Source organism: Hippopotamus amphibius, chromosome 8 (genome assembly GCF_030028045.1).
Source record: "Hippopotamus amphibius kiboko isolate mHipAmp2 chromosome 8, mHipAmp2.hap2, whole genome shotgun sequence".
NCBI classification, from domain to species: Eukaryota; Metazoa; Chordata; class Mammalia; order Artiodactyla; family Hippopotamidae; genus Hippopotamus; species Hippopotamus amphibius.
This window is the reverse complement of record NC_080193.1, coordinates 90,484,524-90,628,702: the sequence shown is the minus strand read 5'-3', so window position 1 is coordinate 90,628,702 and position 144,179 is coordinate 90,484,524. Positions and strand designations below refer to the sequence as shown.

The following is a 144,179-nucleotide window of genomic DNA, read 5'->3' as shown; positions in this document are numbered from 1 at the left end:
GGAGGGACTACTCATTTCTTGACTGCTCACCCGGTACCTCAAATCCGTGCCTGTACAGAGACTGGCCCCCATCCACACCAACCAACTGTCCGGTGATAAAGGAAGCTGCAGGAGATAGCAGGAAGCATACCAAGGAAGAGATCTGGAAACAGAAGCACACACGTGCATATGAAAAATCAGATACTCATTTTTGACTGCTTCCCATTCCCAAGTAAACACATCTGAAAATACAGGACTGTAACGTGAATCCTACAGCCTAGAATGCCAGTCTTTGTGCACAATCATCGAAGGTACATAGATAGATGCCTTTTTCTATTTGAGCATCATTAAAATCAGGTACATGACTAGGGTGAAGGCAAGATAAAAAGAGCCTTGGACAGTGTCGAACGAAAGACACAACGTGAGGTGAACACAGTGCTCAGTGTCTGCTCTCTCCCATTTCAAATAATTCAGTTCCTTCCATGATCCTCACTGTTTTCATCACCACTGCATGACTTTTATAGTTTTCTCCCTGCAACAGTCATCATGTCTGTATAACAATAAACTGGCATTCTAGTTTGTTTAGTCCATGGTCTTTTCAGGCCAAGAGCCCAGAAACTCAGAGCACAGGAGCTTTCTACCAGAGGGACTTCAGAATCCCAGCAGCCCTGAAAAATACAAATAGGTAACTGATGAGTTCAGGAACACCTATTCCTCAAACCAAAGAGTTTCTCAAAGGGTGATCTTAAACTCCTGCATTAGAAACCATGGGGTGCTTACTGAAACTCCAGACTCCCAGACCCCACTTGAGATTGTCTGAACTGTAAGCTCTGGGGCTGAGGCCCCAGAATCTGCCATTTTATCAGGCTGCCAAGCAGGGCTGGGACTAGGGTGAGGCTAACAAGGTGCTTGGGGTTAAGGGTGCAGAGGTCAAGGGGACGCTCACTATGGGGACAGATCCTTCCCCTGTGCAACCCTGAGAGCAAGTGAGTCCTTAAATACTGTGTTCGTGCCTTGCTTGCTTCACCCCAGTCCTGGTCCTGCACAGAGCATGATAGCGTGTCTGTTTACATGGCTCTGCCTCTTTGAGGCTCTGAGACCCTGGAGGGAGGCAGAGGCTTCTCTCCATCCTTGTGTCCCCAGCAGCTAGTATAGGACTGCAAGGTCTGAAATGGAGGCCACTAGCCATATGACACAACCAAAACATTTCCATACAGCTAGCCTGAACTGAGATGTGCTGTAAGTGTAAAACCACATACCAGATTTTAAAGACTTGGTATGGAAAGAAGAAGGTAAAATAATCTCATTAATAATTTTTATAATGATTATATGTTAAAATGCTAATGTTTTAGATATATTGGGTTAAACAAAATATATTTCCAACTAATTTCACCTCTTTTTAAAAAATTTTTTAATGTGGCTATTATGAAGTTTAACATTACATATGTGACTATTATTACCTTTCTATTGGACAAAGTGGTATAGAATCAATAATTAAAAGTTCCCACATTCCTGGGAAACGGTTGATGGGGCTGGTAACAGGTAACCATCAGAACTAGTTTTACCCTGTGTAATCAATCAATGATAACTTGCCCTGTGAACACATTTTGTTAGTCAATTCCAATCAACGAGAGCTCCTTGACCCTGGAAGTTAGCCAATTAGGAAGACTCAAACCAATGAGCTCCTTTCTGAGTGTCAGCCAAACAACAACCCTCTCACCCAAGTAACCACGACTTCTGACTTCTGGAAGTCTGCAAATCTCTAAAACCATACTTCCCCCCAGAAAAAAAAAAAAAAAAAAGGTCAACAGTCTACTCCAAGAGACTATGCCTGACACACTCTCTTGTGTGGTTTTGTGCTGAGTTTTGTTTCAAATATTGAGCGGTGGCCCCATCCTTTGACAGTGTTTAGCATAAAATAACTACTTAATAAATTTTGGCATAGCGAAGGAGTCTTTTCGCATCTCTTCCCCTTAAATAAAGGGATTTTTTCATTGCCTAATTCCCAATACAGTGTTTTGCCAACAGACTAAGTACCATTAAATAATACTGAATTGAACTGAAACTACCTGCGAGGATTGATAAAAGACATAAATATCCGCACACACACAAAAAAAGACATAAATATTCACGATGCCCGATTTACTTTTGGAGCTCAACATGGAGGTAAAATGAACTAATAAAATTTTTATAATTACCAAATTAGGCACTATTATAATACCTTCAGATAGATTCTTCATAACTTTCATTTTAATGGAATCCAGTTGACAGACGAACTTGAAGTACTAAGTCAGGCATTTTATCAATAAACACTACTGGAGTCTAGCAACTTGTATCCACGTCATCTATGTGGGTAACATCTCTTTTAACTCAGTTTATCTGTTTACTTTCAGCTTTGTTTATTAAAGACCATAGGGATTTTAAATAAGAAGACTTGGGTTTGAATCCTAGTACCATGACCTAGGTATGGCCTTAGGCAAATTATTGAACCTCGCTGGCTCTTGGTTTCTTAATTTGTAAAATGAGTATATAGTATAAGTACAAGCCATTTGAAGGGTCTGCCAAGGGTTGCATTCCCTTTCTAAGAGATGCTGAACCACAGAAGCTCTGGCGGTTCCTTTTAAAACTGCAGTTTCATTGACAGCTACATTGACCCTTCTGACTCAATCCCAGGAACTGTCATTTAAAAGAACCTCAAGAGGGAGGGGATATGGAGATACACGCATACATACAGCGGATTCACTTTGTTGTACAGCAGTAACTGGCACAACAGTGTAAAGCAATTATATTCCAATAAAGAGCTTAAAAAAAAAAGAAGAAGGCAAGTCATTGATAAGTAGTTCCAAGCAGTTCACCAATAGCTATCTGTTGTGAAAGTTCTGCCCCAAAAGGGACGTTAGTGATTAGCTGGGGCAATCAGAGCATCTTGGAAACATGACCTAGGGATGCTAGGACCCTGTTAGGCAGAGGCTGAAACTTTCTCCTTATCCTTCAACTCATCACAATTCATCATCTCTCCTTCCCTTTACAAGCAAACTTTTTGAAGGCCTTACCCACATTAGTCACAGCACGGGGAGGCAGGGGATTTGCGAGGTCAAAACTATTTTCATAACAATAGTGAGTTCTTATCTGTGTTTTTCACTGTGTTGACATTTGTACTAATGGTATCAAAGCAATGATAGGAGAACAGCTGGAGCCTCAGCACAAATCACTGCCAGGAACACAGATGTGAAGAGGTGATCATTATAGTGCACGAGCAATCATCACATTTTTCAGCAGCAAGTACTCCTGGTCGGGGGGGGAGGGTGTCTATTTCACTTTTGAATGTCCTTGATAAGCACTAAAATTTATTAATCATATTAATCTCGACTATTGGGTACACATCTTTTTAATATCCTGTGTGATGAGGTGAGAATTACACCTTCAGTTCTTGTGCTGCACATGGAAGTATAAAGGTTGTCTCAAGGAAAAGAACGTGTGCTTGAGCTGCAAACCGAACTAGTCACTTTTTTTATGAAACATCATTTTTTACTTGAAAGAATGACTAACAAACTACAATTAATCACACGGGTATTTGGCAGACATTTTTTTCAAAAATGAAAGCAGTGAGACTGCCACTTCAAGCAGCTGAAAACAACTGACAGTATTTGTTGTCAATGACAGGAATTAAGCTTTCAAGTGAAAACTAGAATTTTGGAACAGTTTGTACATGTCACCATGAGCTTAAGTTTTCTAATACTTAAAGATTTGTTGGAAGAGATCAGTGATGATATTAACACTTGTGATCTCTTGATATTTTATCATGAATTGTGTTAACCTTTAGAAGGTGTCTGTAATTCAGTGAATCAATATTTTCCAAAAGACCAACGTCTGATGTTACAAAATCATCTATGGGTGAAAGACCCAGTAAAAGTGCAAGGAATACCAAGGAATTTTAATGTAACTGGAGTACAGAAAGTTCACTTGACATGGTTTCAGATTCCACACTGCAATTAATCTTTAAGAAACTGCCACTTGTTGAGTATCAAAGAAGAATATCCACAATTACCTGAAAAGGCTATTAAAATACTCCTCCCTTTTCCAACTGGCGTGAAGCCAGATTTTTTCACATGCTTTAACCAAAACAACACATCACAACAGATTGAATGCAGAAGCAGATGTGAGAGTCCAACTGTTTTCTATTAAGCCATACATTAGATTTGTGTAAAATGTAAAACATGCAAAAAATTGCTTGCTTTTGTGTTTTCAAATGTAGCTATTTTTCATTAAAAGTATTATTCATAGCATGTAATGCCTTTATTAAGATGATTTTAAATGAATTCATAAATATTTCTTAAATTTCTCAATTTCAACTTTTAATACAGTAAACATAGACTATAATTCATAAAACAGAAGGCGTGTTCTCTCCAAAATAAAAATTTAATCAGATCATTCCCTTCATTAACATTCTTTAAAAATCACTCTCAGTTTTCAGGATAAAAATGCAAGCACCTTGCTCAAAATAGCTCCTCAAATGTTGGATTTAACAGTATTGTCTAAAATTTAATATGCTAGTAGATTTTAGTTCAGCTCCCTCACCCAAGAGTGCATGACTACATTAAAGGATGTTCACTGCAGAATTACTGCAATACAAAAAATACAAATGGAATCTCAACGTGCAACACCAGGGTCTAATTAAATATACCATGCTACGTCCACAGCAAGTTGCAGAAAAGAATATAGAGTAGAATCCCATTTTTGTAAAAATGTCAGTAAATGGAAATATTTTTGAGCATGCACAGTAAATTTCTGGGAAGATATATATCAAACTGATAATGAAAGCTAGCTCTAGGAATTAGAACACATTTTTCCTCTAAGAGTTTTATGGCTTTACTTTTATACTTAGCACTTTAATATATCTGAAAATTATTTTGTATGTGATATGAGATGGGGGGTCTAATTCATTTCTAAATGAACAGCCAACTGCTGCAAGACTTTTGCTGAACAGTCTATCCTTTCCTCACGGATTTGAAATGCTACTTTTATCCTATAAACTCTCCGTATATATATGGTACTGATACGAGAGTCTATTCCGTTCCACTAATTTTAATCTCTTCTAGGACCAACCCCAGATGTGGTAAATGAGTATAGCTTTATAGTATGTTTTGATAGCTGGAGGGTCAAATCCCCTTATTCTTTTTCAAAACATTTTTGGCTTTTTTGGCATAAATATTTTTCTAGACAAACTTCAGAATCAGTATATTAATTCCAAAAACATAGTAAATGTATATGTTGATTTAGGGAAACTTGATTTTAGTAAAATTGAGTTTCTTCATTGAAGAATACAACATGTCTCTATTCTGGTCTTTTTTTTCTGTTCTTCAGTAATTAACTTTTTTTCATTTAGTGTTAAGTTTACTCCGAGTATTTTAGTTTTTATTATTATTGTGGAAAAGATCTCCTCTTTTTAAAAGAAAAATTACATTTTAAGACTGAGCTAGCAGGCATTTAAGAAAGCTATTGATTTTTACATACTTAAAACTGGCCACCTTATAGATATCGTGTATGGAACTTCATTTTGTCACAATCATCTGACTTGCTGAGGTTTCTGTGTACCGTAAATGCCGTGTGATAAAACAAAGCAGCTGAAAAGTACAATGAAACAATAAAAACATGCTGCTCTTAATCCACACTGTGTTCACTCCTCAATAAATACTGCTGTGAGTATTCAAAGCACCGTCAGGATGGTATTCCTGGGAGCCAGAAAGTACAGGGGAGATGGTTTGAAGGCATGGTAGCAACTTTCTCTATTAGCCAACCAGATGAAAAAGGACACCAAAATATTACCAGTCTCCAAAGTATAAGACAAAGTAACTCAAATCAATGGTAGAAATATACATTACCTCCTCTGGAACTCCAAGTCTTTTAGCTGGGATTTCCTGAATGATCCCTTCAACTACGTCTTTTGTCAAATGACTATAGTTGTCAAAAGCTGTCTTGGAATAAATGAATCCCTATGTTTAATATAAAACAGGAAAAAATAAAACACATAAAATTAAATTTTAATTGTAAAGACAACAGGGCAGTCTGTCATCCAATACCAACAATTAAGTGGTTTAAGTTTAATAGAAAAGTTAACATTTCTAATATTAATTTTTCTCAATATGGTCAAAGAAGTACAGTCAACCACTACTAAAAACTGATTACCTGAATGCTCATTTTGTGACCTCCCTTCCCACAATAACCAGCCAAGTTCGGGATTTTTTCATAAAAGACTTGGTTTCTGAAAGCATAATCTTATGAGTAGATCAGAGAAGCACTTCACTGGGAACAAAGGGAAAGGGGAGTCTATTTTATCTTCCACTAAGGCTTCTATGTTTTACAACGGAAAACTGGCCTATGGTTACGTAGGACTTAGAAAATGAAATATTTTCATGGCTTCTTACCTAAAGAGAAATTGCAAATAAAAAATTTAAATCCAATATAAATAAATTTTAATTTTAACCATTTAAGAATCCTTTTATTCAGTTTTTAGTAGCTTTCAATCATTTATAAAGCCAAAAAAATTACTAAAAACTGTTTAACACAGGATAAAGCTATTTGTTATTGGCTCATAACTATATACAGCAGAGGTTATTCGAAGGAGGGGAGGAAACAGGAGGGATGAGAGTAAGATGAGGAAATTTGGCAGTATTAATTACTCCAAACAATACTGGGGTGATATACTGGTTTCCAATTAAACAATTTATAAACTTTTATTTAAAGAGAACAGAATCTTCCAGACATTATATCTTCTAGACATTAAACCTAAAAAAGTCTCTGGAGGACAAACATGACTTCAGTATTGTGCTTATAACACCAACACATCACTAAAGGTTGTCAAGAAATACATATTCGGAGGCTAGTATTCCAAAGTATCAACTTTCAGAATGGAACTATAACTAATTTATCCTATAAATATTTGAGAGTAAGGAAGATAAGGTAATGTCAGCCCCAAAGGAATGAAGTGATGTGAAGATTCTGGCTAGGAACCTGCATTTCTTAGAGATGAGATTTCTCTAACATCCACAAGTCAGTTCACACTTAGTTCCCACTGAGTAGCATAAATAATATCTATAGATACTCTATAGATAGATCTATAGGTAATACCCCCAGATATTATAGAGTTTCAGATTGAGGGATGATCACTATCTTAGCAATGACCAGGAATCAACACAGAAAAGTAAATTTGAGCTGAGTTTTGCAGGATGCATGAGATGTTTCATTTATTATCTCTCTCAGAGTACACAGCCAATAATGCCCAAGGAAGCTTAAGCTATGTCTTACTTCACATAATATGACAGTTTTTGAAGTTGAACACATTGTGATTTTTTTCTCTATCATTTACATTATGTTTCAGAGAAATTTCCCCTTGACTTATAGTTGATCTTCAACTGGAAATTCCTTCCTAGAACTTTAAGTTTCTCTCTCTCCTAATAAAGGATTAATGATATACCAAGAAATAACAAGATAATCTAGAAAAATTCATTCTTTAAAGCAGTGATTCTCAACCTTCACTGTGAACTTGAATTTCCTTCACTGTGCAACTGAATCAGCTTTAAAAAATACCACTACCTGGATTCCATAGTTTGGAGTCAAGCTTATACATCACTACTTTGTAAATTTTTCACTGATAATTCTAATATACAGCCAGGATTAAGAATCACTGGTTTAATTTAAAGTTCTTGACAATCTGGTTATAATTCAATGAATACTTCTTTCTGATTTTATCTATTTTTTAACACCAATGTTTTCTAGTATACATGCATATTAACAAATACCTCTATTAACAACACAAATGGAATCAGAAGAGCATAATTTGTCAATGACTTTCATATTGAATGTTTACCTACAGGGGCAACACAATTGATCCTTATTCCACTGTTGGCCCATTCCACAGCTAAGGATTTGGTGAGGTTGTAAACACCTGCTCTGGCAGCTCCACTATGCCTTTAAAAGACAAAATACGAATGTTATAATCAGCCTCTGTTGAGTATGTCTCACGTTAACTCAACTAATAGGTGTACCAATGACCTATCAGAGTCCCACAAGAATATTCTTGTTATGAGTCCCTGTCTGAACTATAAGAAAGAACTAGGTCCTTCAATATTAAAGCAAAACCATGGCTATGTGATAGTCAAACAAACCTCATATAAGTCAAGGCCCACATAAGATCCCCCAAGTCACCATGTGCATAAGAGGAATATTTTGAAGAACTTTTGATTATGCAAGAAAACAAACAAATTGGTAACTTTGAGGGTTACAAGTGTGGTTATTTTTTAAATCAATTTTAGATAATAAGGGATATGAAATTTATACATCAGGCTAGAAATAGTATCAACAGATTTCTACACATACCAAAATTTAAATAAATTTTAATATATTTCCAGAGAAAAAGTTCAAAATATTTAGGTCTGCATCCATATACGGCAAAAGGTATAGACATACTATGGCTTAGAATTTCTAATTACAAGGTCCTCAGAACCAAGGATGCGAGATCTGGAGGGGTATCCACTCCTCACTAGAGAGCACCTACAGAGCCCCATTCTCCTGAAGAAAGCCCCCCACAGCTGCCGTGTCAGCTGCAAAAGCCCTGGCAGGACTCCAGGCAGAAGCCAACCACTCCATCTGCCAGAATTACCTGAGCAACCTCATCACCATCAAACGTGGCCACCACTCATGTCACACTGCATCCAACAGTCCCGGGTGGGGCTTCGCTGGTGGCGGAGGGCTTAAGAATCTGCCTGCCAATGCAGAGGACACAGGTTTGATCCCTGGTCTGGGAAGATCCCACATGCCACGGAACAGCTAAGCCCCTGCACCACAATTACTGAGCCTGTGCTCTACAGTCCATGAGCCACAACTACTGAGCCCGAGCACCTAGAGCTGGTGCTCTGCAACAAGAGAAGTCACCGCACTGAGAAGCCCACGCACTGCAGAGAAGAGTAGCCCCTGCTTGCCGCAACTAGAGAAAGCCCCTGTGCAGCAACAAAGACCCAATGCAGCCCCAAAACAAAACAAAACAAAACAAAAACAGTCCTGGGTGGATTTATAGGACAGGTTTCCTCACTTGCCACCAATGCAGGAGAGGCCCTTCTGGAGTAACGCCCAGCTGGACAGGATGACAGGGTAAATGTGCAGCTTCACACCACCAGGAGCAAGAAGCGGTGGGGCGGGAGTGGGGCGAGCGGAACAGATGAGCTTATGTGGGAAGCACAGTAGAGTCTGGACCCTTTTCTACGAGGAGGACCTAGAGGTGTCTGTCCCCTTGCACTCATTCCCTGACCAGCAGGGCCACCACATGAGGTCTTGCCTCTTATCACAGGAAGAGGCTCAGTAGTGAAGTGACATGGAGCCCCTGAAGAAGAAAGTGGCAGGTGTTCAGAAATGAATAGCCACCCAAAAAAGAAAACCACTAGAACTGAGGGGGTGGGGGAGAGAAAGAGAGAGAGGTATAAAATCAGAGACAAAAATTACTCTCTGAATTTCACCACGTGGACCAGTTTGTAGAATGTGAGCAAGAGGCAGTTGAAGGGTAGCGGAATATGCCACCCAAAATACGCTGCTGCACTGGTATATTACTTATTCTTAGCTGTGGGCACTTGAAAAACAGCAAATGCACAGAGAGGCTTTCTCTGAAACCCCCTCATCAGCCAAAAGGGATTCAATGTCATAAATCCCCTCCCTGGGAGTCTCATCAACCAGGGAAGGAGAGATAGATCAAGATGGCGGAGTAGGAGGAGGTGCGCTCACTCCCTCTTGCAAGAGCACTGGAATTACAACTAACTGCTGAACAACCATCGACAGAAAGACACTGGGACTCACCAAAAAAACCCACCCCACATCCAGAGACAAAGGAGAAGCCGCAACGAGATGGTAGGAGGGGCGCAATCACATTAAAATCAAATCCCATAAATGCTGGGTGGGTGACTCACAAGCTGGAGAACAGTTATACTGCAGAAGTCCTGAGGGTTCTGAGCCCCACATCAGGCTTCCTAACCTGGCAGTCCAGCAATGGGAGGAGGAATCCCCAGAGAATCATACTTTGAAAGCCAGCGGGATTTGATTGCAGGACCTCCACAGGACTGCGGGAAACGGAGACTCCACTCTTGGAGGGCACACAAAAAAGGGTGCTCACCAGGACCCAGGGGGAAGGAGTAGTGACCCCATAGGAGACTGAACCAGACCTACCTGCTGGTGTTGGAGGGTTGCCTGCAGAGGTGGGGGGCAGCTGTGGCTCACTGAGGAGACAGGGGCACTGGCAGCAGGGGTTCTGAGAAGTGCTCACTGGCATGAGCCCTTCCAGAGTCCACCATTAGCTCCACCAAAAAGCCTGTAAGCTCCAGTGCTGGGTCACCTCAGGCCAAAGGGCCACCAGGCTGGGAACATAGCCCCACCCATAGGCAGACAGGCAGATTAAAGTGTCACTGAGCTCCACCCACCAAATCAGATTAAAGTTTTACTGAGCTCCACCCATCCAGCCCTACCCACCATCAGTCCCTCCCATCAGGAAGCACCCGCGAGCCTCCTAGACAGCTTCCTCCACAAGAGGGCAGACAGCAGAATCAAGCAGTATCAGCACTATTTCATCTTGTGGAACTGAAAATCACAGCCACAGAAAAACAGAGAAAATGAAAACGCAAAAGACTTTGTACCAGATGAAGGGACAAGATAAAACACCAGAAAAACAACTAAATGAAGAGGAGATAGGCACTCTTCTGGAAAAAGAATTCAGAATAATGATGGTGAAGATGATTCAGGACTTTGAAAAAAGACTGCATGCAAAGATTGAAAAGTTGCAAGAAAAGTTTACCAAAGACCTAGAAGAATTAAAGAACAAACAAACAGAGACATGCAACACAATAACTGAAATGAAAAATACACTGGAAGGAACCAATAGCAGATTAACTGAGGCAGAAGGGTGAATAAGTGACCTGGAAGACAGAATGGTGATAATCACTGATGCGGAAAAGAATAAAGAAAAAAGAATGAAAAGAACTGAAGACAGCCTAAGAGACCTCTGGGACAATGTTAAACGCACCAACATTCGCATTTAAGGGGTCCCAGAAGGAGAAGAGAGAGAGAAAGGACCTGAGAAAATACTGGAAGGGATTATAGTTGAAAACTTCCCTCACATGGGAGAGGAAATAGCTCCCCAAGTCCAGGAAGCACAGAGAGTCCCAGGCAGGATAAACCCAAGGAGAAACATGCCAAGACATATAGTAGTCAAATTGACAAAAATTAAAGACAGAGAAATGTTATTAAAAGCAACAAGGGAAAAATGACAAATAACATACAAGGGAACTCCCATAAGGGTAACAGCTGATTTCTCAGAAGAAACTCTACAAGCCAGAAGGGAGTGGCATGATATATTTCAAGTGATGACCGAGAAGAACCTCCAACCAAGAATACTCTACCCAGCAAGGATCTCATTCAGATTCGACGGAGAAATCAAAAGCTTTACAGACAAGCAACAGCTAAGAGAATTCAGCACCACCAAACCAGCCCTACAACAAATGCTAAAGGAACTTCTCTAAGCGGGAAACATAAGAGAAGAAAAGGACTTACAAAAACAAACCCAAAACACTTAAGAAAATGGTAATAGGAACATACATATCGATAATGACCTTCAATGTAAATGGACTAAATGCACCAACCAAAGACACAGACTGGCTGAATGGACACAAAAACAAGACCTATATATATGCTGTCTCCAAGAGACCCACTTCAGACCTAGGGACCCATACAGACTGAAAGTGAGGGGATGGAAAAAGATATTCCATGCAAATGGAAATCAAAAGAAAGCTGGAGTAGCGATACTCATATCAGAAAAAAACCAGAGAAGGTTGACTGTTGTCACAGGAGGGGACACTAGATGTCAACATCACATCTAGACAAACTTTGTCACCAAATATCATACCTCTCATCCATTGTTCAAAGGCCCACTCATCTTTCCTAAAAATCATATACTCCCCACTCCAACAGGCCTAGATCCCCTCTCCCTTTTCCCTATTAAGGTAGTATTTAATCCTGAATTCAAACCCATGACAGGCAGTTACTCATTTTTCCCTGGATACCGCCCATGTATACATGAGGTATACATGTGAACAAACTTCTATTTATTTTTTTCTTGTTCATCTGTCTTTAATTACAGGGGTCTCAGCTAAGAGCTCAGAAGATTTTTTCCTCCCCTACACAGTTCTCCCAAGGTTAGCTGATGAAGAGCAGGACACTTAATACAAACTCAATGCAAACACAATAGCATTTTCAGGCTAATCTCCACACTCAAATATCTACTAAAGAAGTTGGCAGAGAAGAGTGTGATGTCAGAAGGGAAACTGCTGCTGGATGCCGAGATCACCCATGACAGATGTGAAAGCCTGAAGTCCCCAGCTCTCTGTTCGTTCCATAAGAAAGGAAGGATACATCTCTCATCTGCAGTATTTGGCAATGCAGAAAATTACACAGAAATTGAAGGCTACTGTGGATCCTGAAACAGCACATTCTAATCTGTTTGTCTTTGGGGATAAAAAATAATAATAATAATAATAAAAATCAGTGACGTGTGAAGAAAACGCAGAGAGTTTATCCAGAGAGATTTAGGCTTAACCAGTAGTCCTGGGTTCTGAAGGATTTGATTCCAGCTGGCATTACTGGGAGGTCCAGGTGGATAAGAAGCCTGAACGGACCAAGAAATTCATAAAAACTCCCTTTCCAGGAAAGTGACTACCATCAAAACAGAACAGATGGTAGACAACTGGGCTGCAGGATGGTCACAAGAGGCACTGTTCTAGCCACTCTTCTAAAGCCAAAGCTCAGAGAGAAGGAAGGGCATTTATCTGGACTAAGAGTTCTGTGAAGTTTCATTTTACCATCTGAATAACAAGTCTCAGAGCCATTCTTTCACTGAGAAAATTTTCTGAAATATTAAGCTCTTATTAGTGTATCAGATGCAATTTGAAATGTCTTACAATCTGTGCAAGAAGAGATTATGAGTGATAAACCACCTTAAAGGCTGTCACACTGCTTCATTTTCTTCCTGTAATTTATGAATAGGAGGCAGAATAATATCCAACTCTCAGTGAATCTAGCACTAAGTTTTTTCAATGCTTCTAGGACTTAAACATATAAATGAAATCATACATACATGCTCTTTTCCATCTGGCTTCCTTCACTCAGCAATTATTTTCAGATTTATCCACATTGCTGTATGAATCAATAGTTCATTCCTTTTCTTTTCTAAGTAGCACATTACACAGATATACCACGATTTGTTTATTCATTCACTAACTGATAGGCATTTAGGCCATGAATTCTCTCTGCATGGGAGATATGAGCTCCTTTTTGGCCCATCTCTTGCCCTTGTATTTATTGACAATGACCCAAAAGATCCGCAGGTCAGTCTAAGCTCCTTTGCACAGATTGTAATGGAAATTGGACTATTCTTAGACGACACTGAAAATGTCAGAAAATAATCAGAACCCCAGAGAAACACGTGTGAAGACAGCAATACAGTTCAAACACACACACACACACACAAGAAATACTAGGTAGCCTTTCAACAAATGAAAAGATGCTCCACTGAGATACCATTTCTTGCCCGTCAAGAGTTGTCCAGAAGTTGACAGGACACATTTTTGGTGAGGTTGTGGGGAACAGGAAGTCTCATTCATTACTGATACGAGTCAAAATGCAAAGAAACTTGCAAATGCCTAACAGGACACATTTACCCTTCACCCAGCAATCCAACTTCCAGGATAATACCCTGAAGATATACTTCCACAGATATGAAACAAATATTTACAGTGTTATTCATCACAGAATTATTTGTAATAGCGAAAAATAGAAACAAGAAAAATTTCTATTAAATTTGAGACAATGTGTGCATTTGGAACAATGAATTTGAAAAGAAATCTGTGATTCCATAGTGGTATACTAAAAAAGTTTAATAATAATAATAATAAAAAACATACATAGGAAGAAGTGATGATTATGGTACAAATAAAAGTCTTTTTATGGAAGAGTGTCAGCTAAAAAACACAGAAGTGGAACTTCCCTGGTGGTCCAGTGGTTAAGACTCAGCACTGGGGTCCAGTGGTCAAGACTCGGTGCTCCAAATGCAGGGGGCCCAGGTTCAATCCCTGGTCAGGGAACTAAGATTCCACATACCACAACTAAGCAACTACTGATTCGTGAGCTCTAGAGCCCGTGTGCCTCAATAAAGACCCAGCACAGCCAAAAAAACAAACAAACAAACAAAAAAACTAAAAAAAAAGCAACATAAAAGCAATTGTGAAATCAGAAAAATCAACATTTTCATACCCTCAATGTAATGAATGATTCAGGTAAAGGTCAACAATGGTTGCTAAAATCATGATGGGCAAACAGAATATTAATACAGTACCAAAATACCACCCTATAAGTTACTTACTAATTATAAAAGAATTAAGATCACCATCTTAATTAACAGGTGATCTCTGGGGTGAAAGAGTATAGAGGACTTGATTTTCTACCTTATACAGTTGTTTGTTTGTTTGTTTGTTTAAACTAGCATGCATTATTTTTATAACACTAAGATAGGTCCACTTCATAAAAATAAAAATTCTGTTGGATATTTTCTTTAATTTTAATTTAAAAAAAAAGAAATAATCAAACTTATAAAAGATACAAAAGAAATCAGCATAACTCATTTAAAAAAAATCAGACTCTAACTACTAAACTTGCGGTTCTCAAGTAGCTTCCTGGTATATTATTATTAAACTTTTCTTTTTGAATAGCCCTTTAAACTATTTTGAGACACTCTACTGAGCCAGTAGGTTAAATGAGCTGACTTTCTTTAAAAGGAAAAAAAAAAATTAGTTTCCAACATAAAAATTTATCAAAATCAGACTAAGAGTCAAATATGTCAAATTCCATTTAGGAGTAACAATTTATTAGCAATTCTGTTTAAAACTGAATAGGTATATCCACAGTATTGAAATATAAATTAGCATAGATTAGTTTCATTTCCACCCTTCAACAAAAAAGATGTCTCCAGACACGTTTAGTTACATCTGGATTAGGGTTGCCAGATAAAATACAAGATACTCAGTTAAATGTGAATTTCTGGACAAATTTCAACAAATAACTTTTAGCATAAGCAGGCCCCATGTGGGAATTCCTTGGCAGTCCAATGGTTAGGACTCCACCCTTTCACTGTGGGGGGTATGGGAACTAGGATCCCCAAGCCACACTGTGTGGCAAAAAAAGAAGAAAAAATCTACAAAAAACAAACAAACAACAAGCATGCCCCATTAAATCTTTGGGACATACTTATAATAAAAAATTATTTAACTGGGCATACTGTTTGTTTTTATTTTCTTGAAAAACCTGGTAACCCTAATATAAATGGTAATGTTTTAGAAGTACATTTTAAAGTTCAATACAGAGAATTCTAAGTATTGAAGTCACAACTCATTAAAGGGATTAATGATCTTGATTTAAGAAATTTTCCCTACCCTACTCCCCCCTATTCAGAGGACAAACTCAAAGATATAGGAAGAAAAATATAAGTGCTTACGTAGCTCTTGGAAATCCAGTTTTAGTAAGGACAATGATATTGACAATAGATCCTCCGTGGTCTTTCATCCAGGAGTTGTAAACTGCAGGATACAGACAAAAGACAATCCTATTAAATAATGTCCTGACCCTTCCCTGATCCCCTATTCCAGCATGCTGCTTATTTGATATTTTTTAACTTCTAATTTGTATTTTCTTTTATAAAAATACTGATTGAGGACTAGAAAGATGGTGGAGGAGAATAAGGACGTGGAGTTCATCTCTCTCCATGGATGCATCAGGAATATGTCAATAGATGCAACAATCCTCAAAGAAAACCAGCTGAACACTAGCAGAAGACCTTGGATATCAGAAAGGACTATAAAGATCCCTGCATAACTGGGTAGGATGAGAAAAGAAAAGAGAAAGAGGAGGAGAAAAAAAGGGACAGGACCTGCACCCCAGGGCAAGGGAGCTAAAGCAGAAGAGATTCCTAAATTCAGGGAAACACCCCCTTATGTGATGGGGAAACCTCCTCTTCAATGAGGAATTCAATTGGGACAGAAGAGAGGCATTTGGGGCTGTCCAAAGAGGGTGAAGCGGCCAATCTGTGGCAGACGGGAAAGGGAGAAACACACAGAGGGTCCGTACTGTGGCCCTGCATACCCCAGACTGAGATGTGGGTCACAGTAGTGCAGGGGGCCTCGGAGCTGGAGCGTGGTGACTGGAGAACAGGGTGAGAACTGCTGTTGGCTGCAGGGAGATGGACTGAGGGAACGGGAGGGAAGAAATCTGCAGCAGGGAATGCCTACCAGGGAAGAATGGGCTGCCATGGAAGCAGGGCACTATTGCTAAGTCACACACAGGGGGAGGAGCCACACTGTGGCCTTTCTCCCCACCTGCAGATGAACGATAAAGGAAGCCTTCCCTGAGGCAGACGCAAGAGTTCCAAGGCAGCCTCAGGACCAGACTCCCGAGGTTGGACCACATGTGGAGGTAGGGACAAAACCAAAGCTGAACGCTAGGGACAGGGGGTACTAAGGAAGAGTAGTGAAAATCTCTCCATCAGCTGTACAAGCTGCAGATTAAATCCCCACAATCAGCTAGGTAGACCCTGTGTCTTTGGAATGTTTGAGTAGACAATGAATGTTCCCACAAATGAAAACGGTCTAGCTCTGGCAGCTGTGGAATTTGGGAGCAAACACACACAGGAACTGGGCCAAATCAGAGCCTAAGTGGACCCCACAGGGCTCACAGCAGGTCCAGAGTCCAACCCAGAGGCAGAGGAGGGCCTCTTGGGAAGGCAAGGGTGGCCTGTAACTCAAGGAGTGTACAAGGACACTTATAGCTGAGACCTCAAGGAAACAGAATTATTATTATTAATTCCATTGTTTTGATTCAATCTGCTGTTGGTTCTGGCTTTTTTTTTTAAATTACTATTTTAGTCTTATGAGATCTTTGTGTTTTATAACATATTTTTTATTCTATTTTTTACTTTTATCTTTATTTTTATTCTTTTTATATATTTCTGTGCCTAGTTGGTGTTTCTGTTGTGCTGAGTTCTTTTCCCCTATCTTTTTTCTTCTTTCTCTTTACTACATTTTTTTTTCTTTTTCTTTTTATATTTCCATTTATACATTGCTTTTCTGTTGTTCAGTGTTTTATCCCTTTTTATTCTATCTTATTTTATTTTATCTTATTTTTAATCATTATTATTGGTCTGTTCTGTTTCCTTGCTTTATTCTTTAGTTGACACACTGCTTTGGTTTTTGTTTTTAGGTTTCGTCTTTATCTTAGTTCTAATTCTAATTGTTTGATTTCATTTGGGGGATCTTCAGTCTATCTTGCTCTTTGTTATATTTGGTCCTTGTTTCTATTTGGTCCTTGCTATATTTGGTCCTTGTTTTCACCATTTCTCTGGGGTTTTGTTGTCTTTTTTCTTTCTTTCTTTCTTTTTTCTTTTCTCCTCCTTTTTAAATTTTTTTTAATATATTTCCATTTATATGTTGATCTTCTGTTATTGTCTTCTTTCCCTTTTCTCTCCCTCTTTTTTTTTAAGTCATTCTTGTCAGTTTGTTTTGTTTCTTTGCATCAGTCTTTAGTTGGCACTCTGCTTTGGTTTCATTTTTTTGGTTTTGAGTTTTTGTTGGTTTTCTTTTTAATTGTCTGATTTCATTCCAGGGTTCTTTTGTCTGATTGTTCTAGTGCTTTATGTTTTATTGGGTTCTGTTTTTGTTTCTCTTGTGTGTGTACATGTTTCCTTGTTTCAGTATTTGTTTGATTTAACTTTTTACCATTAGTCTGGGGCTTAGTTAGTCTTTTTAAATCTTCTTTACTGCTAGGATGAGCAACCTGTGGGGCCTTGATTCCTCAACCAGAAGTTGGGCCTGAGGCTCTGGGGTGGGAGCATTGAGTCCAGGATGCTGGACAACTAGAGAATCCCCAGCCACAGAGAATATTAACTAAAGAGCGCTCTCATGGAGGCCTCTATCAGAGTCTAAGATTCGGCTCCGCCTGATGCCTGCAACTACCAGTGCTGGATGCCTCACACCAAATTACATCAAACTACAAACAAGACAGGAACACAAACCCACCCATCAGCACAGACTACCTAAAGTCATATTAAGCTCACAGATACCCCAAAACACATCACCTGACATGGCCCTGCTCATCAGAGGGAAAAGACTCAGATCCACCCACCAGAACGCAGGCACCAGTGCCTCCCATCAGGGAGCCTACTCAAGACACTGGACCAACCCCAACACAGGGGCAGAGAACAGAAGCAAGAGGAATTACGACTAGGCAGCCTAGGGAAAGGAGACCTCAAACACTGTAAATTAGACAAAATGAGAAAACAGAGAAACATCTTGCAGGCAAAGCAGCAAGAAAAAAACCCACAAGACCAAATAAATGAAGAGGAAATAGGCAAATTGCCTGAAAAAGAATTCAGAGTAATGATAGTAAAGATGATCAAAAATCTCAAAAACAAAATAGAGAAAATAAAAGAAACATTTAGCAAGGACCTAGAAGAACTAAAGAGCAAACAAACAGTAATGAACACCACAATAACTACAATTAAAAATACTCTAGATGGAATCAACAGCAGAATAACTGAGGCAGAAGAATGAGTAAGTGAGCTGAAAGATAGAATGGTGGAAATAACTGCAGAATAAAGAAAAGAAGAATAGAAAGAATGGAAGACAGTCTCAGAGACCTTGGGGACAACATTAAACACACCAACATTTGAATCATAGGCGTCCCAGAAGAAGAAGAAAAAAAGAAAGTGTCTGAGAAAATATTTGAAGAGATTATAGTTGAAAACTTCCCCAACATGGGAAAAGAAATAGTTAATCAAGTCCGAGAAGTGCAGAGAGTCCCATACAGAATAAACCCAGAAAGAAACGTACTGAGACACATATTAGTCAAACTAACAAAAATTAAACACAAAGAAAAAAATATTAAAAGCAGCAAGAGAAAAGCAACAAACAACATATAAGGGAAAACCCATAAGGATAACAGTTGATCTTTCACAGAAACTCTGAAGACCAGAAGGAAGTGGCAGGATATATTTAAAGTGTTGAAAGGGAAAAACCTACAGCCAAGAATATTCTACCCACAAGAATCTCATTCAGATTCGACAGAGAAATCAAAAGCTTTACAGACAAGGCAAAGTTAAGGGAATGCAGCACCACCAAACCAGCTTTACAACAATTGCTAAAGGAACTTCTCTAGGCAGGAAACACAAGAGAAGGAAAAGACCTACAAAAACAAACCCCAAACAATTAAAAAAATGGTAATAGAAACATAATTACCTTAAATGTAAATGGATTAAATGCTCCAACCAAAAGACACAGACTGGCTGAATGGGTACAAAAACAAGACCCTTAGACATGCTGTCTACAAGAGACCCACTTCAGACCTAGGGATGCATACAGACTGAAAGTGAGAGGATGAAAAAAGATATTCCTTGCAAATGTAAGTCAAAAGAGAGCTGGAGTAGCAATACTCATATCAGACAAATTAGACTTTAAAATAAAGATTATTACAAGAGACAAGGAAGGACACTACATAATGATCAAGGGATCCATCCAAGAAGATATAACAACTGTAAATATCTAGGCACCCAACTTAGGAGCACCTCAATACAGAAAGCAAATGCTCACAACCATAAAAGGGGACATCAACAGTAACACAATAATAGTAGGAGACTTTAACACCCCACTTACACCAATGGACAGATCATCCAAACAGAAAATAAATAAGGAAACACAAGTTTTAAATGACACATTAGACCAGATAGACTTAATTGATATTTATAGGACATTCCATCCAAAAACTACAGAATATACTTTCTTCTCAAGTGCACAGGGAACATTCTCCAGGATAGATCACACTTGGGTCAAAAATTAAGCCTTGGTAAATTTAAGAAAATTGAAATCATATCAAGCATCTTCTCTGACCACAATGCCATGAGACTAGATATCAATTACAGGAAAAAAACTGTAAAAAATACAAACACATGGAAGCTAAACAATACGCTATTAAACATCCTTTCTACTCACACAAATAAAAACAATGCTAGAGATGAATGTCAGGACTCACTTCAGCAGAAGTCCAATTTTTAGAATGTAAAGTCCAGAGAACAACTCAATGCCCATCCCTATTAAAAGCTTAAGCAAAAATAAGAATGCCTACCCATTATTATTTAATGCTTTCCAGTGAATTCTTACCAAATCATAATATATGTCAGAAAAAAAAGGAGGTAAAACCACAGGAAAACATACAATATTTTTTTAACCTAAGACATTTTTTCACACTATTTTCACACTGCTGAAATTAGCATATGTCTTACAGTTGGTGACATCTTACAATTACAATTACATGGTTTTTACTTTCTTCCTATATAAAGTGATGGTGCATTTCACAGTTGACTATATCTTTGACTCCAAGAAATAGCACAGTAGTTATTTTTAGACAGCCTGATTATATACCTAGAAAGCCCAACAGACTAATTTGACAAACCATCATATCAATATAAAGCTGCATATCATTAGAAAAAGCCACAAAATAAATTTAAAAAAACAACTCTATAAACCAACAACAATCCAGTTGAAAATAAGTGGAAAAAGAGCCCGTTCAAAATAGCAATAGCCATCAAAAACATGTAGATATAACCTTAATAAAAATATGCATATGCGATCTATACAATTAGAACCACAAACCTTTGCCAAAAGATATAAGAGCTCATTAATGAAAAGACATGTTATGACAGGGAGACAATACTTAAACATGTTAATTATCTCCAAATTACTAATAAGTTTAATATAATTCTAATCAAATTCCCAACAGGATTTTTGAAGAAGTGTGAATACAAAATTCATCTGAAAAAAGTAAATGGTCATGAATAGCCAAGAACAGTTTGGAAATGAAAATAAAGCAGGGACTTCCCTGGTGGCACAGTGGAATCTGCTGACAATGCAGGGGACATGGGTTCGAGCCCTGGCCCAGGAAGATCCCACATGCCGCGGAGCAACTAAGTCCCGTCCACCACATCTACGGAGCCTGCACTCTAGAGCCCGTGAGTCACAACTACTGAGCTCACATGCTGCAACTACTGAAGCCCATGCACCTAGAGCCCGTATTCTGCAACAAGAGAAGCCACCACACTGAGAAGCCTGCACAGCACAACAAAAAGTAGCTCCCGCTCACTGCAACTAAAGAAAGCCCGCATGCAGCAAGGAAGACCCAACACAGCCAAAAATAAATAAATAAATAATAAGAAATTTTAAAAAAAGAAAGCCATATGCCATATCAAATACATATTTTTAATTGCAAAACCATCTGATACTAGTACAAGAAAAGAAAATAAATGTATTTAAATTACCCTATATAGACTTTCTGCTTCTGGTTAAATACTACCATATACTTCACAACTCTGAATCATCATTGTGTTTTTCTCCTGACACTTTCCTGGAACTATTATGGGGATATTTCTTCAAGATATTTAAGATGGTCATCAGAGAAACTATACAACCACCAAGAGCAAATGCAGAAGAAAGACAAACGTGCAAAAACAAAGTTTCCTAAAACAACATGGAAGGTTTATGGGCAACCACCAACCTGAGAAGAACCATAGCGATTGCAAAACCAAACGATTTGGAGAAAGGAGGTTAAGTTTTCTAGTGTCCAAATTAAAGAACAAACCCTATGGTCAAAAGAGATCAAGGGTCCTTTATTTCTTGCAATATTTTTTATTGTGGTAAAATACACATAACCTAACATTTACTATCCTTAACATTTTAAAGTGTTCAGTTCAGCGCTATCAGGTACATTCATATTGTTGTGCAACCATCACCACCGTCCATCTCTAATATTCTTTTCAACTTTAAGAACTGAGACTATACTCATTAAGCAATAATTCCTCATTCCCCACTCCCTGCAACCCCTGGCAACCAGCATTCTATTTTCTGGATCAATGGTTCTTTTACAAAGTTTGAAATTACTGGTGTTTAATGGGCTTTGAGGCAGCATGATATGATGGAGAGTAGATGTGATTTAGAAGACTTGAGTCTGAGGCCTGCCTCTAGGTGATCTTGGGCTGGTTGGCCTAAATCTGAGCTCAGATATGATACCTTTTGTCCTACCTACTACATCAAGGAAGCATTCTGAGTATTAAACGAGATAATGGATGCAAATACCCGATGCATAAACAAAGTTTTTAAGAAAAAGAAAATGCTTTAAGAGTAAACAATTTGACAGCATGCCATAGGAAACTGATCGTGTAAAAAACAGACTCAGCATTTTTAAAAAAGGCCACAAAATAATTTTTACATGCTTACTCTCAAGATTTTTTAAAAATCCTGTTTTCACTGTGGAAAAGGGATATACAAATATGGAAGGGGAAAAGGTGAGGAAGAACCCAGCGGTGCTGGATTTGAACTGAAATTATCAGTATCAACTCATTACTTTTTTCAATGCACTGTTCAAATACATACAAAAATAAAGTCGTATAACGAATCCCAGATTTTTATCATCCTGATTCAACATTATCAGGTTATAGCCTCTTTAGTTTGAACTATATCCTCACTCATTTCCCTTCCTCTTGGATAATTTTGGAAGCAAATTTTAGACATCTTACCATTTCATATAAAAATAGTCTTATATTTATCTCTTTAAAAAGAGGAACTTTTTTAAAGAATACAATTCCAATACCATTAACACACTTAAAAATGAACAATAACTCCTAATATCATCAAATATCCCGTCAACGTTCATATTTCCCTGATTATATAACAAACATTTACAGTACGTTTGTTCGAATCAAGCTCCAAATAAGGCCGACACAGGGCAGGACGCTCATGTGTCTCTTAGTCTCTTTTAATCTATAGTTTCTCTCTCTATTCTTTGTTTTCTTCCTCACAGTTTGTTAAAGAAGCCGGGGCACTTGTCTTGTAGTTTCCCAGACAGGTTGAACCCAGAAGACTGGTGATGCTCAAAACTTCACCTTGATGCCAACCAATCCAAGAGTTGTGCACAAGCTGATCACGACCCTGCAGTCCCCTCCCTCACACTGCCTTTAAAAACCCTTCCCTGGGCTTCCTAGGTGGCGCAGTGGTTGGGAATCTGCCTGCCAATGCAGGGGACATAAGTTCAATCCCTGCTCCAGGAAGATCTCACATGCCGCGGAGCAACTAAGCCCGTGCGCCAGAAAAAAAAAAAAAACCCTTCCCTGAACACTACGGGGGAGCTTGGGTCTTTTGAGCATGAGCTGCTCGTTCTCCTTGCTTGATGTCCTGCGGTAAGCATTGTACTTTCCTTCACTGCAACCCAGTGTTCAGTTGATTGGCTTTACTGCATGCAGGCGAGCAGATCCAAGTTTTGTGCAATCACATAACCATATAGCTTTCTAGATTTCTGTTAGGACAAAATATTCTATGCTTATCTTGCACATTTCCTTCCCCAGACCTGGAATAAGCTATTTCTCTAAGGAGTCCCAATTCCTTTTAATTGGAAATAAAACTCAGAGACCATAATATGGGTGCTAGGAGCATGCACTATTACTGAATGAATGACTGCTTCTTTTCAGTGCACAAAGTCAGAATATACATATTTTATTTTAACAAAAAAATATATCTTGAGTCCATACTAATGCCTCTAATTAAATTCAGGACTATAGGAGCTTTTACTTAACCTCAACTGTCTACATTCATTTCTCCTTTTGCCCATGCCAAAAGTCCTGGTTCTCAGTTGTACTAAAATAACTTATTTACCCACTTTAGCCCACATTACACACCACAACAGACTCAGGATAATACTGCCAATGCTACTAGACTTTTAGGGAAATTCCAATGTGATTATGTAATCATTGACTTTACTGAGTTACTGTATATTTCCTTTGGTGTGATAACGGTATTGTAGCTATAGAGAAAACATGTCTTTATCCTTAAAAAATGTATAGACAAAGTGTGATGATGTCTGTAATTTACTTCCAAACTGTTCATGAAAAGGGTGTTGGGGAGGGGTTGAGGGGGATATAGGGAGGGAGGGAGGAAGAGAGGGGGAAAGACACACAGAGAGAGAATGTAAATGCAGCAAAATGTCAGCACTTGGTGAATCTAAATGAAAAGTACGCAGACAGGGCTCAGAGATACAGTAGGTTCGGTTCCAGACCACCACAATAAAGCAATATTGCAATAAAGTGAATCACACAAATTTGTTTCCCAGTACATATAAAAGTTACATTTATATTATACTATAGTCTATTAAATGTGCAATAGCATAATGTCTAATAAAACAGTGTACAACCTTAATTTTAAAATATTTTGTTGCTAAAAAGTACTAACCATCATATGAGCCTTCAGCAAGTTGTAATCTTTTTGCAATAGGAACATCAAAGATTACTGGTCACAAATCATCATAACAAATATAATAATAATGAAAAAGTTTGAAATATTGTGATAATTACCAAAATATGACACTGAGACACAATGTAAGCAAATGCTGTTAGGAAAACAGTGCTGAAAGTCTTGCTTGATGTGCAATAAAGCAGAACATAATAAAATGAGGTATGCCTAATAGGAGTTCATTGTATTATCTCTTTAACTTTTTCATATATTCAAGATTATTCCAAAAATAAATTGGGAGAAAAAAATTCCTATATTAGTAAAATGAATAATTAAAGGCTACAAGAAAGTCTAAATCACCAGTAATTTATATGTGGATATTCTCACAATTCTTTAACAACAGCATATCATGTCAAAGAGTACAAGTTGAAAAAGTTGGAACTTCATGGCAGTCATAACTTAAATCATTTTAATTACATAAAAAAACCCCATCATTTTAGAAAAACTAGAAAAAGCAGATACACAAAGAGAAAAAGATAAAAATAATATGTAATTTTACCTCCCAAAGATGATATGTCAATATTTTGGTATAAACTCTTTCAGAATTATGTCTATTCATATACAGCCATATATAAACATATACTGTTTTTTGCAGAAATGTGATCACACTGGATAGAATGTTTTATAACCTGCTTTTCACTCAACGATGTCTGGGAATATCTTTTCATATTGAGAAGCATATTTTTATACCTATATTTTTAGTGGCTGCATAGTACTCTATCCTATAGATATAAAAACTTCACTCAACTAATATTTTACTCTAGAATATTTAAATGGTTTTCAGTTTTTCACTATTATTATTATAGAAAAAATGTATGTTTCATATCCCTTGTTGTCAAAAACAAAGGCTAAGTCCCATTGTTTAAAGTAAAAACAAAACAAAACAAAACAAAAACTATGGGCCCTGTATTCTTCAATTCTGACTAATAAAAATCATAACTGAATTCAGACTCTGCAGACTTCCAGTTAATGGCTGTTGGCAAGGAACCTCAGGTTGGTAAGAGACTGTTGACTTGAGTGCTGGAAGGTGTCAAAGTGCTGAGCTATGAAGGGTAGGTTAGAGACTACAAGCTATCTCCTAATTGTCGCTCTCCTTTTCTTACAGAGAAACTGAATTTGTACTTAGGCACATAGCTACCCACCTAAAGAGTCTATTTCCCAGTATCCCTTATAGGTAGTTATGATCATTTAACTTAGTTCTAGCTGATGATGAATATCAGTAAATGTAATGGAGCTACTTCCAGATGGTGCTGTTAAAAAGAATGAGTATTACATTTTTCCTCATTCCTGCTGTCTGGAATGCAGTTACATTGGCAGGAACTAGAGCAGCCATTTTGGACCATGGGATGGAAACCACATGTCAAAAATAGTAAAGCAAGAAAAAGAACCCTTATTCCCTAATGATTATGGAACTACCATACTATCCCTGGACTATATACCTTGAGTTTTTTGGGTTTTTTAATTTATTTTTTGGCTGTGTTGGGTCTTCATTGCTGCATGCAGGCTTTTTCTAGTTGTGGACAGCGGGGGCTACTCTTCATTGCAACACGCAGGCTTCTCATTGCAGTGGCTTCTCTTGTTGCGGAGCATGGGCTCTAGGTTCATGGGCTTCAGTAGTTGCGGTGCATGGGCTTAGTAGTTGTGGCTTGCGGGTTCTAGAGTGCAGGCTCAGTAGTTGTGGCACACGGGCTTAGCTGCTCCACAGCATGCGGGATCTTTCCAGACCAGGGATCAAACCCGTGTCCCCTGCATTGGCAGGCAGATTCTTAACCACCGCGCCACCAAGGAAGTCCCATACCTTGAGTTTTTATGTGAGGGGGAAATCAACTATCTTATTAAAGCTCCTATTTTTTCTGGATCTCTACTCTTCAGCAGCTAATCCTATATATCACAATTAATAGAGAAATTTATATTACCAGTTAGATAAAGATGAGGCCTGGAAATGTTTGCAAGACCTTTGATTTAGAGATACTAAGAATATAAAGCCTAACCCATGTTGGGGTGAAGACTTTGTGGTTCAGAATTACACTCGTTCCACATTTTTCAGCATAAAAATGTCTTGGACATTTTGTAAGGAAACTCTTCAGTTACCCAACTTCAGGGTTGAATGTTACCATCTATGAAACATAACCTTTAATCCAAAGACTATGCATGTGTGCTAATTACTTATTAGTCAGAAAAAATGTGAACTCTGGTATTCTCTCTGAAGATTTCACTGAGTTAATTAATAGGTCCTTGTAACAGATTTAACAGATCCATTTCTTGTTTTTAATCTTTTATTTGTTTATTATTTATTTATTTAATTTTTGGCTGCATCAGGTCTTAGCTGTGGCATGCGGGATCTTCGTGGAGGCCTGTGGGATCTTTCGTTGCAGTGTGCAGGCTCTTTGGCACACAGGCTCTTTGTTGCAGTGTGTGGGCTTCTCTCTAGTTGTGGTGTGCACGTTTTTTCTTCTCTAGTTGTGGCATGTGGGTTTTCTCTTCTCTAGTTATGGCGCACAGGCTCCAGGGCGTGTGGGCTCTGTAGTTTGCCGCATGCGGGCTCTCTAGTTGGGACGCGTGAGCTCAGTACTTGTTGTGAGTGGGCTTAGTTGCCCCATGGCACATAGGATCTTAGTTCCCTGACCAGGGATCAAACCCGCATCCCTTGCATTGGAAGGTGAATTCTTTACCACTGGACCACCAGGGAAGTCCCCAGATTCATTTCTCAAAAACAAAATAAGTGTGGAGTTTTCCTTAATTTTATGAAGCACTTTGTAGCTATATCTTTGTACAAATTCTTAATAATTTTTACATGATAACTTCCTAGAAAAAAAATTAACAGATCAAACAACATTCATATTTTATAAATGATACCAAATTACTATACAGAAATGTAGCAATTTACATTGCCATATTGTATATAAGTTAAATCAGGGCAGTACATGTTGATGACATGGAGCTTCTGAGCCCATGACAATTTCCCTTTCAGGATTCTCTATGATCTTTACATAAAAGACACTTGGACTTTTTGGATATTGATAACACTTGCCTGCTTTGCACATGTAGAAGGTGCCCGTCAGGTTGGTTTCAATGACAGCATTCCAGCCCTTCGAACTGATGCTTGCAGTAGGAGCGAAGAACTGGCCTCCTCCATTGTTTACCAAGAAATTAATCTTACCATAAGTATCTAAGGTGGCTTTGACCAAATTATTCACCTAAAGAAAAACATTAAAAGTGAACTGGTTACAGACAAATACTGTATGATAGCACTTATGTGTGGAATCCAAAAAAACACAATGAACTAGTGAATATAACAGAGAAGAAGCAGATTCACAGACATAGAGCACAAATTAGTGGTTACCAGTGTGGAGAGTGAAGCAGGGAGGGGCAATGTAGGGGAAGAGGATTAAGAGGTACAAACTATTAGGTATCAAATAAGCTACAAGAATGTATTACACAATGAGGGGAATATGGCAAATATTTTATAACTATAAGTAGAGTATAACCTTTAAAAATTGTAAATCACTATATTATATACCTGTATCATATAATATTATACATCAACTACACTTCAATAAATAAATAAACAAAATTTCAAAAGTGAACTGGTTAATAACTTAACTTGCCACTTGGACTTTATCACCTGCTTTAGGAGAGTAGCAGAGCTTGCAGTGTCTCACAGTGAATAGTAACTCTGAGAACCGCAATAAACGGAGATGTAGTTACTACGAATAAACCTGAAAATCCTATATCAGCAAATAATTTACCAGTATCCAATACCCATTGATCATAAAGCTAAATTTGGAATTTTGATGACAAGATTTATCCAAGGATCTGTCTCATCCCTCCATTGTTTTCATTTGTAAGCTACCAACTCTGAATAACGGATAATGATGAAATAGACATTACGAAATGAGTTAAAGGGCAAAAGGCACAAAAGGTAGTCTCTAGGTGAAACTGCCCTTGCTTAGCTTCCCTACATTTCTTCCTTTCCTCTCTTTCTCCTGAGGCCATCCACTCAACACATCTTTAGCTCATCAATCTCCTCCACAGGCTCTGCTTCTAGTGAACCTCATCTAAGACAGCATCTATTGGAAAACCTAAAGGACAGTCAGGTTTAGGGACAACTACTATAAATTAAAACAAATGAATAAATTATAAGATAGATTAGCATTCCTAAAAAACTAAAAATACAGTTGCTATATGATCCAGCAATCCCACTCTTGGGCATATACCTAGACAAAACTATAATTTGAAAAGATACATGCACCCCAATGTTCTTAGCAGCACTATTTACAATAGCCAAGCCATGGAAAGAATCTAAATGTCCATAAACTGAAGAATGGATAAAGATGTGAGATATATATATATATATATATATACACACACATATGTTTATAAAATAGAATATATATATATATATAATGGAATATTATTCAGCCATTACAAAGAATGAAATAATGCCATTTGCAGCAACATTGATGGACCTAGAGATTATCATTCTAAGTGAACTAAGTCAGAAAAAGAAAGACAAATATCATATGATATCATTTATATGTGGAATCTAAAATATGACACAAATCAACATATCTATGAAACAAAAACAGACTCACAGATATAGAGAACAGAACAGTTGCCAAGGGGGAAGGGAGGATTGGGAGTTTGGGATTAGCAGATGCAAACTATTATATATAGGATGGATAAACAACAAGGTCCTACTCTATAGCAAAGGGAACTATATTCAATATCCTGTGATAAACCATAATGGAAAAGAATATGAAAAAGAATACATCTATGTATAACTGTCACTTTACTGTACAGCAGAAATTAAACACTACATTGTAAATCAACTATACTTCAATTAAAAACAAACAAAAAAACAAAAACAAAAATAGATTTGCTTTACCTCCTCTTCATTACGGATGTTGCATTTTATGGGAGTGACTTGAGCCTGACTGGTAGGAGGCAGACTGGCCTTCAGTTCACCTGCAGCAGATTTTAATCTATCAAATTTACGGGACGCAATGACCACATTACACCCTGAGGAGACAGCAACCAAAGAATAAGTAAATATGTTTTCATATTTGGTTGTCCAAATTCCTCAAGTAACAATGTTTAGAAAATATTTCATGTGTTCCTATAAAAAAAAAAGATGAATTAGGACTTCTGCTTATGGTCAAGATGGAATAATAGGAACTGAATTTACCTACCCTCCAGCCCAAAACAACTAAAAAACTAAACAAAATACATGCAACAATGATTTCCAGGCACTGGATATCAGGTAGCACAGGATAGTGACCCCAGAGAGTGTAAATAAACAGCGTGAGCCCTACCAGCCCCAAAACAACTAAAAAACTAAACAAAATACATGCAACGATGATTTCCAGGCACTGGATATCAGGTAGCACAGGATAGTGACCCCAGAGAGTGTAAATAAACAGCGTGAGCCCTATCAGCCCAAAACAACTAAAAAACTAAACAAAATACATGCAACAATGATTTCCAGGCACTGGATATCAGGTAGCACAGGATAGTGACCCCAGAGAGTGTAAATAAACAGCCTGAGCCCTAATATTATCCCAGACTACTGCCTAGAGGGAGTGTCTTCAGGCTGCAGCACAGGGAGGAGGAACCCACTCAGAGCCCAGCAGTCTCTTGGGTAGAAGAGATGAAGTTGGGAGTCCAAGACAGCTAGATTATACAGGGGACAGAGAGAAGGGAGGTACACAGGGAAAGAACTCCAGAGATCTGTAGAGCTCCCTCAAATCTTCAGCTGAGCACTGATCAGCACATATGAGTAAGGAAACAATCTGAGGCTGGGGAAAGAATCACCCAAAATAACCAGAGGGAACAAACCTGGACACTCACACAGCACTGGCAATAGTTAGTGTTCTCAGCAGGAAAAAAATTGTATAAGGTTTTGGGTAAAGTACTCAGAAGGGTATGGCCTCAGTAGTGAAGCAAAATTAACCCTAGACTGAGGGGCTGTTTAGGTCAATACTTAACAGAAAGAAAGCTTCTTTAAAGTATCAAACTGTTTCCAAGTAACTTAATTGCACCACAGAACAAAGCTCAGCAATATTTATAATACAAAAATAACCAGCCTCCAACCAGGTAAAATTCAAATGTCTGGCATCCAAGGAAAAGCAGCAAAGCATACAAAGGAGCAGGGAAATACAACCCAGAATGAGGAGAGAAGTTAATTAACAAAAAGCAGGCCCAGGAATGGCACTGATGACATAACTAAATAAACCAGTGATAAAGAGAAAAATACTAAAAGCAGCCAGAGAAAACACAAAAAAGACAAGGAAGACTTCTTTTCAGAAACAATGCAAGCAGAAGACAGTGGAATATCTTAAAAGTACTGGGGATGGGGGTGGGGGCGGGAGTTTTGGAACCTAGAACTCTTACCCCTTGAAAATATCTTCCAAAAATAATGGCAAAATAAAGACTTGTTCACACATATAATATCCAGAAGAATTCATTAAAGCAGACCTTTAAAAAGATTAAAGGAAAGCCTTCAAGCAGAAGGACAATGATACCAGATGAAAATGTAAATCTATAGAAAAGAAGAAAGAGAACTGGCAATGGTAATTATATGAGTAAATAAAGTAAATGTAAGGACTTTTCTTATTTCTATTCAAATCTCTCTAAAAGATGGTGATTGTTTAAAGTAAAAATGATATCAATGTATTGTAGACTTTATAACATGTAAAAAATAAACGTATGAGAACAGGGGCTTCCCTGGTGCTGCAGTGGTTAGAATCCACACGCCAATGCAGGGGACATGGGTTCAATCCCTGGGCCGGTTAGATCCCACCTGCCACAGAGAAACTAAGCTCGTGTGCCACAACTACTGAGCCTGTGCTGTAGAGCCCTCGAGCCACAACTACTGAAGCCCGCACTTAGAGCCCTTGCTCTGCAACAAGAGAAGCCACCGCAATGAGCAGCCCATACACCGCAATGAAGAGTAGCCCCCACTCACTGCAACTAGAGAAAGTTCATGCACAGCAACAAAGACCCAACGCAGCCATAAATAAATAAATAAATAAATAAATAATGTTTTTAAAATGTATGAGAATAGCATTTAATTGTTACACAATGTCCAGGAAGGGTGAAATAGAAGTATCAGCAGTCCTTGTTCTGCTCAGCTCTAATACACACTAATTTCAGTTACCTTAGCTTAAATAACACCAGACCCCCAACAACACAGCTCAAATTTCAGTTACCATGGCAGATTAACTGTGAGAAATTCCATACAATGCAAACTTTACCACTAGCACAAATCCACAAATCAGCATGCGAATAACAGATGCACGTCATGGTCAGTGACCAATCATGTCACTTCTTTCAATGTCTGTAAGTGATGGGCCACCATGCATCTGTTCTTCAATTTGTGCACAGACACAAAGAAGGCAGTTGTAAAAAAAAAAAAAAAAGAATGCAGTTGTATTGCCTCATCTCCCAATGATAAACCCACGTGACGTTTTACAAAAACTGATGACTGAAGGAGGGACTGGCCAACAAAGATGAAAGTGCAACAAAGAAATAAAAATTGATAACACTGGAAGTGAAATTAGAATTGAATGTAAATGGAGCCACAAAAGGAAGAGCCACCCATGGGAATGCTGACACTCCACCAGTGCTTTCCTTAAGTAAAAATACGAAACTATGAGAGGCTGGACTATTCGTTTATCTTACTAAGTAATCCTAAACCCTATTGCTCATTGTTGCCTTACATTTTAGCTTATCCTAAAGAGAATGCTTGCTTCTTTTCATGTACAAATATAAAAAGCAGATATACGTGCCAAGGCAGCCTTGAAGCAGAAAGAAGGAAAAGCCTCACCACTTCTGGGAAGCCCAGATGTATATGGTAGATTTAAAGGGAACTATACTGATAAATCACAGCTATATTGATTATACATCCTTCCTCTCCCTCACTGAGCCCAGGTTGGCAGCTCCTCCCACAAGCTCCCATGTCCCTGACCTCACCCTAATACAGCATTTAAGCTCATATTGTATGACAATTAAGTCTCCCTTCACTTACTGTCATCTCCTGGAGAATTGGGACCCTGTTATTGCTGTAACTGTTACACTGACAAACAGTCCACATTCAATATTTATGTATGGAATCAATGACACTCAGAAAGGTAAAGAATAAAATGGCTCTCCGTTTGACCAGAACTATTCTAGTTATACATGATGAGGTAGCTTCCGCATATTAAAATAAGGTACTTTAAAAAACTATTTTTCAAGCTTAGGTTATAATTTAGTGAGCTCCAAATGCAGACAACTTTAGGAAATTCTGATAGGCAATCTGAGAGCTTTATAAAGCAAATATTAAAAAGATTCACCATGAGTTCCTTGTAAGACAAGACTAACTTTAAAATAGAATTCAATTTATCAAAATTGGTGTATAATTTCAACAAAGCATATATTATACTATTAGAAGAACCATTATTCCTTTCTCCTTTTGTTTCCAGGAGGAATCTTCTACTCTCAGGAGGGGAAAGAAGTGAAATATACATTTCTCACCCAGGTCCAAGCCTCAGCCAGGTTTCCCTGAGTTAGGAGGAATAGCTAATCTGATCAGCAAGTGGAAAGGAGAAACAAGCTCCCCTGGATCAGCCACTGCCTCTGCCACAACCCCTTCCCTCTTTGATCTTTCTGCCTTCAAGATGGGTATTAACTTTTTTACTTCCCAGAGTAGAGCACAGGCTGAACAAAGCAGGGAAATCTGACATCTACAGCTCTTCCTAAATTCACATTTAAGGAAGTTAAGCCTCATTAAATATATATATATATATATATCCTCAAGAATACTAAGGTGATTAATGCCTAACTTTGTCCAAGGCCTCAAGAGATATAGTGAAAACATAAATAGGATTATTGACAGGAATTATCGCATTAGAAGCTTACTAAATTACCACTAATTATTATCTGAACCCTGAAGGCTTCAGGAAAGTTATCTAATATTAGCAGAGATGTACTGGGACACAATTTTAAAAGGTTATTTATTTTAATTAATTAATTTATTTACTTATTTATTTTATTGGCTGTGTTGGGTCTTTTTTTGCTGTGCGCGGGCTTTCTTTTAGTTGCGGTGAGTGGGGGCTACTCTTCGTTGTGGTGTGCGGGCTCCTCATTGCCGTGGCTTCTCTTGTTGTGGAGTACGGGCTCTAGGAGCGTGGGCTTCAGTAGTTGTAGCACATGGGCTCAATAGTTGTGGCTCACAGGCTCTAAAGCACAGGCTCACTGGTTGTGGCACATGGGCTTAGTTGCTTGGCGGCATGTGGGATCTTCCCGGAGCAGGGATCGAACCCACGTCCCCTGCATTGGCAGGCAGATTCTTAACCACTAGGAAGCCCAAAAGGTTATTTATTTTAACTACCTTGTAAACTTGAACCAGGAGGCAAAGGTATTACAAGGCAGAATGCTGCAATGCTGGGTAAAACTAGAAACCTAAATTTCCATTAAAGGAATGGTTAAATAAATTATTCCACATCCATGTAATAGAATACTATATAACCTTGAAGAGAGTGAAATAATACTATATGTACTAGCATGGAAAGAAAAAATTACAGAGCAGTAAGTATACTACAGTCCCAATTTTGTAAATAACAAAATACACACACCTGTATATGTGTGCATGTGGGTGACTCGAAGAAAATTGCCAGGAAGGGGGTTTAGGAGATGGGCAGAATAGGAAAGCTCATTTTTTTGTTTTATATACTTCTACACTACCTAAATTTATTGCAGTGCTCTCATTTTATAATAAACTAGAAAATTATTAGATAATATCCTTCTCCTCGCCTTTATGCCTAATGATTTAGATGCACTTTTTTTTTAATACCTGTCAAATAATGTTTATTCTATCCTCACCCACCATCTTCTACATATTGTGCTATCTAGTCTCCATTTATCTTTTTAATTAATTTATTAATTTATTAATTTATTTATTTATTTATTGGCTGTGTTGGATCTTTGCTGCTGCACACAGGCTTTCTCTAGTTACAATGAGCGGGGGCTACTCTTCATTGTGGTGCGCAGGCTCCTCATTGCCATGGCTTCTCTTGTTGCAGAGCACGGGCTCCAGGTGTGTCAGCTTCAGTAGTTGCGGCACATGGGCTCAATAGTTGTAGTGCAGGGGCTTAGTTGCTCCGCGGCATGTGGAATCTTCTGGGAGCAGGGCTCGAACCCAGGTCCCTGCATTGGCAGGTGAATTCTTAACCACTGTGCCACCTAGGAAGTCGTGGATGGACTTTTTTTGTTGTTTATATGAGTTGCTAGAGAAATTCAGAAAGCTTGATAAACTTACTTAGAACAAGGTACAGAAGTGACTAGCAAATAATGAGTTATTTCCATATCAGAGGCATTTGCAGCCAAATATATTGCTTTTCTGCTTGAGCTGATACTGATTCCTATCAATCTTCAACTCAGAGTGCTACATTTAAGCACCTTCTAGGTCCCTGGTGTTGATAAGAGCCTGGTCACCACAGCAAAAAAAAGTGCTGTCTTGCCTCACAATTTCCACTTGCAATTCCTACTTTCATTTCATCCACTGTCACAGGAAGAGAATGACTAACCTGAGGACAGAGACAATGATCTGCTTGAATTCAACGTGAATGGTCTTAGGTTCAATATTCCTTGATGGAATCAGGACTCCCTTTGTCAAAGAGCATCTGTCAAATAGGTGCAGTGGGTTCCAGTTCTGTTTGATATATCCTACTCTTGTGAGCTAGGGCTTTTAGCATCTTCTCAGAAAAGGAACAGTCACAATCATTTGGATGTGAAAGACAACACAATAATCACCACTTTAAAAAGCATGCCCCCAAATCCACCTTGTAATATTTGCCAAAAAATACTAGCCTTCTCACTGAAAACTGAATTGGCTAATATTTTATTTTATTTGCCTAATATGGGTTTCTATAACAATTTTCAGGAAATAGCCATTAATTCTGGCATTAAAAAAAAAAAGCTGAACAAATGAGAGTAAAAATTATTTGTATAGTCTTTCACTGAAGGAAATGCATTTCCAATACATTACTTTTTAAAAAAAAAAAGTACATTGGAAGATTGAACCAGGATCTGACCAATCTCCTGTGAAGCCTGGTATCTGAACTTCAGAGAAAATGATAACCCATTTCCACTTTTCTTACAAATTTTCATGAACAGGGATAGAGTTTGGTGTTGGGAGTAAAGTGGGTAGTAATGGTGATGAAGTACACCAGGAACGGATTAAGAAATTCTAATTCCCCTTTTCTTTCTAATTAAGATGTATTTTTTCATTTTTTTCAACACACTTTTTTTTAACTTTACACTCTGTGCCGGGCATTACAAACACAATGGTAAGCAAAGAAAATTTACATGTTCATTAAACAAATTTGAGAAATGAGTACAAGTCAGGGCTTCCCTGGTGGCGCAGTGGTTAAGAATCCGCCTGCCGGGCTTCCTAGGTGGTGCAGTGGTTAAGAATCCGCCTGCCGATAGGATCAAGATGGTGGAGTAGGAGGTGGTGAGCTCACTCCCTCTTGCAAGAGCACTGGAATTACAACTAACTGCTGAACAATCATCAACAGAAAGACACTGGAACTCACCAAAAATGACACCCCACACCCACAGACAAAGGAGAAGCCACAATGAGACGGCAGGAGGGGTGCAATCGCGTTAGAATCAAATCCCATAAATGCTGGGTGGGTGACACACTGCTGGAGAACAGTTATATTGCAGAAGTCCACCCACTAAAGTGAGGGTTCTGAACCCCACGTCAGGCTTCCCAACCTGGGAGTCCAGCAATGGGAGGAGGAATCCCCAGAGAATCAGACTTTGAAAGCCAGCGGGATTTGATTGCAGGACCTCCACAGGACTGGGGGAAACAGAGACTCCACTCTTGGAGGGCACACAAAAAAGGGTGCTCACCAGGACCCAGGGGGAAGGAGCAGTGACCCCATAGGAGACTGAACCAGATCTACCTGCTGGTGTTGGAGGGTTGCCTGCAGAGGTGGGGGACAGCTGTGGCTCACCGAGGAGACGGGGACACTGGCAGCAGGGGTTTGGGAAGTGCTCACGGGCGTGAGCCCTCCCAGAGTCTGCCATTAGCCCCACCAAAGAGCCTGTAGGCTCCAGTGCTAGGTAGCCTCAGGCCAAACAACCAACAGGGTGGTAACACAGCCCCACCCATTGGCAGACAAGCAGATTAAAGTTTTACTAAGCTCCGCCCACCAAATCCATTAAAGTCTTACTGAGCTCCGCCCACCCAGCCCAACCCAGCATCAGTCCCTCCCATCAGGAAGCATGCACAAGAGTCCTAGATAGCTTCTTCCCCAAGAGAGGAGACAGCAGTATCAAGCAGTATTAGCAGTATTTCATCTTGTGGAACTGAAAACCACAGCCACAGAAAGATAGAGAAAATGAAAAAGCAGAGGACTTTGTACCAGATGAAGGGACAGGATAAAGCCCCAGAAAAACAACTAAATGAAGAGGAGATAGGCACCCTTCCAGAAAAAGAATTCAGAATAATGATGGTAAAGATGATCCAGGACTTTGAAAAAAGGCTGGATGCAAAGACTGAAAAGTTTACCAAAGACCTAGAAGAATTAAAGAGCAAACAAACAGAGATATGCAACACAATAACTGAAATGAAAAATACACTAGAAGGAACCAATAGCAGATTAACTGAGGCAGAAAGACGAATAAGTGACCTGGAAGACAGAATGGTGATAATCACTGATGTGGAAAAGAAAAAAGAAAAAAGAAAAAAGAATGAAAAGAACTGAAGACAGCCTAAGAGGCTTCTGGGACAATGTTAAATGCAGCAACATTCACATTATAGGGGTCCCAGAAGGAGAAGAGAGAGAGAAAGGACCTGAGAAAATATTGGAAGAGATTATAGTTGAAAACTTCCATAACATGGGAAAGGAAACAGCTACCCAAGTCCAGGAAGTGCAGAGAGTCCCAGGCAGGATAAACCCAAGGAGAAACACACCAAGACATATAGTAGTCAAAATGACAAAAATTAAAGACAGAGAAAAGTTATTAAAAGCAACAAGGGAAAAATGACAACATACAAGGGAACTCCCATAAGGGTAACAGCTGATTTCTCAGCAGAAACTCTACAAGCCAGAAGGGAGTGGCATGATATATTTCAAGTGATGAAAGGGAAGAACCTACAACCAAGAATACTCTACCCAGCAAGGATCTCATTCAGATTTGACGGAGAAATCAAAAGCTTTACAGACAAGCAACAGCTAAGAGAATTCAGCACCACCAAACCAGCCCTACAACAAATGCTAAAGGAACTTCTCTAAGCGGGAAACATAAGAGAAGAAAAGGACTTACAAAAACAAACCCAAAACACTTAAGAAAATGGTCATAGGAAGATACATATCAATAATGACCTTCAGTGTAAATGAGCTTAAATGCACCAACCAAAAGACACAGACTGGCTGAATGGATACAAAAACAAGACCCATATATAATGCTGTCTCCAAGAGACCCACTGCAGACCTAGGGACACATACAGACTGAAAGGGAGGGGATGGAAAAAGATATTCCATGCAAATGAAAATCAAAAGAAAGCTGGAGTAGCGATACTCATATCAGATAAAATAGACTTTAAAATAAAAACTGTTACCAGAGACAAGAAAGGACACTACATAAAGATCAAGGGATCAATCCAAGAAGAGGAGACAACAATTATAAATATATATGCACCCCATATAGGAGCACCTCAATACATAAGGCAAATGCTAACAATTACGAAAGAGGAAATGCAAGGCAGAAATAGAGACACAGGTGTAGAGAACAAACATATGGACACCAAGTGGGGAAAGCAGGGAGGGTTGGGGAGGAATGAATTGGGAGATTGGGATACCAAATTGTACACTCTAAATATATGCTGTTTATTGTCTGTTAGCTGTATCTCAATAAAAGTTCTTAAAAAACAAAAAAAAGAATCCGCCTGCCAATGCAGGGGACACGGGTTTGATCCCTGCTCCAGGAAGATCCCACATGCAGCAGAGCAACTAAGCCCATGCACCACAACTATTGAGCCTGCGCTTTAGAGCCGATGAGCTACAACTCTTGAGCCCATGTGCTGCAATTGCTGAAGCCCATGTGTCTAGAGGCCATGCTCCGCAGGAAGAGAAGCCGCAATGAGGAGCCCACGCACCACAACGAAGAGTAGCCCCCACTCGCCACAACTAAAAGAAAGCCCGCGCACAGCAAAAAACACCCAACACAGCCAATAAAATTAATTAATTAATTAATTAATTAAAAATATTCTTTAAAAAAAAAAAAGAATCCACCTGCCAACACTGGGAACAAGGATTCGAGCCCTGGTCCGGGAGGATCCTACATGCCACAGAGCAACTAAGCCCGTGCGTTACAATTACTGAGCCTGCATTCTAGAGCCCAAGACCCGCAACTACTGAGCCCACAAGCCACTACTACTGAGGCCCGAGCTCCTAGAGCCCATGCTCTGCAGCAAGAGAAGCCACCGCAAAAAGAAGTCTGCGCATTGCAATGAAGAGTAGCCCCCGCTCTCTACAACTACAGAAAGCCCGTGCACAGCGATTAAGACCCAACACGGCCAATACATTAAATAAATAAATAAATAAATAAAATTAAAAAAAAATTTTTTTTTAAATGAGTACAAGTTAACCACTAATTATTCAAATCCTTTCCAGAAAAAGTAGTTGCTAATAACAATGCTATAAACTTCTTTCCAGTCTTTTCTGCAGTTATTTTCATTAACAATTAAATTGGAATGCTTTATTTTATTTAGAAACCTGTTTTTTTTCAATTATATGGTATGCATTTGACAACACTCTTCAATGGCAAGATGTTTAAATAGCAGCACAGCTCATTGACACCCATTTAGTCATTTCCCTTATAATGTTTCACTATTCAACACTACATTCTTGTACAAAAATCTGTGCCTGTCCCTATTTCCAAAGAGTAAATTCCTGAGAGGCAAATTACCAGGTGATACAGCACAAATACTGTTAACACTTTTGGATCTTTTTTCCCAAAGTGACTTCTAGAAAGCTTGTAATAATCTACTTTCTTGCCTGCCTTCTCACTTCTCTCATCCACACTTTCCCTTTCCCCCATGTTTTAAAATTTTGTTAAAAAAACAATGGCACCTTTTTATTGCTATATTTTGCATTTCATTGCCCAAAAAAGTTGACTATTTTTTTGTATCCTTACTGCCTTTTTTCAGTTCTTTATTTAAAATGCTTGGCCCATAGCATAAGCTTATTTTTCCATCAGTGTATTAGATCTTTTCCTTATTTATTTATGAGATCTCTTTATATAATAAATTTGTTGTATATTGTAAATGCTTTTCTTCACGTACTTTCAAATTTATTCTTTTCTATTTTTTAATTCAATGAGGATTTACATCTTCATATTTATCTATTTTCCCCTTTGTGGTTTCTTTCCATTATGTGCTTACAAAGTCCTCCCTTCACCCAAGTTAAGGTAAATATGACAAGAAATTCGACAAGAGCATATAACGGGAGCCTCTCTACATGTGGCAACCTTTTCCAGTTAAATTAAGTCTTCCCATGTTTCCTAATCATTCATTAGACAATAAATAGAAACAGTGAATTTTTTTTTGGGGGGGGGGGCCCTGCGGCGTGCCTTGTGGGATCTTAGTTCCCCGCCCGGGGATCAAGTCCAGGCCTACCGCAGTGAAAGCCCCAAGTCCTAACCACTAGACCGCCGGGGAATTCCCTGGAAAGAATTAATTTTAAAAACACAACCATAATTAATTCCAGAGCATGATTCCACACGTCTCCTTAATCCCCACCTCAGACGCAGTATCTCTGGGTCTAAACTTTCCCTTTAGTATATGAAGAGTGCTTAATCATCCACCGCTTCTCCACAACTTTTCTTAGAAAGAACTCTCCTCTCCACTCTCCTTCACGGTTTTAATTTCACCCACAGCTGCATTTCCTTTGCTTGGCAACTTCGCGCTCTCCTAAGCCCGCCTCTGGCCCCCTGGCTCCCGACCCCAGGTTACGCCGGCCTCTAAGGACTCCTGGCTCTGGGGACCCTGACCCAGGGGCCTGCTCACGCACCTAGCTGCAGGAGCTCGGCTGCGATGGCCTTTCCGATCCCCGTGCCCCCGCCGGTGACGATGGCCACTTGGTGCTGCAACAAGTCTGCTGCCAGACAGCTCTTGCCCTTGACCCAGGAACTCATGGCCACCGGACGTCCGAGAGACGGAGCGTAAAGCATGCTAAATCACTGGGTCAACGCTGCCTTGTAAATACACCGGACAGAGGACTCACGCCCGCTAGACCGCCCGGGCCCGGCCCCGCCCCGCCCCGCCCCGGCCCCGCCCCTCCCCGCCCACCACGTCGCCCCGCGTCGCCCCGCCCCTCTCCATCGCCCCGCGCGCCCGCCGCAGCCGCTCGCCGTGCTCCGGGTGCTGAACCGGTCCTCTGCGGCGGTGGCGTCCTTACTGTCCGCATTTTCCGCATGCCTCTGTCCCCGGCACGTGTGGGTGAGACTCCCTGTTCCGTGTGTGTGTGTGTTTTATTTCGATGTTGTTGGGGAAGGGATGAAGACAAAAAGCGGGACTGTGCTCTCTTTTGAAAAATTCAATCCTCAGCGCTATAGCTCTCATGGTTAATTAAAATTACATCTCCAGTGTACCTGGGAAAAGAGAAGCTGCAGCTCGGGAGCTTTGCTGCGCCCTCCCGCATTGGGCGTGGATCAATGCTGTGACTCCAGCTGCTGTGTACAGCTGGCTGGGAAGGAAAGGGGCAACCTTAGCTGAGGGGGAAGAAATCCGGCTTCATCCTTCAGAAGGGATGGAAATGAGAGGGGGAGGGGAAAAATTGTAGTTATCCAGGGAACCAAGATAATAAATGATTTTTAGAAGAAACTTGAGCCCACCTCCACCTCATCCCCCTCTCCTCACCCAGGAATGAAGGGAAGAAGGAATCTTTACCAGATTTGAGATTTGATCCATTTCAGCTGGGTTGCATCAATTGAGGAGTCCAAAACAGGATTTTTCCTTGAAGGGTGTATGCTTCCTGTAAGAACATGTCTGTAGGTGTGTGTTTGAGATCCTACCCTCTAGTTCATTCCTTATGCAGGGGAGCCAGCCTCCTGAGGATGGGGGAAATTTCTCATCTGTGTTTTGGTGCCCCTTAAGAGTGATTTATTATTCAAATTCTCCATCTTACTTCCTGCTCTCAACCCACCAGAGTGAAATTACACCTGAAATAGCCTGGGGAAACTTTACCTAAGAACTTGACAAATCTAGGGAGTGTGTCAGATGCTGTAGTCTTAACAATCCAGGCAGGATGCTATTTCTAAGTCTGTTGTCAGAGTGTTGCAGGAAGGAGGCACCTTTCCAGGACCCAAGAGTGGGCTCTTGTCTAACACTCGGAAAAGAATTGTCGGAGGAGACACACATGCTGACAAAGCAAGAGATTTTATTGGGAAGGGGCACTCAGGTGGAGAGCAGAAGGGTAAGGTAACCCAGGAGAACTGCTCTGCCAAGTGGTTCGCAGTCTCAGGGTTTTATGGTGATGGGGTTAGTTTCCAGGTTGTCTCTGGCCAATCATTCTGACTCAGGGTCCTTCCTGGTGGCTCGCGCATCACTCAGCCAAGATGGATTCCAGCGAGAAGGAATCTGGGAGGTTGGTAGGACATATTGACTGGCATCTCCTCTCTCCTTTTGACCTTTCCCGAATTCTTCTGGTTGGTGGTAATTTGTTAGTTCCGTGTTCCTTACCAGGACCTCCTGTTGTAAGATAACTCATGCAAGTGGTTACTATTGTGGCTGGCCAGGGTGGGTAGTTTTGGTCAGTGGTTCTGCTAACAAGAGTACTCTATTTTCCCCTGCAAGGTATTAAAATAATATAAAAACAAACAAGTGCCATCATCCTTTTGTTGGGTCCACCACCGAGTTAGAGCGAATTGGAAATGAGTCTGGTTGAGAGTGGAATCAGACATCACTTCCTCACTGTTCCTCCCTCCCCCTGCCCTCCTCTGACCTCCTTTGAGAAACACTTACCCCTCTATCTTTGTTGCTGACAGATTCCAATCTACACTTTTTAAAGAGGGGAGGATATCTCTTCCACTTCTCATTTCCTAGATAGTTTATCAAGGAATCAAGTCTACTAACTCAGTTCTGAGGGATTTCTTATTCCAGAAAATTCCAGGCTTTCTTTCTTGAGAGGAAGGAACACTTTTAATTTCTTTCAGAGATACTTTTATTGAAGATCTGATTAAATGTGGTTTGTGACCCAGTCTGGACTTGGGGATTCACAAAGCTCTGCCGGGGCAGGTCAGCATGGGCCTGGCTGTACTGCAGCCTCTGTGTGGTGGCTGAGTGGGCTCAGAGAGCGATTCTGCGGTCCTCCAGTGAGAAGGCGAATGGACTGGCTTCAAGCCAGTTTTGCTTGCTGAGGATGACAAGGAGCCATTTCTCAGCCTCGAGGAAGTTGCACTATGAGCAGTCAGAAAGCTCTTCTTCACAGTTCAGAGAGAGCCTGTGATTAAGGGAGATGTGGAGTCTCTTCGAGAGATCTTTTGTTAAAAATAAAAAGGCATGTCCTCTCTGCTCCTGCCTCTGACCTCAGTCCGGGTTTGAATGTCTGCTAACCCCAAAAGGCCTGGAGGCACAGCAATAGTTCTGCCTCTTGGAGGCTCTTTGTTTCCAGATTTTAACTCTGACTCCTGGTTGAGCCCTCTCTTTTCAGAGCATCCCCGCCCTGCTGCAAGGACTGCTCCTTTGGCCGAATCAAATGCTACCCCGCGCTCTGCGTCACTGCCCCCTTTGTCCTGGGGAAAAGGGCACTGCCATGGTCGTGATTCTTCCACACTCCCACTCAGTCATAGCCCAGTAGCACTCCCTCCGTTCATCTTCTGCGATTTCCTTGCTGCTCACCCATCTTCCCACCCCTCCCCCGCCCCATCTGCCTAGTAACTTCATTTTCTCCCCTCCACAAAGCAGCTGCTGACTCAGATTGACAGGAGCCTGTGGGATTCTCAACACTGAGACAGAATCTTGGTGCTGAAGGAATATCAGTGAGGCATATCTAGCTCCGCCCTGCCTTGATGTAAAAGCAGTCCTGAGCCAATTTATGTAAGATTCTTAACCAGTTCACAATATTCAGCCAGTATTTATTGAGCACCTGTCATGTGCCAGCTACTGTTCTAGGCGTGGGGGATACAGTACAGTGGACAAGACGGTTAGGTGTCCCTGCCTTGGTAGAGTTTATGTTCTAGCATGCACATATGTTGGGGGTGGGGTGAGGGGGTATGTGTGCCACGAGAGATAGGACAATAAGCAAACAAAAGATAGGACAGTAAAGATCAGCTCTTACAGCTCTTACAGTAAAGCTGCTTGAGCTCCTTATAACCAACTGCCTTCACTACTGGGAACTATTTCCTCTGTAGACGGTCAGATGCTTCTGCCAGATGATGAACCAGCCTTAGTGTGAGAGCCTTTCAGGACCAGGAGACAAGAGAAATGCTGCTTGCAGGACCACAAAGGAAAAGGCTGCAGCCTGACTGTGCTCACAGCCAATCACAGCAACTGACCGGAAGCTGCAAGTTCTAAGTTGCTGTTGCATCATCATCCCAATCACTTGATACTAGTCTAAACCAAATTTCCTTCCATCTTTACATTGGTGAGACTGTCTCTCTGAGAGGAGCTACTAGTCATTTGCAGTGGTAAATTGGCATTTTATTTCCTGATTGGCCTAGTACATCTAATGGTGGTAAACCCAAGATGCTAACAGGAGAGTTTGGCCACCCCAGACAGTGCTGTGTAGCCCTCTGAGTGACAGATACACAAGTCAGGAAAAAACTGGAAGAACAACAGGGCTGGAGCAAGGCACAGCTCATGAATGAACTTGAAAATGATGATACTTTACCCACTTAGCCCCAGTTCAGTTTCCTAGGAAGAGGAAGATGTGTTAGTATCTGTGGAGGTACAAAAAGTCAATTCCTGATTGTGCTTCATTAAACTAGTGGAGCAGGATACCCTAATTTGGAAGCATTATAAGCCCAAAATGGCAAAATGGCAGCCTATTTGTGATTTGTTTTGGTTGTTTGTCCACATGGTAATTTATTTAAATTTGAACTAATTGCAATAATTAAAATCAGAAACTTTCACATGAAATTTCAGACAACCCATACCAAATGGCCCTGAGTGTCTCTGTGAAAGCAGTTGGCTGAACAGTGGGCTTGATGGGAAGAAGAGAGGAGAGCAGTAACTTCCTATTTCAGACGAGACCTGAGTCAGCTCTTAGATTTACCACAGCCCCCCATCCCGCCCCCAACTCCTTGTGTCCAGATGCTAAGGCTTGGTGTCTTTGCCAGTTATTAGCTTTTTCCAGGTACACTTCATCCATATGTGTTACTTGCTTCCCTGCAATTAATCTAAGAGCAGAGGCTTGAACGCTTCTCCACCCACCAAGTCCACAAGTTCTGCTGAGTATCTGGATGGGTTTGGAGAAGGCCCTGAATCAGATCTGCTTCAGTGACTACCTAGGAGCAGAGAATTGTAAACAGACTCCAGGGAAATCATGCCTGATGGTGAGAGGTCCAGGAAGCAGCTGTGAACCACCACTGTGGAGGTGGGGGTGGGAGTTAGTGACCCAGTGACTGCATGGGAGTAATGACCAGGCTTCCTGCTGATGACTCAGCCCTACAAAGGCATTATACCTGGGTAGGTAAGTTCATTTTGTGGTGTTGTAAGTCTTTGGGTGTTTACTGACTGCTTAAGAGCTATTGGTTTTCTTTTAATAAAGCCGTAGAGGAGTACATAGGCAGTTAATGTGATTGAAGCGTATGTGAGAGAGATGGTATAGCCTAAGATGGCAGGACAGGAAGGGGCCAGATCACACAGGTCCTTAGGCCACATGAAAAGTTTGGATTTCATTTTATACCAGTGGGAAGTCACTGGAGGATTTTAAGCAGAAAATGGCCGAGTTTATGTATGTTTTCAAAAGATTTTTCTAACTGCTCAGTGGAGAATTGATTGGAAGATGGCAAAAATAGAAGCCAGATGATAAGGAACATTTTTAGAACCATAGTAAGAGATGATGGCCTCTTAGACCAGAGTGGTAGCAATGAAGATGGGAAAAAGTGGTGGATGCACTTAAGAATTATCTGGAGAATTTCCTTCAAGGGCGGCTTAAAACCAGTTATTTTATGCATAAGTTCCAGAGTCTGTACTTTAAAACCTCTTTTCCCCCCCAGAATGACTGAGGATTCAGAGCTAATGGTGGGTTGAGGTTAACAGTCTGCAGTATCACATTCATTAATAATCTTTGGACTGGGGTGGAGATGGAGGATGGGGCGAAGCCTACCTTTCAAGAAAAAGAGCAAAGTCCTGTCTCTTCCTTTAGCTCCAATGATTAAAACCTTGGAAACTGGAGACATCTTTTTCTACCCTCTCACGATATCTAAAAGAAAGGAGAAATGTTCAAAACCTGCTTCTCAGATCAAATACTAACAACATAATAAAGTGTAGAAAAATGAGGAAAATAATTAAGCCTTCTTAACACTTATTCACATCATATTTCCAAATAGGCATTTTCCCTTCCCCTTTGTCTTACGAGGTCAACAAGAACCTACTGAGTATCTGCTACATGTCCAGCCCTGGGATCTTCCTATTAGAGGTAAAGACGTGTAAGACAGTTCCTGATTTCTAAAATTTTATAATCTTCAGTGAGGAGATGAATGAAAAATCATGAAGCCACTCATAATCAATTCAAGATGGCATGAAATGCTGCATCATTAAGCACTAAGAGAGTATGGTACAGATGACAAATGCTACCGGAATACAGAGTAGGAAAAGGCAGAAGAAAGGGATTGGAAACTAACATCCATGAAGTATCAACCCATACTAGGCACTGGACACTCGAACAGTCATGTCATTCTCACCTCACTCCTGCAGCAATAGGATTGGGGTGAGGGAGAGACATGTGTAGGCTGGGGTAGTCACAGAAGGGAACATGAGTGAGTGAGTCTCTTGAGCCAGGCTTGCAAGAGATGGAGAAGAGTGAAAAAGGTGAAGGAATCAACATAAGTAAATGTGTCTGATTGTCATGTTATGGGGAGTGGGAAAAACTGCTACAGAACCCTAGGATGGGGCATGAATACGGGGAGCCTCAAACACCAGGCAGACCCTTGAGATATAGTTTAGTCAGAAGTGGCAAGATAGTGATGATTACTGGACAAAATAAAAATATTTTGAGTCATTAATCACCATTTAAAACGGTAGAAGAAGAATTCTGAAATGGAAGGCAGAGAAACCAGCTTGGAGGAAGTAGTGTGGGGACTGTATTCCAGCATTTGGTGGTAGTAGAAATTAACAAAGAGATTCCATAGGAATGAGTGGCAGCACTTAGAGACTGATTAGTAATAGGGACATAGGACTATATCCCTAATATAGGAGATGGATTCATCAAAGACAGCTCTAGAGGTTTAAGAATAAACTCTGGGGTAAATATTGGCAAGCAGCATGGCACGGTGAATAAAACATGGGCTCTGAAATTAGCAGACCTGAGTGTGAGTCCCAGCACCACTGCTAGGTAAACTTGGGCAAATTACTCCTCTACATGGGGATAATAATAGTACCTCCTTCATTGGTTTGCTGTGAGGATTAAGCAGTAAGGATTAGTTTTTTAAATCTTTATTGGAGTATAATTGCTTTATAGTATTGTGTTAGTTTCTGCTGTGCAACAAGGAGAATCAGCTATATGTATACATGTATCCCCGTATCCCCTCTCTCCTGAGCTCTCCCTCCCACCCTCCCTATCCCACCCCTTTAGGTCTTTACAAAGCATCAAGCTGATCTCCCTGTGCTCTGTAGCAGCTTCCCACTAGCTATCTAATTTCCATTTGGTAGTGTGTATACGTCAATGCTACTCTCTCACTACATCCCAGTTTCCCCTCCGCCCCCCCCACTCCCCACCCCCACAGTGTCCTCAAGTCTCTTCTCTACGTCTGCATTTCTATTCCTGCCCTGCCACTAGGTTCTTCAGTACCATTTTCCTAGATCCCATATATATGCGTTAGCATATGGTGTTTGTTTTTCTCTTTCTGATTTACTTCACTCTGTATGACAGACTCTAGGTCCATCCACCTCACTACAAACAGCTCAATTTCATTCCTTTTTATGGCTGAGTAATATTTCATTGTATATATGTGCCAAATCTTTATCCATTCATCTGTCGATGGACATTTAGGTGGCTTCCATGTCCTAGCTATTGTAAATAGTGCTGCAGTGAACGTTGAGGTACATGTATCTTTTTGAATTATGGTTTTCTCAGGGTACATGCCCAGTAGTGGGATTGCTGAGTCATATGGTAGCTCTATTTTTGAAAAGCACTTAGAACAGCACCTGGCACACAGTCAACATCCAATAAGTTTTAGTTATTACTATTAGTAAGTCCAGATGTCCTCATTGCACAATAGTACTTGTTTTGTAAGATTGGAATTGTGCAAGTTAGGCTTAATTCCAGTTCTCTCGCTCCTTTATGTAACATGGATGAGCTCGGTAATGTCAAGTAAGGATATTATAACCTACTTTATCACAAAAAGCTCCTGTACTCTGACTTCCCATTCTTAGAACATCATCTGCTCTTAGACACGTCACCAAATGAATTTCATAGTCCAACAAGCTCCATGCGTAAGAATATGAAGGTAATGGTGCTTATTCTGTTCAAACAGGCAAAGTCAGGCTGTGAAGACTTAGTGAAACCTTAATTCCACCTGTGGGCATTTTCAGTTCTGTCACTGAGTGCCTCATTTGTTTCAGTCACTGGGTAATGTGCCCAAGATACAAAGGTGATAAGACCCAGTGTCCATCTGTCATCCAGTGGGGAGACAGATAAGAAAATGAACAATTAAAGGACAAAGGTATCACAAAGGTGATACTAGGACAATGGAGGAGAGCCACCTGCTGAGAAGGTTGCTCAGACTTTGGGGAGTTTTGCATTTGAAGAAATATGATAAAGTCAGTCTTGGTACCTGGTAATATAAATGATGCGTAATATTAAGACATGGGATTTGCTTTAAATTGAGTGGCATTTAGAGCCTAGTTACATTTATGTCTGTTTCATAATCCTCCCCATTCCCTACCCTGCCCTGACTGGGCCAGTCCACTAAACATTTGGGCCATTTAATACAAATGAGAGGAAAAGAAGCTTCATTGTTTGGAATAAAGGGACACCAAAGAGTGTGCATGTGGCATTGAGAGAAAGGAAGTACTCAGCACTGAAGCAAAATGAAAATTTGAGAATTGGGAACAAACATTACAAAAAGCTGGCACCCTGGAGTTACTGAGCGTCTCCAGGAGTCTGGGGCAACAGAATTGTAGAATCTACTCACAATCCACTACAATTCTCAATTATAAATACAGTTATTTGGAAATTAGGACGTGTGTTTGGTAAATAATTCAGAAACTTTTCATATCAATAGAAGCTGCCACTGTTGTCATTAAAGAAGGGTATTTAACATTATAATTGCCAATCATATTATACAATAATGGCGCCACTTGCCTCCTCCACTAAGTTTAAAAGTGGGTTTGCTGAAAGCACATGAGAGTATTCTGGCTAATAAATAAAGAAGAAATGAGAGAAATAGAATATCATCATTTCTGTAACACCTAATGAATGAATGGGTCCAGCCAGCAGTCATCAATGGCTACTAATTTCACAAAGAGTCAAGCAGATATTAGCTACCTTCTGATGGAAATACAGAACCCCATTTATAATGTCTTGCCAAAACAACCAACCAACCCAAAAAAATTCCAACCGGAATCTGATCAAGCCTCTTTATGTAACTACCAATTTATAGGAAATTTATAGTTCAGAGGAACACACTATGGGGTTTCAATCCTCAAAATCTAGGCCATGAGAATCTGAAAGATAAATGACCTTTCCCTAACAAATAAATAGAAACAAAAACATGGTTGGGGAACACATGGACCGGTTCTGTCCAATATAATAGCAAGTAGCCACATCAGGTTATTTAAATTTAAATTGGTTAGAATTCAATAAAATTTAAGATGAATTTCCTGGAGAATTCCCTGGTGGTCCAGTGGTTAGGATTCCGCGCTTTCACTGCCGCAGGCCCAGGTTCAATCCCTGTTCAGGGAACTAAGATCCCACAAGCCACTCGGCATGGCCAAAAAAATAATAATAATAAAAATAAAATGTGTTTCCTCGGTTGCACTAGACTCATTTCAGGTGCAATGGCAGAAAGTTCTATTGGACAGTGCTGCTGTAGGCAAAGAAGTGTAGGACCTGTTTACGTTGCATTGATCTCATTTGAATCCTAATTCAAGAAAATAGACTTTAAGATGTTAAACAGGGAAATCTGAACTGACCAGATATTTGATGGTATTAAAGAATCATTTAAATAATTAGGTGTGATAATGGTATGGTGATAATCTTTTTTAAAAGAGAGAATACTTATATGTAAGAGGTACATGCTGAAGAAGTTACAGATGAAATGAAATGATATCTGACATTTGCTTTTAAATAATACTAAGAGATGAGACAAAATTGGCTACTAATATTTTGATTACTGTTGAAATTGGGTGGAAGGTACAATGTGGGTTCATTCAAATTATTCTCTTTGCTTTTATAAAAGTTTTCCACTTTCCCTAATAAAAAGATGCTCCTTTCACATGTTTGAAACGTTCCATAATATAATAACATTTTTTTAAAAAAGAAGCATACAAGTAGCAACCAGTTTAAATGTGACAGGCTGGAGATTTGGCACCATTTAGCAACATTCCATTGCCCTTAACGGCCCCAGGTACCAGGAACACAGGATGATCAGGTTCTTCTTTAAAAGATGTTGTACAGACTCTCTTCTCTCCAACCTGTTTTTACATGGTGAACAAAAGAGGAGAAAAAGTGTTAAGGATGAAAAATATTCATTCTTTCCACTGTCTCCCAGATCCCAGCAATTCTGGGGTCTTAAGCCAACAAGAAGCCAGGGGACAAGTGTCCTGTAGAGAATACCAGGGAAGGCATGGTTGGTGAAGTTGTGCCATTGTTGGATGGCTTGTTCAAAGTTGCATTTAACCATTTGAGTATAGTAGTAGAGTCTGACCCAATAGCCAGAATCCTGGAGTGCTGGTCCCAGCCATAGGAGGGACCCATCTGTGGTGGGAGGAACAATGGTCCTTAACCTGTCTGTAAGGCTTTCCCACCAACTTCCATATACTTGGCATCCCCAAGCTGGATGGATGGGTTTTGCATAATATAATGCAACACAAAAATGGCAACACAAATAAAATTTTATTCACAATGATTCATTCTTGTAAAAGTACTCCCATAGCACTCCTGAAATAAAGGTTTATGAGAAATAAAGGGAGAGGAAGGCTTCTGTCAAGCTGAGGACCACTTCCTAAACCCCTCTCCATCTCACCCTGTTCATTCCCTATTGATGACTTTGCTTCCCTATCTTTCAAGTGCAACTCATCGTTGGATCATCTTCGCATAGCCCCACCCTGGAAGAAGCTCTGTGATGTGTGGATCGTGAGTTTGCTCAAGCAAATTGGACTCTTTACAAGGAATAGCTGGATTTGAGGACTAGGATGGAAGAGCCAGCACCAGTGGAAGGCCAGGGCCAGCTCCCAAGCCCCCACCAGGGCTCTCTGAGGAAGGCTGTGGCAGCTGCCCTGGCCCTCGATGGGGAATCCACACTGGGTCGTAGGAAAAAGAAGAAAGAGTCCCGCCCAGAATCCATCATCATCTACCGGTCAGAGAGTGAGAAACGGGATGAGGAGCCTGGGGAATTAGAAGGTGGAGATCAGCCTAAAGAGGAGGAAGGAGATGATTTCCTAGACTATCCTGTGGATGATGGTAAGTCTCTCTGGGGCCATCTGCTTAAAGCCACAGGAAGGAAACCAAATGAGGATCCTGCAGAAGACAGATAGGCATTTGCTCACTGACCTACTTCTTACTGATACATTTCTTCTCACAGTGTTGCAGTCTTCATTCAACAAATTGACAGTATTTGTTGCGTACTTATTATGTTCTCTTCTAGGTCATACAAAGAGATCTCCACCCTTTTGGAACTCCTAGTGTAATGGAAGAGACAGATTTATACACAAAAAATAGTGATACTAGGCAACCATGCTAACTATTTAATACACATAAGATAAAGAAACAATAATAGTTGACTTTCATAATAATCAGGAAAAAGTGAATCATAACAACAAGTTATAGTAATCCTTCACATATAGGATGGCCAAAGATTGGGCAAAACATGATAACATCAATGTGAGGAAATGGATATACTCTCATATACCTCATGTGGAAGAGGAATCTTCTTCAGGGAAATTTGTCAATATCTATTAAATTTAAAATTCAATATATACATAGCCTATGTCCTATAAATTCTCAGTATCTGCCTCGTGCCCACGTACGTAAGGAAGCATGTATAAGAATGTTTGCTGCCAATAAGGAAACTGTGGCATGTCCACATTAAGTGTCACTGCACAGCAATGGGTGGATGAGGTAGATCTCTGTGTAGATGGGTCATTCCCTAAAACATACTCCCACGGTGAATGAGATGAGCAATGCCCCTGCTCTCATGCAGTTTGCCTTCCAGTCAGGGGAAGACAGACAGCAAATAAGTCAGCAGACGAGACAATTGCAGGTAGTGGTACAGGTTCCAAAGACAGTAAAACCTTGGTGGTAGGAAGATGAGCAAGTGAGGGAGGCTGGTGGGAGGCAAGAATGCACGGCTGCGGGTGCCTCTCAGAGGAAGGGACATTTGCTCTTGAGGTGGCCCCATTCTGTCCCTCTACCAGCCAGGGGTCTAGGAGTCCACAGGGCCTGGGGGACATGCCAACCGAAAGCCTGTACCATCCCCCGTGTCCTCCACCTCTAGACTACACTTCACATACTAAGGACTGTGGATTTTGCTGTTTCATCACCTGCAATCTCACCTCTGGGATGGCCAAAGAGTGGCTGTTTGGTGGGGGTGGGAGTAGGGGTGGTGCTGCGGTGCTGGCGCGGGTGTATTTGTGTTGGGGAATATGTGTGTGTTGCGCGTGTGTGTGTACCGAATTTGGACATGAAGGCTGGGACGTCCACCGGCATGTGAGGAGGCCGCTCTCAGAGAAGCATGGAGATAGGAATGAGGAGAGAAGAGGGGTGGGCTGCCCGTCAGTATGACACACACACAGCACCACCTTCACACACAGCAGCTGATCATCAGGAACAGTATTTTCACAGCACTTATAAACTAGAAATAAGATCACTCTGAAGTCGTGTCTGTGGTAGGGTTCCTCACTCCCTTCCGTGTCGCAGACGTGATAGAGGCCCAGAAAAGTGGAGAAAGCATATGAGAAACAACTTTCACCTGCTTCATCATCTCATCAGGGCCCTGATGTGAGAGGTCACCGTGGGAGCACGAATCCCACCCCTGAGGGAGACACATTCAGTCCGTCGGGGAGTCACTGACTTCTTACCTTGTCAGGGGCTATAATAATGGACATTCTTGTACTCAGATCCAGTCTCAGGGATGACGCTCTGATGAAATGTCCACTCTTCTTACCTTGACTTTCACCTCTTTATGCCCCGCAGTTGTGTGGAACATGCCTGTGGACAGCCGCTATGTCACATTAACTGGGACCATCACCCGAGGGAAGAAAAAGGGGCAGATGGTGGACATCCATGTCACGTTGACAGAGAAGGAGCTGCAGGAACTCACCAAGCCTAAAGTGTCATCAAGGGAAACAACACCTGGAGGCAGAAAGGCTTGCCAGCTGGGAGCAGACCGCGGGCCCCACGTGGTCCTCTGGACCCTGGTCTGCCTGCCTGTGGTTTTCATCCTCTCCTTTGTGGTCTCTTTCTATTATGGCACCATCACCTGGTACAACATCTTTCTCGTGTACAATGAGGAGAGGACCTTCTGGCACAAGATCTCATGTTGCCCCTGCCTCATTCTCTTCTATCCAGTGCTCATCATGGCCATGGCCTCTTCCCTAGGCCTCTACGCTGCCGTGGTCCAGCTCTCGTGGTCCTGGGGAGCATGGTGGCAAGCTGCCCGGGACATGGAGAAAGGCTTCTGTGGCTGGCTGTGCAGCAAGCTGGGTCTGGAAGACTGTTCTCCCTACAGCATTGTGGAGCTGCTTGAATCTGACAATATCTCAGGCAATCTGTCCAACAAGGATGCCACCCAGGAGGTAGAAATGTCCACCGTCTAAACTCCCAACAACTTACTTCAGTCTCTGGTCTCAGTAGCCTGTATATCATCTTCCAATTCCAGCATATTCCTTCTTTAAATTTTTCCTCCCCAACGTCCCCCATACACAGTTCTTCTGGAAAATTTTAGCCTACACTGATATGTCCTGCCATCTTGTTGGTTTCCAGGAGGGCAGGAAACAGGAAAGCAATTTATGCCCCAATAGTCCATCCAATGGATCAACTCTTCTTCATTCCTTGCCCTAAGATGACCATTTACCTGAGACGAGGGAGCTCATGTGTGCATCAGTTCAGGAGCTTGAAGGTGTTCCTGGTGCCTAGAACCCAGGGGGGTATGTGACTAAATGTGACAGGGAGAGTAAGGAGGCTCAGGGGAGACCAAGTCCACCAATAAGATAATAGATAGGGATGGAGTGAAACATTTAAGAAGGCAGGGCTGCTGCAGTGTAGCAAAATGTAAAGATTTGTGTGTATCACTTACATTTTGATTTATATATTAAATATACTTAAAACCCAAATATCAGCAGTTTAAACAAGATGGAAATCTGTTTCTTTCCTGTATAGAAGTCTGGAGGCAGATCATCAGGGAAACTGATACAGTCATCGGAGTCTCAGGCTTTTTTTATTCCCTGACCCTCACTGCCTTTATCCTCACCACCCAGTGGTGACTACATCTCCAGTTATCACACCCGTGTTTTGGATAGAACAGAGGAAAGGGCAGAGGAGCACATACACCCTCCTAGGCTAAGGAGGCATCTCAGAAGACCCCACAACACTTTTTGTATCTCACTGGCCAGATCACAGTCACATGACCTCACAAGCAAGAGAGGTTGGGAAATGTAGTCTTTTGGCTGGGCAGCTATAAATATTTGGATACTGCTAATTTAAGAGACAAAGAAAGAATGGCTATTTTGGTAGGCAAGTAAGAATCTGTGGCTCACAGTATACATGCAAATACCAAACTGCGAATATAGTTTTAATGTATTTATTTATTTATCTATTTAAGCCTAAATCTTACACAGAGAATTTATACATAGATACTAGGTACATATTACTATGCATAAACCACACATAGATATTAGCAGCTCATATATGTTGCAAATAAATGTCTTTAATGCCATGTGGTTTCCGGTTTTTTAGAGAGGAAGAGTGAATAGTTGAGTACAATTATATCACAGTAGCATAGCTTTTTTCCTGGTAGTGAAGGTGGGACTGGGTGGTGATGTTTAATTTAATGTACAGTTAAAAGACTGTGAAGGGGGCATTGCATCTGTCAGACTTCCCCCAGCAGGGTCAGTATACCTAAGCACAAGAAGACAGCTAGCTTTGTGTGGTTTGTCAGAGCCTCACGCACTCAGAATTTCCTTCTTATAGCAAACACAATCTCTGCTGTGCTGAGAAGCGTGGGTCTTTGTGGACACTGAGGGTGTAAACCAGATAAATCCAGATTAATAGATTCTGAACTTTAAAAAGAAAAATTGCTGAGGGTCTGTTTCTAATTAAAAAAAAAAAAAAACCCAAATCTTAAGAGATCAAGCAGATTTTGGAGGTTTAGGTCCTTAGCAAGAATAGCTGGTGCCCTACTTATGGTTCATGTCTCAGAAAGAAACTATTGAAAGAACTGCTATGAATCAAACTGGATGGGTCAGGCAATGCTGTCCCACAGAAGGCCAGGGACATTTGCCTAATGCATGGTGCTGAACTCCACCTTCCGAGGAAACTCCTCCCTTTCAAAAATAACTTATTAGTTTGAAAAAACAACTCTGTCCAACATTTTTGAAGATAATGTTGGTGTTGTCTGGTGCTTTCGCAGAGATATAAACAATTGAAATTAAGACAAAATAAAAATAAAATCTGATTAACATTTGCTCACTTTGTCTTTGAGTTTTCTCCAAAACAGATTTGGATGCTACGGTTTTCAGAAATAGGGTGAGCATGGTGACTGTTCTATGGAAATACATGTGTATAATAATCTTAACAAGGATCCTTATGTCTTGACTCTTCCCATGGACCACCAATGTGTGAGGATTCCGTTCGAGTGGACTGTTCCCACAGGTCACAGATTTACCTAAGCCTACATTAGGAAGTTGCAGCAACATGTGTCTCGTTTTTTCAGGGGGTAAAGTCATGGTCCAAGTGATGGTTGGAAAAGAATTTCCAGACACAAGGCAGCAGGTAAGGAAGATAGAGTTTATTAAAGAGAAGGGTCATTGTAAGAACAGCATGCCGGCTTTCTGGTAGCCAGGGAAAGTCGGCAGTGAGCATGGGTCCCTTGTCTGTTTTTTAGCCAGGGAACAAAGGGACTTACGAGTCACCTGCTGATTGGGTAGGGTCTGCATGTTTCCAATGTGCAGAGCAGGAGAAGAATGGGATGACTGCCTTTCCTTACAGGGGATGGGAAAGGAGCAAGGCATGCTGCTTGGGAAAGATGTTGCAATGGTTGCTGCATGACAGAGTGATCAAGGTCCAATAACTCTGGTCCAGTGATGGAGCACACCACATTTCCCCCTCTCTTTATAGGGCCATTTCTTTGGTCCTATTGGATACCCTGCTCATGTCTATCTATCTGCTTAGCTCCCTCTCAGGTGTTCGGGGACCGTTTTTGTAAGGAAAAAGGGTGATGATCTCTCTGGATGCATCCTGTTGGGTGGGGGCATTGTAGGACCCTGGGTTCCTGTTGCCTGCTCTCTGTCAGGGTATCCCTAGGGAGGGGTGGGGCTCCATGGAAAGTGATGGCGGCTTGTTCAAGTGTTGTCCAGGTGTTGGCTGGCCGATATTGTTGTTGCATTACCATTTGGGGGTTTATTTGTTGTATTCTAGAAGAGACAAACTTAAGAGGTTAAATATACATTGCCCAAAGATCAGTAGAAGTAGGAAGGCTGCTATAGAACCTGGGAAAGGGGCTAGCTAGGACCAGATATTAGTCTTGAAATCCCACCAATCAAATCCCCCTGAGGCTCCCTTTGTATAAAACCTGTTAGCTGTTTCAATAATATCCCAAACGTTGGTTTGAATTTTGCCTGATTGATTGACCAAAAAAATCAGCAATCCTCCTTTAACACTGCACAGGTCCCACATTGGTTAGCCGTTAGTAAGTCTAAAGCTCTCCTATTCTGTAAAATCACTCCTGCTAGAGAATTTATTTGTTCTTGTAGAGTGTTAATTTGTGTTGCTAGGTTGGCCATCTGTTGTGTGAGTTTAAGAGAGAGATCAGACATGGGGAAGGGGACATGATGTTGCAATGGATGCTGTGTGACAGAGTGATAAGAGTCCGGTAACTCTCTCTTCCAGCAACGTTGGCCCTTTGAGTTTATCTTGTTCTTTGTCCTTGGAGCACACCACAGTTAAGGAAACAAACGGCGGTGAGCCAAAACAGTCATGATTAGGACAAGGGTAAAATGTCCCTGGCAGTATAGAGGAGGGTGTGGTCAGGGTGAGGAGCATGGGATACCTAGGCGAAATTGATATAGCCCTCAACCTAGTTGGGCTCGCCTCCTAATGGAAGAAATAGGCTCATAAAATCATTTCAAAAGGGCTCTGAGAGAGTTATGGAAAAGCCTAAACTAGAGGAAGGAAAACTTAACCAAGCAGACCTATAGCAATCTCATCTTTGCTGTCAGCAAATACCTAGAGAAGTTTAGAGGAGAAATTAGAGAGTTAAATGCCATACTTGAACATTCTGTTAGCCTCATAGTTACCTAATCTTCATGATGAATATCAGGAAGCAGGACTATGCTTCCAATTACTCTGCAGCCATAATATGCTGATCTGGGTAACCGTGTCTGATCCAGTACGATGACACCAATGTTCCTAAGCCATCTTGTCCATCGACATTAGGTAGCACCCTTCATTTCAGTTCAAGTCCAAGGGAAATAAAACCCCTGTTACCCATGATTTCCAATAAAACAAGATTTATAAACTTGTTTTAATTAAAAGAACTATGAGGGTGAGTCAAAAATTATCTGCACTCTGGTTGTAGAATTTATAGAAGTTTTAATATAACTGGAGTGCGGATAATTTTTGACTCACCCTCATAATTTTAGATGACTTGAAAATTTCATTGTGTCATTGAGGGCCACCCAGGGCTTAAGTTTTACAATGTTGCAAAGGATTAGTGGCCAACATCAGAAATTTTCTCCTCCTTAATTAATTTAATTACTAATACACACCCGTTGAAATACTTTCTAGGCTCAAGATGGTGCCACGTCAGCAAACCAAAACTTAGATCACTTTTGTGTCCCTATAAATGCTCTGCTTGACCAGAAGTGCAGTACAATCGTCCCTGGCATCAGTGAGGGATTTATTCTAGGACTCCTGTGGATACCAAAATCCCTTACATAAAATGGTAGTACAGTCAGCCCTTTATATCTGCATTCTGTATCCTCAAGTTCAGTGAACGAGGGGTTGAATTTGATCTGCAGTTGGTTGAACCTGTGGTTGCCCAACCCATGGATACAGTGGGCTGACTATATATCCAGTCAGCCAACCACCAAACAGCAAGCCAACTCCAGGCTCTATACTTATTTCCTTGTTCCTTCTTGTTCCAAACAAGGATGATTATGTGGCTGCAGCCAATCAGATATTTTCTATTTTTCTCTTCCTTGTTCATCATTATCTATTCTTTCAAAGTTTCCTGCCTTTGTCCCATTTTGCAGTTCTTTGAATGGAAACTGTCTGCTTCATAAAGTGTTAAATAAAATTTGTTTGTATAATCAAAATTGTCTTCTTTAATTGTTTTTAACATGCATTTTTTACATTTTTTAATGGTATTTTAAAATCACATAAAACAAAGTACATCACTACTCACATCTTTCCAGGATATAAAGTTTTATTTCATATCTGTACCCTGTTAAGATTTTAAGCTATTTTCTGAATTGCACATATAATCATTGTTACACCTCTATCAGAGACAAAGCCTGCAGATTTTTATTTTGTATAATGCTCAGGATTTCATCACTTATGAGTTCACTCTCAGAGTGATGTCAAACTCAAACACATACCAGCAACTTAAATTGTAATTTCAAAATAAATAAAATTCTTTACTTGCCATTGTCAGTTACTCTGAAGGGATGCACAATCTACCCTAGAGCAAGAGTTTAAAATACCCCTGTTGTTTCAGTTATCTCTTGTTGCATAACACGTAAAACTTACTGGATTAATATAACAGTCATTTGACTTATTTGCTTGTAATGCTGCAGTTTGGGCATTGATGGAGATGACTGGTCGCTCTTCAATGTCTCTCTAATGCTGGGACAGCTCCCTTGGGGAAGCAGATTCTACTCCCAAGATGGCCTCATTTGCATTTCTGCCAAAGTGGTGCTGGCTGTCATCTAGGTGGGGTGCTGAGGCTGTTGGTGCTCAGTTCTTGTATCAGTTTGCTAAAGCTGCCATAACAAATATCATAGGCTGGGTGGTTTAAATAACAGAAATTAATTTTCCTATAGTTCTGGAGGTTGGAAGTCTAAGATCAGGGTGCCAGCAAGTTGAGTTGAGCATGATGAGAGCTCTTCCCTTGGTTTGCAGATGGCTGCCTTCTATGTATTCATATGACCTCTTCTTTGTGCAAATGGCTGGTGGGGGGGTGGAGTGTGAGTGCAAGCACACAAACTCTCTTTATAATGGCACTAATCCCATCATAAAGGCCCCACCCTCACTAGCTCTACTAACTCTAATTGCCTCCCAGAAGCCCCATCTCCAAATACCATCACACTGGGGGTTAGGGCTTTCATATATCAATTTGGAAGGAACACAAACACATAACCCCTAATATGTGCTCCTCCGTGTGGCTTCCCACGTGGCTAGGTTGGGCTTTCATGGCATGCAGTCTCTTGGTAGTAAGTCTTTATATATGGTATCTGGCTCTCACTAGAGTACAAAAACCAAATCTGTCAGGTGCTCTGAAAGCTTTGGTCCAAAACTGGCCCAGTGTCACTTCCACATTTTACTGGTAAAAGCAGGTCCCAAAGCCTGCCCAGACTCAAGGGGAAGGGAATATATAAGGATGTGGATGCTGGGAGGCATGGCTATTAGGGGCCATCAAAATAATGATGTCATTTTCCTTTTCTTATTTCATCTATTTCCCTCATATGCCACAATGGCTCCCATGCACTTCTCTTTCTGTCCAAAATGCCCCTTCTCCCCTACTAGCCATAGCCCATCACCTCTTATCTTTACCCTTTCCACTTAATTCTGTATCACACAAATCCAAACTGATCCTGAACTGACAGGTTGAAATGGAACCAACAAAGCCAGAATCCTTTTGTTGTGGAGGAAGAAGGGAGTCACCATCTATACTGTCACATTAGTAATGTTTGCCCCTCACCCTTGATGAGCGGAGGCCCTTTGCCAGGAGCAATGCTTAAAGTCCATATCCATTCTCAGCATCATGGCTGCCTAGCTGCCTAGAAGTGGATGATCCTAAAGACTTCCATAGGGATGATGCAAACAAGCACAGGTATTAGAATTTTAAAAATTTCTCCTAGGAAACAAATCTGTGCTGGAGGGTGCATAGTGTGAGAAAGAGGGAGGGGGAGGAGACAGAGAAAGTAGGAGAGGAAAAGAAAAAGAGAGAAGGAAATAGAGACTACACACAAGATACAATCAAGGTCATAAAGCACAGAAATTTCCTTCACCATGGTGAGTCTCCAGTAATTCTATTTACCTGTCATATAAAAAGTACTTTAAAAACAGTATTTCAGTCTTAAAAGAAGTCCTTGAATCAAAAGCCAAATGAACCTTCTGGGTTCTAAAAGCACAGTCTGAAAGTGTCTACTTTCCTGGCTTCAGTGTGTTTATAACTTGGGCTCCCTCAAGACCTCTCCCTCCTTATGGCCTCTCCACATCTTTCCAGCCTCAGTCCTGCTTTTCCCAGGTCTGATTTTCAAGAGGGAGAGAAGCTGATTGGACTTAATGTTCTAAGTTGGCAGACACTTTACAGGTCGCCAGACCCTTTTTCCAGTCAGCTCTCAGCTTGTGGGCCATTTGATACAGAAAACAACCTTTTCTGTGTAAGGTTCAACTTGGACCTGCATCCCTTAAAGGTGAAAGGGCTGCAGGCTGGACAGTTCTTTGAAAGGGGCTGGAGAGATTGTCAGGCACTGTAATTGATAGCTGCCACTTCTAGAGCATCTCACTAGATTGTCTTGTGGAATTAAACCTAACTTCCTCCTTTCTAAGCTAGCGATGCTTCAAACTATTGGTAGATCCTGAGAAATTAAATATTTCCTGCCATGTCAATAAACAAAGGATGTCACAGTCATCTATGACTATAGCCCTCCAACGTGAGCGGAGGTAACTCAAAGCTGGAAAGAACGCCTGTCATTTAGCAGCCATCAGACGGCACATCGTTCCCTGTGGTAAGCCCTGAGGAAACAGGATGTGTCAGGATACTGGCCCAGCCAGCTGAGGTGCATATCAAAGGAATGATTTCAGGAGCCCAGACTTTTGCATCTTCGCATGCATAGAATAGTGCTAAATTCCTTGAGATTTCTCGTTTTCTTTAACAATAATCTTTTGACAGGTAGTTTGGACTACCTGTCCTTTGTTACCAAAATCCTATATATCCTGGCTCCTCCCCTCGCCTCCCTGGAGCAGTTTCTCAGCGCTATCTGAAATGCTGACTTCGGGGCTACAGTCCTCATTTTGCCCCAAATAAGACTTAACTCGCATCCTTCATGTTGTGGATATATTTTTAAGTTGATAAACCTTAGCAGATGCTGTTTCATGCCTCCAGGCCTTTATACATCCCACCTCCTTTTCAAGGAAGAATGCTCTTGCCACTTTGGAGTGCCTGTTAAACCCCTTTCCTTCAGGAGTTGGTTCTAAGGTCATCGCCTCTTTTGTCTTTGAGTATCTTTCTTTTTTAGGAGAAACAGAATTTAAGGGAAGTTAAGTGCCTTTCTGGATTCATGCGCATATTCAAGGAACTCTAACTCCAGATCTCTGTCATAAAACGCTCCGTTATTCTGAGTGTGAGAAAAGGGGAGTGAACCTCTCCGCGAAGCGTTTCCTGTTGACCTCCTTCTAGAGATTCCGGTTGCTAGAAGACCGCAAAGCTCCTCAAGCGGGGCAGCAACGCAGGTGATCTACGCATGCTCAGAGCGTCGACGCACAATTTCCCCGCCCCTCCCAGGCGCCCCGGGAAGCGGCTCTTCGAGTGCAGACTCCCGCTCCGAATCTGGCGGCGGAAGTGAGCTTGGGCCGCACAGGTTCCCTCTCGGAAGAGGCGACCGAGGCGCTGGCGGAGCCGCAACATGGCGCGGCCGGGGAATAAGGTAGACAGATCTGTAGGCTTGGGCCTTGCCTGTGCCGGGTGTCCGGAAAAGGTGGTTTGGAAGCAGGAATCAAGGGATCACGGCGGTGCCAAGGAGTGAGGAGGGGAGATCCCGGTGGTGGGCTGGATCAGTAGGGCCGGGGTCGGGGGATGCGCGGTGAGAAAAGCTGGTGATTTGGAGTGTGAAGACAGGAATTTGAGCCTCGCCCACTTCCCACCTCCGCCGCCTACCGAGCCCTTTTCCATCCTCTCACTTCCTTTCTACCGGTCCTCATCCTGCTTCCCTTCCCACTGCGACCTCCCCTCCGTACCTCTCCCAGCCCACCTGCAGCTCCTCCATTACTTGCGAATCTGGGTTTTAAAAATCTGTGAGAATGAAAGTTAGCCACGATGCGCACCAATCCCACAGACTTGTAAAACTTCAGAGAAGGATTGCGAGTAAAATAACCTGAAATGATTTCGCATTTGTTGAACGTGTACTCTGGTGAGACACTGATCTAAACGCTTTATTCCTGTCTCATTTAATCTTCACAACAAGCCCATGAATTGAAACTTTTATCACCAGTGTACAGGTGAGAAAAGCGAGGCATAAAGAAAGCCAAGGGATTAGCCCAGGGTCACTCAGTCCGCAAGTGTAGCATCCGAATTTGAACACATGCTTTCTGCTTTCAGAGTCTTGGAGAATGTCTCTCTTGCTGGGAATCTGTGACCCTCAGTGACCCAGGTTAATAACCTTATGATGAATTTTTAAAATGGTATTTTCAGAATAGGCAAAGAGTGGTAGTTGTCTCTGAAGGTCCTGGAGGTGTGTTCCAAGGAGTTGTTCATTCATTCATGCATCCATTCAAAAGCAAGGCCCTTTATTAGGCATCTGGTATACAGGTAAACAAGATAGGAGTTGGAGCAGCTGATCCCTAGTCTCCTCAACTCTCCGTGGGGAAGTGCTGATTAAGGTGATTATGAACATCTGCCACTCACCTCCTTTCAGCTGCTGAGAACTTTCAGCTCTAATGAAATAGCTGTTTATGGCAGGTGGACTTGCAGCAAAATTCTAATAGCCCTTATTGCTTCAGTGTTTAAATGAAGGGTTGCTATGCTGCTCAGTTTCTTTTTCCTGGTTTTCTTACTGCTGCCAGAAAGGAACTTGAGATATTACATAGACCATTCTTCTGCGTTCAGATAAGAAGTTCCATACCGTGAAACCCTTTGATGCCATTTTTTGGATACCGGATTCCTGGCAAAAAACCTTTAGTCGTCTGATTTAGTTTTCTGGTTTAAAAGTAGCTTTTATGAATGTATTAAGTAAATGCAGCAGCATTTTTGGGGACCCTTTTTAAAGATTCTTATGCTCAGAGCATTGAAACTATGGGTTGTAAACTTTTTTGCTCTCAAAGGAATTTTGCAGTTTATTACCACCCTTTCTCTAAACATGCTATTTATAATCTAGAACTCTCTTAATGTTAGTGCATTATGTTTAATTGTTTGTAAACTAGGGAAAAACTTAGTCTTTCCACATTTCGCCTTGCCTGAGATGTAACCAAAGTAGAAATCATCTATAATATCCCTGATAGGAGCTCATCCACATTTTTTAAACAATCTAGGGTCAGGAAATCATTGTTTCAGAGAACAGTAGTTCTTTCGTTGATCACTTCTTAATATTATTTTTTCTCCCTTATATGGAGTCAAATAAACCTCCCTGTAATGTCCATCTGTTGACCTTATTATCTCTCTTGCATAGCTAATTTTTTAAAAATTTATTATTTATTTGGCTGCGCTGGGTCTTAGTTGCGGCACGCGGACTACGTTCCCTGATCAGGGATTGAACCCGGGCCCTCTGCATTGGGAGCACAGAGTCTTACCCACTGGACCACCAGGGAAGTCCCTCGAGCTAAATTTTTATAACACAGCTGTCAACTATTTGAGGATAACAGGTTCCCCTAAATCTGGTTCAAATAGCCATTTTTTGCCACCTGTTCCTTACATCACATATTCTTCAGATCCTTATCTAATCTGCTCATTTCACGTTTAGTTGGAATTAGTCTTTCTCATGAGATGTGATGATCAGAACTCCTCAGTTGGTCAAATGTGATCTGATCAGTACAAAGCACAGGTGAGACGTTGTCAGCCAGTGTCGAAGAATGTTAACTCTAAAAGACCTTAGATCTCATCTAGTCCAACAACTGCTGCTGCCTCCACGAATTAACAGTGAAGTTAAGCGACATGCCCAAGAATTGAGCTGCTTGGTAATAAAGATGGGACTGGATCCCAGGTCTCCAGATTACTGACTTAGTCTTTTTTTTTTTTTTTTAAACCATAAAACCTGTCTTTTCCTTCCTTAAATTTTCCACACCATTGATAGGACTGAAAATATTTTGGAGGATGAAATGGGGTAGGTGTGGAGAATATACTACCGTAGCCATGTCCTGCTGGTGACATTATATGATGTTATTTTATAATCCACCCTGAATATGTGAGTTGCTATTTGTTCATGTCTCCTTCAACTCAGTTCAGTTAACCTTTGGATGCCGAATACCGAACTTTATGTGTATCCATTTTACTTTTAGTTTATGTTTGCCCTGTTTCCTTAGTCCCCTACATACATGATTGCTAGCCAATGACTAGGTGTCTTTATTTATTTGGTCCCCTCTGCCTAAAACTCCCCTGGTTCACATGACTGACTCCTACCCATTCTTTAAGGTTAACCCAAGGATCATATCCAGGAAGTCTTTTCTGCCTCCTTACCCATTCTCTATCCCTCCCACTAGTCTTGGGTAGATGTCCCTCCTGTGTGCTCTCTTAGTGCCCGCTGCATACCTCGGTCATGGAATATTGTACTGCTATCATTTATGTGTCTGTGTCCCCACTAGAGTAGATTTGGTGTCTTAATCTTCATTTTAGATTCCTAGTTTACAAACTGATTCAAATTATTGGAGTGTATCATTTTAGCATATATAGATTGTGACAGTCACCCGTTACCACAAAAATGCTTTATAACAAACTACACCCCAAATTGGTGGTTTACAACAAAAGCATCTGTCCTCCTGCTGTGAGTCTGCAAATCTGTTGCGTTTGGTTTGGTGTATTTTGGGCTCAGCTGGGCTGAACTTAGCTCTAGCCTGCAGGTTGTTTTCAGATCTGCTCCCCATGGATTTATGCTCAGGCTCAGGCCACAGAAGCAGCAGCTACTTGGAGTGTGCTCCTGTCCTGGCAGTTACTTTCTAGCTTTCAGGAAATATCAGGACTATTTAAAGTTTCTCCATAGTGGAAATTTATATGCCATACATACATTCTCTAAGTAGAACACCTCCCATGCCTTTATCATGCATACCCTGAATATCTATGGGTGAAACAAGCAAAGGACATCTCTTTTGTTTCTTCTTTTTTTTTTAAATTTATTTATTTATTAGCTGTGTTGGGTCTTCATTGCTGCACACGGGCTTCCTCTAGTTGTGGCGAGCGGGGGTCACTCTTCGTATTGGTGCACGGGCTCCTCATTGCTGTGGCTTCTCCTGTTGTAGAGCACGGGCTCTAGGCACGTGGCCTTCAGTAGCTGCGGCACATGGCTCAATAGTTGTAGCTCACGTGCTCTAAAGCGCAGGCTCAATAGTTGTGGCGCACGGGCTTAGTTGCTCCGCGGCATGTGGGATCTTCCTGGAGCAGGGATCGAACCCATGGTCCCCTGCATTGGCAGGCTATCTCCTAACCACTGCGCCACCTAGGAAGCCTTCTTTTTTTTTTTTAATGACCATTAATAACATTTTCTCACACACCCTTTGGGACTTTGTTTCTAGGCAGCTGTGGTGCTGTGTATGGATGTGGGCTTTGCCATGAGTAACTCCTTTGCTGGTGAAGAATCCCCATTTGAACTAGCAAAGAAGGTGATGACCATGTTTGTACAGCGACAGGTAAGATTCAGATTGGTCTTGAGCTTGTAACTCATGGTTTAACTGCTTGTTGCTTCCACTTAGTGATTTGCAAGATACCAGCCTCTTTATGTTGTCCACCCTCAGTGTTTTGGGGAATCTGAGGAGTTATTCTTGCATACACTCATGTGCAAGTACAGCTACTGCTGGAACCTGGTATTTTTTCTTTTCTCTTTTTGGCTCCTCCACTGGATACTACAGTTTTTATCAGCAACAAGAGGCAATGTAATGTTTAAATGTGTAATCTCTAGAGCCAGATGGCCTGGGTCTGCCATGTCACTTACAAATCTTACAATCTTGAATAAGTCTTTCAACTACTTTGTGCCTATTCCAGGTATCTTTTACTGGTTACAAACTACTTTCCCAAAACTTAATATCTTAAATGACATTAAAAAACAAATCACCCTCTCGTGGTTCTGTGAGGTGACTGGGTGTCTGAGTTGGGTGATTCTCTCTGAGGCCTCTTGTGCAGGTGCACTCACGTGGTGGCTGGGGCTGAGTCATCTGTAGGCTGTGTGGGGCCCTGCATACGTCCTAGATGGCTCCCTCCTGTGGCTAGTCCATATGCCTGCTGGTGGCTGTGAGCTCATTTGGGCTGTCCCCTGAAACCCTTATGTGTGGCCTCTCCATGTAGCCTGGGATGTTCACAGTATAGCAGTTGGTTCTAAGAAGAAATGTCCCAAGAGTGGATATTCTGAGACATGCTTATGGGGTTTTTTATGACTAGCTCTAGAAATCTCAGAAAGTCATTTCCACTGTCTTCTATTTGTCCGTCAGGTCACTAAGCCAGCTCACCTTCAGTGGGGGGAGGAGGGGGCGGGAATTAGACTCCCCTGTTGTTTTAAGGAGTAGTCTCCAAATACAGGGAGAGAAGGAATGGATGGAGGCCGTCTTGAAGACTCTCTACCACGGTGCCTCAGTGTCCCAAGTGTCAAATAGGGGAAAATAACAGTACCTCTAAGATAAAGTGCTTAGAACAGTACTTGATGTGTTGTAAACACTATATGTGTTTTTATTATTATCATTATTACTACTAGTACTATTATTACTAATTTCTGCCCTTTCTACCTGGTCTGACTGCTGCTTTTGCTTCATTCACGGCTCATCTGGACACCTCTGCTGTTTGTTCTGTTTGCCTTTTCCACTGGGCACTATTACCTCCCACCTGTCATCCTAGATTTTTACAAATTCTGATAACCTGGAGTCCTTACTGTCTCAAAGAAGACGAGAGTGCTTCTAACCCCATTCTTGGTTATAGTAATTTGTGTTGGTTGTATTTAGGTAGCGCTGCTGTACCCCAGTGTAGTACAGATTTTTTTTTTTTTTTTTTAAAGAGAAACAGTGCTTTCGGTTTTCATTTTTATCTATGCCCCTTGCATGGCAGTCAGAGTGAATCTGGAAGGCTGGGAGACAAAATCTGGTGCTGCTCCCATGCTGCATTCAGATTTCCTCCCCTCTCCTGACTGAGGTTTTGTTGTTGAGCAAGATTACCTTGCCTCAAGATGAATTCTTGTGCAGGAGGCAGATAGAATTCTAGCTGGCCTACCCCACTGGTGTGCTGCAAATATTTGAACCTCAACAGCTGGGACCTTCCCTCCGTGTACAACTGGCAGTTGTAATGGAGTTGTTAACAGACTGAAGATGGAGAGTGACAGAATTCCATCCTCTACCCATGCAGCGTTCTTCTTACTGATGTAAAAGGCTTATGTTAATAAGTAGGTGGGAACAGGACTGCCTTTTGTGTCATGCTCTTTCTTGTTTTTATACTTCATTATGAAATGCTTCATAAAAGAAGCAGATACAGAGAAAAGTATAATGTTTTCCTGTTGTCTAGAGCTGTACAGCCCTAAAGTTTTACTATATTTGTTTGATTTCTTTTTCTCTTCTTAAAAAATAAACTGTTAACTTAAAGCCCCTTGCTTTTCCCCTCCCAGCCTTTTTCTTTCCTCTTCTTCCCCTCTTTTCCTCGGAATTTTCATAGTTATTACTATGCATATTTTATACTTTGGATCTCAGTGTATTTGTAAATAATATTTAGTTATTATTTGGTTATAATATTTAGTTAAATATTATTTAGTTATAATATTTACTTATTGTATGAAGCTCTCAAAAGTGTATGTAGTAGTATTATGCAGTACATATAATTTCACAACTTACTTTTTCTCAACCTTATGTTTTTGAGATTTATTCATATTGGTAAACTTTGAACAAATTTATTCATTTTTTTTTACTAGGGTGTAATATCCCATTGTATAAATATTTTACAGTATGCTTTTGCATTCTTCAGTTGATGGATAGTTAGTTTTCAGTTGTGCCCTGTTGTAAACAGTGCTGAAGTGAACTTAAACTTTCCTGTCCCTTGTCTCCTTGTGTACATGTGCAAGAACTTCTCAACAGTATAAATACCTGTAAGTCAAATTGCTGGGATATAGGATATGAATCAGCAATTTTTTTTAATCTCTGGGAAATTTAAACCTTGGATAGTCATTTCAGAAAGACTAAAATCTTTTCAAATTATCCATAATTAGTTTTCCCTGAGAATTAGAGTCTGATTTGGGTGGAAGCAAATCAAAGAAACTCATCAATTGCAGTCACTGCCAGCATTGACCTAGACATACCACCAAATGTGAAATGGATGGCTGGTGGGAAGCTGCTGCATAGCATGGGGAGATCAGCTTGGTGCTTTGTGACGACCCAGAGGGGTAGGATAGGGAGAGTAGGAGGGAGATTTAAGAGGAAGGGAATATGGGGATATATGTATACACACAGCTGATTCACTTTGTTGTACAGCAGAAACTCAACATTGTAAAGCAGCTATACTCCAACAAAGATATATTAAAAAAAAAAAAAAAAAAGCAGTTTCTGCCCTCCCATTCCTCCACCACAGATTGTGCTGAAAGGATGGGACCTATAGTTAATGAAAAAGTCTGCTTAGAACCTAGGAGTTGTCATTGCCCATCCGTCCCATGGGCCAGTTAGCCCAATATTATATTATTGACAGTGGCCCCGGGGACCTGCCATAGGGAGGTATGGTTGTCTTGCTCTTTTAAGGTTAGATATCTAATGGTTTCCAGATGGTATTGTATGATTTTCAACCTTCTAACTTACTTCTCTAGGTGTTTGCTGAGAGCAAGGATGAAATTGCATTAGTCCTTTTTGGTACAGACGGCACTGAGAATGCCCTTGCTGGCAAGGATCAGTATCAGAACATCACAGTGCACAGACGCCTGATGCTACCAGATTTTGACTTGCTGGAGGACATTGAAAATAGAATCCAGCCAGGTTCTCAACAAGCTGACTGTATCCTTTTTCAGCCAGAGAAGACTCTTAAGAAATTTCCTTGAATCTGGGGAATTGTAATCCAGTTTGGTGAGGTTCTCTGAGAGTCCTAGCTCTAAGTATATGGACATTTTTGGCTCTGAGGACATGGAGATGATGTGTGTTAGGATTTAATGGGAAATTAATTAGGTTGGGGCTGGGTGCATGGACTCCAAGCCCTCCAGTCACCTGTTCCTTCTCTGCACTAGTGACATTGAGAGGTTGGGAGGTATCAGAAGTGGGTGTGTGTGTTGACTGTGTGCAGAGGGTTTGGTGGTGGCAGTGGTTAGAAATGTTAGGATGTAGAGAAAATGTTTTTTAGAAGAGTATAACATTAGCATTCTCCTAGCCTTCTTGGATGGAGAATATTTGTATGCCAAAAATCAGACTGATACCCAAACTGTGAGACTAACAATTTCTTCCACAGGTGCCCTGGTTTTAAGGGGTTCCTCTTATTTTTCTAAACAGCAGTGCCATCCCTGGTCACTGGGAGGTGCTGCTGTGCTGGGAGTGACTTACAGATGCTGCATCATGGCTCACTTCATGTGTAAGAATGGACTGTAACGAGAGAAAATGGGTTCTAGATACTGTAGAATGGCATCATAATTTTTCATTAAATGAGTGGAATATGTTAGATTACCTTTTGGTTTATTTCCTTTTTCCTGGTTATATGTTTCAGGAAGTGTGCTTTGATTTATAACATATATATGAATATAAGAGAAATAGACTTGGAAGAAGGGCATTTGGGCGAGTACTTTTAAATCATCACCCCAGCCCAGTCAGCCCAGTGTCCACAATTTCCAGCCCTGTGGATTTCACTGGAAAAAAGTTGCACATTTTTGGGATAAAGGGACTGTTTGGTGTTATCGTCTGCCCTTAACGAACTGAGTCCTGGATGCCCTCATCGTGTGCATGGATTTGATTCAACAAGAAACCGTGTAAGTATCTCAACTAAAGAGAGTTGGAAATGAACCTTTCTGTTGAAATCAGACCATCTGGAAAGTGAACCCTTGCCAGGCTGTAATTGTAGTACCCTCGGAGAGTCCCTTGTTTATATTCTGCCTCATTGGAGGCTGGAAGGGGATCCTTTTTTATCGTAGTGACCACATCTTTAACTGAAGTTAAAGTTAGGAAATCAGAGACATGCTATTTCCATAATGCTCAGAAATTTGGCTAAGATTTTTTTTTGTTTTTGTTTTTGTTTTTTGGGGTTTTTTAAATAAATAAATTTATTTATTTATTTATTTATTTATTGGCTGTGTTGGGTCCTCGCTGCTGCTCGCGGGCTTTCTCTAGTTGTGATGAGTGGGGGCTACTCTTCGTTGTGGTGCGCAGGCTTCTCATTGCCGTGGCTTCTCTTGTTGTGGAGCGTGGGCTTTAGGCACGTGGGCTTCAGTAGTTGTGGCACATGGGCTCAGTGGTTGTGGCTCATGGGCTCTAGAGCACAGGCTCTGTAGTTGTGGCTCATGGGCTTAAGTTGCTCCACGGCACGTGGGATCTTCCTGGAGCAGGGATCAAACCTGTGTCCCCTGCATTGGCAGGCGGATTCTTAACCACTGCGCCACCTAGGAAGCCCCTAAGATGTTAAAAGTTTGAGTCACAACTGGGTTGATCATGTGTTTAGCAGGAACTTAGCTGAGCATCAGTAGCACGTGACTTGTAGAATGTAATCACATTTGTTAACTGGAGCTAGAGTCATGCTTTACCCTTTTTCTTCTCAGTGACCAAGTACATTTGAATTTGTAGGAAATAAATCAGGAGAATGATTTCCTAATGTGCTAACTCTCTCTTCTAGAGGAAAGAAGTTTGAGAAGAGGCATATTGAAGTGTTCACTGACCTCAGCAGCCCATTCAGCAGAGATCAGCTGGATATTATAATTCATAACTTGAAGAAATCTGGCATCTCCCTGCAGTTCTTGTAAGACCATAAGAATAATATTTGCAGACAGATCTTGTGTTCTCATAATGCAGTGGTAGGACCCCTTCATAGAGCCCTTGGTTCTCAGGAGTCCTCTCTGCTCTGAGTCAGAATCTGTCAGATCACTGTCTTCAGCCAACATTCATTGATTGCTCTCTTGTGTTCCAGGAACTTTTCTGAGTTTTGATGGTAAAGAAATGAAAGTCACAGAGAAACATGGAAATTTAGCTCAGTAGTAATGTTTGCTTGTGCTCTTCTTGGACTCAAAGAAGTGAGGAATTAGAAGAATCTTTTAAGGACATTCAGTTCCATCGCCTGCCTGCATAGAAGACTTTACCCAAACAATTACCAGATTGGTGGTGTCTTTTCTTAAATAGCATAGAGAGCTATGTCTTAAAAACATAGCTAGATGTTTTTAGGATAGATAGGAATGTCAACTTTGGAACCATTTTAAACACATATGCTTATTTTTAACTGTTTTTCAGATCTAAAGGATACACACACATTTATAAAATGTAATTTACTTGTGTGTATTTATAGATGAGGTATACAAACTTAGGGGGAAAATATATTTCATAATTTGTTGGGGAGAGAGTCCCTTCTCCCCCAATAACCTGAATTTCCCCTCCAGGCACTTACTTTATCTTATATCCCTATCAGAAAATTCTTTTCACTACATTAATCCTTGCTGCTACATCTTAAACCTGTTTTTTCATGTCCTATTTTTGGTAAAAGCAGAGTGATAGTATAGAATGTTGAATTATTAGTCTTCTGGGGGCACTCATTTTTCAGATTGAGAGCTCTACCAAGAAGCCTCCAGCTCTGAATGGTAAGCCTACAGCTTCTTTAAAATGCCTGCTGTGGGGAATTAAGAACCTCTCTTGCATGTATGTACCTCTTAAGACTGCTGAGGGGCATCTCCTTTCTGCAGAACTGTAGGAAAATAGTTCAGAATAACCCATGAAGCTGATATTTGTTAAGATGGTGCTTCAGAAAAATTAAGTGCTTTTTAAGTGACTCTTCTTATTGAGTTGAGGTTTTCTCAGCACTTCAAAAACCCAGCTCAGTTTCTATTCCCTGTTCATAATCTCAGATGCCTTTACATCCTTGACGCATACTGCACTTCTATCAGTGTCATTGGAAAGGGCTCCTCTTTTTTGTATGAGCAATACTGTAAAGCAAGCTGAAGAAAGAACGTAGCCTTTTCTTCCACTTGCTTGTTATTTGACTGGTTGTATTTTTTTCTTGTGTAATATCATACTCTTCTTCCTTTGCTGCCACCTTCTAGCATGCAAAGTAGAGTTTTTGGTTTTATTGTTTGGTATATCCCATGTATGATTGATTGTTCTAGTTGGGCTGGACCTTCCGACCCTTCATTTTCTTGTTAATCCTCCCTTCTTCCTGGTTGATGCTCTGGAAACAGCAGTAGCCTGGTGCAAACCCGGGGTGCCACACCCTGCTCCCTGGAAGCTCTTTTTCATGTAATATAGGACATGCACATCTGTCATGCTAAGAGTGTGTAGCAAAAATGTAAACATGAAGCTGTGCTTCAATGATAGCAAATAAAATGATAAAGAAATCACCTTAAAAATCCACATGGGGTGACCAACGAGTAATTTTGAGTAAACTGGAAAGATTGCTGAATTCAACTGTTTGGGTTTCCAGGGACAAAGTAGGGTGACATGCTACAGTGGGAAGAACCTTGCTCTTTCAGTAAGATGACTGAGTCTTTGCTCAGTCACTTAGTAGCTATACGGCTTTGGCCAAATTATTTCATCTCTATAGCTTCTGTTTCTTTTCAGAAAATGGAGATAGAAATCTCTATCCACCTAACATAAAAGGATGAAATGAGATTGTTTATATGAGAGCATTTATAAAGTGTCATATAGAATATTATCATAAAATGTGTTTGGTTGGTTTACTTTTCAATTTGTATATATAGATTATTGAATATTCCCATGACTGGTAACCCCACTCTAGTTTTAGTCTCATTTTAGTCAAACAACTAGAGCAAAACACAAGAACAAAATTGGTCTTACTTCTCTCTAGCATTTAGCTAATTTCTGTATAGGAATTCTGTATCTTAAAACTCAAACAATGAGTTTGAGTTTTAAGTACTTTACACACTCTTATTAATCTTTATAATAACCTTGGTAGATCATTAATGGGCATTTGTTTGTTTATTTTTGTCTGCCTAGAATGTCACCCAGCCTTTTTCTAGGAAGCATCCCTTTCCACTTTTTAACCTCATGGCTTGAGTGAGAGCTGACATCTTCTAAATGTGGCTTCCAGGCTACCACTAATTCCTGGTTTTTTGAATTGGAAGTAGAGGGTTAAAGCCTCATTCCATCTTTGATCGTGGAGTTAGGCATTGTAAGCTTGAAGGTGTTCAGAAACAATGTGGAAGAAGCCAGTCTGAGAGAGTGGGGCCAGCATAAAGGCAAATGAAGATGAAATATGGAGATAGAGAGTGATAAGGTCACAGAATCCTTGTGGTGTTTGAGATTCTGGGTCTAGTCATCCTAAGGCCGTGTGCAACCTTGCGCTTTCAATTATTTTGTGATTTAAACCAATAAATTACCCCCATAAAAGCCAAACCAAAGAGGCTTTGGTCACTTGAAACTGACGAAATATTGGCTAAGGTAGATAAGTATCATTGACAGTAGAGAAATGTAAAGCTCAGAGAGGTTGACTGACATGCCCATTTTCTCATAGCTAGTGAGCGACAGTCACAGAATTGGAACCCAGTTTATTATTTGGCTTCAGAGCTTGTCTTCTTAACTACTGCTGGTCTTTTCATCATAGTTTGCCTTTCCCAATTGGCAAGGAAGATGGAACTGGAGACAGAGGAGATGGCAACTTGCTCTCGGACCACCATGGACCCTCCTTTCCTCTAAAAGGAATCACCGAGCAGCAAAAAGAAGGTATTCAGATGGTGAAAAAGGTGATGATGTCTTTAGAAGGTGAAGATGGGCTGGAGGAAATTTATTCCTTCAGGTAAGACGTGAAAGCATTGTTTACAATTTTTAGTTGCTTTTCTTTTTCTGGGTCACTTTTGAATTAGCAGTTATACAATACTTTAGTATTTTGATTTTTATTAAATAAATGGTGCACCAGCTCCTAATCCCCTTTTTTGAAGTTTGCCTGGTTGGCACAAGATTTCTTGTTTATTTCCAGGACTATGTCAGTAGAGTTTGGAAATATATAGATATAATGTAACATTTAACAAGTCAAATTATAAAAGATGAGGTAGTAGATTTCTTCTTTATGCCAAGCTCAGGGCACATCTCTTGGGCCTTTCCTTGTCATATACCTAAAAAATACTCTTAATTACAAAAAGCGGTGTCAGATCTGAGATAATACTCCATATCCTCTTATCCTCTGATTTAGGTTTTAAGAGGCAGTATGCTATAATATAGAGATTAGAAAAAAAAAACTTTTGATCACAAAATAGTTTGGTCAGGCAAAAACAAAACAAAAACCAAAAACATAAAGAATTTATAACCTACTTATTCCACGTGGACTTTGTAAAAGCAAAATGATTTTAAGAAATGTGAATCCCTGAAGTACCATTTAACAATAAAAGCAGGTTGCTTTTTTTAGTCATCCAATTAGAGGCTATGTGAGAGACGATCTCCTTTATCTGTGTTACTCTTGGTTGGAATTGCATATACACTTAGGCTTATTTTTGAGCAAAGAACCTGAGAGGGATCCATGGCATATTGAACGGTGTGTATTTGAAGGGCCTGATTTGGTAAAAGTGGCAATAGAATACAATACCATACCGTATGGCTTGTGGAGTTTCAGATTCTCAGGGATAATACTGCTTAATGTTAAAGAATTAATTCCAGTTTATCAATAAATACACAAAATACAAGCATTTTTTTTTAATACAAGCATTTTAAGAAAAGTTCTTAATTGAATTAAAGGTTCAATTGAAATTAAGTTTCAACAATTAGGATTTTTTTGAGAAGCTATAGTATATATCTGCTCTCATTTTTCTCAATCACAATTTTTAAATATTTCTGGTGAGCTATAATTGATAAGCTATCAGCCTGCTTTTCTAAATACAGATACTCTTGAAAAATTGCAGGTAAATGGGAATTTTGGAAATTGAACTGTAATTTCCCAAGGGGTTGGCAAAGGAATCGATGAGGAATCCTGTCAAGTTATGTTTTTTTGTCTTAATATGTGTTCTAATTGTAACACATGCAAATATGTGTTCCTAAATTATTGTTCTTTTAAATTTGGACGTGGCTTGCTCTAACGTGGGAATATGTGTCTAAAGCTAACGTATTCACCGTGATATCATAAAGAAGAATTATAGGCCAATAAAATTACTGTTAAAAAAGTTTCTTTTCCTATAACATAACAAGGAGGGAAATTACTGTGTGTTGTCCTAGCCATTTGAAGCTACTTTGATTTTAGATCTGCCATGAAGATGTGGGTCAGAACTTTGCCATCTGATACAGTAGCCATTATCCACATGTGGCTATTTAAATTTAAATTTATTAAAATTAAATAAAGTTAAAAATTTAGTTCCTCAGTCATACTAGACACAAAGTGCTCAATAAGCCCGTTGGACAGGCACAGTTAGAACACTTCCCTCATTGCACAGAGTTGTTCAGGACAGCCCTGGACTAGACTTATCCTCATCTAGAGGACGTTAGATGAAGATAACTTGACTTCTAATTGGAGAGGTTCAAGTCTCATCCAGTTGAATGAGTTCCAGCAGAACTCATCCAGTTGTTCTCAGATGTTACATATGAGATGCTGGTCTTTAGAACTTGTCCTGGAACAGAATCCAAATCTCGATGGTTTTAGATGTGACTCCTAATCAGAGTAGCAATGTCGTGTGAGACAGGTTAGACCTGGTTTCAGACCCATTCATTCCTCAACGAATACAAAGCCAAGGTGTACCATAAGCTTTGGAGCAGGCTATCAGGTAGAATATCTACTATTCATTGTAAATTATTTCTGAAAATTGGAGTCTCTTGAGGCCTCTGTAACTCTGGATAACGTCAGATAATCCTTAGTGAATACCACAAATTCTACCTGTCTCTTGTAATTTTCTCTGTTGTGTTTGGTTAGGAACCAGATGAAAATAGAATTGATCTTCACTAGTATTCAAATGAAGTAGCACTGTACCTTGTATTTGCTACTTCCCAATTCCCCTCCCTGCCCAGTGAGAAACCTAGAGTTACCTGCTTTAACACTATGTTCTGCTAGGTTCCTTTATCCACTGGAGAGTCATTATTTAACTCTCTCCATTGTGTGCATATACTTATCATGTCTTTTATTTAAGAGAATGGAAATGACCTAAAGAATTGCATAGTTGTGAACTGTGACCATATAGGATGGGGCCCACCCTTTGATATCCTAGAGCAGGGCTTTTTATCCTCAGGTCCATGGTTTTCAGGGAGCTGGTATGTGCAAACACATTTATGAATGTACTTTCATCATATCCTCACAGTGTCCTTGGTCTGAAAAAAAAATGTTAAGAACAACTGGCCGAGTTGAAGAAAAGATTGAATAGGGGAAGATAGAGATGTTCTTTTTCACCTGTCAGTAAAGGAATTCAACTCCTTCCTACTGAGCCAACTCATTGGTATTCTGGCTCTCTCCCAACGGCTGGTTGCCACGAGTTTCCTTGCCACTCCTCTCTTTATGTTCAACAACATCTCACTTCTCATTCTAGAAAACTAAATGCAACAGCCAGCACAGGTTAACATTTTAAAATTGCTGCTTTCATAACACATTTTTCTTTATTAAGTGAGAGTCTGAGACAGCTGTGTGTCTTTAAGAAAATTGAGAGGCGTTCCATGCCCTGGCCCTGTCAACTGACTATTGGCTCCAAATTGTCTATAAAGATTGTGGCCTATAAATCGGTAAGTGATAGGTACGCATTTTTTTAAAGAAATGTTACCAGGCAGACAAATATGCTTCTGTAAGGAACTGACAATTCATGTGTGGGTTATTCAAAACCATAATTACTGCTTCTCTAAGTGCTCTCCCTGATCATTTCATCTCTATTTAGCTTTTATGTAAAAGGCATCCTAGGAGAGGAAGCTTTAAGAATTGTCCATGATAGAGGTTGATTCCCTCCTCTTTCTCTTTCTCTCCATTGACAATTGATTGTTAATCATGAGTTTCAGGTCTTTCTCTCTTTTTTTTTTTCCCAAAGAAAGAAAATGAAATGCATTAAGTCGTATCATTGTAGTATTGTAGCAGAAATATAGATACACACCAAAGTTCAGAGTTTTGAAAACTCAGTCACATCATCTGGTAGTAATAGCATCTAAGAAATATCAAAAGATGTGGAGTTGTTATTGTGAAACGGCCTTTTGTAACATGTACATTTGTACATAATAGCACACTTTCAAAAGTGAGCTGCTTTTGGTAATTATTTGATGAAATGCCAATTTGAGTATGAGTCTCCGATCCATGCCTCTGTGTGACCTTCCTTGCCTTTTTTCTTCAAACGCGCAAAATAAAGATATAAAAACATTTAAATATATAAAATGTACAAAATACACAAAAACATTTTTTTTAATATATCTGAGCTTTTTTGAATATTCAAGAACTTAATTCCGAAACATACCACGTGCATGAAAACCGTGGAAGTATTTCAAGGCCTAGAGTAGTGTCCCTGGGAATGAGAATACAGTCTCCTCCCTTTTTTTTTCTCATTTCTTTTTTATATTTCCTTATTGATTTCTGACTACTGATAGTAGTCAGAAATTATTGCTTTCCCCTTTCTTCTCTATTGGAAAACTGTGGTAACAAAATGTAGGGCCCTCTTTTGTGAGATAGTCTGAGGGTTTTGTATAGAAAGTTTTGAATATCTACAAATATTAATATTTATCTATGGATTACCCTTGGGGGGAAATAAAATGTAGAAAGAATTAAAATAAGCAAAAATTTCCACAGTAGGCAAGAGACATCAAACCAGTGTCGCTGGAGTAATTGTTCTGGATTTTTTTCTGTGAAGCAGAGAGTATATTAGGTGTCCATCTTTTGTCTATCTGAATCATAGCTTTCCTTTTATTTTTCCTTTGGAAATCAGATACTACAAGAGAAAGTTAAAAAGTCTTGGACCGTTGTGGATGCACGAACTCTAAAAAAAGAAGATACACAGAAAGAAACAGTTTATTGCTTGAATGACGATGAGGAAACTGAAGTTCCCAAAGAGGATACTATTCAAGGTATTATGCCAGTGAAAACTTCCCTTCTGCCTAGAAGATTTTCTTGAAGATGATACGAGGCAGTCTAGATTTTGTGTTATTATTTGTGTAGAGACACAACTGTGTGAGGGGATCATGAGACACGGGGTCCTTTAGCTCATCCATTGGGTCTTAGGCAGGGTGGTTCTGAGGCAGAAGTATACTCAGGCATTTGGTTTCTCTGGGTTTTAAGTGTCTTAAGTGACAGGACTTAATACTTAGCTTTGTTTTAAAGTTTGAAACTCATCAGCTAGGAAAATGCTTATATTAACATGTCTGAAGCAAATGTTTTGTTTATCTTTGACTTCTGCCGTGATCATTTTTCTGAATGCCAACTTCAGGTCTTATATCCTGCCAGATTAGCTCCCTTAAGGTAATTTAGGGGATAAGAAAAATTATTTGTGTTTGTTATATTGCTTTATGTTCACTAGGATCTTTAGAGTTTTACTTCACATGTTTATACCCATTGGCTCTGTGTAGTGTAACTGGATGGCATCTCTATCCAGAGGGATTAGAAGCTAGCTGAGGGTGTCTCAATGTTCAAGAGCTAAAATGATAAGATACCAAATGATGGTTAAGATAGAAACCAGAGTCTTTATATAAGTTTATCCCCAGACTATGCGCTACTTGGTATACACGTAATTTTAATTTGCAAGCCTTAAAAAAATCTCCTGTCACCTGTGGCACTGTATCGCAGTATTTGTGCACACCTATATGTTTTGCAGGGGTCTTGGGGGTGGGAGAGTGATTAAAGGTGGTGGTGGTGATGACTCCTTTCTTTCTTCTGATGGATTATGTTTAGAATGTAATTAAGCACCCCACAATCTCTACTAATTCTTTAATTCAACTCAGTAGTATAGTGTGGTTAAGAACAGAAATTTTGGATCTGCGCTTGATTAGAATCATGACTCCATACTTGCTAGTCATTTAATCCTAGTGTAAAGACTGGCTCATAGTAGGGAGAATAGCATGATTAAGGGCATAAGACCAGGAAAGCAGAGGGCCTTCGCAGTGATACCGAGTAGTTGGATAAGGTGTATTGGGTTTACGCAGAGTCGTACTCAGATTAGTATCTAAAAGACAATCTGCATTTTTTCTTTTAATCTTCACAGCAGCCACTGAAGTAGGCACTCTTGTTTCCCTTTTACAGATAAGAGAATTAAGGCTGAAAGACATTCATTAACATGCAAACTCACTTAGTTAACAACTAGCAGAATTTGAACCCAGGGCTGCAAGAGTCTGTGTTTCTACATACTGTTCTGACATAGGAAGGGCTTTGAATGACATACTGAAGAGTTTATGCTTAATTTTGAAAGCAACATGGAGCTGTTTATAATTTTGAGGAGCCGAGTGTCATTGGGGCTGTGTTTTAGAAAGATCAGTAGGGCATCTGGGTATAGGATGGGTTGGGAGGAGAAAGGACTAGAGATGAGGGTGCCAGATCTTTTGGTTGTAAGCAAAGAAAGCCTCTCTGGTTGTCTTAGACAAAAAGCAAATTCATTGCTGGAACAATGGGGAGGGAAGAGTTAAACATTGTTTCAGTTCAAAGAAGATAGATGGGGAGCTTTTCTCTTTTACCTTTTTGCAGTTACCCACATACTTCCTTTGCCTGTCTTCCACTTTCTATCCCCTAATATGTAGAGTTCTCTTTTTTAGATAGAGGGACTAGTTTATGTGAGCAAAGGACTATGGTCATAGTTGTAGTCTGTTCTCTACTTTTTGCCATGTACAAAAGTTACAGTTATTGATTTGCCCTTATGAGATGAACCAGAAAGCATAAGACAGTTTTAATTAGAATTTTCAGGTTACTCTTAAACCAGCAGTCCCCAACCTTTTTGGCACCAGGGACCGTTTTCGTGGCAGACAATTTTTCCCAAGAATGGGGTGGGTGAGATGGTTTTGGGGTGATTCAAGCGTATTACGTTTGTTGTGCACTTTATTTCTATTATTATTACATCAGCTCCATCTCAGATCATCAGGCATTAGATCTTGGGCGTTGGGGACCCCTATAAACAATTCAAGTAAGATATCTGAAAAGAACATTTGGTTTAGGTACCACTCTAAATTATGTGCCATACATTTCCCTCTTAATTTTTTGTTGAAATTTTTGTTTTTATTGCCAGCTTTTATTGAAAGACATATATGAAAATAGATTTTTTTTTTTAAATTAAATACATGGCATGTATAGAGTGAGAGGAACTAATAAACACTGGATCACAGAATCTGCCCCCAAACACATAAGTTTCTTTGTTTCTTGGAGTGAAGATGCATGCGCTTTTCCTTTTCATCTACCCAAGGTCAGAATCCTTGGATTTTGATGTTCTTTCTCCCCATTAAACATATAAGACTATATAGTGAAAAGGCATGACTTTCCCTAGAGCAGAGGCCCTGGAACAGGGTTGGAGTTTTTTTAAGGAGCCAAGAGCCTACATCTGTGTGAATAACCTAAGTAATTAAAAAGAAAAAAAAATAGACAATCCAATTCCAGAAATAAAATAAATTTAAATGCAGAAAAATATCCAGCTTACCAACTGAATGTTTCTAAATAGAAAAATTTTGGCTTTTTCCATTAGGTCTTTGTATATTTCCAGCATCCATTTTTGAGAACATTCTGTTCTGAAAATTTCCTATAGGCATTTTTCTCTGTGGGTCTCCAGGTGTCTGAATAAATGTGTTCTTGTTATTATGTTTACAAGTCATGATTGTACTTTAGTCAACCATGGTTTATCTTTGGAGGATAACTAGTACATTGTATTTGCTATATTCTTTCTTCTAGGCTGGATAATCATTAAGGTAACTAGATTGCAGAATATGCTACTTAAAAAATGTAATTAGGTTTTAATTGTCTCTATATTGTATATGTTTGTGGATCTGCTGCTGCTTTTTCTGCATTGATCACAAGGGGCAGAAATTTGATTCCGGGGACCAGTATATGGAGGCTTGATCTGGAGTGTGCATGTATTGTTAATGTATGCGTGGGGCCAATTTCAGCTTGCAGAAAATGAGGCCCCATATGCTTACCAGATGCTCTTCTCTCGTTCTCTAGGGTTCCGCTACGGGAGTGATATCATTCCTTTCTCTAAAGTGGATGAGGAACAAATGAAATATAAATCAGAGGGGAAGTGCTTCTCTGTTTTGGGATTTTGTAGATCTTCTCAGGTAAAGCATGTATTCTACTAATTCTCAACAAAACAGATGAGCTTTTCTCCCATTATTATTTGAGATGGTGTACTTTTGATTGGGCCTTTTATTTATAATATATTTATTTCACTTTTGTTTTTCTAAAATGTAGTCTGGGGTGCTGTTACCCTTGATTTTTGAAGATTGAAAATCAAGAGGTAGAGAAGTCAACATAAAGCCGAAGAATGGATTCAATGAGGAGTCACTTCTTAGCTTTGGTGTCAGTCAAAGCTCATAGTGGCCTTAAAGAAGCAGCATCCAGTTCTTTGCTATTGTATTGCTTTTTCTCACTGTTATGTTTACTGGAGTGTTTTGCAGGAATGGAGGTCTAGTTGGGTTTTGAATGACCATAGGCCTCTTAGAATATCATTGATTTATGCCAGTCACCCTTCTTCTCAATACCCAACAAAGAGGTCTAGGATGTGAAACTTGTTCATAAGTCGTATGTTTTTCAGACGACAATACAGAGATACAAAATAGACACAATGGGAAATGTGGTAACTCATTGAAGCCTGTGGGATACCATATGCTATCCCAGAAAGGGTCATTAAAGATTACCAGCGGTCTTTAATGTTCTGAGGTAGGCAACCAAAGAGAATGAATGAGTAGAAAGTGCATCTTTTCAGGCTCTATAGGGCTGAAGAGATTTTTGTTGGTTCTAGAAGAACTTAAGTGAGGATTAAAATAAATATAACCCAATATACCAGATTTGAACTTCTTCATGTTGCTCTAGTATGTAGTCCCTATGTAATTCAGTGATAGAATAATTCAGTGACATTGGGGAGAATGTCTTTCATCATATCCTCAAACTGTTAGATGCATTTTTAAGACTCAAGCCAAAAATTGAGAGTATTTACTTAAAGTCGATACAGTCAGTGGTGAAAATAAATACTTTTTGGAAGTTGAGCATCTCTAACAATTCTCTAACAAATTACACTAAATGTGCTTTTCTTTAAAATTATTCACTTTGGGAGGCATATAAACTTAAAATTTATGGTTATTATTGTCAGTGCTTATGAGTCTTTTCAGTGAAACAGAACCTCCATTCAGACCTATTTGTAGAAACTGGCCTATTGGGAACTGGGTCTGCCTAATTCCAGATAGGCAGAAAAGATCTGTGCAAAACCCCTGTAACTGTAATCCAGGACTCAGAAAGCTGAAATCATCTGTGCCATGGGTGCAGGGGCCTATTAGTTAAATGACAAAGCAAGAAGGAGTGAAGGGAACAAAAAGTACATTTTCCACTTAAAAAAGATTTTTATTAACTTAAATTTTGTCATGGAGTGTTTTCTAAATCAACTTTTTGTTGTTTTTAAGCTCTAAATTATTTTTATCTTAAGTATAATATCAAACAGGTACAATATAGTCATAATACCTACCATTTATAGAGTGATTATAATATCACAATCAATATGCTAAGCATTTTACATAAATTCCCATTTAATTCTTATTACAACCCTCTTAGGTAGGTGCCATGATATGTATTTTATACATTAGGACATTGAGGTTCAGAGCTGTTCAGTAATTGGCCCAAGGTCACCCAGCTAGAAGGTGGTAGAGATGGGTTTTAAACCAGGTCTTTCTGACTCCAAAGCTATGCCATTAATCAGCTGTAATCTGCCCACAAGATAGGCCCATTTTTGAATAGTCTAGTTTTTACATACCTGCTTTCGTGTATTATGTTAACAAATGCAGACACATATTCTTAAGAACAAGGTTTTTCCGGGACTTCCAAGGTGGCGCAGTGGGTAAGATTCTGCCTGCCAATGCAGGGGACACGGGTTCGATCCCTGCCCCGGGAAGATCCACATGTGGTGGAGCAACTAAGCCCGTATGCCACAACTCTTGAGCCCATGTGCCACAACTACTGAAGCCCACATGCCTAGAGCCCATGTTCTGCAACAAGAGAGGCCACCGTAATGAGAAGCCCGCACACCACAATGAAGAGTAGCCCCCACTCACCGCTACTAGAGAAAGCCTGTGTGCAGCAACAAAGACCGAACACAGCCAATAAAATAAATAAATTTATTAAAAAAAAAAAAAAAAGAACAAGGTTTTTCCATACCACCTAAGGTAAAGAATAAGTATGTACCTTTTAATAAGACTAGTAATTAGCTTTAAATTAATAAGATCACACAGATTTCCAGATTCCCTTAAACTGAGGGACCCTAATATTTCTGGATTGAAGTAATGTGAAACTTTTCATTATATAAAATAGGCTTTTTTGGTTTGGATTTTTTTTTTGAATTGTGAATTACCCTTTTAAATTTTCAAGAGTCCTTTCAATTTGTCTTCTTCCAAGTTGTCAGCGTTCTGGGTATCTCATTACAGGACGAATAAGAATTTAGCCAGAATTTCCCCAAATGTCTGGCTGCCCTTTGAGAAGTCATTTAGATACCTTAGGAAAAGATATCATTAGCTGTTCCTGAATCAATCAAGAACTATTACAGATGCTAATAGGAGGGCAAAGAAATCTATATGAATGTAGCAAACTGAAAATATAAGATTATTCCCATATTTCTTCAAATAATGGCTTTCAGGTGGGGAATGGGAGTGTTTGGATTATTTGGGCCCCACCCCCACACCTTTGAGACTGAGTTTTCTTGAGCTGCTGTTACTGTGAAAGTGCTCACGATGTCTCAGCTTTAGAGGTGGAGGGGGAAAGCGTTGTCTCTCTTACGGCACGTTCCTGTAAATATGCTCCAGGCTCAGAATGACATAGATCAAAGAAAAGTTGATCTGGCTTGATAGATGCAGGTGGTTATAATAGTACAAACTCTTAGTATTCATTTTCTAGTCTGTGACTCCTCTGATACTGTGCTAGGTAAGTAATTTGAAGGACACATGATCCTCTAGTCTGTTTGCGATGCATCAGTGCCTCGTCATTACTCTTAGGATGAAGTCCAAACCACTTGACTTTGCTCATAAGAGGCTTCCTGATCTGACCTTTGCGAATCTCACTCATCTAACTTTTCAGCTTTGCCCTTGCACTGTGGCACTGCACGACTCCAGAAGCAGTTCTCCGAATGCGCTATGTATTTGTCACCCCAGACTTAATCACACTGTTATCTCTGCCGAGGACACTTGTGCCCAGACTTTCATCTTAGTTCCTACACATCCTTTAAGTCTTGACTTAGGCGCCACCTTTTGCAGAAGCCTTCCTGACCTCTCATGACTAATGTAGATGCCCTTCTCATGCGCCCCTGTAGCACTGAGCTGTGATACTGTACTTTTGTGGACGGGTAGCATTGTCTGGTAATACTCCACTGCAGCTAATTTCATACTTATCTAGGCTTTTCAAGATAAGGCTACATCCTATTCATTAGTATGTTTACAGTGCCGGAACAATGTTTGACGTAAACTAGGCACTCGTGTATTTATTACGTTTAATTGATTTGAACCTCGGGTAGTAAGTTGTTTCTGGTACCTGTGAATGTTTTTCAGGAAGAGCATTTTGAATATAGTTTCTTAGTAACATGTGGCATTATGGTTTTTTGTGTTATTTACTTTGGATCAAAACCAGTTCTTTCCTCACTTCCTCTTGTAGGTCCACATGAAATATTTTATGGGAAATCAAGTTCTAAAGGTCTTTGCAGCAAAAGACGATGAGGTGAGTTGACAATAGGTCTTTGAGGTAGTACCACAGAATTGAATTGTCATTTTAAGTGAGTTGTTTGGGGCTTTTATAGTTTAAAATGACATTGATTCTTGCAAAAGCAGTGGGAAAATTGACTGACCTTTAACTCTGAAAATGGAGAAGTGATAAATGAATTTGTCATAGCATGAGCACAAGGCCTGAGGACATAGTCCTGCAGTTGGAGATCAGGTGAATATTAAAAATATAAACATTTGAACAAATACATTTAAGTATGCGAATCTCATGGTCACAGGTTCAGAAAGGTTGGGGTCAAGTTAACATTTTCAGGAATAGAACATTTAGTGCTGGCCTAAGCATCCTGAAGATGAGCTTCGCTGACTTACTGGACTGCTTCCTTCATTGAGAAATTTGTCCTATCCCCCTTGCCTCTTCCTTTTCATTCTTTTCCTACATTCCCACGAGATTCTGTTTTCAGGCTGGTTTCTGCCTGGCTAACAACCCACAACTATTGCATCCTACACTCACACCTGCCCTCTCTATGAATATTTTCTACGTAGTCTTCAAGTCAGAATTTATTTCCTTGGAGATTTTGATATTAACTGGAAGATTACCATCCAGTGTCTGTTCAAGTCTGCTTAAACAGGTCTTCAAGTTCCAGAAGTCCTTTTTCTCCTCACTTCTGAAGGGTAGCTGGCTGCTGATTTAGTGAGTGGATATCCCGTTATTCTATTAGAACAGTAAAATTAGGAGAAGAAAATTCCTGGCTTCCACTGAGTACAACGGATTCATTAAAGCGCAGTAGGCGTATATGAGTCCTCAAATTTGAGAATCCTGGTTCATGGATCTCTCCTGAATCAAATCCTATTGGGAATCATGCAGTTCTAGTATATATTGTCAACACAACTTCACTGCATTTTTAACTTCTGCTGAAGTTTTAACTTCAGCTTTCCCTTTACCCAGAGAGAATTCTGATCACATCATGTGATTGCTGGGTATGCAGTGAGGAAAATCATATCACAAAGCTGTGTTGACACATGTGATTATCTAGACTTGCTGGCTCGGGTCAGGACAGCCTTGTGGTTTGCATAGTTCAAATCCAGCCTCAAACAGACCCTGTAGATCACAGGGTCACTTTGAGTCAGTCACAAAAAAAAAATTCATCTACAAATGGCAAAGGGCTACTCTTTAGTGTCAGTTCTTGATGCCATAGTCAAAGAATAATGTTAACTAATTGGAGCTTATGAGATAAGCAGGGGAGTAAAGAAACTATGTCATGTGAGCGCTTTCAGTAAAAGATTGTGTGGAGAAGACTTGTGTAGGTAGGCAGGAGAGTAGGAGGGATGAGAGGCAAGAGCCTTCTTCCGGTGCTTAGAGGATCATCATATGCAAGAGAAACTAAACTCTGCTTCCTACCAGAGGGCAAATTGGAACCAACAAGTGGTCATTTTGTTCAAGATGAAAAATTATTTTATCAACAAGGATTATTATCCCAGATGGATTGGTTCCTTATGAGATGGTCAGATCCCCATTCCTGTAAGTTTCTAAGCCGTCTCCACCAATCAGATGTTGAGAAGGGAATTCCTTCATCCTGTGGGTTGTTAAACTAGATGAATACTTTCGTTTTTCAGCTCAAATGTTCCATGATTCTAAGAATGTATTGCTTTTTAAAAATGTTTTCTCTGGTAATTAGCATGTTTTGTTTGTTTGTTTGTTTGTTTTTGCATAGAGAATCTACACTTTTATGTGCTGGTTTTCACTGTGTGGAAGAGAAAGGGAAGGAAATGGAGCTTTAGTTGAGTTTCCCACAGGTGTAGTACTGTGTTATAATATAGCAGCCACTCAGGACCTCTTCTTTCCTTCTTTAAATGTCCCAGTTGGTCCTATCAAAGACACACAAATAAAAACTTGCAAACAAATTGAAAGTAATCTCTTCTTTAGACTCCCATTGTGCTTATCTGGTCTCTCTTATGGGACTTGTTAGAACACACACATTCTTTACTTGGTACACATCTTGTTTCTGCTAGTAAAGAAGGTACTAGCTCAGTGAGCTCAGGGACTCAACTTTGTTTTCTTACAGGGCCTAAGACAGTGCTTAGCCAAAAGTAGGCACTAAGCAGATACTCCTTGAATTGAACTGAAAAGGCAATCAATGTATCATGAAGTCTGTAGAGGATTTTGATGACAAGGTATTGATGTCATAAGTTTTAGTGGAGGAGATGGGGCTATACACAGCTAACTTTGCTAAAGGTTAGCTGTACACCGAGGAAAGTACTACGTGTTTGGGGAGTTATGGAGAGGGAGAGAGCTGAGTAAAGCAAATCTGAAATAGAGAGCTTGTCAGTTTACTGAGCATTGAAAGTGGGTTAGAAGCTTGAGAGCCAGAGATTTGGAGAGAGCATTCTAGTGAGGAGGAAACTGTACAAGCAAAAAGCTGCTGAGGTGGGAAAATACAAGACTTGCCCATGAATAATGATCAGCTCGACTAAGGCTGGGGTAGGGGAACCTTTGGAAGTTTTTAAGGAAGAGAGTGACGTGATCAGCTCTAGGAACAAGGGAGGCAGTGATGGAACAGAATAGATAGAATTTGAAAGATGGCATAGAGGTGGAATTGGTATTTGGTGAACACTTGAAGGTGAGGGATGGTAGGGAGGCATTATCAACGACATTAGGGCTTCTTGTTTGGTTGACTGGAAGGTGGTGTTAGTGGAAGCAGGGAGTACAGGAGGAAAAAAGGGGAAAGATAGTAAGCTTAGTTTTGGTCATGGACAGTTTGAGATACCTGAGGTATAACTGTATGAGTTGTCTACCAACTAGTAGGTAATGTAAATCTGGATCTTGGAAGAGTTTTAAAGCTGAATATACAGAATTTTGATTCATCAACTCACGGAACTGGATAAAATAGTCGCCAAAGTAGAGTTTTAGAGTGAGAGGAGGAGAGAAAGGCCAAGAGCAGAATTTCAAGATTAGTTAGAAGAGAAGAGCTGGGGGAGGAGTGGTCCACAAAAGTAGAATAATCGGGGGAGAGTATTGTTTCTGAAGCCAAAGAAGGAGAGAGTGTAGAGAAAGAGGGATGGTCAGATGCTACTGAAAGGTCAAACAAATAGAATGGGAACTAAAAGCTTGGCAATTTGGAGATCATGGGGGACTTCAGAGGATAATTTCGGTAAGGAGGCTGGTCAGCAGCTGGAGTAGATTGAAGGAGAATTGTGTTCTAAGCAGTGCAACAGCAAGATCATTCCTTCATGAAATGTAAAGATGAAGGGAAGGAAAGTTACAGATAGTAATTTATGGGGAGAGGGACAAAGAAAGATTTTGTTTAGAGTGAGGGTGTGATTTCAGCGGAGAAGGAAAATTGAAGGGATAAGAGAATATAACAAAGTAAGTTCGTTCCAGAAGAGGTACAGTGAATGAGATCAAATGCAGATGTGTACAGTGTAGCCTTAAAGTGGTTAGGGGGGCACTTCAAACCCGAAACAGGAAGAAAGTGGGTAACAACCTTGTAAGTATGTAGTTGTGCTGTGAACATCCTTGCGTGTCGGATATGTGTTAACACACGCATCTTTCTTACTAGGCGGCAGCAGTTGCCCTTTCCTCCCTGATTCATGCTTTGGATGAATTAGACATGGTGGCCATAGTTCGATACGCTTATGACAAAAGAGCTAATCCTCAAGTTGGTGTGGCTTTTCCTTATATCAAGGATGCCTATGAGGTAAAACCCGCAAGTCTTTTATTCATATTAATTTTTTCCCTTCAGTTCCTTTATTCTAAACAATGCTTCTCAGCTGTTAACGTGCATGGGAGTTACTTGGGGGATCTTGTTAAAATGCAGCTTCCGATTCTGTAGGTCTGGGGTGGGGGCCTGAGATGCTGCATTTCTCACCAGTTCCCACGTATTGCTGATGCTGCTGGTCTGTGAAGCACACTTTCAATTGCAATAAAAGAACATAAATTATAAAAGTATGCAAGGAGCTTCTTATTAAATCGGTAAAGGCTAACCTTGACCTTCTGTTTGCCTAATCCAGTGACCTTCTCTCCATTTTCATCCTTCTTGACGTCTCAGAACCTAAAGGGAACACAGATTACCTCCCTTTTTCCAACAGCCTTTACTGTGGTTAAAGATCGAGGGTGTGACTCTTTCTTGTGCTCCTGGTGAAGTTCAGTATTTTTAGGGCTCTCCCATTTAAAATATAGGTCTAGATTCCTTGCCATTTCCTGTTTCTCAGAGAACTCCCTGTGGCAGAAATGGAACAAGAAAGCAGATACTTTGACTCCCACGTCAGCCTGCCAGTCGCCTTGACTCTTCTCATGTGTTGTGTGGGTCTTGCGTTTTGTAGGTATTCTTTGATAGTCTGTCTTTTAAGCATTTCTTTTATGTTTAATATTCTTTGTACTGTTTGCAATCATGTACAGCTAATCACAGAAATCAGAACGCTTTACTCTCCATGTCCCAAACTTGAGCCGTCTGATTTTTGAAATCCTTTTGTTGTGCCACTTTCACAGCATTTGAGATCAGCTTTAAATTTTTCCATTAATTCGGTTGTTTCTATTTTTTACCTCCACCCTTTCTCATTAGTGTTTAGTGTACGTACAGCTACCTTTCATGGAAGACTTGCGGCAATACATGTTTTCATCCTTGAAAAATAATAGGAAATGCACTCCCACAGGTGAGTTTATTTCCATTTTGCTCACTCATTGGCTCTAAACAGAGACTGTTGTGGGGAAATCACCTGTCTTTAGTCATGGTTTGGGGCTAGGGTTTCACAGGGTGGAATTACAGTTGACTATTGAACAACGAAGAGGTTAGTGGCACTGCTCTCCCCAGTCGAAAATCCACATGTAACCTTACAGTTGGCCCTCAGTATCCATGGTTCTGTAGCTTCGGATTCAGCCAATCTCAGATTGTGTAGTAATGTACAGATATACATATATGGATTATAGCAGTTCAAACCCACATTGTTCAAGGTCAACTGTAGTTGGGTTCCAGTCACACTCGTCTATGGTAATGATGAAGGTGATTTTTTTCCAGTAGCAGGGATAGGTTTGCTCTAAACATTTCTCTAGTTTCACCCCCTCTGACTTAGAGCTTGCATGTGGGGAGCAGCTTGCTGGAAATGGATATACACTCTCCAATTGTGAGCAGAATATTTGCCCTTTGCTGAAATGAATTGACATGTAGTATCAAACCTGTGATTAGTGTTCTGTGTAAAATATGATGTAACTTTAACCAAAAAGTGACAGTGCTGGAGACTATTCTCTTTGCCCTTTCTTTGTAGTTTACATTATCAGTCCAAGTCCTGTTGTTCCTTATTGCCAGGAGTTACTGGGAGCTTAATGAGAAGAGGCCTTTATTAAGCATCTGGCTGCAAATGTCACGGTGCTACACAGAGTGATTCTCACACATGCTGATCCTGTCTTCCAGAAATCTCACAGTGTAAGACAGTTATCATAAGATATAACAGTGGGCTGAAGGTAGAGAACATACCAAAAGTCTGCTCATCACAGAATGATGAGTAGATGTTTTAGTTGACAAGTTTAAATCTGCATCAGTGTAGCATTAGGGAATTGTGAGGTGAGTCTCAGAACTGGGTGCTCTCTGTATGTTGGGAGCAGTGTGCAGGAGAAAAACCAAGAATCAAATGGGCCCCTAGGGCGTATATCTTTACCTTCCAGAAATGAGTCTCTGCATCACATGGAGCCAGGCATGGACTTGAATGTGTAGAAGGTGCCAGCGTGTTACAGTATTCTGTCTCTTCCTCTTGATAATTCCAAACTTTAAATGGGAAGAACGTTTAAAAATGAGACCTTTGTTGGGAGATTACCTTATAGATATAAATCATTCAGGGTCTAAAACATTAAATATTTTTTGATCTGTTGATTTATTGTTTGTGAGTTGACATTTTTGTTTGCATTTGCTCCATTGGAAAAAGGGATCGTTAAAATTGTTTGGCCTATTTCCCAAGTCAACATTTATGTAGGGCTGTGTAATGCCAGCATGGTCCGACCTGATACTAGCCTGTAGTAGCAGATGGAAGTCACCAAATATTCACCCACACAGGTACCACCTCATTCCTATTGCTGGGTGGACCCTGCAGTAGTCAGCTTGAGATGGTGCCTGAAACCTCCCTTGGAAACTCCAAAAATGAGATAGAAGTGCCTCGTGATAAACATCTGTATGCTTGTTCATTTTGTAGTGGCTGTCCAAAAGTGATGTTTGGAAAGGTGAATAGAAGCATAATGAACTTTTAGGAACTGCTTGCTCTTTTCCACCTCTTGCCTAGTGACTGAATAATCCCAAAACAGCACTTTTAGTTTTAACAGCTGAACTGCCGTGTGCATCAGCAGAATGAAAGTTACACGTGGTAGTTTAGGTAGAAGCATTTTGTTGTCTTCCATCCACATTGCTTTGGGCTGTGCTGTTTTCATTGACTCAGTGGATTTTCATCGGGGCGCACTTGCTTTCTGTCTGATGTTAGAGACATGAAGAAGAGGACGTCATGTTTCTGCTCTTGAGGATCCTTAGAATTTGAACAGAGTGGGGGGAGACATGTACGCAGAACGTTGCTCCAAGGAACACATATGTGTGCATGGCCAACAGTCACATGAAAAGAAGCTCAGCATCAGTAATCATCAGCAAATAACATATGTTTGCAAGGATGTGGAGAAAAGGGAACCCTCGTGCACTGTTGTTGGAATGTAAACTGGTGCAGCCACTGTGGAAAACAGTATGGAATTTTCTCAAAAAATTAAAAAATAGAACTGCCATACAATCCAGCAATTCTACTTCTGGGTATTTTCCCAAAGAAAACAAAAACATTAACTCAGAAAGATATATGCATGCCTCTGTTCATTGCCACATTATTTACAATAACCAAGATATGGGAACAACCTAAGTGTCCATCAGTGAATGAATGGACAAAGAAGATGTGATGCACACACACACACACACACACACACAGTGGAGTATTACTCAGCCATTAAAAAGAATGAAATCTTGCCATTTGTGACAACATGGATGGACCTAGAAGGTATTATGCTAGGTGAAATGAGTCAGACAGAAAAAGACAAATATCATATGATTTCACTTAAATGTGGAATCTAAAAAACAACAAATGAGCAAACAAAACAGAAACAGACTCATAGATAAAGAGAAGAAACTGGGGGTTGCTGGAGGGGAGTGGAGTAAGGGGATGAGTGAATTTGGTGAGGGGGATTAAGAGGTACAAACTTCTAGTTATAAAATAAATAAGTCACAGGGATAAAATATACAGTATAGGAAATATAGTCAGTAATATTGTAATAACTTTGGTGGCAGATGGTAACTAAACTTATTGTGTTGGTCAGTTTGTAGTATATAGAAATATTGAATCACTACGTTGTACACCTGGAACTAACATAGTGTTGCAGATCAATTATACTTCAAATTTAAAAAAAAAGATTAAAAAAAAAAAAAGACATGCACGCAGGTCTGTGTGATTAGTACCATAAGGTTTGTGAGAGGAAAGAACTCATTCTGACCTGGGGAGATTGTAAAGGAATCCAGTCACTCTGGTCCAATGGCGTCTTCCTGTTAAGTTGGTATAGCCCGATACAGGGTGTGTTAAATCCTTATAGAGCTAATGCTTCATTTCCAAAGGGGTCTTCTTTCTCTTTTTTAATGTTTTTCTCCTTTGCCTGTTACTAATGTTTTTAACGTCAACTCAGTGAATACTGAATATTTTGAATTAGCATGTGGAAATTGGGTTTTGTATGGCTGTGGTGCATTCTTCTAGAACAGATTCTTTTGCTTTTGATAGGATATTCTGTTGTCAAAAGTTCACCAATTTGGTAGAGCTGGGAAGTACGTAAGAGACCAGCTACTTAAAATAGCTCTCTTTGCAAATAAGAAAACCAAGGCTCAGGTTAAATGACTTGCGTAATTAGAAAGTATTTTTGGCAGGGCCAGGACTGTATCCTGCCAGTATTGCTGTGAATATCTGTGAATGGAAGGCATTTGTTTTGGAGACTAATGGCGGTAATCATTATTTCTTTTTGTTGCTCTGTTTATCCTTGTCTTAGAGGCGCAGTTGAGTGCTGTTGATGCTTTGATTGATTCCATGAGCTTGGTAAAGAAAGATGAAGAGGAGGGCACCATTGAAGACTTATTTCCAAGCACCAAAATCCCAAATCCTCAATTTCAAAGATTATTTCAGGTGAGAGAGGAAAGATGAATCAGTCATAATCTTTTTAGATGAAAGAGAGCTAAGTGAAAAGTTAGGGTACTTGGCTGGTCCCAATCAAACTGATGGCTCAGTTGCTCATTCTATTTAATGGAAGAATAACACTTTTCTACTAAAAAAAGATTAAAAAAGACTGAGCTTTTAGAAGGAAGTAAAGTTAGGATGTTTTAAAAAAATTTTTTCTAAGAGTAGGGTAGATTTTGTTTGTTTTTAAACCAGAAGGTCAAATAAAAAGCAGATTCTTCTTTATGCTTTTTTAAAGAGTTTCCTCCTCTGTTTTATGTGAATGAGACTTTTCTTTGTTTTTTTGTATCTGAATAGTAAGGGGGCTTTTAGGAACTGTGTAATATGTAACCACTATTAGGGAAGACGTGTTAGAGGTCAGATAGAGAGGTTATGGTATGAACTTATTAAAGAGTAACTAAAATAAAGAAAAATATAAAGTATAAATTTCTGAATCTTGGTCCAGAGGCGTTAGAAGATGGAGATTGGATTAAGAGAAACTGGGGAACTTGACAAGAGAGCTGACTTCTGTGAAGGAAGGGGAGGGGTGGACGAAGAGTGAGGGGAAAGGACTATCCCAGTCTTGGAGTGACTTGACGACAACAGGACACAGGCTTCTCTGAACCTCACAAAGCAGCTTTTCCAGGCAAACTTTTCCCCGCAGGGGAGTGGAGGGCCTGCTCGTGCAGTGAGGGGGGAGGTAGGAGTGGAGGCTACATGTTGGGGACTTCACTGATTGCCCCTTCTGACTCATTTCTCAAAGCATCCTTAACTAACTCAGATCCACGTTAGGGCCTGTTGTGATTCCAAGGGGTCTTCTACTCAGTAGAAACTGTCCGGGTTTTTTGATGCTTGTAATTCCTTTAAGTAGTGGGGGAAAAAATCTTTTTTTCCAAAATCAGGACTTTGAAGCTTAACAGGTCAAGACCTGACTCAGTGAATACTTTTGTATTCTAAGTGTGATCAAGTATAAATTACTTGTATAAATTCCTTTGCTGTTTTTGACAAGTGGACCTCAAGACCTGAAGGCTTTTGCCATTTGTAGAGAAAGGAGGAACAGACTAGTTGGTGTGGAAAGCTTGCAAAAACAGGTGTGGAAAGCTTGCAAAAACAGGTAAAAAATAGAAACTTCTAATACCTGGCAGGTTTATCGAGGGTAGGTACTATTATCTTCAATAAATATTTGTTGGATTAATGACCAGATGCAAGCCATAAATGCAGGCATTGTTATCTTTTAAAGCTTTAAGAACAGGCAGCTTTGATTTTTACAACCTACCAACCTTGTTTTCTTTTGTGGAGGAGAGTTTTTAATATGGCTTATCTCTATAAAGAAGTACCATTGCTAGGGTATTTATAAATTGAATTCACTTTTTCTGAAACAAATATTTATTGAATACTAACAATGTATCACGTGCTGCAGATACTATAAGCTCACTACCTGAAAGGACCCCGCCAGAGGAGTGAGAGGAATAGAGAGATAAAAACAGTAGGCACCACAGTAGTGGGTACAAAATAGGAATAAGAGGAAAGAGAGATTCTTACAAGTGAGTGACTTAAGGAAGATTCATTGAGGAATAAACGTGATGTGTGATGTGAAGAGGGCATGCTAGGCAAAAGAAGTAACACATACAAAAGCAAGAAAACACAAAGAAGTGTGATGTATTTAGGGATCCACAAATAGTTCCTTTTGGCTGGAGAATAGGCTCTATGGGAAAATGGTGGAAAAGGTGGCAGGTAGCAGACAGGTCATGAAGAGCCAGTAGTTTTGATTTTATCCTATAGGCAGTGGGTAATCACTAAAGGATTTTGTCAGCAGGTAGGCGACATGATTTTTAGAAAACAGATGTAATGGTGGCATGGGAAATGGGCTAGAGACCAGTTAGGAAACCTGCAGTGGCCCCCAGGAAGGCTTAAATTAAAGCAGTTACAGAGAGTAGAGAGGAGAAAATTTAGAAGGTAGAGTAGATAGGACTGAAGGGATTGGGTGGTGGTTGATGAGAAATCAGAGTTGAAGATAACAGGATCCTAGCTTGCGTGACTGGAATGGTGATGTCCCCACTAATTATGATAGAGTACAGAATGAATGGACAGAAAAGGTGATGCATGTGTTCTTGCAGGTGTTAAATTTGAGTTATCTGTTGGCTCTCCCAAGTACAGACACTCAGTGGGGAGTTGGAAGTAGGGGTGCAGAGCCCAGGAGAGCATTCAGGACTAAATGTATAGATTTGAGAGTCCTCCCCATTTAGGTAGAAACAGAAGTGAATGAGGTCACCTGGGAGAGTCTGTTGAGTGAGGAGAGAGAACGAAGTCCTGAACACTAACGTGACTGGACAATTAGGGATAGACAGAAAAGCTGCTAAAAAACCAGTGTTCCTACCGCCCCGCCCCCAAGGTCAGAGAGGTAGAAAGAACTAGGAATGTTGGGAAGGAAGGAATCACAAGTCAGACGTTGCACAGTGGTGAGGAGAGCTGAGCCTGGCCAAGGGCCCCAGGGGTTTGTAGTGAAGTCTTTGATGGCTTCGAGGGCCCCGTGGCAGTAGAGTATAAGGCTTCTATTCCTGCCTTTCAACAATCTATATGTTAGTAATTGTGAAGAAAAAAACAGGGAGCTGGATAGCTCCCGCAGTTTCTCCTGGGGCAGGAGCCAGGTCACAGTGCCTGGAGGAGAAAGCTTGACTGATGAAGGGAAGAGGCAGAGAGAGGACTCAGAAAACTACAGGAGGATGTAGGACCCAGGAAGACTTTTTTTTTTTTTTTAAATATCTGTTACTAAGGGTAAATCAGCTGGGAGTAGGGGGCAGAAGGAGGGAGAGGATAGTTATCAACTTGTTGGCAAGAGGTTAATTCTGATTTTGTAAAGAAATGCTGAAAAATATTTTTTTTCAAGTGTACAGTTAATACTGCCTTTTAAATAATTGATACTGGGTTGCTAAAATCAACATGTTAGTAACTTACCAGCTTGCCATGTGGCCTGCAGTTTTTTCTCTAGTCTTTTTCAGATTGTAAAAATCACATCAAGAAAAGTGGTTCCTTAAAGGAGAAATTAAGTAGATTGAAGACTGAGATCTCAGCTTCTCAGCTACTAAAAAGTGTCACTTTCTCATAATCTCTTTTTTTTTAAATGAATTGGGATTTTTTGGATTGAATTTTTATCCCACTTAGCTTTATCTAAAATGTGACCTTTAAGAAAATATGAGAGGTTTGTGCTTCAGAACATCTCTTGTGTGTCCCTTATTATGACTTATGGATGATGACACTATTTGAAAGAATTGGCCTAGAATTCATAGTTCTTTTCCCCAAAATGTCACTTGAATATCACAGATAGAATCTTCCAGGGTATTTGAGAGGTAGTCTGCTGTGTTGGATTTCTGCTTGTATCTTTAGGGCTTTCTAAGCTGTTTTAGGTATTTTAATGACTGACCTGAGGGAGAGTGCTGTGAATTACGAATTATGCATGAGAAGTCAGGGTAGATTCACAGGGTTTGGGATCTTTTTGGTTTCCCCTTTTGCTTTGCATTAAACGGGCCTAATGTCATTGATGCTCCAGGGAAAGTGGAGTAATTAGGAAAGAGGAAAGCAGGAGTCATACCCTGAAACAATGAATTTACTAGGGAAAGACTTGGGGTTGGTCTGTTGAAATTGGGGGTCAGTACGTGAAATTTCTAGAGGAAATTGCTATTTATTCCTAGCTCACGGTTTTCTGAATTTGTAGGACATTGACGCTTTGGTGATATTTACTATTTAAGCCCAAGTATATTTTTTTTAGAACCGAGGGTAGGAAAACAGTCCATGGAGTGGTATAAATCATATACCCTGTGATATTAAACAGTAGTTTTTAAATCGCAGGAGCTCTTTGGCTCCCTGTTTTTTGCTTCACAATTACTAACATATAAATTGTTCAAAGGTGGGACTGGGAACCTCGTTCTCCAACCTAATTTTGGAATTATCCTCTGACAAGGGGAGTAAAACATCAATGAATTGTTAGTTCAGATTTTTCTCTTTTTTGCTTAATGGTTATCTCATTCTTTGATGACATTCCTGCATTCCTTTTAGAATATTTACTTTTCTGGGCAGATAACAGTACTGCCAAGGCCTGGCTTAGTAGTTTGAAAGCAGTATCAGTGATTGAATGGAAGTGGCTTGCTGTCTGAATTTCTGCTCGTGTGAGCAGTGGAGAAGCTGCCTTGGCCTTGATCTTGGTCCCACTCCTGGTGCTGCTTCCTGACACCTCTGTTGGCAACTAGAGTTCTGAGAAAGAGCACTCAGCCAATTTCTGTTAGGTGCTTGTCATGTGCAGGGTGCTGTTTTCAGTACTTGGAATTCAGTAGTAGATAAGACAAACAAGATCTGTACTCTCAAGGGGGAAGTGGAGGTAATAAACAAGTAAACTAAGAAATTGATGAGACAGGGACTTCCATGGTGGCACAGTGGTTAAGAATCCACCTGCCAATGCAGGGGATACAGGTTCAGTCCCTGGTCTGAAAAGATTCCCTCATGCCATGGAGCAGCTGAGCCTGTGCACCACAAATACTGAGCCTGCGCTCTAGAGCCTGCGAGCCACGACTGTTGAGCCCGAGTGCCACACCTACTGAAGCCTGCGCTCCTAGAGTCTGTACTCCACAACAAGAGGAGCCACCGCTATGAGAAGCCCGCTCACCACCACAAAGAGTAGCCCCTACTCGCCACAACTAGAGAAAGTCTGCGCACAGCAACAAAGACCCAATGCAGCCAATAAATAAATTAAAATAAATTTATTTTTAAAAATTGATGAGATAATTTTAGATAATGGTAAATACTGTAAAAAATATAAGACAAGGTTAATGATAGAGAATGACGAGGTGGTAGGATGGGGGCAAAGGGCTCCTTCATATGGTGTCAGGGAAAGTCTCTCAGAAGAGATGATAATTGAGCAAAGGACAGAATGATTTTAAAAGGGGCCAGAAGGGAAGACAGGAGAGGCCGAGGGAGCATTAAGCACAGGACCCGAGGTCTGGAGGAGCTGGCATATGAGTGAAGCAGGAGGAGCCCAGACTAGCTGGACCGGGGGGAGTAAGGAGGAGGGAGGCATTCCGGGGCTGTGTTACGGTTGACTTTAGGATATGGAAAGCAACTTGTTTTGAGATGACTTGAGCTACAGTAGAGCCATGAAGGTGGATGCAGGGAGACCAATTAGGAGGGGATTGCAGTAGCCCCATGAGAGGTGATGGTGCCTGGACAAGAGTGATGTGGTGGAGATGGACGGAAGAGAGTAGACAGGTGGAGGATGGCCCAAGCTCGGCACTCGAGGGAGGTTTGGGACAGACCAGTAGTCTCACAGTGTTTTTCCTGGGACTCACTGAGTGTGGGCACCTCCCCTTTAGCACCTCATTCATCCACCTTATGTTGTTTTCTAAGATTGTGCAAAGGAGAAAGCACAGCATGCTGAAGGGAGGTTAAAGGATTATAAGCCACACGTTGTAATCCCATATTGTCAGAGGCTCTTGGAATTGTGTCTCAGGGAACCTCGTATAACCTCCAAGTAATCAGGGCAGCGGCCTCTTTTTATGAGATGAGGCTCCTTTCCAGGAGGGCTTCAGCTGATGGTGCTGCTAGGCTTAGGTCTGTTTTACAGTTGCTTTTAGACATTACCAATGTCCTGCTAACCAAGGCAGTTCTGGATCCACCCCATTTGCTGTCTTTTACGTATGGTAGGAATCTCATAGCCCCCCGCCAAACTAAAGAATGAGGATCCCTGATCAGATAAGTGTAATAATGAAGCTGTGTGTGACGTCTGCATCTGCATTTTAAAATCCTTATGCCTTTTCCACAGTGTCTGCTGCACAGAGCTTTACATCCCCAGGAGCCTCTGCCCCCAATTCAGCAACACATTTTGAGTATGCTGGATCCCCCCACTGAGGTGACAGCTAAATGTCAGGTTCCTCTCTCTAAAATAAAGACCCTTTTCCCGCTGACTGAAATCATCAAGAAAAAGGACCAAGTGACTGCTCAGGACATTTTCCAAGATAAGTAAGTACTTGGTGGAGTTGTGTGTGACGTTGGAGCACAGGGATTGGTGGTGGTCTTAGAGGGGCTCTGACATTAAGGATTGCAGTCTGTGTCTGTGGAATCATAAAGGTGCGAGGAAGAAATCATTTGCTGTTTGAGCCTGGCATCAGAAATCCTGGTTTCTTACATCTGTCCACTGTAGAGGTATTTTACCCTTGTTGTGTACCTAGAAATTAAGCTACCTTTGAGGTTGTTGACTTTTTGATCAGCATCACAATCTTGATGAATTATATATATAGGAAGATAGACAATCTTTGAATATCTAAGACTGAATTTTACCATTTTTAAAGTAAAGTGCTGGGATGAGAGGAGAGGGGTGAAAGCAATAAAGTTTTTCGTTTTGAAGGTAAGGTGTCAGGAAATATCAGTGAGATTTTTGGAGGGAAGATGGGAAGGAGAATGAAAAACCTGGCCCTCTAGTTGTGCTGTTACTGTAGTTGTGCTGTTACTGTAGTTGTGCTGTTACTGTGTTGATGTGCTTGGCTCTACCATTAGTGAGGTGGTTGTAGTTTAAGGATTGTAAACTGGTTTTCATATCCTTAGATCAAGCTCTCAGGTAGCTATTAAGTGTTTTTTCCCTGCATCAGAGTCTGTTTAGAATTATATCAATTTCCATTCAAAGCAGAACAAAACCAAACCTTAAGAAGCTGTTCTTATCCAGAATCAAGAATATTTGGGTATATGACATTGATTTTACCAGGTTTTGGTTTTATTATTGGTAACTTGCCCCCCTCCCCCCAAATCAAAATGATCTACTCACTTCTTTAGGTTGCATTCTGAGATCCGGTTTTAGATCACAATTTTTTTCCATTTTCTTTGGTTTCTTTCCCACAGCTGTGTCTGTATTGACAAAGTAAAGCTTTTATTTGTGAACACCCCATTGGAACAGTATTGAGTAATTTCCAGAAACCTTCACAGAGTTCTATAAATTGTTAATTTAGTGAATTATCTTCCAAGTTGAAAAGACTAGTTTGCATTTTCAGTGGTTTTTTAGAGATTAATAACCTCAAACTTTGTCAGAATTGGGGGAAAAAAAACATGGGGTTGAGAGATTCTCTCATGTATATTTCTAACACATGCTGGAGAGTTTTTATGTTTCTTTTTAATCTGCCATGCCTTCTTCTATGTAGGAAGACTATCATTAAAAATCCACGTCCCCTCTGCTATCGTCATCTACCTGTATCCCTCTGGGTTCGTATCTTAGAACAGTTCAATAAAATTCTGAGTCCTTTTCTTCCCATGACAGCCTTGCTTTAGTCTCCCTGCAGTCATATGGCTCTTCTCTCTCTGTGTTTTAAAGCTCCAGTTCATGATCTTGATTACATTCTGGTGTTGTGGGAAAGAAATGGGCCATTTTCCCCTTCTCCTGTTGATTAAAATGTAAATTAGCTGGTTAAAAAAAAAAGCCACCTAGACCCGGAAGGCTGTTATTCTGTGATTTGATCCCTGCTGTGATTACACCTTCAGCCCTATTCCTTTTCCTCACTCTTTGAGGAAGCTTGAGCCTGCTGGCTTCTTGTTCTCTGCTCCCATAATGGTTTGATTTGCCAGTTTGGTTTGCCACACAGCCAGGTTAGCTGCTTGGGGCCAGAGAATAATCTTGCTCACACACACCTACGCACACTCCAGTTCTCTTCTCTTCCTTCTCAGAAATCTTAATTTTTAAGAACTGCAGAAATGACACATTTAACAAATATTTATTAGTGCCTCCTATATTCAAGAGTGACTCAGTCCCTTCTGCAAGGTTCTTACAGCCCCTCGGCTTTTGTGATAAGGCTCCAGTCAGCTTTAGAGGTGGTCTCCCTAAGGGAAAGAAAGGTGGCTGACCCCCAGCTGTGTTTTTGTGTATATTCAGCATCCCTGTGTCCAGGGTACGTATTTGCAGTATAGGGATGAGGGGCTAAGATTGGGATGGGGGTGGGGGCCAGTGTCTGTTCAGGAAGTGTCAGAGGCCAAGACTAGCTCAGAGCCCTGAGCTGGGAATCACTAGTTTTCATTCCAGCTTTGTCACTCTTGATCTAATTTTGGTTAAATAATTTTACCTTTATGAGAGTTTCCTCATCTAAAAACAGCCTCATCATAAGAGATATTATAACAGTAAAATCACAGATATTAAAGGACTTTAAACTATTTGGAGGGAAGGTGGTAGTCAAAATCCAGAGCAGTAATACCGTCATTATCGATGAAAACATTGAACATTTGAGAAGATCTGCTATTCACGCTGAACCTGTTCAATCCCTAGTGTTGAAGTGATTTCTTCATTTCAGAAGGGTAAGAGCACCATCTGACATTGTAGTCCAAAAAAGTGCTGAATATTACCCTTATCATAGAAAAGCATTGCTTCCCTTAATGTTACTGAACACCCTTGAAATGAAAGCGTCATCTCTTGGACAGGCTTACATGAGGAAAGGGACATCTGACGTCTGATCCTGCTTGTGGAACTAATATGCGATCTTCATTTCTTTTTATCTCTATATGCAAATAGTCTAAAGTTTTCTACTTTTTTTCAAATCCCCTAAGACTCCAGTCCCTACTTACTCTCAGCGGCCAGCCTCCCCTGGTTTTACTGGTTAAGACTAGTGGCTCCAGGGTCAAGACAGTGTAAGTTGGGCCCCTTGTGCTTCAGTGTGACCTCAGGTGCAAGTTGCTTATCCTCCCCAAGCCTCCGTTTCCTCATGGGTAATTGGGATGATGGGAACATCTATCTCACAGAGTTGTCATGCGGGTTAGTTGAGTCATATGTGCTGTTCACTGTTGTAGCCCCAGAGCCCAGCACAGTGCCTGATGCATAGTGAGAATACACTGTGTGTAGAGAAATGATTTACAGAATTCGAGTCATGTCCCTAGCACGTTTTTGATCAGTACGGCAATGACAATGATGGTGATGGTGATTTCACAGAGAAAATAGAGGCCAGTAGGTGGGAATGCGTCAGTTTTCTGGCCCATTTTTCCTAAACACATATCTGTATTGCATCTGCCTTTACTTCCTTTTTTCCTGTCTCAGTGGAAGAGGGTCCCTCACCCTGTCCCAAGTTGATCATTTCACCTGTGTCCTGGGATGCCATCTTCCGTCCCATCTGGTACCTCAGTCCACCGGTAATTTCTTCCTTCCTTCTGTGTTTTCAGCTTCTCCCTCTGTACCAGTTCCTTCCCCTCTACACGTTAACATTTTCTTTCTTTCCTTTAAAAGAAAATGAAATAATCCTCTCATGTTCCTCCCTCGAATTATTTATTACCTGTTATCATCTTCTTTCCTTCCGTAGCCAGGCTTATTAGAAGAAAAGCCTACACTGCTTCTGTTCCCAGCACTCATTGGCTTGGGCTTCTGCCCCCATCACTTCCCTGAAACTGGTCTTCCAAAAGACACCAGCTGCTGGATTTACTTCAGCTTGGCAGTTCTTTCCTTTCGTGACCTCTTTGTAGCACTTGACATGGTCAGTTATTCTTTCCCTCTTGAAACTCATATATTTTCCTAAACTTCAGCTTCTCCAGATTCTTCTTTCCAAGTGTTTGACAGCTCCCTCTCTGATTCCTCTAGGGGCTACTTTCCTTTCCCCACCAGCCTTAAATGTTGATGTTTTGTAGGACTCCTCCTCTGAGAGAGCTGACATTTATTGGACACAGGTATGTGCTGAGCGCTTTACATGTATTATCTTTTTGGATCCTCTTGGCCATCCTGTGAAGTAGATTCTTTTATTTACTCCCTCTTAAAAGCTGAGAACACTAAGGTTTAGATAAGAAACGTGCTCAAGATCACAGCTGGTTAAGTGTTGAAGTAAGGATTTAAAGGGGGGCAGTTCGACCCCAGAGCTTACACTCTCAGTGATTATGCCACATTGCACATCGTAAGACCTTTATTATTTCACATACAGGTCTTCAAAAATAAATCTCTGTCTGTCCTACTATATTTCCATCTTATCCACTGGATCGTAAGTGTGTACAGGTAACTCAAGGTCAGTATGTCCACAAATGACTTCATCACCTTTCTCTTTCTACAGTCCTTTCAATCCCCTCCTCATTCTGTTATTCTCTGTTTCAGTGAATGACACCTAATTTCCAGGGAGTCGTCCCTTTTCTTCACTTTCCACATCTAATTGGTTTACCAAGTTGTATTAGATTTACCTGAAGTTCACTGCTTTCGCTTCAGGTTAGTATAGTGGCTAATAACATTGATTTTGGAGTCAGATTTGGATCAAAACCCAAGCATTTCTTTTTAATAGTGGTTAAAATTGGCAAGTTGTGATAACAGATACCTGCCTTTTAGGAGGCTGTTTAGGAGAGTGGTCAAAAGTACAAGGTTAGCTGTGGACCCCTGACTGTGTGCTTTAGACAAGGTCAGGCCCTTTTGAGCCTTGGTTTGCTCATTTGTAAAAGGACAGTAATGATAGCTAGTTCATGTGCTTGGCTTAGTGACTAATGGTAAGCATCTTTTTTTTAAAAGATTAATTCTTATTAGCATCGCCCTCTGCCGTTGCTTTTATGTACGTTTCATTGTAGCCTGCTTTGCTGAGATAACCACTTCGACTGATTTCCCTCATTCCAGCCATCCCCCTTCCAATCCATTCTGCATTCAGCTGAGTGACTTTTTTAAAAACAAATGTGATCACATCACTCCCTTGCTTAAAATTCTTTAATGCAGTGATTCTTAATCTGTGTGTATTTGTGTGTGATGGACCCTTTTGATGATCTGATAAGAAATATGAACCCTCTCCCCAGGAAAATGCCCTAGCGTAAGAAATTTTGCATATAATTTTAGGTGGTTCACAAATTCCTAGCTGTCATCCTTGGGTGCCTGATTAAAACCTTTGCTTTCATGGCTTTCCGTTACCTTCAGCTTAAGCTCAGATTCTGTTACACAAATGAGAAAACCCAGATAAGCAGAAGAAAAGAGGTGTCTCTCCAACTACCTGGAGAACCACTTTCTTTCCTCACAGTTTGTAGGTCTACAATTTAGATATTTTCTATACTCATTTCTCACTACTTCCCAGCTGGCACCTCATGCCCTAGCCCAATACTGCTTCTTGCCATCCTTTCAAGGGAATATGCTGCTTACCACAATATTTTGTTAATTGCTTGTTTATGTATTTATCTTTTTTATTTGGCTGAACTTCTTGAAGGTGATGATTATGTATTAACTTTTGTGTATTTAGAATCTAGAGCCTAACTTAGTGGTCCACACATAGTAAGTATTAGGTAAATGTGTGGCTAGATAAATGAATTACAAGATTTATACTCACATATGAAAGAAAATGAGAAAAGGAAAAAGAACAACAAATTATCCGGGTCCCAACATCCAAATGCAACAGCTGTTAACATTTCTGTGTCTGCTGTGACCTTGCGTGGATAATGTGTACCTTCCAGGGCTCAGCTCCCTCATTGATAATTTGGGGATGAGAGTGATTGTGCTTTCCCATTTCAAATAGTCATTACAAGTTTAATATATGTAAAATTCCTAGTAATCCTGTTAAATGATTTATTCTTGAGATTATTAAACATATTAAATTTTCACTACTTTCTGCTGTTTTCTGGGCTTGCCTTTACCCGCCCAGTTCTGGAGAATTAGTATATATGTCTCCTTAGTCTTCCTTCCCTAGAATCTTATTTGGGAGGGTTTAAGAAATTCTTCATGTGATTCAACCTTGTATTCTCATGGAACATAGCATAGTGCTTCATATGTTTAATGCTTCTTAATACCACTATTTAAGTTAATTTGTATTTTTGGAAGAGAATAAGTGAATAATTGATATACTCATGGTGCTTTTCATTGTAGTGTTTTCCTGAGGAACAAACTGTAGATCAGAGAGGACAGTAACTTACTAGACTCTAAACTCTAGATATACAAAAATTAATACACAATCAGTGCCTTCAAGAAGGTGTAAGATTCTAGGGCTAGACAATGGCAAAACTGAGACAAGAATCCGGGTCTTTTGTCTCCAGATCTTCAGTAGTACCATGTTGTCGTTCTCTTGGGAAGAACTGGCAAGGGTTAACTGGAGTGGCTATGACTTTTTTTTTTTTTTTAAAAGAACTCAAATTCTGATAGAATTTCATGCTTCCTCGGGTTTGTGCATTTTCCCTCTATTTTTGCCAGCAAGGCTTTGTGTGTTTATTTCTTATTCTACTTGAAGGAAAGAGCTCTGAATGACTCACCCCTTATCATTTCTTTACTTCTCAAAGGGAAAAAGGCAAGTGGTGAATGGGAAAGATGTCAAGTAATAAAACTTCTAATTCATGTTTGCAAGGCTGTAATGATTACTTTAGTTCTTTCATTTAGCTCTAAGAGGAGATTCATTATTGAAATATCATTGGATAAGCTAACTTATGTCTTATTTTTCTTTGCTTTATTTTTAGGATAACCTCTTCAAGCCTCACTGTCTGAAAGTTGGGCTTTTGAATAAAAACATCACATTTAGAAATACTAGATCTTAGTTACTAATTTCCCTTCTCATTCAGCCGTTTCTTGACAACTGCTTTTGCCCCAGATTGATTATTTACTCTGGGAGAAAAATCTTCATATCTCTCTGTTCAGCAATTTAAGGGAGATTATGGGCAGAGTCTTTGGATTTTTCTTCCCTTTGCAATTAACTTGACCTCTTCTTGACTTTAAAGCAGGCTATTAAAGCTAGCATGTTACTTGAGGCAAGATGTTTGATACACTTCCTTGGAGTCATCTTTCTCTTATTACACAGATGCTTTTGGACTCTGTTAGCATATTGCCCAAAACAGAATTAGGTTTATAAAGGAACAAATTAAATGTTTTGTTTTGAAAGTGTTTATTTATAGTTTAAGACCTCTAAGAGCAAGCTCTTGCATATTTAATTAAGGATTGTGTAGTAAGTTTTGACAGCTGTTAAGTAGAAGCTTATAAAGCTCTCACGTACACGATGAAGAAGGTAGGTTATTAGACACAAAGGTCTTCTGTGTACACGGAAAGCTAATAGCTGTCAATTCTCAGGCAGAAACTAGTAACTGAAGGGTAAATGGGTTTCTTACTGAAATGTTAAGTTTCCATTACCTGTGCTTGCAGTTTCATCTTTTGAAAGGGCTTTGTGATGCGACTGCTAATTATGATTTCTGTGCTGCTGGAAACGAAGCCAGGGCTGCTCCAGTAGGGCTGTCGGGAGCTGGAGGCTGGGAAAGGGGGGCAGCCGTTTGTAAAGGAGGGCTAAGTGCAGCCGCTTATTTTTGAGTTTTGAAAAATAAATTTACACTTTTCACATCAGCCATTCTGAGTTTTGTATTGTTTGTTCTCTTTTAAGGGGAGAGAAAAAACCATTTATTTCTTTTCTAGCCATGAAGAGGGACCCACCTCTAAAAAATTGAAGACGGAGGGAGAGGAAGCCCGCTTTAGTATCTCCAGCCTGGCTGAAGGCAATGTCACCCGTGTAAGTAGCACTTGCCTGGTGTGCTCCCCTCTCTCAGGAAGGTTGGGGCCTGGGGAGCTCGCATCAATATTTCTTAGTCCTTTAACGTAGCACTTTCTCTGGTCCTTTCAATATGTAAGCCATACAGGTCCACCCCACACGTCTTCCTTTCCTCCTTTAATTATTGTCAGTGAATTCCCTATAGAATTATTTATATGATATATAGTATATAGAGCATGAAACATCACTTTCGTGAAGTTTTTTTTTTTTATAAATTTATTTATTTTATTTATTTATTGGCTGCATTGGGTCTTCGTTGCTGCACACGGGCTTTCTCTAGTTGCTGCGAGCAGGGGCTACTCTTCATTGCGGTGCACAGGCTCCTCATTGCAGTGGCTTCTCTTGTTGTGGAGCACAGGCCCTAGGCGTGTGAGCTTCAGTAGTTGTGGCACATGGGCTCCGTCGTTGTGGCTCACAGGCTCTAGAGCACAGGCTCAATAGTTGTGGCGCACGGGCTTAGTTGCTCCGTGGCATGTGGAATCTTCCCAGGGCAGGGCTCGAACCCGTGTCCCCTGCATTGGCAGGCGAACTCTTTACCACTGCGCCACCTAGGAAGTCCTCATGAAGTTTTTTGGTGACTTCATTTTGCAGCTTTCTGTTTCGTCACAATGGTAGGATAAGTGGGGGTTAATGATATGAGTCTTAATCTCCAAGTATATAAACGTTAAGAGTGTAACTCTCTTATTTCTTTTCTAATATGCAACTTCAGGACAGGTTTCACCAATTTAGGATTTCCCCAAACTAGGTATCCTTTGACACTTGAGATCTTTATTTAATGGGATGGTTTTTGGAACTTGAACATTATTGCCTTATTTTAAGTGGCATTATTTTGAATCAGTGAATCTTAAAAATTGTCCCCTACTACTAGCCAAATATACTAGGGAGGATAGCTAGCACGAGGGCGTACCTTTTCCCCACCTGAAAAAGTAATACTCCCAGAAAAACTGAATGTCTGAAAAATGACTTGGATTTTATTTCAATGTCTTATAGTGAAGGAAAAAAAAATCATGACCTTATTTATTCTGGGAGCTTTTCTGACCGCTATACCAGAGTAGACTAGAAACTTTAGTACATTTTGTACCAACATTTACCAGCCATTATAGAATCCCGTTGTCTTCTCCCCCTTGAGCTGAACTTAAGCCCTGTTAAGGTTGGGATCAGAAGATGAAAGACATAGGTATGGTCAGAAGGTGACGTATAGTGTGGCAGAGATTTTCATCTTTGACCCTTTCCCACCTAGCACTGACTTGCTTTTACTTTTGGGGACATGTTTAGTTTGGGCATTTTCGAATAGTCTACCAAAACTTCAGTGCCAGCTGCAGTCCCCAGAAAGGATAGTTCAGTGAATCAAGCATCAGGCTATTAGTTCTCCTGTCATCTTAGTGGGACAAAAATATTCTGAACTGATCCTGCACTGCAGAATCCTCCCCTTCCTAATTGGTTGGGTGTCAGGATGGACAGGCAATCTGCCACCTAAAGTCTTCAAGCTGGGCTGCCTGCTGCCTTGGGTGGTCATACCCCTGGCTCCTATGGAAGGAAGTCAGTTTGCGTGGGGAGAGGTGAGTGAAAATACAGACAGCCGGCAGCCCTTTGACCACAGTAATCAGCTAGCTTTTAACAGAACCACAGAAATGAAAATGAACAGAAAGGACCTTCACTTTTTCTTTGCCTCTGTTTTATAAGAACACGCTTATTACGTTAAGCTGTCCTGTCTTGCCTGGGGTGCTGCCAAAAAGAAGTGATCTGCAGTTTTACTGTCTGTGGGTGTGTTCTAGGTTGGAAGTGTGAATCCTGCTGAAAACTTCCGTGTTCTAGTGCGGCAGAAGAAGACCAGCTTTGAGGAAGGTAAGAGATGTGCCTTAGGCTTTGTAGTTAAGGAAAAGTGGTTAACTAGGTTAACTGATTTAAGTCTAGGCTAATAAGTGTCACCTTTGGTTATAATGCTCTACATCGCCATTTTCTTTCCTGGTGGATCTTTCTGAGTATCTCATGTTAGTGAGCTCACTGAGGCAACATTGTGAGCACAGGAGGGTAAACTCAGCACAGGTCTGCTAAACAGAGAAGAGCTAATTTGTAGGTCTCCCTGTTAAGAAAACTGTGGGCCAGAATCTTGGAGCTTTTAGTTCCACTTCACTGAAGTTCTTAGGGAATAAAACGTTTCTGTGTCATATCTTCCTATTTTCTGAGACATAGTTCTTGTTCTCTCCTGAGGGTTTGAGCCCCTTGACAGTAATCTCAGAAAGACCTTACTGCTGCCCTTAGATTTGATCCTTCTGAAATTGACTACATCCTCGCATTTATCTTATCTAGATGTAACCTAGAATTCCATTTAGGCTTGAGCGATATTAAAACAGCTTCAAGGGATGGATAGAGGGTCTCAGACTGACATTGGTTCACTTGATTGGGTTCAGATTCCTGTTCATTCACCTTTAATGGGTGGCAGCTGGCAATTGTAATCCTGCAGGTTTGTGTGTATGTAACAGTATTGTATTCATTATTGCTAGCCAGGGTCAGGCCTGAGAGCTGCCTTCTCTGAGTGTTTATGTTCACGTATGCGCAGAATCTTCTCTTCCAACTTCTTGGCATTTTGGGGGTGTGATGAAATGACTCCTAAATGCCTAGAAACACTATAGCTTTTTAATTATCTATAGCACCTAGCGTAGGTCTAGGGTGCCTTACTACTTAGACTGTGAGAATCCTAGCAAGATGCCTGGACCTCCTGTGCTGTTGCCCAAAGGCAGTTATAACCAGCTGAGAGCATATACTACACCAGGCCAAATCTTGTTGGTGAGAACACGAAGGCCAATCCCATGAGAATTTCCGGAGGAAGAGCAGCTCCACCTTCATGGTAATCTGCATTCTTTTAGGTGAGGAGTGTATATTTTGTATTCCGTAAATGGGGAAGAGCTTTTTTGCCCTGTTAAAGATTGGCATATAGAAGAAAACCTTGAGTTTTTTTTTTTTTTAAAGCTTAACTTTCATTACTTTGTTATTTGTTTGTTTAGTTAGTTATTTTATTGGCTGTGTTGGGTCTTCTTTGCTGTGTGCGGGCTTTCTTTTAGTTGCGGTGAGTGGGGACTGCTTTTCGTTGTGGTGCGCAGGCTCCTCATTACCATGGCTTCTCTTGTTGCAGAGCATGGGCTCTAGGCACGTGGGCTTCAGTACTTGCAGCACATGGGCTCAATGGTTGTGGCTCACGGGCTCTAAAGCGCAGGCTCAATAGTTGTGGTGCACGGGCTTAGCTGCTCCGCGGAATGTGGCATCTTCCTGGAACAGGGATCGAACCCGCATCCCCTGCATTGGCAGGCAGATTCTTAACTACTGTGCCACCTAGGAAGCCCCCAAAACCTTGAGTTTTAACATAAAACAAAACTACATGTAAATAGAAGGAGGAAGTCTATAATTAAGCGACGGCTTCCAGAAGGATTAGGGGAAACAGTACTTCAGGATTTCTCTCCTTCAAACATTGGGTTGATCAAAGGAGGCTTTCACAGCACTGTACTTTTGTTATCTCTTAGGCTGCATATTATGACTGTGTTGTTTGGAAGGGGGCAGAAACCCTGCTGTGACAAGTCGACAGACTTGGTCATTTTTCATGATTGTTGTGTTTTTGAAGAAAGATTGAGGCCTTCTTAGCTTTTGATGATATGTTGTGGATTATGTCAGCCAGAGTCAGAGGTCATCCCTTTGGCAGTGATTGGTCTCCCCTGGTTGGTGTAGGTGTGATCTCTTCAGGGACTAAATCTAGCATCATCACCATTATAAAGGCAGCCTGCTAGTTAGTTAGTGTCTACTAAGTTAAGGCCATTGTGCGGCACTTACTCTTTGTCTCAGTTACCCCACATAGCAATCCTGCAGAGTCACGTGAGCAAGTGGAGACACTAGTAGAGTTTTAACAGCTGGTGCCAGAGTTTTCTGAAAAAGAAAATTATTTTTATTGGGAAAATACTTTGATAAATCCTTGGGGTAGAGACTGAGTCTGTGTCCCCAGGCTTGGTTTTGATCAGTGCTGGGGTTCAGAGAAGGGGGAAGCTGCCATCACCATAGAAGGGGAGAAACTGGAGCTAGTTCAGGAGAAGAGGGGTTGAGGAGAACAGGTAAGAGGAAGAGGAAGTGAATGGATTTGCTTAAGGGTACAGCATTCTACAGTATGTTCCAACTCATGACTGCAGATATTCAGTGTCAGTAAAACTCTGGAGTGCTTGGCTTAAGTGCTCCATCTCGGAAAACTGGTGAGGAGGCAGAATTTTGGGTCTGGAGTTATTTCAGGCAGAGCAGAGAAAGCTCCTGAGAGCGCTAGAGGTCACAGAGTCTAAAGAAGTCATGGGAGAGTAAATTCCTAGGCTAATTCCTGATTGTCCTAGGCTAATTGGGGATTTAAAGCAGTCTTGTGAAAATGACAAGGGCAAGTGACCCCTCGATGGCATATAGATTACAATAGGTATTATTATTATTCCCATTTTACAGGTGGAAAAACTGTAAACTTGGAAGAAATGCACTTGCCCTCCAAATCACACAGGGATTCAAATCCATTTCTCCTTCAAAATTCTGGATTTTTCTACTTAGCAGTACTATTTCTCCTGATTCCTAATGCCTTCCTTTCCTACACACTTCTTTGTTTAAACATTATAAAGTCAAGCATCTCAAATGTTGTGCCCATAGATAGGATTTTTTTTTTTTTTTTTGATGAGTAGACTGTTCTTTTCTGTTGAATGTGACTGAGTCCTGCCATGTTGTAGTGTTGTGATGGTGGCTGTCCCTCTGTACCTCCATCTGGGACTTGGTCAGTCAGAGATCTCCAGTGACCTCCCAAAAGCAGACTTTCTGCAGGGCTGCAAGAAGATGGGACTGCCCACTTGTTAGCACCTAGTTCTGTTTCATGGTCCTCACTTGCTTCAAGCTCCAGAAATTTTGCTTCATGCTTCAGAAATTTTGCTTCTAGCTCCAGAAAGTTTGTTTCTTGATTACTTTTCTACCTTTGTTCTTCTGCTTGGATATCTCTTTATGACCCAAGACTCACTTTGCAAGCTCAAAGTACTTCTCCAAACTTAAAGCTGCCTCCCTGGTATTGGTCTTCTAGAGATCTCTGCATAGGGCAGGGGAGGCAGAAGTCCTTCTCTTTTCTCCAGTGTATCTGTTTCTTCAATTCAGTTGCCAAAAGCATGATTTTTTTAAAATATAAATGTTATTTATTTATTGGCTGCATTGGGTTTTCATTGCTGCACGTGGGCTTTCTCTAGTTGTGGCCAGCAGGAGCTACTCTTTGTTGCAGTGCATGGGGCTTCTCATTGCTGTGGCTTCTCTTGTTGCAGAGCACAGGCTCTAGGCGCACGGGCTTCAGTAGTTGTGGCACATGGACTTAGTTGCTTCACAGCATGTGGGATCTTCCTGGCACAGGGAGCGAACCCGTGTCCCCTGCATTGGCAGGTGGATTCTCAACCACTGTGCTACCAGGGAAGCCCCAAAAGCATGATTAATGATAATTTTACCCTTAGAACTTGACCTTTTCACCTATTATTATAAAATATGGGTGTAATTCCTTTGCACCCGTACTAGTAGCAGAGTCCTACTGAGAGTATTGTGATCCTGTCCCCTTGACATCAGCAGTAGGCAGCTATACATTTTCTTATCCAGTTTTTGGTGTGAGGGATGTTTTTTGCCCTACCCTTATTGGCGTAGAGGAAGTAACGCTGAACCCCAGGAACGTGTCCTTTCTGGCTGTTGCTGCTTCTGTAAGGTGTCTTTGATTCTCAGGTGCTCTTCTTTTTCTGGTCCCTTTCCTCCTCCCTCGCTACCCTCCCACCGTTCTATTACTATAGTTTTAAAATAGAAAATTCTTAACCACAGTTGCATATATAATAATCATCTCATACTTGTGAAAGCAAGGTTGTTTCCCTCACACAGTATTCATAAGCACATCAGCACCATCATCTGTGATGTCTGTTGTGTGTAGTTGTAGGTTATTGAGAGAACCTGAGTCCACAGAGTTCTCAGAGACTCCTGAGCAGTGACAGGGTGGTGGAGCATGATTGGTTAAAAAACACACCTGTCAAGAAAAGCCATCCTAAGTAGAAGTGGTATGGGCTCCTGTTTGGGGTCTGATATTTAGCATTAGATTAATGTGCGGTGAGTGTAATGTGCACACATCCGTTTGATAGATGATGATGGCTTTATTCTGGGGCTGTGAGGTATTTCATGTTTCTCAAGTCTCTTCCCTCTCACTTTGTTTGGATCACATCTCAAGTCTGCTGCCTTTGTTCTCCAGCCTTTCTTATTCTCATACATCAAACATCTTTTCAATTTTAAAGGACATTTCTTAAAATTCACTTCTGCAAGATCTCCTAAAACTAGGTAGAATGTTATTACCACACTTAGTAATAAAATTATATTATTCAGCAAAGTCAAATAGATAATTTTTTTCAACTCTGTTTGTGGGTAGAGCACTGTCCCATTTGCACGGCAGTTTACTTACATACGTCATATGATTTTCTGCCGTGAATCAGGCCTAACCTGTGGATTCTCAAGAGTTGGGATCTAGGAGAAATTTCCTGTGTGTGTGTGTTATGTGTGTATGTGTTACTTTCTTTTTTTAAGGCTTTATTAATCTTGGGTATGAATTATGTAACCTAGCATAGCTCTTTCCAGATAAACATAAGAAGGTAAAAATATGGCCTTTATCGTTTTGCACAGAGCTGGAAAATTTAAGAAAAATAACTTCTGTTAAATACCTTGAACATCTTGAAAGAAGGATACAAATACAGAGAGAACTAAAATTTTAAGTGTCTTCAGCCATATAAAAATTTTGGTTTTGTTTCTTTCTTTTTTTTTTTTAGTATTTATTTATTTATTTGGCTGCACCGGATCTTAGTTGCAGCATACGGGATCTAGTTCCCTAACCAGGGATAGAACCCAGGCCCCCTGCATTGGGAGTGCGGAGTCTTAACTGCTGGACCACCAGGGAATTCTCCGTTTTGTTTTTTGACAGTTTGACATACTTTCTTAGTCCTTTTCCAAAATAGCAGTGATCCATCTAATCATGAGAGAGAATACATGATTACAGATTTTAGAGGTTTAGTCTCTACTTTTATATTTTTTATTAAATATATTACTTGTACTTCACTGGCTTTCTTTTTGACTTGTTTAGTTTTAAGTTGTTAAACTTCAGAACTTGATGATCTAGGCTTATTTTATACCTCATTTTTCAATGACAAGTAGTCTCATTTGAAAATAGATTGGTTTATTTGGAATTGTAAAGAATACCTACTAAAAAGGTATGTTACTATTTGACATGGTAATTGTGTATCAGTGACCCTTAGCGTCTTGTTCATCTTGTGTGTGGCATGGATTGAGGCCCAGAATAGTTGAGATGACGTGCATGGATCAGATTCCAGAGAGCCAATGCTTGGCCTCTTGTAGCTTAAACATCTTCATTGGGTGCTTACATTTCATCAGATGGCGCAGCACTGCTCTGAAATTTACACTTTAATATAATAAAACTCATTAACCAAATAATTAAAATGAAATCATTGAAACGAAGACAAAAAGAAAAAATAAGAAAAACATGGCATAAGAATCAAAGACCATCATATACACACAGCCACTTTAAAAGTAAGTATTTTCAGTTTTCACACTTCTCCCTAAAAGGCTTCTATCCATTCTTACTCAGCTTCTAACATCTTTTCAAATTCCTGTCAATCTGTAGATCAATGTCTCTAATTACAGAGTATGGCTCTTATAAAATGTAGCCTGGCTGTTAAGAAAAGAGAGCATACAAATCCTGTTTGCTATAGGAGGCTCTCAGTGAGCACCAGGATTTCTTCCTGAGAGCATTAAAGGACGTCTGTATGTGGCACACAACAGCATTTTCGTTCTCCCAGTGTTGTATTTTCTCATGCCAGGTGGTAAAGTTGCTTGCCATAAACCTGCTGAGTATTTTTTTTCCCTTTTTATGTTAAAAATAGAATATTTTCCCCTCTGGCTGAAAATGTGGAACTCACATAAATGCTTTCCCTGTGTCAGAACAGCTAGAACAGAGCTCATTCAAGCCTGCATTTAACATAGTGACCCACTGGCTTGCACTGATGACCCATGCCAGCAGGGCAACCAGGCAGGTGCTCACAATCAGCTCTACTGGAAACACGGAATTAATAATGGGTGCTTTGGAGAAAGGGTGTGTTATCCAACTTGCTGTTGGAGTTCACCCTTGCAGGAAGTACTAACGAGAGTGATTTGTGAAGCGGAGAGCTGCTGAAGTACTTACTCATGGCAATTTGGTTCTTTTTCTTTATCGCCTATAAATTCATGGTACGTGGTAGATCACTGTCATGCCAGGCGTTGTTGCACTTGGTTCTCCTTGAATTGAGCTGTCTTCATGATTGCTTCTTAAGCCCAGCTGGTTGAAAAAGGAAACTAATTTCAGATTGTGCTGATGTGCAAACTGCTTTAATCAATGACTTAAAAGTGACTGCTTGTGGCAAACAGCAGAAGCTCTTAACCAATTAAGATGTTTAGGAAAGGATGTTAGGCTTTTGTTAAAATAGTCACTAATCGGCTGAAATGTGTTAAGAGGAACCTAGAAACAGCTTGGAATCCCACTTAAATGCAATAAAAGTATTTTGGTCCCCAACCTCCCCCTTTCAGATTTCAAGCTCAGGGCAAAAAGTATGCTGACACAGAAAAAAGTGGTGAGTATAATTTGGTACACTTAGTCCTGTCTGTTTCCATGTCTACATAAAACTTAAAAAAAATGGCATACTTGTTTCTTTGGTCAGAAAAGGGAAGGGAGTTTGGTTCAGATATAGAACACAGGGCTTGAGAATATTATCAGTGTAGATGTCCTTGGACGTAAGAGAGAAAATTAACTTTTTTTTTTTTTTGCAGTTCCTTATGGATAGTTGCAGAAAAATCTTTAGTTAATAGTTATGATTAAAGGCCCTGCTCTGTGCTGAATTGTGTCCCCCCAAAATTCATATATTAAAACCTGACTCCTCATGTGATGGTATTTTGAGATGAGGCCTTTGGGAGGTCATTAGGTTTAGATGAGGGTGGAGCCTTCATAATGGGATTAGTGCCCTTATAAAAAGAGACACCAGAGTTTGCACTCACTTCTCTCTGTGATGTGAAGGTGACTGTGTGTAAGCCAGGAAGAGAGCCCTCACCCAAACCTGACCATGCTGGCATTGGCTTCCAAACTGTGAGAAAATAAATTTCTGTCACTGAAGCCAGCTAGCCCATGATATTTTGTTATGTCAGCCTGAGCTAAAACAGCTCATTTTCTTTTCCTTTGTCAGATTAAACTGCTGAAATCCTGTATTTTATCTCTTCATGTCTTAACTGTAACTCAGGGTAGTCACTGTATTTCCTTGGTAGGCCGTGGGAATCAGGAGCCATTTCTCATATGAGAACTATCGAACTATAATTCTCTTGCCCTTGGAATCTAGTAGTGTTTCCTTGGGGCATTGAGGATAAGATTTACTGTCTGAACTTTTTAGTAGTTATTCTGTAGTAGAAACATCTAGTGTTTCCCTTCTGTCTGTGGTAAATCTCCACAAATCTCAGTTAAGTTGCACTTATTTATTGCCAATTTTTAAATAGTTTATTGAAGTATAATTTTCTACTATAAAATGTACTCATTCTAAGTGCAGTTTAGTGATCCTTTATAAATGGAAAAGGTTATATAATCATCACCACAACCCAGTTAAAGAACTTTTTCCTTTAACTCCAAAAAGTTCCACGTGGCTGTTTGTAGTCAGTTCTTTTTTTTCCCACCACCAACTCAAGCAACCACTTTCTGTCTCAATAGCTTTGTCTTTTCTGGAAATTTCACATGAATGGAATCACTCAATAGGTAGTATTTTGCATCTGGCTTCTTAAGGTTTTTGAAGTTTGTGTATGTTGTAGCATGTATCAATAAGTGAATTTTTGTGCTGAATAATATTCCATTTTAATGAATTTGCCACATTTTGTTTATCCCTTCAGCAATTGATGGATATTTGGATTGTTTCTAGTTTTTAGTTATTACAAATAATGCTGTGATGGACATTTGTGTACAAGTCTTTGTATGTTTTCAGTGTTCTTGGGTAGGAGTGGAATTGCTGAAACATACGGGAAGTTTATGTTGAACTTTTTAAAAAATAGCCAAACTCTTTTCAAAAGCAGCTTACCATTTTATAGCCCCACTGGTAGGGAATGAGGGTTGCACTTTCTCGACATCCTTGATAATCTTGTATTGTCAGTCTTTTCATTTGTAGCTATTTTAGTGCCACTGTGTCAGTATATCATTGTGGTTTTAATTTACAGTTTCTTAAAGACTACTAATGATGCTGACCACTTTTCATGTGCTTATTAGCCATTCATACATCTTCTTTGATGAAATGTCTATTCAAATCTTTTGCCCATTTTTAAAAATTGGATTGTCTTACTGAGATGTAAAGAATTCTGTATATATTATGGATACAAGTCCTTAGTCAAATGTGATTTTTTAATGGTGTCTTTTGAAGTGTGAAGTTCTAATTTTTATCTTGTTTATCATTTTTTTTTATTCTTCTGTGGGCTGTCATGTTGTTGTCATCTACAAGAAATCTTTGCCTAGTCCAAGACACAAAGATTTTCTCCTGTTTTCTTTTGAAAGTTTTAGGTCTTTAATTTATTTTGAGTTGATTTTTATAAATGAGTATTTGGTAAGTGTGTAGGTTCATTGGTTTTCTGAGGGATAACTAATTGTTCCAGCACCATTTGTTGAAAACACTGTCCTTTTCCCATCAAATTGCCTTGGCACTTAGTTGAAAATTATTTGGCCATAAGTGTAAGAGTTTATTTCTGTAGTCTTCAATTTAATTATGTTGATCTATGTCTGTCCTTCACTAATACATTGCTTTGATTGCTTTAGCTTTATAGTAAGTTTTGATATACCATATCATGTCTTCCAATTTTGTTCTTTTCTAAAATTGTTTTAACTAATCTAGGTCCTTTGCATTTCCATATAAATTTTAGGATCAGCTTTTCAGTTTATAGGGATTTTGATGGAGATTGGCATGGAGTATATAAAATAATTAAGGAAGACTCCATTTTAACAGTATTAAATTTTCTAATCCTTGAACATAGATTATTTTTCCATTTATTTAAATCTTATTTACTTTCTCTCCATAGTGTTTTGTAGTTTTTAGTGTATAAGACTTGCACTTTTTTTGTTAAATTTTTGCCAAGTGTTTTTTATTTTTAATGCAATTGTGGATGAAATTTTTAAAAATTTATTTTTGGACTATGTTGCTAGTATATAGAAATACTGGTTTTTGTATATTGGCCTTATATCCTGCTCCCTTGTTAAACTTGTTTATTAGTTCTAGTTGTTTTCATATACTCCTTAGGATTTTCTACTTACAGGATCATATTGTCTGCAAATAAAGGCAGTGTTACTTCTTTCTAACATGTATGCTTTTAATTTCTTTTCTTTTTTTCTTTTCTTTTTTTAAAATTTCCTGGCTGGAACATCCAGTACAGTGTTGGCTTTCAGTCTTTCACCATTAGTGTGATGTTAGTTCCAAGTTTTCTCAGATTCCCTTTATCAGCCTGAAGAAGTTTTCTTCCATTCCTAGGTGATTGAGAGTTTTGTGAATGAGTGTTGAGTTTTGTCAGATGCATGTTCTACATCTATTGAGATGATTATGTGGGTTTTATTCTTCTATTTATATGGTATACTATATTCATTGATTGTCTTTTTTTTTAAATTAATTAATTAATTTATTTATTAATTATTTTTTGGGGGTACACCAAGTTCAATCATCTGTTTTTATACACATATCCCCATATTCCCTCCCTCCCTCAGCTCCCCCCCCCACCCTCCCTCGAGTCTATATATATACTGTATTTATTGATTTTCAATTGTTAAACTAGCCTTGCATTACAGGGATAAATTCCAGTCAATCATGGTAAATAATTCTTTTTGAATGTTTCTGAGTTCATTTTGCTAATATTTGGTAGGATTTTTATGTATATATTCATGAGGGATTCTTTTCTTGTGATATCTTTGTCTAACTTTGGTATTAGGGAAATACAGGCCTTGTAGAATGAATTGGGAAGTATTCTTTCCTCCTCTTCAGAATTGATATGATTTCATCTTTAAAATATTTGATAGAATTCCCCAGTGAGGCCTTCTGGACCTGGTTTCTTTGTGGAAAGCTTTTTAATACTAATTCAGTTTATTTTACTTATGATAGATTCAGATTTTCTATTTCTTCTTGAGTCATTGGTGGTAATTTGTGTCTTTATACAAATTTGTCCATTTCATCTAAGTTGTCTAATTTGTTGGCGTAATATTGTTCATATTGTTTTTCCCTGATGATAATTTAAGTTTTTTGGTTTATAGTTATATGCCTGGTTTTATTCCTGATTTTGGCAATTTGTATTTTCTGTTTTTCTTCGTCAGTCTAAGTAAAGGTTTACCGGCTTTGTTTCTCTTTTGTAGAAGTCTCAATAAATTTAAAAGGATTGAGGCCATTTAAAATATGTTCTCCAGTCACAACAGAATCAAATTAAAAAATAACAACAGAAATAAATATGGGAATTTCCTAGTATTTGGAAATTAAACAACATAGTTCTAAATAATCCAGCACAGTTCTAAATAATCCAAAGGTCAAAGTAATCACAAAAGAAATTAGAAAGTATTTTAATTGAGTGAAAATTAAACAGTGTTATAATTCATGGTGTGCAGCTAAAGAACTGGCTAGAGGAAAATGTATAAATACCTATATTAGAAAAGAAGCTTCAAACCAGTAATCTAAATGTCCACGATAAGAAACTAGAAAAAGAGCAAATGAAGTCCAGAGCAAGCAAAAGGAAGGGAATAATCAAGATCAGAGCAGAAATCAATGAAATTATTTTAAAAAATGACAATGGAGAAAATCAATAAAACTGAAAGTTAGGATGTTCAAAGTGATGGGGTGTCCTAGTGCTGTGAATGCTAATAGGATTTTCTCCAGAAATAAAGGATTTTTGTTATTGCTGTTTATTTTGCCTCTTGAGTTTACTGTTGATGAGCATTTCTGACCACTTTGTACCTATTTCTGTTTCTTCTAATTTCTAATCACTTTCTAATCCAGTTTTTTCATATCTGTCTTTTCATTTCCATCCTAAATACCACTACTCTGACTTAGGCTTTCGTTATTTCACCATCTGACGGTTATAGCACCCTATATTAATTACCCTCAAAGTTCTTCTTGTTCAACTCATCCCATATGTTGGTACATCCCATATGTTGGTACAGATTTTATAGCACAGATTTGATTATGGGTCAGTGCTTTTAGTCACTCTCCATGTCTTTGAAATTAGTCCCCCAGTCAAGACTTTCCACAACCTGGTCCCATCCCGCCATTCTAGACCCATGTTCTACAGGTCCCCTCTGTGTACCCTGTCCTCAAACCAAACTATACTCCTGCTAATACTCTTCTGACATTGGCTTTCCTGCTCTTCTGTATGTTTGCTCATGATATTCCTTCCACAGAGAATGTCCATTCTTTTTTCTCACCCCCAGTTCCCCTAAAGAAATTCTTGAGATTTAAGAGCCAGTGTATCCTGGGATGCTAATGCCCGGTAGTAGTTTTATTGTAATATGATTCATTATCAAAGATGCTGCTGCTGGTCTACCATGAGTGGGGCAAATAAAACCTCCATTTGTTTTTATGCTCTCTGAGTACTGCCGGCTAGTAGTAATTTTTTTGTATTCATCATTGTCTTTAATAAAGCACTGCTTGGGAATAGTAACAATTAGAATTTTTGAATTACAGCAGAGTTAATCCTCAGGTTCTCTGGATTGATTTATAAATCTTAGCCCCATCAAAGAAGAAGCAGAGAAAAATAACCTCTCTGTATTTTGAGCTCTAGAATATTATACAACTTTCTTCACAAAATCAGAAAAAGAGGGGAAAAGAAATGAAAGAAAAAAAAAAGAGGGATCCAAGGGGTCCCTTAAGGAAAGATACCATATAAACACAGCACATCATTATTTACCAGTTTTTAAGAAGATTTAGTACATGGAATATGGTTTTAAAATTTTTGGTACTTGATATTTCTGTTTAAGAATGAGTCAGATTCTTGAGGCATTGTAAAACACTGGTGCTACCTCCCCCTTCTCCATCATCCACAAAAGCACATTCAACTAGTGGCCACCTGCGTCTCTCCTTGCTGAGGAGTCTGACTCATCACTCACTGTATCTCTCCAACTGATACATGAATTTCAGTTCCATTCAATTACCAACTTTTAATTGGATCCCATTGCCAGATTGGTCTCCTGTTCCAGAGCATTTTCTCTTAGCTGCACTGTCTCTATGGCTACTTGGTTCCTTCTGCTAACTTCCAATATTAGTTTGATGACATCCACTCAGGTATGAAGCTAGACAGATACTATAAAATTACTGCAGTGCCAAACACTGTCGTCTTAGATTCTGCCTCCCTCCTAGTGCTCATCTAGAATGGGATCACATCCAGATGGTTAAGTTCTGAATTCTTCTATATCACTTTAGTATTTAGTAAAATATCATATTTTAGTATGTTTTGCCAAGTTTTAGAATTTGTTTTAGGACCTTCGAAAATTATGGCGATGCTCTTTCTCTGCCCTCTCTACTCCCTGCTCCCAACCTCAACACATTCTTCTAAGCATATAGCATGTACGTTACATAAATGAGCTAAAGAAATCACTTCCTCATTTGATGAAAAGGACTTCCTTTAATTTCTTTCTTATGTTAGCATCATGTCCCAGTTTTTCACCAGTTTAAGTGCACTCCTTTCTGGAAATGGAGGAATTAGTTAGACTAAAGGGCGGATGTTCTTTGGTCTTTAGTTAACTGCTATATGCCTTGTAAATATGAACTGATAAACTTCAGGTTTTATGGGACATGTTCAGTGGGTTTTTAATGGTTAAACTGAGTTTTTTTAATAAAAAATTGAAAGACTGTAGGATGCCATGAAACCCACCCATTGACCAGCAAACTTAAAAATTTCCAGCTGACTTGGGAACAGATCTGATCTTACACCCAAGTTATTTAAGATGAGAATTATTATTCATCCACAATGAAATAGACTTGTCATAATGTTCCCTTACATAAACTGCTCTTGAAGCCAGTGGGCTGAACCAGATGCCATTTTTCTAGTTTCTCATTAGCTCCCTCTATCACCTTTTTTCTAGAGTAAGCTAAGACCAAGAGACCTTCAAAATCTTTCTTCCTGTGGCTACAAAGTAGGACTCACAGTTAGCTCAAATAAAAGCAAAAATAAAACGAGAGAGATCTCATAGTCTGCAAGATTGGAGTCTAATAATAAAGACTTTGCATTTACTCTGCTCCTTGTGCCTGGGGTTTTAATTTAACACATCAATGAAAAGGCAGCATTTAAACAGGGGGGAAAACACCCAGCAGGACTTACTCTTATTAGTGCAATTTGTAAGAAATTACTGCACTTAATGAGAAAATCGTTAAGCATGAAAAAATGGGATGTGACTAAACTTATGGAGCTTAAATGGTGAGGTTTTAATTGTTTTTTAGTTATTGGTAAGAAAAATAATAATAATAATAATAAAAACAACAACCAGGGCTGTACCTGTACTGTTGAAGTGGTCAGCGCTTTATATGCCTTAGGTCAATTTCCTGTGCCACTGGTCATGCGTCGTATTATGGCCGTGGTATTCTCTGTCATATCTACTGACTTACTCTGTTCTTAAAAGGGAGGCAGGCGATTTCTTCTGTCTCCTAGGTGAGGAAGTCTGGGGCAGAGAATCTAGCAGAACAGTTTCTAAAGGGGGGAAGGGTGGGCAGAGGCAAAGGGCAGGACAGAGCTGTGTCCACTCCGTAGTCCACTTACTTAAAAACAAGACCACAGTTGAATGTCACTTTCAGGTTCGTAAAGCTTATACTTTTCCCTTAGTTCTCAGTTTCTTTTGTTGCCACCAGTGATTTATTTTTCCCCAGTAAGCAGATTTCGTTAAAGACCGCAAAACTAAACAGGAATAATACCAGACCAAGGAGCACAGACATTCAGAACAAATTCCTGGGATCTTAGATCCAAACTCTTTTGGAAGTGGAAGCAGAAAGGGTATTTAGAAATAAATCAGCATATCTTATGTCATTTAGAGGAAAAATATTTCGGATATCTTCTTTTTGTACTTACATTTTCAGAAGTGCATTTGACTCCTGAAAGGACACGAACAGCATAGGAAGGGTTCAATCACTCCTCTTCCTCAGGTTTACCATCATGGTCCACACAACTGTGTGGTACCTGTTGGCTGTGTTTCACCATAAACCTGAAGGGGAAGGGAAGTGTACATAGCTCTAAAGATGTTCCAAGTAGAAGTGAAAATCATATTTTTACGTAATTCTGTTTTTGTAGTAGTACAGCTTTTAAAAAAGTTTAAATGGGTGGGAAAAGCTTTAAATATGCTTGTGAATCTTTTCAGTAACTTTTAATTGAATTTCATTGTATCCTACCTCCCTGGAAAGAAGGGGGGAAAAAACCTATATATTTTATATTCCTTTATTATTTAAATTAAAGAATACCTTGTTAATTTCTATCTCCTGGAGACTGATGTATAAATGGGGCATCCGCCACTGTGGGCTCATAATAACACACTGTGCCGGTGGCCCTTAGATCCATTGCTCACCCTTCCTCCCGTGTGCACCAGGTCTGGGGGGAGGACTGGGGCAGGTCTGGCCCCTGCGGGTTGCATTTTCCAGGCTCCCATGGCTTCCTACTGGGTTCAGCCAGTGTGAGACCCTGGTGGGAGATTGGTGGGAAGTAAGGAGGGAGGGAGAAGCCAGGGTATTTCTTTTGCTTCCTTACCGAATGGCGTGGGCTCCCATAGGACAGGCCCCTGAGCCTCCCCAACCCAATCTCTTTTCTGCTCTGTTCTTTTTCTCCCCACAATGCCAGGGGGTGCTAGGGCCTTCTTGCTGTTTCTAATCTCTGGGTTACAGCACCCATTCTCAGTTGGCTTTATGGTTCTTTATCACCTGTAACAATTGCCTGCATTAAATTTCCTGGGTTAAATATTCAGTGATTTCTGTTCTTCTGGTTGGACCCTGGCTGATAATACACAAAGCCTCTACACACAGTGGCCAATTTATATCCTATAGTAAAGAGACACAAGGAAGGATCTTTGTGATTGATTTTTGTTTCTGTTACCTATATTAAAACACAGACTTGTTTTCTTACCAGGCAAATGTTTCTTGTTAAGTTTTTGCTTTAAAACAGTGATTGTAATTTGCACGTGGATTTAATTGGTGTAAGGCTGGACTGCTTGCTTAGATTTTATTTGCTGATAATGGATGTTATTCCTTTTAATTCTCTTAATGACTGACCTGATCATATACTTATTTGATTTAAATGCTTGATTTTTATTGTCACTTTATTTTGTTTTATAAAGATGCCATTGTCATTGACTATGTAAACTGTTTGACACTTAAAAATGATTTAACTGCTGACATCTGCAAAATGTTCACCTCATCAATAAGTAAAATTCACATAAGGCATTGTGATCATGAGGAGAATTAAGTTAGGAAAAATCCGGAATGATGCCTGGGCTCAGCAAAATCGTTTGAGATGGCTTTCCAGTCCTTTATATATAATGTGTGACAGTTGAGTGAACCTATTGCTCTTTTGGCTTTGTATGATGGAGGGGAGAAACCCCACAGAAAATGACTTCCTTTCACTTTGTTGGAAACATCTTTGCAGAGAACAGAGGGAGTCAATAAATGTAAAGTCAGAGGCCAGCAAGCACATGGCCCCAGATGTTTGTGACTGTCCAGCAAGAAGGGAGGTGATTCATTTTGTAGGACTTTGAGAGGTTTCTCTAGAGAGAGAGAGAGAACATACATTTCAGATAAAACAAGAAAACACTGCCATTTTCCTCTTATATAACACTTCTGAATCTTGATAACATTTTAATATAACTAAAATATTATTGTATTGACTCCTTTTGTGTATCAGCAATCTGTACTCGTGTCAGATGCTGGATTAATATATAATGCTTCTATTAAAAATCACAAAATCCAGGACAGACACTTTTGAAATGCAGAATAGACATCTCAATTTTGAAGACTTCTTGAGATAAATGACAGCCTTTGCCTGACCTAGTATCCTAAGATGGATGGCCCTTCCAATGGCCATTTTTTATATTAGCTGCTAATGAGCATTATTGAGCCTCTGCCTAATTCTGAAAAGCATTTTGGTGAATTATAATTGGGGCTGTGATTTACTGAGTATGAATACTGACAGGTCATTCCTTAGCCCTATAACTGATGTGAAAGCAGAGAAAAGCACCCTGATGATCAGCATTTCCTGTATGAGGAGTAGGAGAGAAGGGGACGTCAAAAGCATAATCTAGCCACAGTAGATTATTTTTGTCAGCCATTTCTGCATTTTTCTTTTGTTAAAAATGGCAGGGAAATGCCACCAGAGTTTGGATGAGAAGTCCCTTATTCACATCCCATTCTGATGTTCAGTATATTAAAGCATCATCCATCACATCTATTCACTGGTGTTAAATGGTTCATTAGAGTCAGTGAACCACAGAATAGCCTAGAGGGGCAGAATTCAGAATCATGGGCCGGACACATGGACCATGTAACTGATTATTCCTAGAAGGGCAAAATCTGGTTCTGTGTATTCACTGGATTTATTAGACGTTTGGATATGTTTATCTAATACCGGCATTCCTGAACCTTCTGGAGGAAAGGACAGAACAGTCTAACATGTAAATAAGAAAACTAAACCCAGATAGGCCCACAAACACATCAACTACATAAGGACTTCATTCTTAAATGGAAACTGGGTATTGAGATTCCTACTTCCTCTTCTTTGAATCTTTTCTTTTCCATACCATTATTGCATATGAATTATTGGCTTTTGCATTTGCTTTGTTTTAGCTTCTTTCGAATATTTTTTCTGTAAGATGGCAAGTGTGTGTGTGTGTGTGTGTGTGTGTGTATTCCATCATATTTCAAGATAAAAATGGGTCTGGAAGCTGTGTTTTTTGCAGAATAATTCAGCACTCTCTAGTCGTTTCACGGGCTCCTGGGTGTAAGCACCCCCTAAGTTTCTGTCCTTAATCTTCGGTGCTCATTATACTCTTTTCCTTGCAGAATTTATGTAATAATTATATGTAATATTATTTATGTAATACTTTGTAACACAGTAGACAGTTCTCCTCTTTAAATAATTTCTTCTCTTACTATCTGTGGTGCCGTATCCTCCTGGCTTTCTCCTGTCTCCCTGACCATTGCTTTCTGGCTTCCTTTGTTCGCTCCCATTCCTCTCTCCAACCTCTAAATGCTGCAGTTCCTTAAAGGCTTGGTCTTGAACCCTTTTTTCCCTACACTTTCTCTTTCCTGCCCCAGGTCCCTTGCCCACAATGTTTATTCTCCTTCGAACTCCCTCCCTCCCACCTCTCCTGTCTAATTCTTCCTCCTCCTTTTTCTTCCCTGCTCCTGTCCATGGACTCACGTGTTAGACCATGTGCTTTTCTCCAGGTACACCTTGTGCTTTCCCACCTCTCTTCTTTATAATTTTTACTCACTCTGTTTTTTGCTGTCTGGTAGCCAAATTCTACTTTTCATTGCCCAGCAAAAAAGACATGTTAATTCATGAAGCTTTCTTATAATCACCAAAGATTTTTTAAAATTCAGGTTAGTTGATACATTTCTGTACCATTCGTAGCCCTCTTTACATTTTCCTCCTGTTACTATTTTTGTGTATATGTGTTATATCCTCTAATAGACTGTAAACTTCCCAAGGGCAAGGATCTTATCTTCAACTTAATTGTATCTCCTATAGAACAGTAGCATAGCATCTTATACGTAGCAGTTACGCAACGAATATGTACTAGGCTAGATTAAAATAATCACTAAATCAAGCAGAGAGAAATATTTACATTATAGGTTGCTGAGATTCCTCATTTACGTTTCAAAAGAAATGAGGAGCCTGGCATCTCTGGGATTACTGCCCTTGGCCTGTAAAGGCTTTTATTTGTGCCCAGATATGAAACACTGAGTGAACTTCATATCAGACTATTGAAAAAGCAGGCTGCTTGAGTGGTATAGGAAATATCAAACATTTCTATTACTTCTCCTTTCCAGGGTAAAAAAGGGAGATAGTTTCTGTTGCTTTGAGCTTCTTGTTGATGGTTTCCTGCTCTGCTTACTAATCAGGGTGTTATTATTTACCTTGTTTAAAAAGACCCATCCAAACATTCCTTCTCTGCTTTGAATTGTAGTTGGATATTAATTCACTGCTAAAGGATATATTGGTAAAGATTTCTGGAAAAAAAAAAAAGATTTCTAAAATTGCAAGGAAGTGTTTCTTTAATCCCCCGAGTTGGTTAAGTACTTTATTGTAATAGAGATCATAATCTCCTAGTTGGTAGAAAAGATGAAATGGTTACTGGGGATATTTTCTCTTGCTGCAAAATTATTATATTATGAAGTACTTTGTCCAGTTTTTTAATCCTTTCCACATGCTGCAGGATCCTTAGGAAGCAAGTTGAATGCACTGCATCTCATGTCTTTCCTAAGGCATTGAGCAGTGCTCGGGGTCACTGTGATTCAGTTAGTGGCCTTGAGCCTTTACAGGCTGGCCTTGAAAGTAGTTTTCATTAGTACTGCATGTGCACACATTCATAACTATGAGAATGCTCGTATGAGGCCACAATGACGGTAAACCTGCAGTCTTAAAATATCTTGACCATTCAGCACAAATTGCTGAACAGCCAGCCAGTGCTCAGTTTCAGGAGACAAGTGAGAGTGAGCCTTTAGGCCATGGCTGTGCATACCTCCTAGGTTTGTTCTTCCACACAGGTCATAAGGGTCCATTTTGATCTGCTCAGCAACTTAAGTTCTCTGATGACTTTATGTTTTTATTTTCCTTTGCTTTTTTTCTGTATGGGACTCTCTGCACTTCTTGGACTTGATTAATTATTTCCTTTCCCATGCTGGGGAAGTTTTCCACTATAACCTCTTCAAATATTTTCTCAGACTCTTTCTTTTTTTCTTCTTCTGGGATGCCTGTGAGTCGAATGTTGGTGCGCTTAATGTTGTCACCAAGGTCTCTGAGACTATCTTACATTCTTTTTATTCTTTTTTCTTTTTCGTGCTCTGTGGCAGTTATTTCCCCCATTCTATCTAGAAGATATCTAGAAGTTAGAAACTCACTTGTTCGTTCTTCTGCCTCAGTTATTCTGCTGTTTATACCATCTAGAGTATTTTTAATTTCAGTTATTTTGTTATCTAGTACTGTTTGTTTGCTCTTTAGTTCTTCTGATTCGTTTTTAACTGTTTCTTGTATTTTCTCTATTTTGTTATCAAGATTTTGGATCATCTTTACTGTCATAACTCTGAATTCTTTTTCAGGTATTTTTCCTATTTCCTCTTCATTTATTTGTTCTTGTGTATTTTTACCTTGTTCCTTCATCTGTGGCATATTTTTTTGTCGTCTCATTTTCCCCCCACTTTGGGTGGGCGGGATTGTGTTCCTGCTGGGTCTTGGTGTTAAGTTGAGATCCTCTGGGAGACCTCACGGTAAAGGATGTTTCCTGGGAACTGGGTTTCCCTGTTAGTCCAATGTTTTGGACTCAGAGCTCCCAGCTCAGGAGCGCAGGCCTGACACTGGGCTTGTGTATCAAGATCCCACAAGCCGGTTGCTGCGGGGTTCCTGCGGTCTGCTTGGGCCTCAAGTCCCCCGCTGGCCTCCAGTAACTGTTCTGTTTGTGGGGAGACGCGATCTCGGTGTCTTCCCACGCAGCCATGTTGACTCCGCCCCCCTTCCTTTGCTTTTTTTTATGAAGAATGTTTGTTTGCTTGTTTATGAGGCAGTCTCAAGTTGCAGCCCACCTTGGAAACCAGAACATTATTAACGCATTTCCTCTTTCTATAGCATTTATGATGTTGCTTGCTGACTGTTATTGTTTGTTAAGTACTCATGGCTTTGTAGAGTTCTGAGGAACTTAGAGACTATTCAGATTCAGCTAAGGGTAGAAGATATGTAGCAGTGATTTTCCATTCTAAAGGGATATTATGAAATTAAGATGAGGGCTGGTCTTTTCTAACTTGACCTGTGATTGGAAGAAGATGGAGGGTCCCCAGCTCATTATTTTTCATTGTCTGACACTGTTTGACATTTATCCTGAGTGGAATTAGGGGAGCAAATAGAAGATCTATTTTCTGTGACTATATCAGGAAAGGCAGTTTTGAAATACCCAATGACTCCTAAATTGCAGGGGGCAGGGGTGGGGATAAAAAGCAACAATAGTTTAGTGTTTGAAATTCCAAAAGGAGCATTTAGCTATAATTCTAAGCGTTTTAGAAATTTTATTTCTTAACAAATGTCAGTAAGTATTATGCAGACTTTCTAAATGTAGACTTTTGAAATCAGCGCTTTGCATCCCATCTTTCCTTCCCATCTACTCCCTTAAAAGAAGAATAGCTTTTGTGCATAAGGACCACGAGGCTCCTGATGCATACTACGTACTTACAGGCACACAAGAGCGTACATTCTCTCTAACCAGCATCACTCAGATTGAGGAAAATATATGTGTTGTCTTATGTTCTAGCGAGTCACCAGTTAATAAATCACATTGAACAGTTTTTGGATACTAACGAAACACTGTATTTTATGAAGAGCATGGACTGTATCAGAGTCTTCCGGGAAGAAGCCATTCAGGTAATGCTATCCTCTGTCCTCTTCCTAACCAGTTGACCACCATCACAGGGAAGAGACATACAGCATCCCACAAATAAGTCTGGGCTTTGGAAATGATCATCTTTACTGTGAAGAGCAATGTATGCCAAGAGAAGTAGAAATGACTAACTCATTTTCCTATTGGTGTCATTTCTGAGGAGGAATAAAGATGAGTGGGTGAGTGGGATGGTTTATCCCTGGGAGTTAGCTTTTTATTACACTATAGTCCTGACTTTATGATTTCTATTTAGGGAGCCAAGGAAATTTCTATTGTATTCTGTTTGGCTAACTATTTTAGGGAAATGGATGGAAAAAATATAGTTGTGTAATTATTGAGAAGGATTTTATGAAGACAGAAGTAGGGATCTGAATGCCAGGAAAAAAAGAACACTGAAAATTAATTACTCAGCACCCCTACCCCACCTTTTGTGGGGATTTTCTATTTGTTTTAGTGGGAATATTAGAAAACACTTCTAAAAATCTTCCAAATTATTTCTAGGCTCTTATACATAAACTCTAGACGAAAGTGAGCAAGTTTCAATTAGAAAGTGTATTTTTAAAGTAGGCACAGTTGTAGTGTATATTAGTTCTTATGTGGGTGCTTACTAAATATTTGCTGAGTGGATGAACAAATTACTTCTTGAATTAGTTAGGTAGTTACAAAGAATGATAAGAAAATGAGAAAATTGTTCAAATTAGAATGGGGTAAAAGATTCAGAAGTAGATAATCCAAATGCCCTACAGATGAAAAACAAAATTTTGGCAAAATAGAGTCAGTATAAGACTAAGGATGACTCAGTCAGGTGAAGAAAGATTTGCTTAGCTGAAAAGGTAGTGAAACTGTTTTTTTAGCACTCCCGCAGGCTGGATGGAGTGTCTGATAACACTTCTGTGCACTGTTGACACCACATATCCTTTAGCGTATCAGGTCATTGGAATGCAAAAGGGAGAGAGAGAGAGAAAGAGATGGAGGCGGACCCAAAGAGACTTTAGAGACATATCAGTCTTAATGACCTTTTTAAATTAAAAATGTAAAAAGAAAGAGAAAGTAAGTTGGGAAAATGTGAATACTGACTGGTTATTTGCTCCTGTTACTAATTTTTTGGTGAATATTCTTATGTCTCTATATTTTAGATATTGCATACTGAAATGTTTATAGATGAGCTAAAATGATTGAAATTTGCTTCAAAACAATCCAGGGGTCGTGTGAGAAAGTGAGGGTGTAGGTGAAACAAGATTGGCCGAGTTAGTAGTTGTGGAAGCTGGGTGATGGGTACACAAGCATCCACTAAATTATTCTGTTTTTGTTGAACTTGTCTGTATTAAAACTTAAAAAACAAAGTACCAGGCCACCAAAAAAACTGTGGCTATGGAAATTTCTGTGCCTTCAACAAGTGGAAAGATTTCTGGCTCCCAGCAAGCAAAGCTGAAATTTGAAATGCCATTTTCCCATTTACCAAAGAAGAACATTTTGTATATTTTTAATAAATACGGTGGATTCTTGTATATATACTGCTTTGGTCTGGGGATGAATTATGTTTCTGTCTGAGCTCTGACCTGCCACCTCCTCTACCCCCACATGCTACCACAGTTTTCAGAAGAGCAGCGCTTTAACAACTTCCTGAAAACCCTTCGAGAGAAAGTGGAAATTAAACAATTAAATCATTTCTGGGAAATAGTCATCCAGGGTAAGGTGTCATTTGTCTTCTTCTTCAAATATTTATGCTATTTTTTCCTAAGTATAAATTCTAAATATAAATTATATTGTGTGATGTGTTATGTGAGGACCTGATGACTTTCCATGTGGATTTTTCCATGTGGATTTGGGAAAGGCTCAGGATTCAGTGAACTAAAAATTTTGCTTAATAAGCGTAAATACAAAGCGATAAATGATAAGTAAACATGTAAGTCCCATCTTAAACTGCGCAGTGTGGCCCTTTCAAAGATTATGCCTTTCTGTTAGATGAATGCAGAAGCTGTGTGGGCAGACATTGCCCCTTCCTCCGTTTCTTAGATGTGACAGTCCTGCCGGATCCACAGCACTTGCATTGACCTCCCCCACATTTTGCCCTCCTCTGCCTTTCATTGCCATGTTCTTGGGCTTTCCATACCAGCTGACCAGCGTCTTCATGCACCAAAGCCACTCAGTTCCTCACTTGTTCACCGTGACCAATGCAAATTAAAAGTAGAAAGAGGCCAACATGCATTCTTTCAATTTTAGGCTTGACATTTGACTTCTGTCTTGCCCTTTGCCCATTTTCTTTAACCTGACTTGATTTTCTTTCAGAACTGAGATACAAGATATCGCCTGGTAAAAGTACATATTATGAAAACAATGATGTTGCAAAGTATGACACTTTTTACCTGAAGTAGAGTCCCCAAATTAGTTTCAACCTGTCTTTCTGTGCAAATTCTGTATAAAAGGAGCTGCATACCTATCTATGCAGCTTCTAACGGCAGCTTTTCATCATGCGGGCAACCATTTCCCTGGCAGCTAATTTTTCAGCCCTTTAACTTCTACACTGGGGAGCAAAAGCAATTAGAATAGGTGGTGAATAGGGCTTACTCAAATCACTTCTGTGTCTCTGCTGTCGACCCAGTAGATGAAAGATTGGTTTTGGTATTTATTGAATGCCTCCAGCATATTGCTTGCTGAAAAGAAACTTGCAGGACATATACAAGATACATATTTTCTGAGAGCCTATATCCTATTGAGAGAATACACATGACCTGTGCCATTTCTAGCTACAAATGGATGTTAAATGCATGTGCTTTTCCGAAAGCATTTCATGCATCAGCCATTTGAGGCAGAAGAAAATCTTAGGAAGAAGAGACCACTGAAGGGTAGATTTTCTATCCTCGATTTGCTCTCACTGAGCTAAACTCGAAGTACTGTGCTAAGTGATAGACAAGGCCATTGTGAGAGCATTTTTCGTCCTGACCTTAGCTCTCTTTCTGTTCCATCAATAGCCAGTCACACTACTAGAAGTCAGAATGTCTGCAGATTCCCATCTTTGGCACTTCATGGGTTTAGACCAAAGTACAGTCATTCCATTCTCATTTATGTACTGAGCTCCTGCTGTGGACCACACGGAGGGGAATATAAAGATGAATAAAATTAGTCCCTGCCCTAGAGAAAAGTATAATCTGTTAGGAGGGATAAAATAGTACAAATTGTTATACAGGATACGGTACAGTGAGAGCCGTTTTTAATTTTTTTTTTCTTTATTTTATTTATTGGCTGTGTTGGGTCTTTATTGCTGTGCACAGGCTTTCTGTAGTTGCGGAGAGTGGGGGCTACTCTTCATTGCAGTGCACAGGCTTCTTATTGTGCTGGCCTCTGTTGTTGCGGAGCACGGGCTCTAGGCCTGTAGGCTTCAGTAGTTGTGGCTTGTGGGCTCAGGAGTTATGGCTTACGGGCTTAGTTGCTCTAAGGCATATGGAATTTTTCTGGATCAGGGCTTGAACCCGTGACCCCTGCATTGGCAGGCGGATTCTTAACTACTGTGCCACTAGGGAAGCCCCGCGCCATTTCAAAGGGATAAACAAAATGATCTGAGAATTCTAAAAGAGAGATTCAATCAAGAAAGACTTCACAGAGCAGGTAGCATTTGAGATGTGGCCTTCATTTTATCTAAGCAAAAATAGGAGAAAGGGTAACATAAGATGGAAGGAACAATGTGAGATGAGTGCCTTTGATAAAGCTTTATGCTTCTTATAGAGAAGAGCATCTTTATACTTCTAAAAATCTCCAGTGCAAAGATAGGAGGAAGTGTGGTGGAAAAGAAGGTGGGATTGGGCTTGATTTTTAGTACTTGGAGTTTACTCTGTGAATTACTTTTTAGATGGAATTACTCTAATCACCAAAGATGAAGCCTCTGGAAGCTCTGTCACTGCTGAGGAAGCCAAAAAGGTATTGAGGGGTAGCTCCCTGTCTTTAAATGAATTATTGCAGTGGATGTTATTTTCTTCATGCCCATTCTTCCTTGAAGAAGTAAAATTCTAAGGGTAACTAGATTAGCATACCGTTCTTTACTCAACCAACAGGCAAATTGCTTCAGCTGCAGCATCCTCATGGGAGAAATTGTAATCTCACTCAGTTTGCCGTAGGCTATGATGATGTTTCTACAACTCACCTGTAATTGCAGCTTCAGTACCTCTAGAGTTCCTGGTCCATAGTATATACTGCACTTAGTCTAGATCCTGGTTAAGGCTGGGAAATCCATCCAGCCTGGTGATTCCCACCCAGGCCATGCATCAGTCACCTGGTGAGCTATGGGGAAAAAAAATACTGATGACAGGCACCATCCCTTTCCCCTGAGATTCTGTTCGTCTGAGATGGGTTTGGGGCATGTTTTTGAGTTTTTAAAGCCCCTCAGGTGATTGTAATGTGGAGCAAGGTAGAGCAACACTATATTCTAACATAAGGCACACCCAGGTCTTTACAGTAGAACACCAGTATATGCAGACCCCACGAACTCCATAGTGACACAAGTGGTCCATATGCTTGGTGTCTTCCTGCTTGGTGTATGAGCATTGAATCTGATTCAGTTATGAGTGAAAAACATATAGCTGTTTAGCTCAGTAATCCTTCATGATACCTCAGATTTGTGATGAAATTTTAATGAAATTAAATTGAGTAGCTCAAAAGTATATGGTTCTTAGCATTCAGTGTCATTTACAGTCACTGACTGATCCAGCCCTGCTAGTACAACACGTGACAGCTGTCCATTATATACTAAGGCTGGCTATTTGCTAGGCACTGTGCTGGATGATAAGACAGCACCCCCGCCCTCTAGAAACTCAAACAGCTGGTTACAAGGTAGCAGAAGGAAGCAATGGAGACCCAAAACTTAACTACCAAGCCGAGGCAGAGCTTGGTCTGGGACTGGTGGACAGAAATCTAAGGAAGTGGTAGAAACAAGGCTGGAGATGTTCATCTACGGCTAAATTCAGGCCAAATTTTAAATTACCTTAATTTAAAAATCATAGTATTGTTTGGCAGAGAGGTTAGAATATACAAGAATTTTCGTTAAGCACTTTGCCCAGCAAAAGCGTTTTGTTAAAGAATGGATATGGCCCCTGCTTTCAGGAAGTAAGATACCAGAAGTTAAGAAGCATACTCCAAGATGCTGATTATTGTCTCAGAAGGGGTTCTGTGGGGTCTGCACCCTCTTTTGCCACAGTCAGGACTGAGTACCTTGAGCTTCAGAGTGCCTTTTAACTGTTTGGTTCTATTTGTTATTTTATACAATGGCATGATAATACTTCCCCCTTGAACTATGGTAAATCATTCAGGGCTCTCCAGAGAGACAGAACCAATAGAGAGAGAGAGAGTGAGTGTGTGTATATGGAGGTGGTAGGGACTGATTTATTTTAAGGAATTGGCTCACACAATTGTGGGGGCTGGTAAATCTGAAATTTGTAGAGCAGGCCAGGAAGCTGGAAACTCAGGCAGGATTTCTGTATTACAGTCCAGAAGCGGAATTCCTTCAACTGATTGGATGAGGCCTACCAATATTATCAAGGGTAACCTTCTTTACTTAAAGTCAGCTGATTGTAAATGTTAGTCACATTTACAAAATACCTTCACAGCAACATCCGGACTGGTATTTGAGACAACAGCTGGGCACCATAGCATAGCCAAGTTGACACATCAAATTACATAGGGTGAAAGCTTATCAATCAGTTTTTGCTAAGCAGGTAAAATAAGGCAAATAATTTAATTTTATTCATTATTGCATTAAAAAAAATCTATCATCCAGGTGAGAGCTAAGTACATATTACAGTTGTGGGAGGAAAAGGAAAGCACGGACCTGAAAAAGGTAGCTTTTGCTCCCAGCAGTACCTCTTAACCAAAGGTGCCGCAGCTAAGTGAATCCAGAAAATTAGAAAAGAAAGAAATCTAAGAAAGGATAATGTGCTTCTTGCAAATGTCTGCGGTTTAGTCCTTGTTGCAAATGCAGTATCATCTTCAGAATTTAAGGGCACAGAGACTAACCATCAGGAATTTTAATGTCTGGTAATGAAGCGGCAGAGAGGAATTTCAGTTAAGATTAGATATGGGATGGTGTCCTTACATGATTCTAATATCAACAGAACTGATTTCAGTTGGTTGCAGTTTAAGAGAATTCCAAAAACATCCCATGTTTGAATAGGGAGAAAATATGGTAAACACAGCAGAGTGGAGCCTGTTGTTGTGATTCACCCTCAGCGCACAGTGTGTCGTGTCTGAGTTGCAAGATGATGCTTTTGTGTCTGCCTCCCTATCACATGAACCCTTCATTTTTCTTTTTTTTCCAGAATGAAAAAAGATTACTAAATCCTTTGTATTAAAAATGTTTTTAAATGGCACCTGCTGATTTTTGGAGAGAAGTATGAAAGGGAGAGTGTACGTACAGATGAACGGGGAGAATTAGTGAGATTCTTGCTCAAGGAAGTTGATTCCTTGTAGTTTTAATAGGAGAGACATGCTTCAGCTTTTTTGCTTAGCCAAGTTATGGAAGTGTAATCACTTTTGACCATACAGTAAAATATTCATTTACATCGTCTTCAAAGCAAGTGTTAAGTTTGGTTTCTTCCCAAATAATCAATGAAGGAAACTTGGCTGTAATCAGAGATTGAAGTGCAGTCCTCATAGTCAATTAATAATCTTTCAGTAGAATTCCCTGGTGGTCCAGTAGTTAGGACTCTGAGCTTCCACTTCAGGGCACATGGGTTTGATCCTTGGATGGGGAACTAAAATCCTGCATTCCTCACAGCGTGGCAAAAAAAAAAAAGTTATTTCAAGATATTTACCATAAGTTATTTAAAGTTAGCAGACTGTCACATTATTGCTATTAAATGTTGATGATTTGAAAGGGAATAATTACTCAAGGATGTCCATTTTGAATAAAAATTACATCATAACTTTACACTTGCACATCTTAAGGAGAGCTGTTTCCTTCCAGTGTAGTTAGAAATGTGTAGATTTTATGATTCTTTGAAAACTGTAGGTAAGTCAGCCTTGCTGCAGAAATAGAAAGTTCTTTCATGACTTAAGCTTAGACAGTCACTTTTCAATAACAGATACCTCTATTTCATTTTGAAGCCTAGACATAAATATTATCCCCTCTTTTACACACATGTTTGTTGTCATGATAACCTGTGAAGTCTTTCACTTAACTTTTTCTGTTTCTGTTAGACAAGCCATTATTGTTTGATGTTTGGTAAGGTCTTTTATATATTTTTTTCCTCCAGTTTTGTTTTATTATATTTATCAGGTTAACATTGGTTTGTAACATTATGTAAATTTCTGTGTACAGCATTATGTTTTGACTTTTGTATACACCACAGCATCCTTATCACCAGGAGTTTAATTTCCGTTTGTCCCCGTACAGTTGACCCCTTTACCCATCTTGCCCTCCCCTCATGCCTTCCTCTCTGATGACCACTACTCTGTTCTCTGTAGCTACGTGTTTGTTTTTGTTTAGTTTGGTTAGTTCGTTTATTTTATTTTGTTTTCATTCCACATATGAGTGAAATCATACAGTATCTGTCTTCTTCCATCTGACTTATTTCACTTAGCGTAATACTCTCAAGGTCTGCAATTCAAAAAGATATATACACTTCTGTGTTCACCACAGCATTGTGTACAATAACCAAGACATGGAAAAAACCTAAAGTGCCCATCGATGACGAATGGATAAAGAAGTGGTGTGCATATACAGTGGACCACTTACTCAGCCATAAAAGGTGAAATCCCACCATTGGCTTCAACGTGGATGGGCCTTGGTAGCTCCTGTGCACCCTTTGTTCGTCAGCTCCTTCACAGGGCGTGGCTCTGTGGTGGGTAGGAGGTGTGCCTGTTTATCCTGGCACATTCCAGAGCATCTGGGAACCACAGTGAGAGACCTGGGCTTGTGAAAGGTTGAGGTAGGCCAAGTCTTCATCTGAAGTTTACCTTCTTTATTAAGTTTTTCCTGCTAACCTGTGTTAGGGTTAGAACAGGGGTTCTCAGCCAGGAGTGGTTTTGTTCCCTAGGAGACATTGGCATTTGTCCAGAGACATTCTGAGCGGTTACAGCAGGGGGTGTGCTCCTGACTGCTAGTGGGTAGAGACCGCCACAACAAAGAGTGGTGCTGCTGAGAAGCCCTGGGCTGGAAGAATTTAAACAAGTCAGATCCTTAACTAAGGCAGAGGATATTGGCTTAAGTTGTATAGAATTTTATTCAGCTGGAAGGAATCCTAATGGTCTCCCAGCTGAGTTTTTATTTTTAAAACTGAAAGCTTACAAGGAAGCCTGAAACGTAAAACAGAGAAAGGTGATGCTTCTCACTTGATGGGCAGTGGGAGTGGCAAGTTGGGGTTACCCGTGCCCACGGGACTCGGGAGCACTCTCAGGACCTCAAGGAACAGAACCTGAGAAATACTGATCTAGTCCAAGCTCATTTTATATATGAAGAATCTTAGGACTGAGACATGAAACGATGTATCTGAGATCTCATAGTAAGTCACCGGCCAGGCATTCAGTTGTAGGACTGACCCCCAGTCCTCCATTCCTTTTACTCCATATTAGGAGCACAGAGGGGAAAGAGGATTTATTCTGTGGCTTCGCGATATTGTTTCTCACAGGATTCCAGGAGGCTGAGCTACGTCTAAATAATCATTTGATACAAACTCTATGTGGGGAGAGGCATCATTTGAGCACTTGTTTCCCTTATAGCTGCCTAATCTAGCCTTCTTTTTTCTTGTTGACATTTATTAATTTTTCCATCTTAGCGTCAAGGCTTAGTGATCTGCTCATTTTCCATACGCAGTGTAGAGAGGTGAAGTTGACTTTCGCAGTGTCTCACAGCAAGTTCATGACAGACTGAACTGACTGGAACTCAGACGCTGGGCTCCTACTGTAGTCATCTCCATGCCTGTCCATGCCTCTGCCTTAGAATGCCACCAGCCACGTGTACATAAAGGAAAGATGCTCACACTTCCTCTTTCAAAAGAGACCTCCAAAGCCTTGTGAAAAGTTCCAAGATAAAATTTAGGAGTCATTTCTTGAGAACAGCTTTCTCTGACTGCCGGCCCCTGTCGGACCTCATGACATTCTTGTTTGCTCTTTTCCACTTTCCTTTTCTGCCTTAAATCTCTAGTGTAGTTGTTCTATATGTTAGTACAAGAAAAGCGATAATTAAAATATCAGTGTTACCTTATATTTATTTAAAGCGCGATACTCTTAAGATACAATTTTAAAATGTTTATTGAGGTGGAACATACAGTAAATTCACAAATCTTCAGTGTGTATGCTGATAAATTCTTACATATGCATATATCTGGGTACCCACCACCCAGATCAAAATAAGAACGTTTTCAACATCTCAGAAGGCTCCCTGATACCCTTCACCGTATTCTGACATCTGTCACTTGAGAGTAGTTTTGCCTGTCTTAACCTTCATAAAATTGGGATTGTGCCTTTTATAATTCATCCTTGATGTTAAAGTTGTTCATTCTTTATTTATAGCTATGTAGTATTCGCTTTTGTGGTTACGCCACGATTTATTCGTCCGTTCTCCTAATGACAGACATTTGATTGTTTCCAAACTTTGGGAATTATGAATGAAAATGCTGTGGGTATTCTTGTACCTATCATTTGGTAGACATATATTGGGTGTATTCCTAGGAATTGGAACTTAAAACCTACAATACCACAAAGCGTTTTTGTATACTTTATTTTATTTGAGAAGCAATACAACCCCATGAAATAGATAGGATCAGCAGTAATATTCCCATTTTACTTTTGAGGAAAACTAGTTATAGAAGGGCCAGGTGGCTTGCCCAGGGTTACAGAGGAACGGACAGAACTTGTGTAATGGTTCTTTTCCCTCACGCTAGTTTGCAGGATTTCTCTGCTGCACTGTATTGCCTTCATAGCATGAGAATTAATGAAACCTAAGTGTATATCATTTTAGACAAAATACGTGCAAGAAGGTTTTTATTCTTTCTGATGCTTGTGTATATCTGGATTACAGGTGATTCTCTGGACTCACCTGATAGTGTTGGAATAAGCCCAGTGGAAGTCATGTGTTTTCGATTTGGGGATTGGTAAGGGTCTGAGGACAAGCTGATTTTTAGTTTTTAGTCTTATGGAGGAATAGGATTGGAAGCTTCTATTTAGAGGCTCTTGATGCAGTTTCTCTGCTTGTGGCCAGGATTGAACTTCAGTGTACCTCAGAAGTATTAGTTTACCTTTCATAAACATCTTCAGGTAAGAAGGTTCTTTCTTGTTAACCCTAAGTAAATGATGGTGGTTTGAGGATGGAGGACTGTGTCACACAACTGTTCCTTCTGTGTATCCTCTGCGCTTTCAGCATATTGTAGAGAGAAGGAACATAAGAAAAGTCGAGAGCTGACTTGTGCCCCTTTTGGCTGTGTTCAGAGAATCTGTTGCTTTTATTGAGAAAACAGGCCAGTCATTGAGTTCTCTGCTTTATCTCTCACTTTCCTGTCACTGTGCAGCCTGGAAATTACTCGTAGTTAAAAACTCTGATGGTAAGGAGTGATATATGTTTGAGATCAGCCTCGCCTGGGGCTTTGGGAGGATAATGGATGGCAGCCCAGCTTTCAGCCGTAATTTGCTTGCGCAGAAATGTGAAGCAGACCTGTCAGGAAATCAGTTGCAGATGTTTAGCACTTGATGGAAATGAAAGTTTGTTTGCTGCCGTTCCTTGCTTCCTAGGAACTCGGCCTCATCTCAGAGACGTGCCATGTGTGTCTAATTGTATATACCGTGGTCATACTGTGCAGACAGTCCTATCTTAATTTATCCTGTGATTGCAGTGTGAAAGGGGCTTTGCAGGTGGGGAGGGAATGGGAATTGAGCTTTCAGAGGCTGTGTGCCAAAAAACATTAGGCATTTTCTAGATCCATCCATAGTGCCCATCATGTATCAGGTTTCTAAGGGATAATGACAGATATAGTGGACGATAGAACCATTGAGACCGTGGAGTTTGCGTTTGAAAGTGCTGATCACTAGTAGCCAGCACAAACGGTAAGACACAGCTTTCCTTTTTATTCTCTTCTCGCCGACTGGATACGTCTTTATCCTTTCGGCTGACATTCTTGATGTAGGAAAAATCATGTAGGGGTTAATGATAGTGAGTGGGAGAGGAACAAATAAAAATCCTTTTTTAATATTGATACTAATTAAGAGAATCATAAAGATTAATCTGGGACTCTAAGAGCAGAGTTTAATCTTTAGATGGAAACCATTGCAAATGCACATGTGGGTTTTTAATTCATTTATCTCTGTGTGGCCCTCAGATATCTTTATTAATAATCAACTAGAATAAATACATAGAATTAATGATATGGATGCTGCATTACAGTTCTGTTCCACACTGTGTCTCCACTGCTAGCGTTTTCTGTCTCCTGAACCAGCGCTGAACATGGTCCAGTTCAGGATCAACAAAGGGCTATAGAAAGACTGATAAATATCCTTAGAGGAAGATAATTCCTTGATCTCTCAATCAAAATGGAAGTTAATGATTGATGAGGTGGTTTTGACTGAGGGGGGAAAGGTCCAGGAGGGAGGTTGAATCAAAAACAAACTGTCATGGCCATGTCCAAGGTGCTGAGGAGGCCTCCTGTTGCCTTTCTGTTACCCGCGTGTGTGAGTTTCCGCACACGAGGAATGGAGGGACATGCAGCACTTGCTTCCTGAGACTTGTACGCAGCCTAGTATTTTAACCTCAACTGATTTGTTGTTTGTTAAGGAGACATATTTTAATCTATTTATAAATCTTAGCTTTCAGAGGCCTCAGTTGTGTCCATTGTACCATAAAAATCACAGGAATATATAGGGAAAGCAGTTCTTGCCGTGCTTTCATGTCGAGAAAGTGAGGAAAGTGGGCATGAGTACACCTTGCCCTCTTGGGTGGAGCTACTACGGGAGCAGAGTGGGCAGGAAGGCTTGTTCACCGCCCACAAGCTCCATGTACAGTGACCCTGAAGGATGCTAACTGGGAGAGGCGTGCCTTGCCTCTCTCCTCCCCTTTTAAAAACCCTCACTCCTGCAGGCTTGTCTCTGCCACCACGTTAAGTTCTTCTGCCACGAGAAGATCAGCTCTGCTGTTGGGATGGACAAGTGGTTGATAGAACCTAGCTCTTAGATGCAGTTACCACAAACTTGAAGGACAAGAGTCCCCACTGCTCTCTCTTGGAGGGACAGGATGGAGGGCAGGGATGTTCAGACAGTCTTCAAGGGCACTCACTACCCTTTTAAAATCTGAGTTGCATCCCTAGATCCTTGCAGACTTCAATTCAGGGCCCTGGCTTTTCTGTGTATCTGCCTTTTAGAAGCTCCAGGTCTAAAACACTGTTGCTGAACAAAAGTGTACACCAGAAGTTTTATCATCCACCTTCCTGTTTTCAAACTATTTCTAACACAGATTTAGAGATTGCCAGAAAAAGAATTGAACAGTCTTCCAAGCTCAGCCATTTTTGTGTTTCATGTCTCCTAAAAGAAGTTCTTCCTTTTATCTCTTTTGTCCTCAGGGGAATTGAGGACTAGATGCTTATGATCTTTAAGTTTAGACACTTAATTCTTACTCTCCCTTCAAAACAGACCGAGACCTACTGGTTTGGGGTGTTTGGTTCTTTTCTTAACCCTAATGAGCCCACATATCCCCTGTGGAAGCCGAAATGGGAATATCTAGTGTCCTTGGTGCCTGACATAGGACCCTCCACATCCTCACTGCCTTGGCGAGCCATGTCATCTCTTCCCTCTTCACAAGAACTTTCTTTGTGACTAGTTAATGGACTATTCAACCTCAGAATTGGTCCTCTCATCCAGAGCCAAATGAAGGACCGTACGTCAAGATGGTGTTTCTTTTGGGCCATTTCATTTGCATGTGTTCCTCCATCGAAGGAGGCAAACGTGTTTTTGGTATCATATTGCCTTTCTATTCACAGTTTCTGGCCCTCAAAGAAAATCCAAATGAAGACACAGCAGCCGTATTTGAAGAAGGTGGTGACGTGGATGATTTGGTAAGTACTTTTAATATATACCAGGTGTTCTAATGCTTGAACTTGCCTAAGCTGTAAATACAGCCACAAACCTGCTTATCATAGACTTGCTTCTTATTTGTGTTTTAATTTCTAACACACCAGCAGCTTTCTCCACTATTATTTATTGCCATTATAAATGTAAGCAGATACGTAATTTCATAATGGACATTCCTGTGCTCTGTGGTTTTTCAAATTTATTGTTTATTCAGTTTAATCCTCTCATTGAAGGACTAATAAAGAGCTGGGAAGGCTATTCCTTTAGCAACAAAATGTCATAATTTACTGAAATTGCTGTCAACCAAAATAAGCAATACAATGTGCAATTTGTGTGGTTGACAAATAAAAACAGCTTTTAAAAAGCCTAATTCTTAGATGTTCTCAATTAACTTAATGTAAACAAAATAGGCTGATAGGCATTGGGGGATTTCTGAGCCCTATCACACACCGTGCCTGGAGACCTGGGAGGCTATGCAGAGTGCTGGCTTCTGTATCCCTCTTTCATGTGTGGAAACTTCCTGCCTTTAAGCCTCACATGACAACAATCCAGTAAAAACTTGCAGCCTTTTTGTGGAGAAGTTCTTAGTGTTGAAATGAGGGGATACTTAAAATGTAACTCCTAAAATAGCAGTAAGTAAGTGTGCAAATCCGTGCATGCCCCCAGTGAAAGAGAGCCATTGTCACTATGGTTCTCTCTGCAGGGAAGCAGTGCACTGGAGTTGGTCTGCTTCCTTTCTAAATTTGTTGTTCCTGGTTACAGCTGGACTTGATATAGCTCATGGATGTGTGGGGAATCTACAAGAATTGCTATCACTGTGGTGCTGAGAATTTTATACAGAACAACCTGGAGGAGGTCATTCACGCAGAACCGGAAGCTCTGGAGATCATCCCTGCAGATTACACAGAAGTAAATCGCCTAATTCCCTGTGGAATGAGTATAAACGTATATAAGGGATAATTTAGACCCCATACAAGTTTATAAAGAGTCGTTATTTTCTGACTGACGTATTATTTCTTTTCTACTCTTATTGATCTCGGTATATTATACACGTGCTTTGAAGTTTCTGGAAAATGGATTTCATCTCAACCTAGTATATTGGTGAGGATTGCAGCCCTCATGAAATTATCTCCTCCAGAATGATGGCATGGCCACTGGTGAGTGTCTCAGTCCTCCCCAGAAGGCCTTGTCCATTGTCTGATCCTCTAATAGCATCACAACTTACTCTGATCAAATGGTGGCATTAGTTTCTTACCAACAGAAAGCTCGCTTTGGAAAATCATGGCTAAGGGCTGACCATTCCTCTTTTTATTTAATAAGCCTTTTAGTCATCATATTACTTTGGTTGTGCAACAGGGTGGGAGGGGGAGCACCGTTTCCCTGTGTACCAGATTTAAGCAGAGTTATGGTGATATTCTCATGAAGAAGAGATGCTATTTTGGACCAGCCTCTATATCAGTGAACCCTAAAACAAAAACACAGTAACTGAGAGATTTACCACCAGTAGTTAGGATTCTATCATTTCTTTACACTCTACTTGCAGGTCTCATAGAAAGTTTGGTTGTGTTAAAACACTTCTTTAATTTCCCAGTCTTTCCCAGCTTTCCCCAAGTCTCCTTTCTTATCTCTCTGGATGATGTTTCCTTTCCTAAAATAAGAAAATAGCAAACACTTATTT

At 40.1% G+C, this 144,179-nt stretch overlaps 3 protein-coding genes and 1 non-coding gene across 8 annotated transcripts in view; 3 read left to right on the top strand and 1 right to left on the bottom strand.

The window, feature by feature from the left end:
- Positions 1–40,734, bottom strand: part of PECR (peroxisomal trans-2-enoyl-CoA reductase) — a 43,955-nt gene extending 3,221 nt beyond the window's left edge. Inside the window, exons 1-7 of one of the 2 annotated variants that reach the window (XM_057746754.1) lie at positions 40,505–40,734; positions 29,326–29,459; positions 27,469–27,634; positions 15,557–15,638; positions 7,851–7,947; positions 5,862–5,972; positions 38–142 (exon numbers count right to left, since the gene is read on the bottom strand). In XM_057746754.1, coding sequence (XP_057602737.1) covers positions 38–142; positions 5,862–5,972; positions 7,851–7,947; positions 15,557–15,638; positions 27,469–27,634; positions 29,326–29,459; positions 40,505–40,664 — 855 coding nt within the window. In that variant the 5' untranslated portion in view covers positions 40,665–40,734. Of the gene's footprint in view, positions 1–30; positions 143–5,861; positions 5,973–7,850; positions 7,948–15,556; positions 15,639–27,468; positions 27,635–29,325; positions 29,460–40,504 lie in introns of both variants that reach the window. The other variant, XM_057746753.1, reaches the window with a different exon arrangement.
- TRNAP-GGG (transfer RNA proline (anticodon GGG)) lies at positions 14,051–14,150 on the top strand. The gene is made up of 2 exons: positions 14,051–14,087; positions 14,115–14,150. It is a non-coding gene; the product is annotated as a tRNA-Pro (tRNA).
- Positions 40,735–40,863: 129 nt separating the features above from the next.
- On the top strand, positions 40,864–55,441 carry TMEM169 (transmembrane protein 169). The gene is made up of 3 exons (XM_057746098.1): positions 40,864–40,932; positions 50,888–51,280; positions 53,012–55,441. Exons 2-3 carry the CDS (start codon positions 51,013–51,015, stop codon positions 53,632–53,634), a joined length of 891 nt encoding a protein of 296 aa, XP_057602081.1. The 5' UTR covers positions 40,864–40,932; positions 50,888–51,012; the 3' UTR covers positions 53,635–55,441.
- Positions 55,442–61,757: 6,316 nt separating this feature from the next.
- Positions 61,758–143,503, top strand: XRCC5 (X-ray repair cross complementing 5). Of its 4 annotated transcripts, XM_057744736.1 has the most exons (21): positions 61,758–61,905; positions 65,696–65,809; positions 68,944–69,127; positions 70,035–70,083; positions 70,941–71,063; positions 73,869–74,060; positions 76,837–76,951; positions 78,130–78,268; positions 81,333–81,445; positions 85,014–85,076; positions 88,636–88,773; positions 89,638–89,728; positions 93,120–93,253; positions 99,093–99,289; positions 106,620–106,713; positions 108,528–108,597; positions 129,338–129,447; positions 131,057–131,153; positions 133,311–133,378; positions 142,411–142,485; positions 143,264–143,503. In XM_057744736.1, the coding sequence occupies exons 1-21, from the start codon at positions 61,885–61,887 to the stop codon at positions 143,276–143,278; spliced, it is 2,202 nt and encodes a 733-aa protein (XP_057600719.1). In that variant the 5' UTR covers positions 61,758–61,884; the 3' UTR covers positions 143,279–143,503. The 4 variants fall into 4 exon arrangements, 3 of the variants coding, with proteins under 3 accessions (XP_057600719.1, XP_057600720.1, XP_057600721.1); XM_057744737.1 differs by lacking the exon at positions 133,311–133,378; XR_009055047.1 differs by lacking the exons at positions 129,338–129,447; positions 142,411–142,485; positions 143,264–143,503 and adding an exon at positions 129,480–129,642 and having other exon boundaries at positions 133,311–133,350.
- Positions 143,504–144,179: the final 676 nt, after the last annotated feature.

What these genes read in the sequence shown, in the direction of transcription:
- TMEM169 (XM_057746098.1), top strand. Translation starts at nt 51,013, where the DNA reads ATGGAAGAGCCAGCACCAGTGGAAGGCCAGGGCCAGCTCCCAAGCCCC. An exon ending in AGACTATCCTGTGGATGATG is followed by an intron (nt 51,281 to 53,011) that starts GTAAGTCTCTCT and finishes TATGCCCCGCAG; the next exon opens with TTGTGTGGAACATGCCTGTG.
- XRCC5 (XM_057744736.1), top strand. Translation starts at nt 61,885, where the DNA reads ATGGCGCGGCCGGGGAATAAG. An exon ending in GGCATCTCCCTGCAGTTCTT is followed by an intron (nt 71,064 to 73,868) that starts GTAAGACCATAA and finishes TTTTCATCATAG; the next exon opens with TTTGCCTTTCCCAATTGGCA. An exon ending in GAAGACCAGCTTTGAGGAAG is followed by an intron (nt 108,598 to 129,337) that starts GTAAGAGATGTG and finishes CTTATGTTCTAG; the next exon opens with CGAGTCACCAGTTAATAAAT.